Source organism: Gossypium hirsutum, chromosome A05, assembly GCF_007990345.1.
Source record: "Gossypium hirsutum isolate 1008001.06 chromosome A05, Gossypium_hirsutum_v2.1, whole genome shotgun sequence".
Taxonomy (NCBI): domain Eukaryota; kingdom Viridiplantae; phylum Streptophyta; class Magnoliopsida; order Malvales; family Malvaceae; genus Gossypium; species Gossypium hirsutum.
Genome location: NC_053428.1, coordinates 31,234,943 through 31,379,121, shown reverse-complemented (window position 1 = coordinate 31,379,121; position 144,179 = coordinate 31,234,943). Strand labels below are relative to the sequence as shown.

Genomic DNA, 144,179 nt, shown 5'->3' with positions numbered 1-144,179 from the left:
CGATTATATCCCCATATACGGTGTGAAGGGATGGGTGGGTTGATTTTATCCCCACATGGTGTGTAGGGTTGGACGGAGATAGTGTGCAGGGTTGGTGGGCATGATACTTCTGATATCCGATCTGTTATGCATACGATATCTGTATGGCTAAGGCCGAATAACTATATTCTATTATCTATTTGTATGCATGGTGGTTGTGGGGATGTACACACTGAGTTGTGAAAACTCACCCCTTTATTTATTTATCTATTTAGGTAATCCCCAGCAGTAGATGGATGGTGTGACGGAGGGCTCGATGGTGACCACTGGTAGACATTTACGAATTTTTGAGTAACATTTTATTTTGTCTGCTTTATTTAAATATTTATTTTGGGTTTATTTTGGGGATTTTAATTTGTTAAATTATTGATTTATGAATTGATAATGTTTTAACTTCCGTGTTAATGAAATGTTTTCACTTAATATTTGGAATAGAGATTTCACGACTTAAGTAAAGATAACAAATTGGACAACTTTTAACTTGCTAAGGTTTTTTCTAAAAAGCACTCACTTGTGACGCCGCCAGATTCGGCCATAGCGTCTAGGCTAGGTTTGGGGGTGTTACAAATACTCACTCTCGAGCTATCAACAGGCCTGTTCACACAAGCTAACGGTCATGACGTAGCTACACAATGCTGCTCACACAAGTTGACGAGAATCCGCAACACACGCTGGATAACCCAGCCATCGGTAGGACGTACGGACCAGCACCTAAATCACATAACCCCTAATGACATGTCATTCGTATCCTAATCTATTTCTAAGGTTTAACCGGGATTTCACATTTTCCGAATCATCGTCGAACATTTTCGTACAATCATATTCATCAACAATTCAATTATAAAGCATTTAAAACATAATTACAATAATGCTTATTAACATACAAACTTACCTCGATTCACAAAAACAACGAGGTAGATCGACTAATCCAGAACTTTGTTTTCCCCCGATCTAAATCCAAACTTCGCTTTTCTTGATCTATATGTAATCAAAATAAACTTATTTAATTATCATTCTATTCAATTTAGCCCATAAAGCATTTTATGGAAACTTTACACTTTTGCCCCTAATATTTCAACATTTTTACAATTTAGTCCTTAGCTTATAAAAATACAAATTCATGAAATTCAATTTCAACCCATTACATCCGAATATCAATTAAGTCCCTAGCAGCTCAAAATTTTCATTTATTTCACATTTCTACCACAAAATTGACACATTTCTCAATTTAATCCCTAATTGACAATTTTACCAAAAATCACTTTACAAATGTTGTTTATCTAACAACAAGCATCAAAATACACCTATATTCATCAATGGAAAAACCCTAAACCTTTAAATTTTTTTCAAATTAGTCCCTGGGCTAGCTAGATTAAACTGCAACGATCTTAAAAATATAGAAATTATTAAAAACGGGACAAAAATGAACTTACATGCACCTAGGATAGTTGGCCAAACCTTGAAGCTCTTTTAATGGAGTTTCATATCTCAATATTCAGTGAAAGATGATAGAAAATTAAAGATGATAATAGGTTTCTATTATTTTTACTAAGTTATTTAATAATTTACTATTTTAACCTTGTTAATTCATCACTTAAAACACTTAATTCATGCCCAAGAATGTCAAATAACTTTATAAATGGGTTAATTACCATGTAAGGACTTCCAATTTAAGATTCCATAGCTATTAGACACCTTTAGCTAATAGAACTCCACTTTTACACTTTATGTGATTTAGTCCTTTTTATCAAATTGAGCATTCAAATGATAAAATTTCTTAATGAAATTTTCAAAAAATCATAATATCATGCTGTATACATTAAAATAATAATAAAATAATTATTTTGACTTCAGATTTATGGTCCCAAAACCACTATTCTGATTTGACTAAAAACGGGTTGTTACATATGTAAGCATGTAATTTTTTATTCCTTAAAGATACCTTATTACTTTACTTGAAACTTTTTGATGGTCTAAGTTAAGATTGCTTTGTTATCTTCCTAATATTCCCCCTACAAATTGCAATATTAAGTTTGGTATAGACTTCGAGCACAAATCAAACTTCAAATAACTTAAACATATGAAATATTTTCCCCTTATTACTTCTCTATTCAAGCTTTGGACATTGGTTCAAGGAATTTATAGCCTTTAACAATAGGTGTAATGCTTTGCGCCCTCATCTAAAACTTTTAAAAATTTTATTAATATAAGCTTCCTAGTATAATCCTAACATGTGTTAAAATCTATCCCTATGGATTTAAATGGCAATAGCACAAAATACCTCATCCATATCTTTTATACTAAAATTTTGAAGAGTAATTATTTTATCACATGTAGGAAACCTATATAATTGATTATAAACAAAATTCTATCATCTATAATTAACATACAAAAAAAAAGATGACTTTGCTCTAACTAACATTGTGATATACACACTAATCCACAAGATTCTCTATAAGACCAAAGGAAGAAATAACACTATGGGATTGTAAATAACATTGGTGGGAGACTTTCTTGAGTTCATAAATAAATCTCTTAGAGCTTGCAAAGCAAATGCTCACCACCACTTGAGATGAACCTATCAAGTTGCTTTCTATATACCTTTTCGTCTAAATCTCATTAAGGAAAGTTGTTTTCACATGCACTTGAAATTTAAGTTAAAATGGATAAGTAGTTCCATAATGATATGGAAAGAGTTTTTCTAGAGGTATGAAAAAATATCTCTTTATAATCAATCCCCTCCCCATGAGTGAATTCTTTAAGAACAAGGCTAGACTTGTATCTCACAATATAGCCTAACTAATCCTGTTTTGTCTTAAAAATCTACTTTCAACCAATTGTTTTTTTTTCTTGCGGCAACTCAACAAGATCCCAAACTTGATTATCCAACATGGATTTCGTCTTATCATGCATAACATCGTACCAATTTAGATTTGCTAATTTTCATATCTTGTGGAAACATATATGGGTTATCTTCGAAAACTATGTCATGGACTAACTCATAATAAAAATTGAAGACTGTAGACACCATATTTTGTTTGGACTTAATGATAATTTTAAAGTTGTTTCCATTTAATTCATTTTTAAAATGCTATCATTTCAATTATTTTGTATGGATAAATAATTTCTTAGTTTATTTTCAAGTTCAAGGATTAACTTGAACAAAAGAAAAGTTGGCCTCAATGTGGGAACAATTGTGAAGTTTAGGGCCTAACTTGGACAAAAAAAGTTTAGGCCCCAATGTAGGAATAGTTGTCAAGTTTAGGCCCAAAATAGTGATTTAACCTTTTATCTAAATTTCTCCCACTATTATTATAATATCATTAATTAGTCTGAATAATTAACATCCTTAATGATTTTAGTAGCTATCGTAGATTTTTTAAAACACTTGTTCCAACTCATAATGTCAAAATATAACTTTTCTTGTTAAAATAGTATTTTTATCGGAATTTATATAATTTTTTTAATCTAAATAATTAATTTTGTTAATTATTTGGATTAACTAATAATATTACAAAAGGATTAAAGTATAGTAACTAATTTATGTTAGAAATTAATATAAGAATCAAAATTGAAATATGAGGGCACATATCAACAGAGAATGTTTTTAGAACTTCTATTTATATATAGTTTATAGATTAATTTCTTAAAAGATAATTTTTAAATCATTTTCTAATTAATAACATCTACTGAATTAAGCATGATGAAATGTTAAATAAGCTTCATTGCTCAAAATAATAAAAAAAGAGTAATACGAAAATTGATAGTTTAGTCATCAAAGTTAAATAGATACTAAAATTAAAAATTGATCTATAACACCCTAAAAATTTGAATGTCTGATTGTTGAATTTTGTCATAATTAAGTCTTTGTATTTGTGGTAATGTGCTTTGTATATGTGTTTGAGGTTAGGGGTTTAAGTAGTGTTTTTAGGAAGTTTTTCTACTTTATTTTAGATTAACCTCTAATCTTGAGCCGCTGACTTCAGTTTAATTCTATACAAATCTATGTTAAGAATGAGTTTGTTAATTCAATGGTTAGGCTTCTGTAATTTCTTTGGTCTTGTGTTCAAGTCTTGATGTATGCGTTACAAATATCTTACTAAATGTTAGAAGTCTAATGGGTGGTTAAAATAAGAGTTAACGTATTCCTTTCCTTCTCCATTTCTCTTCTCTTTCTTTTTCTTTCCTATTTCACCTTTCTTTTATTTTTTTTTAAATTTCATTGGTGAAGTGGCTATCAGAGCTAATTGAGGGTTTAAGTTGTTCATTGTGTCATTGGAAGATCTCTATGTAAGTTCTGTCGTGAATTCTTGTGGTTCCGTGAAGTTTTTATTGATTTTTTATTTATGTGTGTAGACATGGGGTTTCTATGTTTGTTTTACTTGAATTCTTTGCTAAGTGATCATTGATCTATTTTCTTTAGGCGAGAATACCGAGGGAGGTAATCCTCCTTGCACTATTTCGAGATAGTTTCATCGAGTTGTCAGTAAGTGTTGGTTTTGTTGGAAGTTCGCGTCAAAGTTTTAACATAAGTGGTTGAGTATTAAATTATGTGATTTTTTGTCATTTTATTCGTTTGATTGGTTATTTAATGTTCATTTTAGGTCTCATGAGTACTCCACCTTGACCCAACTTCAAAACTACTTCAGGTGTGTACCGAAAACCCGACCTCCTATGAGTTTCGAACGTCAAAAAGCATGACTGTCGATGCCACACGACCGTGTGGCAGGCCTGTGAACCACACGGCCGTGTGGCAAACCATATAACCTACTGTTCATGAATTATAGACACACAGGCTAAGGACATAAGCATCTGTTCAGGCCATGTGTAGAAATGTTTAGTACAAGGTTCACACGAGCCAGTGGTACGAGCGTGTGTCTAGGCCGTGTAACTTACTAATTCATGACTTAGAGACACAAGTGCAAGAGACACGGGTGGGTTGTAACACCTCAGATTTGGGGTTAGAAGTTTTGAGATTTGTAGGTAAGGTCAGTGGCTAGATCAGATATTTGGGTTTGTCTTCGCGTTTTGTTGTTAGAATGGGCCTGCCGGTCTGATAGTTGAATGAGTGGTGGTGTACCTTTGGGTTCTAGGTTCGAATCCTCATGTATGTATTTTGAGGGATTATTTATTTCTTTTTGTCTTAAATTTGTTTTAAGTTTGAGATATTTATTTATTACTTTTTTTATTTTATTTTTGGGGGATAATAAAAAGCTCAACAAATCCACGTTTTCCAATGGTTTGAGTTCTCTGTAAACCATTTTTTATTTTTTTGTTTTACTTTTTTTCCCAAAAATAAATCATTTCTTTTAATTCGTTGTTTCTTATGTTAATTGCTGTCTGTTGAGGGAGTTTTTCTATGTGTATTCAATTTTTTAGAAGTGGAAGAGGTAAGTTTCGTTTTTGGGTTTACATAGAATTCCTTTCATTTTCTTTTACTGTTAAACTGAAGTTTTTATAAATTGATATGTTAAATTATGGTTTTTGAATCGGTTTGGAAGAGCGAATCAAACGATTTTGGTGGTTGTTATCGCGAATTAAGGTGTGGGTTCAAAAAATTTTCCTTTTTGTTATTGCCAAAATTCTGATTTGGTTTTGTAAATTTCGACATGGTTTGTGGGTTTTTGTTTGAAGTGTCAATTGTTGTTGTTTTGCGTAAAAATTCTACTGGTTAAGGTGTGTTTTTGCACTGTTAGAGGTTAAAGATCATTTGATGTCAAAATTCATGTTTTCCAAGCTGTTTAAATTGGTTTCGTGGCCATATGGGTGGCCACACGAGCGTATGGAATTAGGAATTAGGGTTTTCGGGTAACATTAGGTACCACACAGCTTGGCCACACGGCCATATAGTAGATTTGGGAAAATTAGTCGATTTTCACATGACAGTGTCCCCTGGGCACAGGGGCATGTGTGTTTGGGAATTTAAGGTTTTTGATAATTTTTGGTGTCATACGGGCATGTGTCCCACACGGGGGTATGAGGCTCCACATGGCCGTGTTGCCTCTACTCTTAATTTTTAGCACTTTTAGAGAGTGAATTACACTCTGCTCACACGGGCGTGTGGGGCCTTCACATGGGCGTGTGTAGCCTCCACATGGGCCTGTAGACCCCCACACAGCCTGGGCAATTCCACACGGCCATGTGGTCTTGCCTTGCCAAATTTTTGTATTATGTTGATTTCTAACCTGTTTATGGTTCTGTGTCTTCTGACCCTTGGCTAGGTCTTAGTAAGGGTAGTCAGAACTCTGTTTTAACTCAGAATTATCTGGTTTATACAATCGTTGCAATAGTTAAGTGGTTCGTTAATATGATATTGCCTAACAAATATCTGTCTGCTTTAGTGGTTAAGTGATGTGGGTGTGTGTGACTGTTTGGAAATTGTGTACATCGATTCTATAACTGACTGATTAATTGCGAGCTTCTGCGTCTGTGTAATTGACAGTATTTGGTGTGCATTCTTGCATTTGCATTATGATTTTGGGTTTAGGATATGAAGAGAAGGAAGTCTGATCTGATTTGGCAGTTTTAACTGCAATATGTCTGTATAGCGATTTACCGCACAGTACGATACTTTTGGCAGCTCAGCTCCATACTGCTATTTGTGTGGCTTAGTTCCACATTCATGGTGTGTAGGGTTGGATGGGCCTTTCGAGGTCCTATAAGGTGTGCAGGGTTGGTTGAGTTTCTTATAGCTCATTTGTGGTGTGAATGGGAGATGGTGAGGTGTTTGGTTGGATGGGTGGGTGGGTTTCATGTTGTTGCATTTGTTCCGCATTTTATCTGTTTGATTGCGAGATTAACTGTATATAGATCGATGTGTTTAGTACTGATGGTTCTATTTTGGTTGTAATGATTATTTGGATATCAAATTGCCAATGTGATATTTTGTTTTTATTGTAGCGCTTAATGTTTGTTTTTCTGAAGTTTCGATCTCACACTGGGCTTGTGTAGCTCATCCCCCTCAGTTTCCCTTTTTCAGGTACTTTCGTATGTTGTTGCTGAACTCGGCACACCAGAGGTCTCGGACAGCCACGTTTTATTATTGACTTTAAAAGTATTTTACATAAATTCCGCATTTATAAATAAACGGTTTGAATTGTAAGTTTAATTTTGAATATTGTGGTAAGAAATATTGAGTTATACGCACGTAAGCATATTTTGGGATTAAAATTTTTGTAATATCGGGATTTTACAACGGAGAGTTTTACGTAACTTAAATACCATTTGTTTTCTAGTTGATTAAACTAAAATTTCTCCCACGATCACTTCGGTGATCAACGTGACCTTCGGAATCCGGCCTAAACTTTTAGATCGGGTTTTGGGGTGTTACACGGGTGTCCAAGCCATGTAACTCACTGTTTGCATAGTAGGGCCATACGGGCAGATGACACAGACGTGTGTCAGGCCGTGTAAAGCCACATGGGCCAGCTATCTAGGCCGTGTTGAACCACATAGGCGTGTGGATCAAGAACTAAACTTCACCCTCAGGCTGCGTGCGTCGTTTGAAACTAATGTCGGTCTTTTGTAAGGTTCGTATAAACTGAAATAGATTGTATAAACTGTTATTCTATGATATGAGGCTGAGTATTGAATATCTGTATGCGGGTTGAATGTAACAATCATTAATAATTTTGATATATTCTATCTGGGTATAAACTGTATCTGAATGATCATATAAGCATCCTTATCAATCGTCGTTTGAAATCTACATATGCATTGGGGTGAATTGTGTAAAGGAGGAAGTGTTCTGCTCTGAATTAGTGGCTAAGCCACCAGTATCCGTAATCTGATCTGGCATCTAGTCTGCAGTTATCGAAATGTGTCATACTGACACTATGTGGTGTGTAGGGTTGGATGAGTATTAAATACTTAATTTGGTGTGTTAGGTTGGTCGGAGATGGTGTGTAGCGAATGAGGGTAGGAAATTTCGTCTGTTTGATCTGTTTTGTGTCTAGGAATAAGCTAACTTGTTATTTGAGTTAGCTGTTCTGATCTGTTAAATTAGACAGATTATCTTTTGTATCTGATTTCGAATATGAATTTGGGACCTTATTGGTTTAATTTTAACTTTATTTGAATATATATATAATTGTTTCTTTATTGAGTTATTAATTCACTTTGTCTGTTAATTGAATTACAAATAACCCACAAACTTGATTGGGTCGACGGATCGTGAGCTTAGTCACATTTTTTATTATTAGTTTTAGTGGTTTCGAGATATTTGACTTTCTAAATGATAAATTTCGAAGTAAATGTTATGTTTGTTAAAATTCTTCTGGTTTGGAAGACTTTGAAACCAAGTTTTAGAAATTATGTTTTGAAAAATATTTGACGTGGCTCTCCAGACTTAGTTTTGTCATCTAGGCTGGGTTTGGAGCATTACATGATGATTGTTATATAGTCTCAAAAAATATAAAAGGTTATGTATTTGGACATGTATAAGTCAACATATTCAAAAATAAAATATTTTGACTAAAAATAGTATTATAAAAATTGATGTACTAAAATAAATTTTAAAAAAAATAAATTTAAAGATTAAATTTCAAATTAAGTGTAATATACAAACCAAAATTAAAAATTGATCATTATTATATAATCTCAAATAAAAGAAGTAAAAGATTATGTAATTAGACACGTATATATTAACATTTTAATCATAATAAAATATTCAAACTATCAAATTATTTCAAAAATTAAATTTAAAATTCAAACCATTCGTATAAAATCTAAAAAAGAATTGCTTGTTTAATTGGACAACTGTCAAAAAGAAAGAAATGCATATCTAGATATAGATAACATGTCGACATAATTTCCTAATGTACTTTTTTACCAAAAAAAATGTCGACATAATTTGTAATTTAATTAATATATTGAATTAAGAAAGTAATATGGTACAATCTGTGTGGTATAAATATCCATTTCTATTAAGAAAGCCTTTGCCAATTTCCTTCGAAAATTGAAAGATACATCTTTACTTTCTTCTCTTTAGATTCATTGGCTGAGTTAAAACAGCAGCACTTTTTTTTTATTTTTAAATTTCGGGGTCAAGAATTTTATATGCATTCTATATTAAGGTGAAAAACCACTTTTAACTTAAAAGTATATTTTTTACCGCAAAAATAACGGAAAACGCAAGTGTTTTAAAGTTAAAAATGCGATTAAAAAAAACCTTTTTACCCAAATATTGTTTCATTTTTTTTATTTTGGAATTTAATTTATTGTTTTTCTTTTGTCTATTTTTAGAAGTTAGTTAAAAGAATTTTAAACTCGACTTCGAGTCGAATTCATCGAGATTTTGTGTCATATTTTTTAAGACATAGAACCAAATAACTGAATATTATAACTCAGCTAATGAATCAAAAGAGAAGAAAGAAATGAATAAATAATAGTCAGTCTCTTTTGTTTTATTTTGTTTATTTTTAAAATTTTAAAGGATGATAAGGTAAATAACTTTCTATCGGATACCCAAATTCATAATTATATTTTATTTTGTTTAACCTTGTTATTTTTTATTCAATAAACAAAACATTTCCATTTTTTTTTTGGTATAATGTAACTTTTTCATTTTAGTTTTATAGGATTCGGTTTTCCTAAACAATAAATTTTATTGAATTTTATTACTTAATTTTAATTTATGATTAAATGAAAATTTTAAATGTTTTAATGTGTTAAGGATTGAATTGCAGCAGTTGAGCTGTTCGCAAGCTTCAGTAGCAGCAGCCAAAAGGTACGGTGAATGTCAAGAAATAAGCTGCAACAGCAATTAAGCATAATGAACTGCTGCAACAATTAGGTTGTTAATAAGTTATTGACTTACTTGATTCATTTTGTTACTCATCTTCTTTGTTAAAACTTAGTATAAATATTGTAGGTTCTTTGTATTCATGTTGAACTTAGTGAAGAAATCTTTCTTTCTTTCTTCTCTTTGATATTCTCTCTTCTTTGATTTTTTGAGGTTCATGTATTCTTTCTAATCTCATGAGATGGCAGTAGTCACCAACAATCTGCTAATGATGGTAATGGTGCTAGACAAGTATCTTCTTGTCATTTGGATCCTGGGTACAATTCTTGCATAGATAGTAAACGTGTTTCTCAATTTTCTAAGCATGATACTATTAAGCTCAGTGAAACAAAATTTCTTCTGTGGAAACATCAAATTATGTTGATTTTTGAAGGTTGTAATTTGCAAGATTTTGTTTTAGGCACTATCAATGTTCCATCTTTGTTTCTTGATAACAACAATGGTCAATTGGTGGAAAATACTGCATCCTTGGAGCATAATCAACAAGACAAACTCTTGGCAACTTGGCTTTTGTCTACTATGTGTGATGAGATTCTTGTTTATCTCACTAGTGCTCACACGAGTCTAGATGTCTGGCTCGCAATTGAAATACAGTTTGTTGCTAATTAAGTCAAGTATGAAGATTTTTAGTCTAAGATATAGTCTTTATTCTCAGAAAAAAGGGTACTTGTCCATTAAAGAATATTTGACTAAGATAAGGAACATATGTGATGTTCTCACTGCAGTTGGTATATTGGTACCTGATCTTAGACAAGTCAGTATTATTTTGGCAGGATTACCAGTGGAGTATGAGTAAGTGTTGAAATATGTGAAACCCATATGTCGAAACCTTTTTTTTTGAAGTCGACTTTTTATAAAAAATGAAAATAGGAGTCGCCACCAATCCTTTTTTATGAGGTGTGATTGGGTCACCTCGTAATTTGATTGTTTCAGTAAACGGTTTGATTTACTAAAACAACGATTTTTGATATATAAACTTAGAGAAATGAGTTCGGGAGTCGATTACGTATGAGGAAGGATTAGCACCCTCGTAACGCCCAAAATTGGTACCTAGTTGATTAATTAATGTCTTAGTGTCAAAAGTTGAAAACTTGAAAAGAGTTTAAAATACGATCCCTCTTTGCATTAATGTTATTTTTACTTAAAATTTGCTTGGATAAATCGAAACGTATGTTAAAGACCCTTTCATCTCGATGTAACAGAATGTCACATCTCGAAAGTTAGGACACGACACCTCGAATCTTTGAGAATAAGCTTGCCTTTTATTTTTTATTTAAATCTCATGTATTTTAATTTTAAAATGATATTTGGTCATTTAGGTTCAACGAGAAAATCGAAACCTCGTAAGTTAGGGTACGAGTTCTCGAATCTCCAAATACTAAACATTGCCTATTTTTAAAAATTTCTTTTTATGCATTGAGCAAATATTAACGTAACACTTAAAACGGTATATATTTAGTTTATTCAGGTATGATATAAAAACGATAAAAAGTAAAAAAAAAGTCATGCTTAGCGAATAATAATGCGACATAAATTAATAGTAATAATGGCATGATATGCTTAATAAAGTATAAAAATATACTAATAATAATAAATCATGATGCTAATATGCGTAAATAAAAAATAAAAAATGATAATAACAACAATAATAATGATAGAAAAATAATAATAATAAAATCTAAATTTTGAAATATATTCAAAGTAGTAAATAAATAAATAAATAAAAGGACAATAAAAGAAAATATAAAAAAGCTAATTGTAAAAATAAAATAAAGGAAATATTAAGTAAATAAATAAATAAGTGAATATCAATAAAAAATTAATTAAAAATTGAAACAAAATAAATAAATAAATAAATAAATAATAAAATAACAAATGACACAGTTTATAAAAAAATTGAAGTTAAATAAACCAATGATCGAATTAAAATTGAAATAAAAATAAGGGGTATAAATTATAAATAATAAAGTAGATTAATAAGGATTAAAATATAACTCGCTAAAAGTGACAGGGACCGAATAGGAAAATAACCCTGGTCCATATGCGCACCGTTTCTCAGAGGACTAAAATGAAATAAAATTAAAATTTCATGGTAAAATTAGAAGAAAAAAAGACTGATACGTGAATCTTCCAAAAAGTAGAATGACCTATCGCGCAAATAGACCATTAGTTAAAAACACACGGATCCTTTGGGAGGATCGGGTCGGACGCTGGTCAAAGGCCAAAACGACGCTGTTTTGGGCTATTGAAATCAGCCCCTAAACGATGTCGTTTTACAGGGCCAATAAAAGTTAAATTTTTTTTTTAAAAATCATTCTGCACCATTTCTAAAAAAAAAATAATTCTGAGAGCTCTCTCCTTAATCTCTCACCCTCTAGATCAGGTCGTTGGTCTGGCTAGTCATCGCCGTACCGACCATCGGCCACCGATGACGGTGCCGCCGTCCACGGTGGTCAAAAAATCACCCGAACCCTTTTTTATATTTTTTCATGTAGAACCCCCTTTTTGGACTTGAAATCACCAAAAAAATAAAGCCAAAATAATAATAAAAAACAACAAAAAACCCCTCGACTCTCGCCGTCCTCCGCCGCGGCCTTTTGTCGAATCCTGAGGGATCCGACGACCTCGCGAATTGACGGTGGCTCCAACGATGAAGCAACAGGTGAAAAAGTTCCCTTTTTCTATTTTTATTTTTTTATTTGTTTATTTCGAAAAGAGAAAAATATAACTGAAAATACAACAACTTTTTTTCTTTGAATCAATTTCAAAATCTCTGCTTTTGTATATATTTTCTCTATATATTTCTTCTTTTTCTTTAAATAAATAACAGATTAAAATAATCACATTTGAAGTTTTGATTTCTGTTTTTTTATTACTCTAGTGTGTGTAAAAAATTACATGTAGCTTTTATGGCCTTTTTTTATAGCCGAAATACAAAATTGTCCGTTACAAATCTTTTATTTTTTCTTTGTTGTCTCTTCTGCTTTGCGTGTCTGTTCTTTTTTGCAGGCGACGGTGGCAGAGGGCGTGGTCAACAGTGGTGGCAGAAGGGTGTCGACGGCACGCCTGTTGACGTGGAGAAGCAGCACGGTTGGATGTTAGGGTTTTTTTACTGAAAATTTGTTTATGTGTTGTGGGCTAGGGCTTGTAACTTTAGGGGTTTTTTTTTTGTTTTTGTTTTGGGCTTGTAATTTTGTATTTAAGTCTACTGTTGTAAATGGACTCTTAATATTTGGACCATTAATATTATTTTTGTTTTATGTTTTTGTATTTGGGTTTCTGGTTTGGGTCCGGGCAAAATAGGCCCACTACACCATCTATTTTGAGGATATATTTTAAAGCTATTTAGGTAGATAAATTTTAGAATAAATCATTTGAGATATTCAAGGATTATTCTATTTTATCTTTTATTAGTTTATTAGAATAAGGGAATTATTTTCCCAATTAGGTTATGACTATTTTCTCTATTTAAATTCAGTTCTTTAGTTAATAAAAACAGAACTTTTATTAAAAACTCACTTAAAAACTTTCATGGCATCTGAGCTAGGTTAAATCTCTAGTAACATCATGGTTAAAATAACCTTCACTGGAGATAAGAGATCCAGCAATCAAACAGAGGTAGAAAGTTTTACCGTTGAAACAACTATCGAGAGTATAATGACTCAAAGGGCAGAGGCATCTCACCTCTCTTTTCAGCTGACATCTCACAAGCTGAATGACAAGAATTATCTAGAATGGTCAGAATTCGTAAAGTTAGCAATTGATGGGCACGACAAGCTAGGTCATTTAACTGGAGAAGTCAAGCAATCACAAGTGGGCGATCCAAAGATGAACAAGTGGATGTTATAAAATTCTATGATAATTATGTGGCTTATTACTTCCATGGAAGCATCTATAGGTAAACCTTTTCCTTTTCTCCCGACTGTTAAAGATGTTTGGGACGCTGTGAAAGACACCTAGTCAGATTTAGAAATAGTATTTTCAAAGCCAAATTTTTTTCAATGGCTCTTAATGAGTGTGAATTTGTGACCATTGAATAAGCATTTGACAATCCTAAATGGACAAAGGTGATTTAGGACGAATATGAGGCCCTTATGAAAAACACTTGGAATTAGTCCATTTACTTGCTAATAGACGAGCTGTAGAATGTAACTGGGTATTTAAGCTCAAACAACATGTTGGTGGTACTATAGCTTGACACAAAGGACTGTTGGTGGTTAAAGGTTATTCACAAGAGGCTGGTGTGGATTTTCATGAAACTTTCAATCTAGTGGTTAAGTCACAGACGATTCACGTAGTGCTTTCCTTGGCTATAAGTTTTGGCTGGTAGTTGAGGCAGGTGGATATTAACAATGCTTTTTTTAATGGAGATCTTTTAAAAGAGATCTACATGCATGAACCTCCTAGTTTTGAGTAACAAAGAGGCAATGTGTCGTTAGTATGCATGTAACGCCCCCTTAACCTTGTCCCGTCGCCGGAACAAGATTACGGAGCATTACCAGTCTTTACAATACTTTTATGCATTAAACGGGGATAATTATGAAACATAAATTAAAATTATGTCAATTTGTATCTTAAATGGGCATATATTGATTACTCTAAACATTTTAATCCAACCGGGGTTCGATCGGAAGCTTATAAAAATTTTCGTGAAAACTTAAAAATTCCCTTTTGTGAACAGTGTCACACGCCCGTGTGACCTAGGGGACACGCCCGTGTACCTTTCTTACATGTCTGTGTGGGAGCACCGTGTTGTTTTTCTTTAGAATCTGTTAACTTCGCACAGCCAAAGCACATGTCCGTGCGCGAGCCGTGTGTCTCACACAATCTGATCACACGCCCGTGTGACCTGACCGTGTGGACCTATGATGAGCTTCGATTTGCAAGTTACTAACCCTGTAAAAACTTAAGCTTTAAGATAACATTTATACTGACTTTCAACATGATTAAAACTCGATTAAACATATTTAATGCTAACCTAAATTGACAATTAGACATTCAACCAATGTACTCTTAATGGTACCACAATCTAGATTGACTTAAAATTTTTGTGTACAATATTAAACAACTTACTTATATTAACTTTCAAGCATGCATATTTCATTTTATGACCTAACATCTTTAAACCATTCTTGAACATTTTTACTCTATTAACTTAATAGCCTAGGTACATGCCATTATTAACAAATAACATATTTTACCTTGTTGAGTTCGGGATCGGCTTAGGATGCTGATTCGACGATATTTCTTTAGCTTAACCTACGCACGGAAACAATCGTACGCTGAGTATAAACTCAGTGGTATTTCTATAAGCAGATGTACTGAATAGTGTAAGAAATTTAACATTTACTTAAGTCATATAATAATTATAGTAAACTTGTAAATCACTAAATAATAATACTCGTCATTCATATATACTTTTGAGCTTTAAACTTTAACTTCATAGTCTCTATACTTCAGTCATTTAACTTAATGTCATAACATATAAACCTTACCATTTGAATCGGTCTACCTTCATTGCCCATTTGTACCTTTCATTTCATCATTCAACAATTAATATAACATTTACTTTCATTAGCAGTCAACATTCATGTATTCTTAAACTTTAAGCATTACTTTAGAATCTTAATACTTCAACCATTTACTCTTCATTATTTAGCTTTAGAACCTTATTAATCGGTTTTCAATATACTTTTATTACTATACAGTAATCTTCATCTGTCATGCAATCAAGCAGTCTTTTTAGACATAACAGTCAATAAATAATAAATTAGTAACATTCATTCTTTGATATCCTTGATTATTCACTTTTCATTCAATATTCTGTACTATCTTATTTCAATAATAGTCAATATTCTTTGGTAACAACCAATTGATCTTTTCGTTCAATACCAGTTAGTCAACAGTAATAATCGGTTAATCAGTAATATTCAATTATTCAGTATCAGTCGTTTATTCTGTAATAGTCAATTATTCAGTAGCAGACAGTCTATAATACTTTTCATTACCCCTATTAATATGACTCGGACTTGGACTGATACTGTAACACCCCAAACTCAGCCTAGACGTTATGGTCGAATCTGGTGCGTCACATCAAACCATTTTCAAATTTGATCTTTCCAGTGAAAATCCATTACTGAATCTAAATTCTTTTATTATTATTAAACTAAAGTTCTCATAAAAATGTTTACCAATTTGTTTGCCTTTGGTATATTACCTCATTTAAAACCACGGAAGCATTTTGAAAACTTTGTTGTTGAAAGCTCGTGTTCCTTAGAAAAATCATGCCATTTTGAAATCTCGAGTTTTCCTAGACTAGCAGTTTAGTATAAGAAATCACAATCCAAATTAAAACTTAAAACCCACCTACGGCCTTATTACATAATTTAAAAACCCAAAACGAAATCTAATTGTAATTAAAAGAAACAGAAACAGTAGTATGGCCATCTCCGAGTCCCTCGCAGCTCCAAACCATCTAAGCTTAGGGATTACCTACACAGTTAGAAACGGGGTGAGTTTACGAAAACTCAGTGTGTAATCCCAATAACAAAAAAATAGTGAATAACACAGTATTAGTACAATCTAGGCCAAAGCCCTATTTAGTCTTGACATATACTGGGCCAAAGCCTTTACTGTAAACGATATGGCCCATAGGCCCATTTCAATATCACATGAAATACCAATGAATGTATACAAGCCCATTTGAGGACACTACTCAACCCACCATCCGCTACTCTCCACCCGTACCAACCAAGCTCTCCATGTGGGGAATAACTTAACCCACCCAACCAAACTCTCCACTGACAGCATAGCTGCTTTATCATATAACTGGAGGCCTAGCCTCTTTTAATAACTGGGGCAAAGCCCTTTTTGATAAACTGGGGCAAAGCCTTTTTCGGTAAACTGGGGCATAGCCCTTGTAGCACTTCCTCCATTTATAAAACCCAACCCATGCAACATGTCATGTATGCAGAATGTCATGCCCATATTTGAATCAAACAATCACAGTCAAGTCATTCATATCACCAACATATATTCACAATCAAATCCGTCAACCACACAGTCCAAGTCAGTCACTTGCCCACAAGGGCAAAACAGTCATTTAGCACCCTAGGGGCAAAATGGTAATTTTACCCCACAAGGGTATCTCGGTAATTCTACCCTACAGGGGTATTTTGATATTTCTACCCTACAGGGGTATTTTGATATTTCTACCCTACAAGGGTATTTCGGTCATTCTACCCTAGAGGGTTATTTCGGTAATTCTACCCTACAGGGGTATTTTGGTAATTTTACAAACCAGGGGTATTTTGGTAATTTTACAAGTCGATGGTATATCAATAATTTCACAAATCAGGAGTATTTTGGTAATTTCACAAACTAGGGGTATTTTGGTAATTTTACAAACTAGGGGTATTTTGGTAATTTTTCTAATCGAGGGTAAAATGGTAATTCTGTAAATCGAGGGTAAAACGATAATTCTGTAAACTGATGGTAAAATGGTAATTCTATAAATCGAGGAAAAAACGGTAATTCTATAAATCGAGGGTAAAATGGTAATTCTATAAATCGAGGGTACTTTGGTAATTTTACAAATTGAGGGCATTTTAGTAATTTGGTAAACTAAAGTATTCTAAATAGGGATAACAATACGAATGGGCCTAAAGCCTATTCTCGGCCCAAATAGGCCCATACGCTCGTGTGGCCCTTTTAGCCCAAATCTAGCTACAAATATGAGATTCACCTAGCCTAGTCCAATATTTACTACACAATCAAACAACTTATCCAATTGGGCCCATAGGCCCATTGGGCCCACATGACCCCTTTTGGCCCATCGCGGCCTGAAGTAGCCATCCTATAGTTAGAGTAGTGAGAAATACACACCTGATAGGAGACTGGAGTTAATCCGCGCTCCAAGCACTCTTAGCCGACGCCCAACCCAAACAAGCACGCCATAAAGCGAAAGGGATCAGCTTCGCATCCACTCTTATGTTAGCTTCCCAATGTGGGATTACTCCCAACCAATAGGAAAATTCCTCATTCTTATGATCACTTCAACCACAGAGTTTCAGTCCAACTCCACCTCCTACGTCGCTCAAATAGCAAAATAAATACTCCATTGCGCATCCCAAGACTTGAACCTTAGACCTCACAGTTGCACAACACGCCACCTTGCCACTCCACCACAAGCTCTTTCTGTGTTAAAAACGTCCATAATTAACTTTAAGACATATGTGCCAGCGTCTAGATTCACTTAAGAGAAAAACCAAAATGAATTGTAAGAGCCAAAACTTGAACCCAGGCTCCCTTGCAACTTTAATGACACCACAACCACTAGACTACATGCTTCCTTGTGTCATTTATTTAACACAATAATTTAAAAGGCCATCATCCAACCAGGGTTTTATTCACTTAATACCAAAATTTTTGCTAAAGCCCAGGTTTGAACCCAAGATTTCTCCAATACTTTTCAGAGCCATAAACCACCAAAGCAGACATTTAATTGTTTCATTTCATTGCACAATTAAATACCTATATACAACCTCCTTACGGACCCACACTCAAGGCTCAATACTTCTAGGCCCAAATTCGGGGTGGTACAGATACACGGATCCAACCCACACACCGGGGATAGTATACAATGTTTCATCGGCCGAAGCTGGAATACACCGTTAGGGTAACAGTAACAGTAACAGTAACAGTAGCAGTACACAAAGTACATAATCGGAACAAATCCGAAACAGTAACAGTCACAATTAGGTATAGAGTACCTCTTCGGAACGAATCCGGAACAGTCACAGTAGTCGACACATGTAGTGTCTCATCGACAAACAGTTGGAATATCCCTGAAAACTTCCAATCCTATGGCATGCCAACTATATCCAACTAGCCCGATACAGTTAATAGGGTATTCAGTAAACTTTCAAATTTCAATTTCATTCGTAATTTAATTTCAATTCAATTTATACATTTTTCCATATCAATCCACATGCAAATCAATTTCAATGCAATATACAATTTTTAATTTTCCACTTAATATTCACATATTCTATTCAATATCAATAATTACTAATAATTCATAAATTTTTATTCAATTCAATATCATAATAATAATAATACTTACTATTCATATAAATAATAAATTCAACAAATAATTATTAGATTCGGTTTATAGAAATACAAACCGTAATTCTTGAGTCCACTCGATATCCTCGTCCATTTTCTTTTTCCCTTTCCTCGATGACACTTTCGGCGCTATATTAGCTACGAAAAAATTAACACAACATTTATGATCATTAATATCATATTCTCTAATTTTCTATGTAACTTTTTCATAAATTCCATTTTAGTCCTATCACCATAACCTTTCTTTTTCTTCAAAATTAACCTAGTTTTCATCTTTATACTTACTTTAAAGTAATTTCCAGCTTTTCATATTCAACATAAAACTTCAATTTTGAATTCCCTTTAATTTAATCCTTACTATGTCAAAACTTATGAATTACTTTACAATTCAATCCTTCTCCTACTTCTAACTTAAATTCCTATCATTTAACTCATAATTCTTCAATTTTTTTAAACTTAATCAATACATAAAAATTCATTAACTTCCTAACTTTTGACATAATTCATGTAGTACTCTTCTTTAGGATTCCATAAACATTAAAATTACAAAGAAAAGGATCAAATTGACTTACCAATTAAACTTGAAACATCAAAACCTTAATTTTTCCTTTTTCTTTTTCTTTCCTTTTTTCTTCTTTCTTTCCCGTACTACCCGTGCCTTCTTTTCTTCCTTTTTCTTCATTTGTGACAGCCCTAATTTGACCCTAGTCGAAAAGTGGTTTCAGGACCACAAAATCGAGTCATAAAAATAATTAACTGTTAAATTATGTGTTTATTATATGTGTAAATGCATGTGTGAAAGTTTCATGCTTTGATCTGGTCATTTATATGTGAAATTTATAAGATAGGACTCATGTGATAAAACTTGAAAGTGTGATAGGTAAATTTTAAAGTATCAAATAATGCATGAAATGATGACATGAGGGATTTGCATGTCAAATGGACCAATTTTCTTTAGTGGCCGGCCATAAATGATGGTTGATGTATAATATATGTTTTATTATACTATTATAATAAGTGATGGCCTTATTTTTTTAAAGAAATTAATTAGTAAAACAATAAAAGTTGATAAAAAAATAGATTTTCATCTTTCTTCTTGATTGCCGAATTTGGGAAAGAAAATATTGGAGAAAGAAAAGGGGGAAGACTTTCGGTCATTTGAATGCTTAAGAAGGTTAGTATATTGTGTTAAAGTTGTGAAATTTTAGCTTGTTTTAGGTTAATTATCATGGTTCTTACTTAGCACATGCTAAATTTTTAAATTTTGATGGATGGATGGAGCATTCAGCTATTGTTATTAAAGAAGGAATTTGATTATTTCCTTTAAGTTTTGATGAAGAATGTGTTGAGGAAAGAAATTGATCTTGCTAAAAATATGAATTTTTAATGCTCATATATGTAATAGCGGAAAATAAAAATGCTTGATGTCTTGAACAAATGTTGTTTCGATGTGTTGAATTGAGTAAATTAGATATTTGAACACTTAAGGATTCAGCATTGTTCATGATTTTTTTTAGAATGTGATTTTGAATGATATGAGTAATGTTATGCATAGGTTTCGGCTTTGATAAGTAAAAATATAATGGTGGCTTAAGTTGAATAACACTCGGCTAAGGATTATAAATGTTAGCTAATTCGGCATAATAGTATAGGTGACAACTACTTTGTATTTGAAGTTTTGAAGAATAGGTAGGGTTTAATTAAGTGATGAAGGTTAAATTTTTAAGTTTGGTTAAATTGGGCATTCGGCATTACTTATGACATCGGATATGAGTGTATGAAAGATTAAGTTTGAGTAGTTAAGTACATTAAAATAGTTGATGATTTGAGTACTACCTATGGTTGATTCGATTATGGTCTTTGCATAAGTAAAGTGTTATTATGTGCATATATGCTAAGGAATATTCAACTATGTTATAAATTTTATAAAATGAAATGATGTATATAGAATTATGATAAGAGATATATTTTGATTTTGTTACAAATTATAATCCAGCACTTACTCCATGATAAAATACATGAAATTGTATGAAAATTTAGTTTATGAAATTCGAATATGCAAGGTAATAAGTTAGTAAAATGTTCCTTGATAGTTTAGCTTATTAATTGGGAATAAATGTGATTGTCGATTGTAGCCTAGTAATATGTTCGATTATGCATGAGTAGGGCATATGAATGATGTTTAAATAGCTAGTTTAGTAAGGTCATTTGTACCTTAAATATATGATATATATATATGTATTAAATTAAATTGATTAATTGATAAGTAATTGAACAAAATTCGTTTGTTTAAATTAAGCTCAAGAGCAAAAAGGAACTAATTCAGATAGGGGAAAGGAGAAAGCAATCGAGTAGCCTATCTGCAACTATTCAAAACATCCGAGGTAAGTTTTTGAGTAATGGAACTTAGCTTATGATTTGATAAAATCATGATATATAAGCATAATATATAAATTGTAACCTAATGTTTCTACTTGAATTAAATAGTGAGATAAATAATTTGTACATATGACTTGTATCCGAATGCTTATAGAGATCATGTTGAATATTGAAATGAAATCGGGTTCTTTGTATGTGGCTATTGAGTCGAAACTAAAATTATTGATAAGCATGTTGTGCTTGTGTTCTAGTAAGGTAAATGAAATGCTAATGTATTAAGATATATATATATGTGCACGATAATTGAGGATTTTAACCGGGCTAAGACCCGCAGGCCTTGTGTGAGATTTATATCCGGGCTAAGTCCCAAAGGCATTCGTGCTGATATTATATACGGGCTAAGTCCCGAAGGCATTCGTGCTAATATTATATTCGGGTTAAGTCCCGAAGGCATTCGTACTGGTATTATATCCGGGCTAAGTCCCGAAGGCATTCGTGCTGATATTATATCCAGGCTAAGTCCCGAAGGCATTCATGCTGATGTTATATCCGGGCTAAGTTCCGAAGGCATTTGGGTTGGAAATGTGTGATCTTGCTATAATAATTCAAATAAATGGGCTCACAAACCTAAGATGGTCAGGTATGTACCATATATATGTTATAAAATTGATTCGGTTTAAATTGTGATTATTCATTTGGATAGTGTTCTTTCGGCCATTGCATATGGTTGTATGAAGTATATATATAACTTATTTAGGATATATGAATTTTGATTCAAGTGAAAATATGTTAAGATTGGCTCTGAGTATGTAAGTATATTGGTTGAATTATGAAGTAACATGAACATGTGAATATGCGTATATGTATTTATTTAGCCTTGAAATTGGATGAGATGTATTCGGCTAAATAATGAAGTTGGTTGAATAAAAAGAAGTTATCTATGTCATATGAATTGATGTTTAAGGAATAAATTAAAATAACAGGCATGAACAATAGTAGTATATTTAGACATGTTTATATTAGGTCAAAGAAAAGATGATAAGCATTATGAATGCTATGCCTTAATTTTTAATGATTTCATTACTTAAAACTTACTAAGCATAGAAATGCTTACTATGTTGCTTTAATCCTCTGTTTTATAGATCTTGTTCGTTAGCTACGGTCTCGGGGATCCCAAAGTCGAAGTCGTCCACACTATCTAAGCCCATTCGGTACTCTAATAGTTAAACTTCGATAATGGCATGTATAGGCTTGTCTTTTTGTTGTTAAATAAGTATCTTTTTGATGATGTATATATGTATAGCCATGCAAAAATGGCTTGTTAAGTTACTAGTATTCCATATAGTTAATGTGAATGTCCGTTTGATATTTGATTAATGTTTTCAATGTTTTGATGTGAATTGAACTTAAGAATGAATCAATATGCCCATTATCTTGAGATGACTCTTTTGTATATTGTATAATTGAAAAAAAAAACAATTTGGAATTCGGTTTTATAAGTGTGACATCGGGAGTTATTCAAATATAGTTAAATGAAATTTCGTGCTTGTTTGGTAATACTCTTTAACCCTCCGGCGACGGGTACGGGTTAGAGGTGTTACACTTTTCATCAAGCAGACAAGAGATATGGTCCTCTATGTTCTTGTCTATGTAGATGACATAATTATCACTGGTAGTAGTCAGACTGGTATTGATGAGTTTGTTCAGAACTTGAAAAATTAAGTTACTTATTAGGTATAGAGGTATCTTATACTTTTATTGGTTTGTTTCTTTCTCAAAGGAAATACATAGATGATTTATTGAGGAAGAATCATATCAATCAGGCAAAAGGTTCTCCCACCCTATAGACATGTCTTACAGTTTGGCTGCACATGTAGACAGCTCCATGGAGGATGAATTTGTGTACAGAAGTATCGTGGGATCTCTTCAATATATAGTTATCATAAGGCCTGATATTTCTTTTCTTGTCAACAAGGTTTGTCAGTTCATGCACAAACCTTTAGATCAACATTTTAAGGTTGTACAACATATTCTAAGGTGTCTTTGTGCTACTTTAGATAATGGAATCTCATTCACTATTGGTTCTCGTTTGTCCTTTGTTGGTTATTCTAATGCAAATTGAGGGTACTAATTCGGGTGATAGGAAGTCTACTATGGGGTTTTGTGTTTCTAAGAGCCAATCCAATCTCTTGGGCGTCTAAAAAGAAACAAGTTGTTTCGTGGTCCATAGTAGAAGCTGAGTATAGGAGTCTTGTACATGAAACTACTGAAATAGCATGGTTAGAATCTTTGTTGTCTGAGTTGCAGGATCCAATTGTGGCAAAGGCAGTTTGCTTGGTGTGATAACTTTGGGGCAGTAGTTTTTGTAATAGCTCGAATTTTAGTGATGCCGAAAACTGTGGTTTGAGGCCACTAAATTCGGTAAATGAACTCATAAATTTTATTATTTAATATTTATGAGTTAAATGTGGTTTTTAAAAGATTTTTGAATTAGTAAATTTGTGTTTATAAAAAATTATTAGGTCAATTAATTCAGAAAAAGAGATATCGAGACCTTGGTGTTATAAAACGAGCTATAAATATTTTTATAAATATTTACGAAGTGTCAATATGGTAGTATTAAAGTTTTATCAGAAAATTTTAACGTTTCAGTAGTCAATTAATTAAAAAGGACTAAATTTTTAAAAAAAAGGTGCAAAACTTGCTAAAGTAATTAAATAGCTTAATAGTAAATAAAGGAGGACTAAAAGGGAAAATATACCATCTTAAATGGCTGAGGTGGCATAACGTGAAAAAAATCAAATATATTTATGTGATTAGGGACAAAATTGGAATTAAAATAAAGTTTATATGGCCAAATGTTATTTTAATAGTTTCTAGACATTTTCTTCATCAATTTTTTGTCAAAAATGGCCATTGAAGAGGGTTTGAGCTGGTATTTCATATTTTAGCTTCAAGTAAGTTCAATTCTTTCTTTTTCCTTGAAATTTTTATGTTTTTGGACTTTTACAATTAGGTCCAACTTGTTATTTCATTAGTTTTTTATTTTTTGGAATTTTTGGAAGATACCATTGATAAGTTCATATTATTTTAGTTATTTGATGATGAAATTGAGATGTTAATGGATATGTAAAGGTATTTTATTAAAGAATTTTAAGTGAAATCATGATTTAGGGATTAAATTGTAAAGTTGTTGAATTTATGGAAAATTATGAAATTTCATGGAATTCAAGGGCTGATATTGATATATATATATATAAATATTTAGGCTAGGAACAAGGAATAAATTGCATGAATTTTATTTTCCGAGCTTAGGGATGAAATCGTTATTTATTAAAAAGTTAGGGTCAAAATGGTAATTTTTATAAAGATATAAATTGAATTGAAATAAACATGAATTTATGTTGAATTTATTAATATAGATTCGGGAAGATCAAATTTGGAGTTAGAACAAGGAAAAGAGAAAAATAAAGGTTTAGTAGATATTATGTACACGAACATTTGTCGAGGTAAGTTCGTTTAACTAAATTGAGAATATTTTATGCTTGAAAAATGTTGTATGTGTGAATTGTATGAATGCCTTATGTATAAATTGATCACATGCCCGACTATACTTGATAAATGTTAAACCTTGTTTAAATGAAAAATGTTATAAATATATGTTTGAATTAAGTGTTGTGTATGTGATTGTATTATTGTCATGTGTCTGAAAATAATTACATATCCAATGATGATTTATAAGTATTAAGTTCCGATTAAATGAAAAAAGTTATAAATATATACTTGAAATAGGTGTTTTGAATATTTAATATATAAAAATATATGATCGTATGTTCAACATGACTTAAGAAAAGGAATAAGTCCCGGTTGAATGAAGGAAATTTCGATGGATTAGTGTAAAGGTGATTCTGCATGTGTTGCAACAGGATTTAGCTCGGACGAGTAATCCTGATAAGTCTCTCGAGCATTATGATATAAAGTTTTACAAATATAGTGATTGGTAGTAATTCCACATATGTTGGGGACTACCGTCGCTCTGTGTGAGCATCGAGGTATAAGTGTGGAGATTGGTAGTAATTCTACATATGTTGTGGACTACCGTAGCTCTGTGTGAGCATCGAAGTATGTGATTTTCCCGAATGACTTGAAAAGGTGGCTCGAGAGTTTTGTACACTTAAAGTGTACTACATGAGAGTATCCATCGATATTTCTACTAAATTCAACAGGCAAAATCTTGATATGAGAAAAATATGAACATGAAATGAATTAGTACGTGTACCTGCCTGAAAATACATGAAAATGATAATAAATGATATATGGAAATATGAGATGATGATATACAAACATGGAAGTTGTTTGATCAAAGTATTCATTCATGAGTATAGAATTGTAAGCCTCAAGCATATTAATCATATGATAAAGATATTTCATATGATTTAATGGCAAATTTTCGACACGAAATAATCTGAATTCAAGGCAAATTATTATAAAAACATACTTAAATTACAAGGGTATGTCTTGAATATGTTATATGAACACATGCATATTGAAATCTAATGAATGATGTGCCCATATATGTTTCCCGATATATATATTAATTATATGACTAACAAAGGTGGTGAGGATGTGTGGTAGGGCTCGTGATCAAATTGACTGAATATGTTTTACATGTTTATTGTGAGTAATAATGAATGGTGAGTTAATTACCAAGTTATACAGGCTTACTAAGCATAATTATTTTCCTTTGCTCTATAATTATTCGGAAGCTCGAGGGATTGGAAGTATTAGAGGAGATCACTCACACTATCCATCGGCCCATCTTGGTATGAATGGTAAATCAATTACGGTTATAATGGCATGTATAGGTTAATTAACCAATGTTGGTATATAACATGTTATGAATGTAACTAGCCATTGATATGGCTTGTTTTTGATATATTGAGACGTACATCTATATACAGTCTTAATATGTTAATGATATGAGAGTGTAAATAGTAAATAGAGGTAAACACATGGATGAGTTGAATGATATAACTAAGTTGATAAATTATGCTTATCTATGAAATGGAGGAAATAAGTAAACTTGCATATATATGAATATAGGTGAAGATATATGAAACATAAAACTTGATTAGGGCTTGGTTAAATGTCTTGAATTGGACCTTGAATGTGTTTAAGTGTTGGTGTAGATGGAAGACTAAATAGGTGAGAAATAAGGCTTGGAAAATAGCCTTATTTTGTCCACACGGGTAGACACATGGCGTGTGTCTTGACCATGTGCTACACACGGCCTGACACACGGGCATGTGACTTGGCTGTGTAACCCCTGCGCCTAAAATAAATTATAAGACAGAGAATTACACGGGCTAGGGACATGGGCGTGTGCCCTACTCAAGTAGCATATGGCCTACGACACGAGCATGTCATTCGGCTGTGTGAGCCACACGGCTTGACCACATGGGCGTGTGTGCCCTGTACCTAAGAAAATTTTAAAATTTCAGGAAAATTTCTCAGAGTTTTTGGTTTAGTCCCAATTCATTTCTAATGCATGTTTTTGGCCTCGAAGGTCCATTCAAGGGACGTTATGATTATTCTCGAAAAATTAATAGTAAATGACTTCAGTTCATCTGGAAATGTTCTGTAAACTTTGGTAATTCTTTGTAACCCTATTTCGGAGACAGTTACAGGTTAAGGGTGTTACATTTTCCGTAAATCATGTTTTACACTCAAAGTTCAAACATGGGGAACTTGATTTGTCTTTTGTTCGAGCTAGACTTAAGATGGTTTACAAGAGTGACTAGTTGCTTGTTCATGAGCCAGGTATTCACAGTTTCAACAGTCAGAATGTGTAGTGCATGTTAAGGATTAAATTGTAGCAATCAAGGTGTTCGTAATTGAGTTGTTCGCAAGCTTCAATAGCAACCAGGAGGTTCAATGAATGTTAAGGAATGAGCAGCAGTAGAAGTTAAGCAAAATGAACTCCTGTAGTAATTAGGTTGTTAGTAAGTTATTGAGTTAGTTGGTTCAAGTTGTTACTCAATCTTCTTTGTTAAAGCTTAGTATAAATAATATGGATGTAGGTTCTTTGTATTCATGTTGAACTTAGTTAAAAAATCTTTATTTCTTTCTTCTCTTTGATATTCTTTCTTCTTTGATTCTATGAGATTCATGTGTTCTTTCTCTATCTGTTAATATTTCAACATAATGCAATAATTAAAAACATTAAATTAATTTTAAAAAAATTATATTTTCAAAAATCAATATAAAATGTATATTTTATAAGAGAAAGATTTGAAGCATTAAAAGTTTCAAAATAGCAAAACAAGGAAGAACAATGAAGTAAAACAACTTACTAAAGAAAAGAGAATGAAGATAAATATTGATGAGAGAGAAGAGAGTTTTTTTTTTTAAATTAACAAAAAGGCTATGTATTTATTTTCCACTATTAAAGTAGAAGGTTGCTTCTTCTTCTTCTTTTTTTGGTTTTTAATTTTATATTCTTAAATATTCAAAAAAACAAAATATTTAAGATAGAATTAATATTTAAAACCTTAACACAAGATAGATTTAATTACAAATACCAAATCCACACATACTAATAATTAAACATGACCTTAAAGTTAAACTGTGACAGCCCTAATTTGACCCTAGTCGGGAAGTGGTTTCGGGACCACTAAACCGAATTGTGAAAATAATTGAATGTTAAATTTTGTGCTTAATTTGTGTGAAAATGCATATGTGAATTTGTGGTGCTTTGATTGAAATTTATTGAAAGGGACTTGTGTGAGAATTTTGAAAATGTGCTAGGTATTTATATGATGGCTTATTACAATATAGTTTAAAAATCATAAGGATGTGCATGTCAAATTGCCATTTTTTTTCATAGTGGCCGGCCATGTGGTTTAGTAGTTGAAAAAATATAAATTTTATATGTATTTATATATATAAATGTATTATAATATGTAATAACAATTTTATATTATAATAAAATAAGTAAATGGGTGAAAACAACAAGGTTAATTACTTTTGTTCTTCATTGCCGATTTCTTAAAAAAAAAGGGGGATAGGAGAGATCAAACTTTCGACTATTTTAGCATCCAAATTAAGGTATGTTTCATGTGCTATCTTCAAATTCTTTTGAAAATTTAGTTAATTACATAGTTTCCTACGTAGCCCATGTTAAAACTTTAGTTTTGGTTGAGGATATAGCATTCAGCCATTTACATGAGTTTTGCTAAATTATTGATAGTTGAATGTTGGTTTTAAGGAATGAATAATTGTGGTTGTAATGGAGTTTCATGTTGCTTAGGTGATGAATTAAGCAATTTTGCAATTAGACATATTGACGAGATGCAAGGATTTTGTTTTATTATAAATGCAAATTCGGTCATGGAATTTGATTTATTTTCTTATTAAATTTTGATGAATTTCGTTATAGGAGAAATATGTGCTGAGAAACCTATGTATATGTTTATGTGTATTCGGTCATGAAGCAATTTGAATTGAGAATAAGTCTGTTTAAATGAATGTTTCGATTTTCGATAAGTCTTTAATTGTTTGTGATGCTTAAAACTTACTAAGCTTTGAAAGCTTACTCTGTTCTTTATTTCCCTATTTTATAGATTGTTGATTTTGGCCACCGACTCGGGGATCATCAGCAGTTCATCACACTATCGATCTTTTTGGGTACAGTTATATTTTGGACTCGATATGGCATGTATAGGTTAGGCTGATGATAACGATGTTTTGAAATTGTAAATATTTTGGCCATACGAAAATGGCGTATAACTTAAATATCAGTATGTATTTCAGCTCGATCTCTGTTTATGTTTATTGACAATGTGAATGAGATAATTAAATGTTTAGTTCGGTAATACCTCTTAGCCTTAATCCGGCGATCAGATTCGGGTTAGGGGTGTTACATAAACCTCTTGTGTTAGCTTGGTGATAAGGGTGTTGACCGCCTCAAGTGTAACCTGGGTTTAGGTCACGCTAATTGTGTTGCTGTTAGGGCTTCCCCCCTTGTAATTCACCAAAAAAAACATCATCTTAAAGTTGCGAAAACATCTTACTCTCTACTAACCAAAACATCATTGAGAATAAATTTGAAAATTAAGTTATAAAAATGAAGAGAATTATTATTTTATATATAAAAAATATTTAATTGACAAAATTTAAAAAATCTATTTGGAATAGCAAAGAAACCTAAATTTTTAAAAGATTTAGTAAGTAAAATAATTTGTAGTGTTCTTTCTAACAAGAAAAAGAAAATCATTGAAAACTTTTCTGGCAACACAATTATTAAAATTTATGAAGAATATATATAATAGAATACTAAAAAATTTTATAAAAAATATGTTTTAAAATTGTTAAAATTAATATATTTTCACACCTCCCTTCCCCAAAATCCACACTTTTCTTTCTCATTCTGCTCCATTAACGCCAACTTTTCATCCTTGTTCTCTTCAATATTTTATGTGCTTATCATTTTGAGCTTATATAAAATCGGTTTTAATTTTTCATGGTAAAAATGGATTAAATTTTCATTTAAGTTTCCATTGTCAATTTGGATTATTTATTCAAATCAAAATAATAACAAGGGAATTTCTGAATTTTTAGAATTTGAAAGGCAATTAATTAATTGGATAATGTTGCTAAAATGGAAATCAATTTCTACTGCAATCACTTAAAACAAATGCGCACCAAGCATCTATTAAAATGACAGACAAATAATATATTTTCCCAATCTAATTAATATAATTACACTCGCTGTCACATTCCAAAAATCGGGTTAGAAAAAACTGAGTTAGTGAAACCATGAGTGGTTACATCCGAATTTTTAGTTAAGATTATGAAAATTATAACAAATGAATTGATTTGGTTTAGTAGTTAAGTGCAGTGTGTGTGTGTGTGAGGTCTTGTGTTCAAATTTATTTCTTTAAAATTTTGCTATTTTTGCCTAAACCTCTATATTTGAACATATGGTTTATAAATTACTTTCACTTGATTGTGGATAAGAATTAGCTCGCTAGTTTTATGGAAAGGTTTTAGCTTACCTTTTGATCCCGTGTTTGAGTCCTTGTGTGTGCAAAATGAAAATTATTTTTGTTTTAAACTATGAGGGAATCTGGTGGGTGGTTAATTAGTGGGGTGTGGGTAGTTATGAATTATCTCTCCCACTTCCCACTCTCACATTTTTTCTCCCCTTCTTTTCAATTTTTTTCTCTTTTTCTTTCTTTTTTTTTTCTCATTCTTCTTTGATTTTTGCTTGCTGTCGTTCCATTTCTACCAGTGGTCATATGTGATATTTTCTCCTGGAGTGTAGTTTGTTCATAGTGTAAGTTTCGTCTAATTATCTTTTTCTGATATTCTATTTTTAGTTCATTCTTTTATTCAGGTGGAGTTGTGTTAGTATAATTTTCATTCCATGATGTGATTAGTATTTTCGTGTTCTTGTTAGGCGAAAGAGTTGTGAATCAAATCCTCTAGCAGTGTGGTTGTTATTATGTTCGATGCTTTTGTGGAGTAAGTATCTGAATGCTGATTTTTGGGATGGTTTCTTTAAAGGAAAATGGGTGTTTTTGAATGAGATTATGATATTTAATTATATTGTCATCAGTCCATTTAAACGTTTATCGCAGGTTTTGAAGTGTGTTAGTTGTATAGATTATCAACTCAACAATCAGGAGTGTGATCTAACATGAAAAACTCATTGGAAATTCAGAAAATGTGCATAACAGGGCTACTTTTTAGAGTTTCCTAATGACATACGACCATGTGGTAGGCCGTGTGGTGCACATGACCGTGTGTGATTTCATAGCTAGTGTGGTATGCCATGTGGGACACACGACGATGTGAGATTTTTGCAGACCAAATGGTAGACTGTGTGGACCACACGAGCTATTTTTTTGGGTCGTGTGGGCACTTTTAGCCAATTTTTGGGCTTAATTAAGGGCTATTTGAAGGATTCAATATTTGGGTCTGTAAGCATTGTATGTGCTCGGAAAGGTATAAGTTTTAGTATGTAAAGATATATGGATAAGCTTAGGAGGTATGTTAAGTAAGATTTGTTAACTCGGAACTAGACAGAATACAGACAGATGCTTAACCAGTGAAGCAGCAGGCTCATTCTGGTCACAATTTCACACTGAATCGAACTTAAGCGAGTAATGCATGCTTATGGGTTGATTTCAAAACGAACCAAAAACTTTTAATGATGCAATTCGAACTCCAGACCATAAACACAGAAGCAGAGCACATAAACATAGATACAAAAATTAATTACTACACAATCTTACAATTAAATTCTTAAAATTTTGGAGCGTTACAACTCTCTCCCCCGAAAAGAAATTTCGGCCTTGAAATTTTAATTGATTCAAACAGATACGGATATAGTGGTCGAATTGATTCTTCCAGTTCCTACGTGGCTTCCTCAGTACCGTCGTTTCGCCAAAGAACTTTCACTAGAGGAATAGATTTCTTCCTCAGCACCCTAATGTCCCGCTCCTCGAAAGTTAAGTCCGGTTGCAATTCAATCTCGTCGACAATAACAACATATGACGGATCTGACCTATACCATCTCAACATTGAAAAATGGAATACATCATGAATTTGTTCTAGTTTCGACGATAACTCCAACTGATATGCAACAGGTCCGACCTGCTTCAGAATGCGGTATGGTCCAATGAACCTCGAGCTCAGCTTACCCTTGCACCCAAATCAGAGAACCTTCTTCTAAGGTGATACTTTCAGAAACACCTGGTCACCTATCAAAAATTCAATATCCTTTCTTTTCAAGTATGCATAAGACTTTTGTCTATTAGAGGCTACTTTCAGATGATCACAAATCACTTTCACTGTGTTCTCAGTCTCAGAAACCTGTTCAGGACCCAATACCCAACGTTCACTTAATTCAGTTCAACATAACGGAATACGACTGATAAACCATAATATATACATATTTTTATCCTATGCTTGGCATATTTTTGAATGATTTAACATAAGATTTAATGAATTTGATGCTCCTAATCCTTTAAATTCAAGCTTTATACTTAGGTGAGCAAAGGAAGGTGAAAAGAGCAAGAAACGGGCCAAAAACAGACAAAATGGGCTTATCTCAGTATTTCACACGGCCTAGGCACTTCCACACGGGTAAACCACACGCCCGTACGAGGCACACGGGCAGGCCGCATGCCCGTGTGTCATGGCTGTGTCAACTAAAAACTAACTCAGAATTACATACGGTTTGAGCACCTTCATACAGGCATGGCACACGGCCATGTCCCTATCGAGCCCAAGTCTAATTCTACTCAGAAAAGGATAATTTAGAGGGTTTTAAAGCATTCCAAAGTCTATATAAACACCGAAAAAGAGGATTAAAAGGGACATGGAGAGTACAAGGCAAAAAATACTCAAGGATAGCCATTGGAAGCAGCTCGGAAGCATGATCTACTTCAAGACTGAAGATCTCTATTCAATTTCCCTAAAAATTCTTTGGGTTTCTTTATGTTTTTTTTGTTTTCCCAACTTTGAGATGTTTTACCTTATTATGAACTAAACTCCCTAAATACCTAAGAGAGATGAAACCTAAGACGGATCTTATTATTATTTGCATTATATGATAAATATTTGTTCTTATTCTTAATTGTGAGTTTTAATCCTTGCTTTAATATTTCAGGATATTAATTTAGCTTTTGATGTGCTTATTCAGTGGAGCAAAAGTCCCTGTTTAAGAGTAGATCCCCCAAAATTAAGCGGAGTTGCATGCAATCTTAGAGATAGGACGACATAAATTTGTCGGATTATAGTCAAATCTAATAAGGGAATCATAGATCGAGTTAATGCGACAATAAGGGTTTTAATTAGAAAGAGATTTTGATTAATCAACCTAGAGTCAGTTGTTTTTAATCTCGAGAGAGATATTAACATAAATTAGAGATTTCTATGAATTAAGTCAAATGAATAAATCGTCTAATTCAGAAATAATAAGTGAAGTCTAGGTGGATTCTTTTTTGGGTATTGTCTTCTCCATCTGTTTTCTAAACAGTATTTTTCAACTTTTATCTCTGTCGTAATCTTAGTTAATTAGATAATTAGTCTTAATTAAAACATTCTTTTAATTGTTAGGCTAAATAATAAAAAGATAGTAATTACTAGTACTTTTAGTCCTTGTGGATACGATATTTCCGGTCTCACCATAACTATACTACTGTTTGATAGGAGCGCTTGCCTTAGTCGAATTTTTAGTTAGCTTAGCGACCATCAACGACACCTACAGCCATATAAGGCGTCGTAGGGTGCTGTGTGAATACTAGACTGGAAGTTGTTATTATATGCAAACTCGGCCAATGGCAGGTACTCCTTCTAACTACACTTGAAGTCTATCACGCAACCTCGGATCATATCCTCTAAGATCTGAATAACTCACTCTGACTGTCCATCAGTCTGGGGGTGATACGTAGTGCTCAAATTAAGTCGGGTGCCTAAGGTCTCATAGAGTTTCTTCTAGAATCGAGAAGTAAATTGTAGATCTCTGTTCGAGATGATTGAGACATGAATCCTTTGTAATCTCACAATTTCGGCGATATACAGTTTAGCTAACATTTGTAAGGAGTAATCTGTTTGAATAGGGAGGAAGTGGGCTGATTTGGTCAATCGATCAACGATGACCCAAGTCGAATCTTTGTTAGTTGGGGTTAAAGGCAACCTCGTAACAAAATTCATTGTTATCCGCTCTCACCTCCACTGAGGAATTTTAACTGGTTGAAGCAACTTGGATGGCAACTGATGTTCTGTCTTAACCTTTTGACACGTCAGGCAGTAGGACACAAAAGCTACTACCTCCTATTTCATTCCGGGTCACCAGTGGAGTTCTCAGAGATTTTGATACATTTTGTTACCACCAGGATGCATAGCATAGGGATTGTTGTGCGCCTCTTGTAGGATTGGATGCCTTAACTCCTAATCATTGGGTACATAAATCTGCCCTTTGAAGCATAACACATTATCACTATTCAAGCTAAAATCGAAATTCTCGTTTGAACCCACATGTCACAATTGCTGCACTAAGGTCCCATCATTCAGCTGTTTAGCTCGAATCTGCTCTTCCCAACTCGATCTAACCTGTAATTCTGCCAACAGTCCTCTATCCCCAACCAAACTCAAACAAGCGAACATTGCTCTCAGGTGAGTCATTGCTCTATGGTTAAGGGCATCAGTTACCATATTAGCTTTCCCTAGATGGTATTCTATGGTGCAATCATAGTCTTTAAGTAACTCAACCCATCAGTGCTGACGAAGGTTTAACTCTTTTTGAGTAAACAAGTATTTGAGACTCTTGTGATCGGTATATATAACAACCTTTCACCATACAGATAGTGTCTCTAAATTTTCGAAGCAAACATAACTGCAACTAGTTCAAGATCGTGCGTAGGGTAGTTACCCTCGTGTGTCTTAAGTTGTCGTGATGCGTAAACGACCACCTTACCGTCTTGTATAAGCACATATCCTAACTCGACATGTGAAGCATCACCGTAAACCACAAACTCCAAACTTGATTCCGGTTGAACTAAGATAGGAGCTTGTGTCAGAATGGACTTGAGTTTATCAAAACTAAATTGTTATGATTCAGACCACTCGAATGGAGTATTCTCACGTAACAGCTTCGTCAAATGTGACGTAATTAGGGAAAACCCTTCCACAAACCTTTTGTAGTACCCAACTAAACCCAAGAAGCTACGAAGCTCAGATACATTTTTCAACTGTTTCCACTCAACAACAGCTTAGGATTTCCTGGGATCAACTTGGATCACCTCCGCCGTCACCACATGACCCAAAAATATGACTTCGTGCAACCAAAACTCACACTTACTAAACTTGGCATACAACTATTTTTCTCGGAGTATCTGAAGTACAATACGAAGATGATAAACATGCTCAGTTTCCATTTTAGAGTAGATCAAGATATCATCGATGAAAACCACTCGATTGAAACACTCGATTCATTAAATCCATAAACACCGCCGGGGCATTCGTTAATCTGAAAGGCATTATCAAAAACTCGTAATGTCCATAACGAGTCCTAAACACAGTTTTGTACACATCAGTCTCTTTGACCTTGAGCTGATGGTAACCCGAGTGTAGGTCAATTTTAAAAAAGACAGACGCTACCCGAAACTGGTCGAACAAGTCATCAATCCTCAGTAACGGATACTTATTATTGATTGTCAACTTGTTCAACTGCTTATAGTCAATGCACATTCTCATCAACCCATCCATCTTTTTAACAAATAATACTGGTACCCCCTACGGAGATATATTCGGTCAAATAAATCATTTATCAAAGAGTTCTTGAAGTTGTACTTTAATTCAGTCAGTTTCTTTGGTGCCATGCGGTAAGGCACAATAAACACTGGAGCAGTACCTGGTAACAGGTCAATTCCAAACTCCACCATTCTCTTCGGGGGTACACCTAGCAATTCCTCTGGAAAAACATCTAGAAATTCCTTTACAGTGCAAATATCTCCTACTGGAAGCTTTTCGGGAGTAGAATTAGATACGTAAGCAATGTATGCCTCGCACACCTTTCGAACTATTTATCAGCTACAAGAGCAGAGATTACATTAGAGAGATAATCTCGGTGCTCACCAACCATAACCACCTCGTCATTCTCAGTTGGTCTTAGAGTAACCCTCTTAGTACCACAATCTAGACTGACCCGATACTCAATAAGAAAATCCATTCCCAAAATCAAGTCAAACTCATTAAAGGGAAATTCCATTAAATTAGCTGGAAATACTATGCCCTGAAGTTCTAGAGGTATCCGTTTGTATATTCTATCAACTCGGACTGACTAGTGGACTAATCATAAAAACCTCTTTAACAGTATTTTCAGCAGTTAAACCCAGATTTACACAAACAACACTAGCTATTTACGAGTAAGTAGAGCAAATATCAATGAGAGCATAATACGAAACAGAATGAATAAAGAAGGTACCTACAATGACATTAGCATCATCGCTCTCTTTACAGCATCTCGCCGCATAAACCAGAGTCAGCTGACGAGCCTCAGCCTGATCTGCACCTCTACCCAGTGTCATTTGTCCTCTTCTAGACCCATTACCACCCCTACCAGTGCCACGACCTCGGAATGGTTGCTGAACCTCTCTTAGAAGTCGAACAGAATTTGGAGCCGGAATCTGTACCGTAGTTGGCACTAAATCAAGTCGACGGGGGCAATCCCTAACTCGATGTTTCATCGAATCGCAATAGAGACATGCTCCCATTTTCCTCCAAACTCGCCTAGATGGTGTTTCCCACAATCACTGCACAGTTGAATCTCAATCGTCACCATTGATGTCTCGACCCTCAGGGGCCTATGAATTCTCGCTCGTTTCTTAGGGCACTGACAAGGACCAGAGGGACACGAATCCCTCTTAATCTTATTCTGATCCTTCTCATGATCACGACGCTCACGCTCAGTGCGCTTCACTTCTTCCACTATCTTCGCTTTGTCAATCAGAATCGCGAAAACTCACTTTCTCTGAGAAGCTATCAGGACTCGCAGGTCATACCTCAATTCCTCCTTAAATCGCACAAACTTATTATAGTCAGACGTTACTAAAGTCCGTGCATATCTACTCAGTCGCAGAAACTCAACTTCATATTCAGCCACAGACTGGTCACCCTAAACTAGACCCTTAAACTCACGTCAGCGAGCCTCGCCATAACTCGCCCCCACATATTTACCCTGGAAGACGTTCTTGAAATAGTCCTAGTTCACTTGTTCAAGTTGAGCACCTTGCTCAACGGTTAATCACCATTGATAAGCTTCGTCTCGGAGTAGGGACACAGCACCCTTCAATTTCTGAGTAGGAGTACAATCAAGATCTGTCATAATACACTCGGTAGCCTCGAGCCAATACTCAAAAACAGTGGGAGCGACTCCTAAGACACCCCTGAATAATTCAGCCCCATTTGATTGGAGTCGTTCAGTAACTGACCTGCAGCCTCCCGTATAATGACCCAAAATTCACGGGCATTGAAAAAGTACATTATCGGGCCTTTGTCTTAGCGAAATGGGTTCGTAAATATTTATTAGGAAAAAGGATTAAATTGAAAAGGGGGTAAAAGTTGAATTATAAATTAATAGAAAGTAAAAAGGACTAAAGTGGCAAATAAGCCATTTAGCATAAGTTAAGGCGGCAAACCTGTTAAAATCTAAGATATTTTTAGATTTTAATCATGTAAATATATATAATTTAATTATAAAATAAATTATTAAACTAATTAATTATAAATATCATATTATGAATTAAATTAAATTAAAGCCAAGCGTATGATGATAAAAATATACAAATGTAATAATAGTATGAATACATTTGTAAGATATTTATTTAATTACTTTTTATTTAAGTAAATAGATATTTATTATTTATCATTATTATTCTATCAAATTATAATTTATATTAATAAATTATGATTATTATTATTGAAAATAAATTAAAATAAAGACAGATGTATGGTGATTAAATTATACAAGTGTAATGCATATATTTATATATTTGTAATATATTTATTTAATAACTTTTTATTTAAGTAAAAAGATTTTTCTTATATTGATCTTGAACGGGTCCTAGCGACCCTATCCAGTGCTTGTATCATGGCCTGGTATAGTTCGTCATCCCCAGCCATTGGAGTCTAGGACACCGTCTCCGCAGTGGGAGTACCAACAGTCTCGCTGGTCTCCAGATTGGGCGTACTACCCATAGAGGATGACTCTGCTCGAACTCCTCATCGGCGTCCTCGACGCCCCCGCATCCTGTAACGCCCCTTACCCGAGACCGTTGCCGGAGTCGAGCACAAGGCACTACTAAACTTATTTGAGCACTTAACCAAATTTAGATAATTTATATCATACTTTTCAGACAAGCTGTCCAACTGCATCATAGTTGCTAAATAATTCATATCTCGAGTTATAAAACTCGAAACCCAAATCCGTAAATTTTCCCCGAATTTATACTCATATATCTACTTACCAATTTTTTTTTATAATTTTTGGTTGGTCCAATTAGTACAGTTTATTAGTTAAATCCTCCCCTATTTCATGGTTTGGCTACTTTGACCCCTGTGCACTACGAACCAAATTTCTCTCTGTAAAAAATTCAAATAACCATGCCGTTTGTTTCTCTTAAAAATAGACCCAATTAGGAACCCATACATATACAGTATGACTCATAATTATTTTTGTAAGATTTTTAATGATTTTCTAAAATCAGAACAGGGGAACTCGAAGTCATTCAGACTCTGTCTCACCACAATTTAAATATCTCATAGCATAAAATCCAATTGCATGCACCGTTTCCTCTATATGAAACTAGACTCATTAGGATTTAATATCATTTTTTTCCAGACCTTAACTCAATTTCCACAATTTATGGTGAATTTTCAAAGTCAAACTACTGCTACTTACCAAAAACTGTTTTAGTACAAATATTGTTAACTAGTTCATAACATCTTTACTTCAATTCATTCAAACTCTATACATGCCATATAAATCTTTAAACATAAAACAAAAACTACCAGAATTGATCTGAATAGTGTGCCCTGTTGTGTTGATCCATATAAATCTTTAAACATAAAACAAAAACTACCAGAATTGATCTGAATAGTGTGCCCTGTTGTGTTGATCCGATCTACCCACTTCACTTCAAGTCAATCTACATAAAAATATTAAACACACACAAGTAAGCTTATTGAAGCTTAGTAAGCTCATAGGCATATAAACACAAATCATATCAAATATCGTACACAATCTTATATCTATTAGTTTAACTATTTCATCCTCCAAATCACAATTTCATTAATAACTCATTGGAATAATTTCCATATGGCTACTCACAATTTAACTCCCTTAGGCCCATTTCTCATTTACTTCATTGTCAATTTAAGGAACAATAAGGGAATTGAGTGCTTCATTATCACATTGCCATAGTAAACTATGGACTTTCACATTGTTACGCATCACACACCGAAGCCATAGCCTTCCCATGGTCTTACACAGTTCACATATCATACCGAAGCCATATCCCAGACATGGTCTTATACGGAATCACATTATCACATTATACCGATGCCATAGCCCAGCTATGGTCTTAAACGGGCACACTTATCACATATTTTTCATCAATTCATCAGGGTCACAGAATAGAAGCACTCAAATCCATTGTTCCTACTAATTTGTACTTTTAGTTACACATTATTCATTAGTTAATGCAAATTGATAGTATTCATCAACAATAAAATACTTTAACAATCATAAGATTTTCATATCAAAACATTGAACTTTGCCATATGAACTTACCTGGACTAATTTGCAAAAGTCGTAGAAATTTAGGGACTATTCTTGAATTTTCTCCTTTCCACGATTCAGTTCGTTTTCTTGATCTATAATTATAAAATCATTCCTTCATTAGCATCCATTTCAATTCTATTTCACATCACAATTTGTGCTGTTCAAATTTTGAAATTGCACTTTTACCCCAAAATTTACAGTTTTCACAATTTAGTCCCTGCTCAATTCACCCATCAATTGAACTAATTTTTCTCAATTAACACTTTATTTTATTATTATAAACTATTTCAAAACCTTTTATATTCTTAATTTCAACAGAAACCTTCAATTCACAACTTTTTCACAATTAGGTCCTAAATATCATTTCCTATCAAGATCACTTAATAAAACCACCTTAATATGAAATTAGAACTTAAATTTCATAATAATTCATCATAAAATTCCCTTATCCATCCAGGGTAACTTCCAATTTCACCCATAAAATCAAAAACTAATGAATTCTACAAGTGGACCTAATTGTAAAAGTCATAAAAACATAAAAATTATCAAGAAAAGTAAGAATTAAACTCACATGATGTAAAAATATGAAAAGCCAGCTTTCTCCAGACCTTCTATGGCGTTTTGGCTGAGAAAATATGAAGAAATGTCTAGATTTTTCAATTACATCATTATTTAACTATTAACTTTTATGCTATTTCCAATTTGTCCCCTTGTTCACATTGTTTTCTTGCTTATTTCATACCCAAACCGTCCAGCCATTAACCTTTGGGTCTAATTGCTCTTTAAATCCATCTTTTTAAATACTTAAGCTATTTACTCACAATTTAACAAATTTTGCGCTATTTTCAATTTAGTCCTTTTTAATTAATTAGCCATCCAAACGTTAAAATTTTCTAACGAAACTTTAATACTAACTCAATGACACTCCATAAATATTTATAAAAATATTTATACCTCAATTTTCAACTTTGAGGTCTCGATACCTCATTTTTGACCGTTTGACCTAATAAATTCTTTTAATTCACTAATTTCACCATTTCACAAATTCTTCTAAATTCTTACTTGACTCATAAATATTAAATTACTATCTTGTTCAATCTTATTTGTCGAATTTAGTGATCTCAAATCACCATTTCCGACACCACTGAAAATTAGGCCGTTACAACTCTCCCCCCTTTAAAAATTTCGTCCTCGAAATTTGTTACCTGAAAACAGATTTGGATACTGTGATCTCATTGACTCTTCTGTTTCCCAGGTTGCCTCCTCCAATCCATGTTGATGCCATAACACTTTTACTAACGGTACTCGTTTATTCCGTAGTTCTTTAACTTCCCAAGCTAATATTTTCACTGGTTCCTCCGAATAAGTCATATCTGATTGTAGCTCTATCTTAGTATGAGGAATCACATGTGAAGGGTCTGATCTATATCGTCTCAACATAGATACATGAAATACATTATGGATCTTCTCAAGTTCTGGAGGCAAGGCCAATCTATAAGCTACCGGACCGATCCTCTCAATGATTTCGTATGGTCCGATAAATCGTGGACTAAGCTTTCCTTTTCTACCAAACCGTAAAACTTTCTTCCACGGAGAAACTTTCAAGAACACACGATCACCCACATTAAACTCTATATCTCTTCTTTTCAAATCTGCATATGACTTTTGACGATCGGAAGCAGCTTTCAAACTTTCCCGAATAATCTGAACTTTCTCTTCAGTTTCCCGAATTAAATCCACTCCGACTAATTTCGATTCACTTAATTCTGACCAATACAACAGGGTTCTGCACTTCCTTCCATACAGAGCTTCAAACGGTGCCATTTTGATACTAGCTTGATAACTGTTATTATAAGCAAATTCAGCTAAAGGTAAGTACCTTTCCCAGCTGCCACTGAACTCGAGTATACAACACCTTAACATATCTTCCAAAATCTGAATCACTCGCTCTGATTGTCCATCTGTCTGAGGGTGAAAAGCTGTACTAAATTTTAACTTAGTACCTAATGCTTCCTGTAGTTTATTCCAAAATCTCGAAGTAAACCTCGGATCTCGATCAGAAATAATTGATGTCGGCACCCCATGTAATCTCACAATTTCTGACACATATAATTCTGCTAACTTATCAAGTGAAAAATCTGTTCTGACCGGAATAAAATGCGCTGATTTAGTGAATCTGTCTACTATCACCCAAATCGAATCTTTTTTCTTCGGAGTCACTGGCAATCCAGATACAAAATCCATCGTCACATGTTCCCACTTCCATTCTGGAATCATTGCGGGTTGTAACAAACCTGTAGGCACTTGATGTTCAGCTTTTACCTGTTGACAGATTAAACATTTTGCCACAAATTCACAAATTTCCCGTTTCATACCAGGCCACCAATACTTTTTCTTCAAATCACAATACATCTTCGTACTACCCTGATGAATCGAGTACATACTACTATGAGCCTCTGATAAGATATCCTTCTTCAATTTTAGATTATTCGGGACACAAATTCTATTACGATGGTATAACATACCACTATTATTAATAGAGTAATCTAAGTTCAAATTATCCCGAACCATTTGTCGTTTCAACACCAACTTCAGATCTTCATCTTGCAATTCCCGAATTCGTTGAAAGAATACTGGTTTTGTCTTTAATTCAGCTAATATAGAACCATTTTCATTAACAGACAAATGAGCATTTAACGCCCGAAGAGCAAATAATGATGATTTCCGACTAAGTGCATCTGCCACTATATTTGCCTTACCCGGATGATAATCAATGATAAGATCGTAATCTTTCAACAGCTCTAACCATCGCCTCTGTCTCAAATTCAGCTCTTTCTGCGACATTAAATATTTCAAACTTTTATGGTCTATATACACATAACATTTCTCTCCATATAGGTAGTGTCTCCAAATTTTTAAAGCAAATACTATGGCAGCTAATTCAAGATCATGTGTAGGGTAGTTCCTCTCATGTGGTTTCAACTGTCGAGAAGTATATGCTACAACTTTTCCTGATTGCATCAATACACAACCTAAACCATTCACAGACACATCACTATATACTACATATGGCACACCTGATTCAGGCTGAGTTAACACTGGAGCCTCTGTCAACATTTTCTTTAATTGATCAAAACTTTGTTGGCACTCATCAGACCATACAAACTCAACATTCTTCTGTAATAATTTAGTTATCGGTGAAGCAATCAGTGAAAAATCTTTCACAAATCGACGATAGTAACCAGCTAATCCAAGGAAACTTCGCACTTCCGTAACATTCTTTGGAGTTTTCCAATTAATCACCGCTGACACCTTACTCGGATCTACCCGTATACCATCAACTGACACAATGTGACCCAAGAATCCCACTTCATGAAGCCAAAATTCACATTTACTAAATTTTGCATATAACTGTTTTTCCCTTAATATCTGTAGTACAATTCTCAAGTGCTGAGCATGCTCGGATTCTGTCTTTGAATAGATCAGTATATCATCAATAAACACAACCACAAATCTATCCAGGTAAGACTGGAAAATTCGATTCATTAAATCCATAAAAGCAACAGGAGCATTTGTCAAACCGAATGGCATAACTAAGAACTCATAATGACCATACCGAGTTCTAAAAGCTATTTTCGGTACATCACATTCCTTTACCTTTAACTGATAATACCCAGATCTGAGATCTATTTTTGAAAACACTGTAGCATCCTTAAGCTGATCGAATAAATCATCAATACGAGGCAAAGGATATTTATTTTTAATTGTTACCTTATTCAGCTGCCTGTAATCTATGCACAGCCTCAATGAACCATCCTTCTTTTTCACAAATAAGATAGGTGCACCCCATGGTGACATACTCGGTCTGATAAACCCTTTGTCTAACAGTTCTTGCAACTGCGCTTTTAACTCTCTTAATTCTGCTAGAGCCATTCTATACGGTGTCACTGATATGGGAGCTGTTCCTGGAAGCACATCTATCACGAACTCAACTTCTCTATCGGGTGGTAAACCTGGTAATTCTTCAGGAAATACATCCTTGAATTCATTTACAACAGATAGTTGCTCTAACTTTGATTTAGAACTTCGAGTATCAAGAATATAGGCTAAATAAGCCTCATTTCCTTTACGCAACAATTTCTGAGCAGACATAAAGGAAATCATTCTAACCATGTCATCCAAATTCCCAGACTCAACCAAAACAATATCTCCTGTTTGACATTTCAAGCTAATTAGTTTTTCTCGACAATTCACTACCGCATCATGTTTCATTAACCAGTCCATGCCCAAGATAATATCAAATTCACGAAAGGGTAGCAGCATCGAATCAGCGGGGAAATCACAGCCCTTAACTTTCAATGGACAGTTATGACATATTAAATTAACTACCACACTTTGACCTAACGGATTTGTAACTTGTACATCATAATCAGTAGGCTCAACAAATAAGTTCTTTTCAGATGCTAACATAGTGCAAATATATGAATGAGTAGACCCAGGGTCTATTAAAGCATACACAGGAACATCATAAAGATAGAAAGTACCAGCAATTACATCTGGAGCTGTTGCTTCTTCTCTCGCTCGAATGGCATAAGTACGAGCAGGAGCCCTAACTTCTGATCGGCTAGCAGTATCTTTCATACCCGAACGAGTAGCCCCTGTAGCACTGCTCTGACCAGAGCGTCTTCCTTTTTGAGGAAGAATTTTCTGTTTCTCCCTCTGTTCCACTTCTTCTACTTGTAATTGGGGACAATCACGAATAAAGTGATCAGTGGCCCCACATTTATAACAAGCCCCTAACTTACTTCTACATTCACCGGGGTGACTTCTTCCACAATGTTAACACTTAGGCCTTTGGGTATTTTGTACACTACCCACACTAACAGCAGGTCTGTCAGATGCTTTGTAATCAGATTGTCTTGGCCTACTTTTTCCTGATCTTTCCGGTACTGAAGTGGCTCGACTGAATTCCTCTTTAGATTTCTTCACTGGTAAAGCCGAAAATGACTTAGATGCACTTCTTTTGAAAGATTCTTTACTTCTTCTATCTCGTTGCATCTTTTTATTATATACTTCTTCAAGCTTCTGAGCACGATCTGATAGAACAAAAATTCTCGTATCTCAATGCCCCCTATCATCATTTTAATCTCATCATTAAGCCCTTCTTCAAATCCGATACACATTTCTTCTTCTGTAGGTATTATATCTCGAGCATATTTGCTCAGGTAAACAAATTCTCTTTCATATTCAGCCACTGACTTGTTTCCCTGTCGCAAGTCGAGAAATTCTCTTTTCTTCTTATCCAGATATCTTCTACCGATATATTTCTTCTTAAATTCATTTTGAAAAATTCCCAAGTGATCTTCTCAGCCGGTACAACAGCTTCTATTGTTTCCCACCAGTTATAAGCTTCTTCTTTCAATAATGACACGGCACATATTAAGTAATCATCTGGTGAGCACGCCATTTGCTTAAAAACCCTCATTATACTTTGTAACCAATATTCAGCTTTAACGGGGTCATCATCTGTTCTTCCCCGAAATTCTTCAGCCCCATGTTTTCTGAGCTTTTCAAATGGTGAACGTTTGCCAGATTCAGTTGTCGGAGGAGGTGGAGGAGCAACCGGGGGTACTACAGATGTTGAGATAGGGGGAGGAGGTTGTGTAGTCTGATTTCTTTCTCGCACATTCTCATTATACCACTGATTCATGAATCCATAAATCATATTTTTGAGTTCTTGTTCTCGCATCAATGAAATCAGAGCTTCACTACTTGTTCCTTATTCAGAGGTTTGTACTCTGCTATTAACTTCTTCTTTCTCAGTTTGTTCTGGTCTATCTGACATCTTTTCAAATCGAAGATAATCTATAATAAAAACAAGGATTAGATCGGATCATACACAGCACACTATCACAGATTTATATGGCATGTAATTTTAGACACTTTTCACATCATACATATTCCGAGAATCGGCTAAACCTGGCTTTGATACCAATAAATGTAACGCCTCTTACCCGAGACCGTTGCCGGAGTCGAGCACAAGGCACTACTAAACTTATTTGAGCACTTAACTAAATTTAGATAATTTATATCATACTTTTCAGACAAGCTGTCCAACTGCGTCATAGTTGCTAAATAATTCATATCTCGAGTTATAAAACTCGAAACCCAAATCCGTAAATTTTCCCCGAATTTATACTCATATATCTACTTACCAATTTTTTTTATAATTTTTGGTTGGTCCAATTAGTACAGTTTATTAGTTAAATCCTCCCTTGTTTCAAGGTTTGGCTACTTTGACCCCTATGCACTACGAACCAAATTTCTCTCTGTACAAAATTCAATTAACCATGCCGTTTGTTTCTCTTAAAAATAGACCCAATTAGGAATCCATAAATATACAGTATGACTCATAATTATTTTTGTAAGATTTTTAATGATTTTCTAAAATTAGAACAGGGGAACTCGAAGTCATTCAGACTCTGTCTCACCACAATTTAAATATCTCATAACATAAAATCCAATTGCATGCACCGTTTCCTCTATATGAAACTAGACTCATTAGGCTTTAATCTCATTTTTTTCCAGCCCTTAACTCAATTTCCACAATTTATGGTGAATTTTCAAAGTCAAACTACTGCTACTTACCAAAAACTATTTTAGTACAAATATTGTTAACTAGTTCATAACATCTTTACTTCAATTCATTCAAACTCTATACATGCCATATAAATCTTTAAACATAAAACAAAAACTACCAGAATTGATCTGAATAGTGTGCCCTGTTGTGTTGATCCGATCTACCCACTTCACTTCAAGTCAATCTACATAAAAATATTAAACACACACAAGTAAGCTTATTGAAGCTTAGTAAGCTCATAGGCATATAAACACAAATCATATCAAATATCGTACACAATCTTATATCTATTAGTTTAACTATTTCATCCTCCAAATCACAATTTCATTAATAACTCATTGGAATAATTTCCATATGGCTACTCACAATTTAACTCCCTTAGGCCCATTTCTCATTTACTTCATTGTCAATTTAAGGAACAATAAGGGAATTGAGTGCTTCATTATCACATTGCCATAGTAAACTATGGACTTTCACATTGTTACGCATCACACAACGAAGCCATAGCCTTCCCATGGTCTTACACGGTTCACATATCATACCGAAGTCATATCCCAAACATGGTCTTATATGGAATCACATTATCACATTATACCGATGCCATAGCCCAGCTATGGTCTTATACGGAGTCATATTATCACATTGTACCGATGCCATAGCCCAGCTAAGGTCTTAAACGGGCACACTTATCACATATTTTTCGTCAATTCATCAGGGTCACAGAATAGAAGCACTCAAATCCATTGTTCCTACTAATTTGTACTTTTAGTTACACATTATTCATTAGTTAATGCAAATTGATAGTATTAATCAACAATAAAATACTTTAACAATCATAAGATTTTCATATCAAAACATTGAACTTTGCCATATGAACTTACCTGGACTAATTTGCAAAAGTCGTAGAAATTCAGGGACTATTCTTAAATTTTCTCCTTTCCACGATTCAGTTCGTTTTCTTAATCTATAATTATAAAATCATTCCTTCATTAGCATCCATTTCAATTCTATTTCACTTCACAATTTATGTTGTTCAAATTTTGAAATTGCACTTTTACCCCAAAATTTACAGTTTTCACAATTTAGTCCCTGCTCAATTCACCCATCAATTGAACTAATTTTTCTCAATTAACACTTTATTTTATCATTATAAACTATTTCAAAACCTTTTATATTCTTAATTTCAACAGAAACCTTCAATTCACAATGTTTTCACAATTAGGTCCTAAATATCATTTCCTATCAAGATCACTTAATAAAACCACCTTAATATGAAATTAGAACCTAAATTTCATAATAATTCATCATAAAATTCCCTTATCCATCCAGGGTAACTTCCAATTTCACCCATAAAATCAAAAACTGATGAATTCTACAAGTGGACCTAATTGTAAAAGTCATAAAAACATAAAAATTATCAAGAAAAGTAAGAATTAAACTCACATGATGTAAAAATATGAAAAACCAGCTTTCTCAAGACCTTATATGGCGTTTTGGCTGAGAAAATATGAAGAAATGTCTAGATTTTTCAATTACATCATTATTTAACTATTAACTTTTATGCTATTTCCAATTTTGCCCCTTGTTCACATTGTTTTCTTGCTTATTTCATACCCAAACTGTCCAGCCATTAACCTTTGGATCTAATTGCTCTTTAAATCCATCTTTTTAAATACTTAAGCTATTTACTCACAATTTAACAAATTTTGCGCTATTTTCAATTTAGTCCTTTTTAATTAATTAGCCATCCAAACATTAAAATTTTCTAACGAAACTTTAATACTAACTCAATGACACTCCATAAATATTTATAAAAATATTTATACCTCAATTTTCAACTTTGAGGTCTCGATACCTCATTTTTGACCCGTTTGACCTAATAAATTCTTTTAATTCACTAATTTCACCATTTCAGAAATTCTTCTAAATTCTTACTTGACTCATAAATATTAAATTACTATCTTGTTCAATCTTATTTTTCGAATTTAGTGATCTCAAATCATCATTTCTGACACCACTGAAAATTAGGCCGTTACACATCCCACATCCACGACTACCGTACGAACTCATAATGCAATCTAGCTATAATATCAGAGTACACAGATTACTTCAGATATCCAGTAGGATAATTTTACCAGTTTACATCAGAGCATTTTACCCACAACAGTATAAGGGTCATAATCTTTATAACAGAATAGAAATACTTATAGGGTCAGCGTCGGAGGCTCGACTGTTCTCTAGAGTTTCAGTGTTTCTATATTAGTTCAGATACTAATTATCACTAAACTACTTTTCTACCACATTATGAGCCCAAACACAGTCCGAATGCTGGCAAACCTAGCTCTGATACCACTAAATATAACACCCTAGATCCGGTCTAGACGTCCAGACCAAGTTTGGAGAGCTACATCATCCGTACTAAAATTCATACTATCATAACACAGTCGAACGACACCATTCATTACGCAACATTTGTGACAATAATAATTTAAAACATATAATCTCCATAGATTCCATAACACCATAGAATCTAAATCTCTAATAGTAGTGCTTAAAATAAGATAAAAGTTTGACCGAGCTCCAGCGACACCGACCTGATCAAGACTGGGGTTCACCTGAAATCCAACCAAAACAAAATGAGTTGTAAACTCAGTGCGTAACCAAAGTTAAGTTATTCAATTCGTATTCATTTATAAAATAGTTATATTTATAGATTCGGCTCGATACAAGACTATTTACAATTCAGATTCAGAACAGATCAGTTGTACACAGATAGATATTTATATATGCACAATTTCACATGTATATATATCACAGATCAAATTTAAATGCAGATATTCCTAAATCTCATCCGCTACACACCATTTTCGACCATCCTAACACACCATTAAGGACATTCAATGCCCATCCATCCCTACACACTGCGAAGTATCTATTTGACATGTTTACAGTAACACGGCTTAGCTATTGGATCATAATGCGTCATAGCGCCAGAATTAGAACTACTCATAAAGTGGCTCAACCGCTGATTCAGAGTAGGTTACTTCCTTCTTCACAACATCTCGGCCCATGCATATACAGAGTACATATATTCACAATACACTTGCAGTTATAACATTCTTGTGGCAGTTACAGAGTATTAGAGAGATCTCACTCAATCCAGTTCAGATCATTCATACAATGGTTAATCATTATCAATCATAGACCACAATTACGGCCTCAAAAACGGGTTTTGGGCCTCCTTTATACAGCCACATGACCTGGGCACACGGCCATGTCCTTGCCAGTATGGCTCACACGGCTTGGGCACACGCCCATGCCCTCTGCCTGTGTGGTTCCAACTTGTAAATAGAAAGTTGCACGGTTTGGAAACATGGCCGTGTCTTTGCCCATGTGACTCACATGGCCTAGACAAACATGCCCGTGTGCCTACCCGTATGGTCCTAAGTCATAAACAGTGAGTTACATGGCCTAGACACATGCCTTTGTCTCATACCCGTGTGAACCCTGTACTATTTTGGCTACACACGACCTGGACACACGCCCGTATGCCAGCCCGTGTGGCCCCAATTCGATGAACAGTGAGTCACACGGCTTACCACACGCCCGTGTGGCATCGACAGCCATCACTTTCTGACGACCAAAACTTGCAAAAACTGAGATTTTCGATACGCACCTGAAAAGACTTTGAAGCGACAACAACCCTAAAGATCCGCGAAGCCTAAAACAAGCATCCAACAACACAATTTAGCCAACTAATCAACAGAACTTCCTGTTACTCACTTAACACATACGTCGAAAGCTTCGACACAAAACCTTCAAATATCCCAAACTTACTGAAACTTCAGCAACAATCACAGAGATTGTCTCGTTGCTATTCCTTGTTGTTAATAGCCCTGACTGCTAAGTAAATACACACACGTTTAGAAAAGATTCTCGAAACTCACAAAAATCCACCGTTCCAAGTAATTTACAAAACGAAGGAAAATTTGCGGAGACACTCGCATTGACAGTTACTTACCGATAGCCTTCTGACCAGTGACCAACAACAGAACTTCCATTAATCCTGAATCCCCTCACCACTTCTGGTTAACAATAAAAATATAAAATGACAAGAAGAAGAACAAAAATAAAAATAAAAGGAAAGGAAGAAGAACTATCGTTAAAATTAATTCTTAACTTCCAAGCAAATTTCTGGAAAATAGCAAAAATATTTTCCTAGTGTAATTGTCCATAAATGCTTTATGTGCCACAAGATACAATTCAAAACCCACAAGTGCAAATGTTAAGATTTTCTTAATAGGTAGTCGTGAGACACATACAATCCATCTCTTTAAAGTTCAAACATCAACCAGCTATTTTCACTCTATAAAACCTGTTGCCTCTTTAGGCAATCTCTTTAAACATTTGAATTTTGAATTCACTGCAAGATAGGGAAACAAATCTCTCATCGGGAACAACACTTCAATTTTTTTTTCCAAAAGAATAAAAATATATATAAAAGATAAAAGATATTTAACCTTAAACATCTTATATCCAAAACATGTTGACATAATTTCCATATGTGCGAAAAAATTGCAGTGTATCATAATTTCCATATGTCGACATAATTTGTAATCATGATTAATGCTGTTACCACAATTTGTGTTTACATATAAATATACGCATACCCATTCCCATCAAGGAAGGCATTGCGAATTTCCTCCTTAGAAATTTGAAAGCAGCTTCTTTGCTTTCTTCTTTTTAGATTCACTGGCTGGGTTAAATATCAAATACATTTTTTTTTTTTTCGGTTTTCATTTTGCAATTTTATTTTATTTTATTTGTTTCTATAGCGTCATAAACATTTTAAAAGTATTTTGTATATATAAATTGTTGTACATTAATATATTGTATTATCTAAATTTTAAAAATATTTATGTACTTATATTATTTTTATATGAGAAGGGATAGTGTAAAAATTAAAATGATTTTATACACTTTTAATATTTTAATATTTTAATTATGAATTTAAAATTTATTATGTATTTGTATGGTTTTGTTATATTTTAATTGTTTATCCTTTTTAAACCTAAAAACTAATCATTGGATATTAATCCAGGCAGTGAATCAAAAGTGAAGAAAGAAACGAATAAATCAGTGGCAGCGGCTTTTTGTTTTTTAATTTAAAAGATTAGAAGGTGAATTTGCTACTGCAGACAGCTATATTTTTATTATGGCTGATACAGCAAGTTGCAACTTAGATTAGCAATTGAGATGCTTAGATTTGTTAATTTTTATTGCCATCTTTTGATTATTTTTGTTTAATTATTTAAAGGATTTTGTGTAGTGAACATAGTAGTATAGTTGGAGAAGATATTTCATCAAGAAAAAATTTGAAGTGATTTGGCTTCCTTTAGTTGCCCGTTTGATCTTATTTCATTACGTTTGGAGTACTTTTTGGTTGAATCGCATCGTACCTATTCCTTTGGATTGTAAAGAACAGAACCATTGGAGTATTACTCAACACACTGGGCACCAGTTTCTCCAATAGAGCTTTATGCTTCAGTCAAATGTTCCAATATCTCATTGGTGGTCATTTTTCCTTTTACATCCTTTCTCCTATTTTTTCTCCGTTCTCTTTTTTTTTTTTTTTCTCTTTCTTCATTTTACCTTCAACTTCAATAATATAATTTTGTATTTTCAATTGTAAGATAATTTTATTAATTTAAAATAATAAACATTTTTTCCCATTATTTTATAACAAACTAATATACGTTATTATCAAAAGAAATTTTAATTTATCATTCCTTGAATTAACTACTTTTAGGTTGTTTATTTTAATTTTAAAATTTTAATTATTTTGATTTTAAAATGTTAAAATTCCCATTTTATATAATAAAAGATCGGAAGATACATTTTAATATTTTATTAAATAATTTTATAAATTCACGTATTTTTAATAATTTCGTAAAAGTAAAACAATTTAAAAAATTTCTATTATATATTATTTTTAATCTAATGTTCTTAATAGTCATTTTCTATTCTTACCTCACTGCTACAATTATGTTTAAATTCAAACACACACCCCACCGTTGTTTTTAATCTCATCACTACAGTATTCAATCTCACCACCACTGCTGTCTTTAATCTCACCGGAGGTAAACACACTGCCCATCCAAACTAAGCCAAAATGTGATTATTTTCATATTTAAGAGATACACGATCAAAGGTGTTTTTTGCTTATCTCAAGCAGACATTTAAGGTGATTGATATGAACCAGAACTCTTTAGATTTTGTTCTTATCATACTAGCTTAATTCATGAAGATTGAGACGCCTGAAAAACACATTTACGGATTTCGATGTAGATCAAGGGTGAAGTTAGAATTTTTTTGGCAGAATTTGATTGTATATTTTTATAATAGTAAAAATGTAATTTTACCATTTTAATAATCTATATCTTTATAATTTTCAGAAGATTAAATCAAAATTTTATCATTTTAGAGGGGACCAAAGTGTAATTTTTTTATTACTAATTTAAAATTTTATAAATTATAAATGACCTAAATGTAAACTTTTCCAATATTTTAGGGGGGTCGAGGCCCTGCCATCCCCCATGGATATGCCTCTGGTGCAAATTGGAAAAAACTCGACATCTTCATTGTAAGGAACATTAGTGAGTGATTTTGTGATGTATTCAAATAGTTTTATCATTATAATTGCACGGGAGTGAAGTTGCAACGAATTTGAGTGAAATTAAGCTTAAATCATCTCTTGTACTAATGACATTATAGTGGATTATTCTCTAGGTAAAAAGCCCCACAACCCAAAGAATTATATTTGAATTGCATAATCAAGTGGTTGTATTCTTCATTTTAATTTTCCATTTTTAAGTTGTGTCTAATAGTTGCAACTAACAACTTCACCAACAACTCAATACTTAGAATTGATATAGAATGACAACATACAAAATTGGTAAAGATCCTATTGTTAATTTTTCTCTTGATTTTTAGCAATTTTAGTTGGATTTGAATTTTTTCAAGAGGAAAAAGCTAAAAATTAGGAGGAAAAATTTGATTTTTCATTTTTCTATTAGAAAGAGATAAAAATAACGTGAAACTACAATTTCATACAATCTTTCTCTAAATCAAATCATACTCGTAAATGTGAAAGCATGAAAAGTTATTATTATTGGTTAGTAACCACCCATAGTTGTAGTAAATGGTGTTAGCACTCTTAAAGACTACTAAATACAACAATGCTGCAAGTTATGATTACAATGCTCTAAATGCGATCTCTTCAATAATGTAGATTTTCAAAAATTTAGGAAAACTTGTAAGTGCACAACCGCCGATAAGGCATGGATCATTTTCAAAAGAAGTAACTACAGTGTAAAACAAAGGAATTTCCAAACACATTGGGTTCAAATATAAACTCATTAGAGTTTAATCAAGATATAACATTTTAGAAACTAGGTTGTTAGGCTCCTAGTATTGCTACAACTCCTAGCTTTGATGTTCCACAAGAAAACCCATGTGAAGTCACTCTTCATGGGCTAACACCATGCAATTATCTCATTGGCCGCTTCTTCCATTACAACCAGAACTATTATTTGCACCAAAATTAGAAAATTAAAACAATCCTTTATACATGGAGTAGACGATGAAGTAACCATGTTAAAAATGAACAACTCTTTCAAAGAATTTTCGAAGAACGAACAGGAGCTAAAGAATGAAACAATATGCAAGAACACAACTTTTTTAACCTAAGGGGGCAAAGGAATAAATTTTGTGTTAAAAGAAGACTTAAATTGAATTGTAACTTATTTAAAGGATTAAAAGAACGATTTAATCATTTGAACCTAAGAGTCAAGGCCCTACCTTACCTAGAAGTCCCCCCTGTCAATGATAGATGAAGCAGAAGGTACCTAAATTGAAATTTTAAGCACTTCAATTTTGTAGGGACAAACCATGTCAGATGTATTACTGTATGTCTCTCTACAAATTCCTGTATTATTCTCTCATTTTGTAATTGCGAGGGGAGCTTGTGATGTTGGGCGGCGGTCTTAAGGTCGATCGCTGGCTTTCTGATTCTTCCTGCTCCTTTTCTCTGCTCCATTATGCCGGCTGTCAAACTTAGGGTCGGTGTCGATCACCCTTTTCCTCCACCATCCTCCACTTTCTTTTCTCATCCCTTCCTCTTTCCCCCTCCTCCTTTTTTCTCCTTTCCCCTTCCTTGTTGCCTCTCGTGGTTGCTTTCGGTGTGGTCTTTTAATGGGTTGCCGTTGCTGACCTCGCCGGAAACAGCTCTCTCGCTTTCTCCCCCTTCACTTTTTCCTTTTTCCTTCTCCTTCCTTACCTCCACTCCTACCTCCTCCTCTTGCCGACCATCCTCTGTTTTTCCAGTAAGTTTGTTCAGAGTAATATATCTAGCCTAGGGTCTCCCGTGGCTCCTCCCTTAAAGGAGTTCTCTCGAGTCGGTTTGTACTCGCTTCTTCCTTGACGCAAGCTTTCAAGCCTTTTGTGTGAAGGATTTTCTCGGGCATCCCTGGATTGCTTGTTTTGCTAGAGGTAAGAGTATAAATGAGACACAGGCCGAATCTTGGGGATGGTCATTTTCGCCTTTTAAATTTTTAAAATTTTAAGTTAGTTACATTTAATCTCTTTAAAAATATTAAAATTTTAATTCAATCTTTCAAAAGTTACATTTTTATTATAGAAAAAATTATAATTTAATTTTAGCCCCTTTAAAAAAAATTCTAGCTGCATCCCTGTTGGTGCTCACAAGTTATTCTTCTTGGTATATATTATTAATCTTAAGTTTAATTATTGAGTTGAGCTCGAGCTTAGTATGAAATTTAGTAAATGAGCTTAATTGAGCTCGAATTCGAGCTTAAGTATAAAAATTGATAAACGAACTTAATTGAGCTCGAGCTCAAATAGCTCGATTATATCTTGAGTCAATCTCAAACTTAAAAATAAATGTTTCATCGAGCTTCAGTTGAGTATCAAACTTCAAATTTCAAGTCGAGCTTGACAATATTTAAGCTCAATTTGACTCGATTACACCCCTAACTAAAGCTGCTCGCATCCATTGGATTAGGTTAGCTTGAAGCATGTCCATTGCAACGAAGGTGAGGACATGACGAGGGTTCTATGCATAATGGCGACTTCTCTATTCTAATGGTTGAACACGGACATATAGATGAAGGTTTTCGTCTTTGCTTCCTTTTGTTAGGCAATTGTGGTTTGATCTAAGCGTAGTATGCTGTTTTTCCATAATCGAATTGTAAACCTTTGAATCTTGTCTTGTTCTGCTTGTACAGTTTGTATTAGACTTTCTATAATTTGTTTTTTTTTATCATTGTTTGCTTATTATCCTTTTCTTTGAATGGATTATCTCATGTTCATCAAAAAAATTACATTTTACATTAATAATTTGATTGAAATACAAAATTATTTATCACCATGTCCATCATAAAATGGATCATATCAGTTCAACTTTTTTTAATCATTATCGCTAACGATATTATGTTATGGTCTCATATAAGATATATTAAATATTATTTTGTCACTTAATAAAATAAGAAGTATCATATTAATTATTTTTTAAAATTTAAGTATGACAGAGAAAAAAATAAAGAATGCAATATAACACATTAATCATTCAAAGAACAAATACATATGTTACAACCAACGAACAACCTTTTAATGAAAAAACACAAAATTTTTCCACCAGCATGGATTGTTGAAAGGGCATCGAAATTATTATATATATATAGTGGTCTGCCCTACTGAATGTCTTATTTCATAAACAAACTATAACAATGGAATCCCAAAAACCAAGTAAATAAATTAAACACCAGTGCTGGTGAGATACTGTAGAACTCCGGTGGTATTATGCCTGCCAGAGGAAGGTTGAGCAGTGATGTAATACTGGCCGACGTTTTGGTTTGCGCCGAGCAAAACGTCGAGCGTCTGGCCCGGTGCTAACGTAAGAGAAGTTGAGAAAGAGCGTTGGGCATATGTCGCGTTTTGTCCGACGGTCGTGAAACTGTGCTGCCCGATGGCGAACACCATTGTTTCGTTGGCAACGGCATTTATTAAACGAAGAAGGTAAAGACCCTCGTAAGCCACTTCTAGCAGATATGTTGTATCTGTTCTCAAACACAAAATTATGAATATTATTATTACAAAGATGGCTTAACAATGAAATTATATTATTCGGATTCGGGCGTGAGTATCGAGTATGTACCATTACTGCATCCATATGTTTCTCCAAGATGGCCATTGATTGTGTAACCGTCTGCTTGGCCAGCAGCAATGGTTTCATTACCTTCCGTTAACTCTTGTCTAAACCATTCTCCTGAAAAAATAATTTGCCATGCAATTGCCGATTCGAAAGCCTTAAATATATATAATAAACAAAAAGTTGCAACCATAAATGGAAGAATTAAAAACCATGTTACCGAATATAATGATTTGATCTGACGTAGGTGTAGGGAAAGGATACTCTTCATCGGCTGCCGGTAAAATGACAAAGGCGCCATGGACGGTAGCTTTAGCCCAAGCACTCCTTGCATGCCACCATAAAGTTCCGATTTCATCGTCTAATTCGATCTCGTAAGTGAAGTTTTTACCAGGCTGGATCAACTCGTTTGAACCATCAACCGGATCCTCAACCCCTTGCCTAATAAATTTCTCATAAAACAAAGAAAAATCCCACAAAATTAAGTCATCTCATCACCAAATCTGTTTATGTCATTTACATATTATTTGAAAAGTAAATATATATATAGTATGATAATATAAATATATGAAATGAATTTAATAGTATGTATACCAATCAAAGGAAACAGCAGATCTTCCTTGATTGTGCACATTGACATAAACAGTGTCGCCTCTTCGAACCCGAATTTGAGGCCCTGGAAAACTGCCGTTCACTGTCAATATGGTTTTTGTGCTGCATAGCTTCGTAATCTCTGTTTCTTGCAACTGCAAATTAAAAACAATAATCCAAAATAAATACCCAAAAATCTGATTAAACATGGACGAAAAGGGGACAAAAAAGGTTACAAAAGTTACAATAAATTCGTAATAGTGATCTTCATCGGCACCGGAAAAGAGAAGGGAATTGAGAATCAAAAGCACTGATAACAAAAGAAAGACGTGTTTTTGGGAACCCATTTTGATGTTTATCTGTTTCAGCTGTGTGTCCCCCCTCTCTTTGTAATCTTTTGGTTTGATTTTCTCTTTAATTTATAAAAGAAGAAGCCATCATGGATGCTCAAAGTCAATTTGGTAGAAAAAGGAAGTCCTTGAAACAATGTACCTATCACAAATTCAAAATCTTCAGCCCAGCCAACTTTCTAGACCTCTGATCTACAACCAAATTCATTGTCAATTTTTAACATATATAATATTAATATAGGAAAGAAATATAACTTTATTTTAATTTTGTGCATTTTAATAGTTTTCTGTAACATTATTTTAGCAATCCAAGTATACTAATTTATGTTCTCTTTCAATTTTTAATAAATTAAAAATATCCACTTGATTTTTCCCTTTTCTTTTTCTAGAGTTTTTTTTTTCTTTTCCTTTGTTTTGTTCAATGAAGATGTCGGCTTTCTTGCTCCCCATCTTTTTCTCCAACTTCTAATCTTTTCAATTTCTTTTCTTCATTCAATCTTTGTGCATTCTTTCTTTTCGGTTTGCAAATTTGATATGAATTTGATATGAGTATCTTTGTTATTATTATAATAAACAATAATGACGTTAGAATAATAGTAAAGCAATAAGAAAAGAAAAAATAAGAACAAATAGATTTTACATTGAAACCTTTTCAAAAAAAACTACGGGCAAATGAGAAGAAATTCACTAATATTAAAAAATGAATGATACAAAGTAGTCTACATCTATTTAAAGGTTAAAAAACCATGTTATAATTAAAGTCAAATATTAGAAGTATAGTTCTATATGAATTATGGCCCTCGGCCTCTCGCCCCCACAGATCCCTTTATTTTGTCAATGTATTTATTTCTTCAACAAGTGATGGGGTTCGGGTCACACAAACTCTAACAATTACCTTTATGAGTTGTGATGGGTAGATGATACTACCTATCGTCGCTAAAGCTTCTTCGGTCACCAATAATTTCCCTTAGAATGTGAGTTGGTTGTAGATACTAAAATGATGACTCTTCAATCAATTTTTTATCTATTTTTGCTATGACATTATTTTGGAATCAAAATTGATTTCACGAGTCGGTTTAGATTCGTATTGTTCTTAAATGTGTTTTTTTATGTTTAATAGTTTTCTATTTTTGAAGTTTTTATCTTTTCTTGTACAAGTTTTTAGTCTTGCTTATTTATGTCGTCTTGTTTTTGCAAATGTTTTTAGAGATGGATTTATTGTTGTTCTTTCCAGTTTAATGGATGTTCAATTCTTTTACTAATTTTGCATGTCCCTTTGGACCATCTAGGGTTGGTTCCCTTATCATGATAAGTGTTTGCAATTAACTTAGATATGTCGTCCTTGAGTTGTGACTAGAGATGATCATGAGTCAGGCTAGGCCTAGCCGAACCTAACCATGATATTAACACACTTTACGTTTGCTCAAGCCCAACCCGACTAGAAATATGGGCCTAAAATTTTCTCTAAGTCTGGTCATATTTGTAAATAGTTAACTCAAACCCATTTTAGGCCCGCATATATTATTTTTTTCAAAAAGAATATATTTATGTTAGTTTTAATATAATATTAAATATTTTAATTTTTTTATTTATTAAAATTTTATATATAGTCATCTTAATATTTTTAATGTTTACATTATAGATTAAATTTTTATGTGATATAAATTACATAATATATAAAAATAATATAATATAAAACATTACATGGCCCGAGCTGGACCTATATTTTAAATTGCCTTAAATTTTTTACTCAAGCTCATTTTTTTGGGCCTAATATTTTTACCCAAACCTTTCCCAATTTTGAGCGAGCCTTATGACTTGGGCGGGTAGCTCAACCTATAAGCAAGTCAAGCTGTGATAAAACTAGTTGTCAACATGCAAAAATGTTCTATTGTGAATGAGGCTAAAGCCTTTATCATGTTGGTGGAGCTTGTCTTTTACCGCCGATGTTGGAATTTTATTTTTTTTCAAATTTTATGATCTCTTTCATGGAAAGGATGGATTACTTTTTCATTTTAAAAAATGTTACTTTTTTACTCAATGCAAAAAAAAATATCATTAACTATACGAGAAATCCTATCACACTCCTATACATGTGGAAATCATAAATTTAAAACATAATTTAAAAATAGCATACAATAAACAATGAAACGTATGGATTTCAACTAATTAATCATAATAATATATGAAATATGTACAATATTAAAATAAACAATTAGATTAAATTCTGAATAAAACAAAATTGAAACACATAACTAAATCATATTAACAATACTAAATGCACTACAATTATTTATTATGGAATTGTCATCAATTGGGAGTTAGGGCCCCTTTGGATGGGCGGTGTGTTTACCTACAATTAGTGAAAAAACAATGGTGGCGGTGAGGTTAGATACCTTAGCGATACTGTAGCTTGAGATAAAAAGAAAGCTAAACGCACCGCACTGGAGGTAAACGCCCATCCAAAAGGGCCCTTAGTGTCAAGTTGACTTGTGACATCAATTTAACTAACAACATTATTAATATATTAGAAATCCTATCACACGTGTATACGTGTGAAAACCACAAATTTAGAATACAAATGTGTGTTAATAGAGATAATAAATTATGCATATTAAAGTAAAAATGTATAAAATATATTAATATGAAACTTTGGTCGAGTGACAATTTTAAGGTAATACCCTTGAATAGTTTAACTTATTTTAATTACTAAAAGACAAATCCATAATCTTTCTAATTGAGCTAGTGATTTGATTGAGGATGAGACCTAATCGGTAAAACATTTAATAAATAGTATAGATACAACTGAAAAGAGAATAAGTTATGCCAATTAAAAAAATCTATAAATCATTAAAATTGTTATGAAGATCTTATTAAGTGGATGTCTATCATGATCAAGATAAAGTTTTGGTATACTTTAAATTCTAATTATAGTTATTAGAATTAGATCTCTACTTCTTTTATACTTCTTATGATTATAAATAGAGACTCTGATGAAGTATTGTAACCACCCATTTTGATCAATAAAGTACATTCTCTGTTGCTTTTATATTTTCTTTATTCTTTATTCTCCCTATCTCTTTTTTATTTTATAACACGTTATCAGCACAATCTTGCTCAAAGTGATAGTTCCTTTTATCGACGATCAAATTTATCCTCCATGATTTTAAATTTCTTTGATGGCAACATGCAAAGTTTTTACAGGAAGTTTCTTTTATTTAATGTTTCATGTTTGATTATTGTTTTTCATTCTTATTTCATTATATGTTATCATTATTTTGACTAACTTATTTTATTTTTTGTTCTTAAGGATGGTGAAAGATTTGATATCATTATCCATATGAAATCAAGAATATTTTCGAACTATCTCATACCTTCTAGTAATGACGATGATGTTAAAGATCTTCAAGTATATTTTACTATGTTTTATTTATTGTTTATTATAATTGGAGACTAATCATGACAACATGCATAGATAGATTTTTATTTTAAATCTCATGCATGTTTACGATGGTAATTATGAAATAAAGAATCTACTGGAATGTTTATAAGTTCATCCTACTAGATTTGTTGCATTCCTCAAAGTGAATGTAAACATAAAGAAAATAAAAGATATACTCATGGACCACTAAAAGTGGGAATATAGTAATAAATAAGAGAACAATGAGAGTTCTCAAGATAATTTTTACAAGGGTAAAGATAACTTATGTTATCAGTGTGATATGAAAAATTATTGACCACATATGTGGCGTATGCCCAAATATTTTGTTTCTGTTAATATTCTTTGAGAAATGATATGAAAATGTAGTAATGAATTCTATCATTACAGGTAGAAAATATTTATCTTATTTGGTACTGAAACAAACAAATATTATTTCAATATTTGATAATACAAAATTAGTTAAAAGCTCCAGAAGAGCTAATATATCACTATCTAAAAAGCACAAAATTTGTGATGGTTAATGTATTACTTTTAAAAGTTATTTGTAATGGATCTCATATTGAGATTGTGAATAAGGAAAAAATTATATTTCATATGAATAAAAAAAGGGGATTGAGTTATTAATTTATAATATTTATGATATTCTTTTATCATCATCCCTATTAAAGGGTTGAAAGCAAAATATTTGACTGTGAAATATCTACTCATGAGCAATAAAATATGATAATTCTATCTAAAGCTTATTATGGTTGGATGCATCTAAAGTTGCAAGTATTTTTTAAAAACTGTGAGTATAACTTTACAGTATTCAAAATAAGTTCTCAATTAAAATTACGTAGTAAAATATTACTGAAGAGAACTTCCAAGAGAGAAAACTTATGTATGAAAAGTCATTGGTTATGTACCTGTTATACACATGAAAAATAATATCCACTCTCAAAGTTTGTTGTTAATAGATTTTTGGGTATTTGAAGATTTTAGCATATTCCCTGAAGCGAATACTGCATATAATTATTTGGAAATTATATTTATTGACTTGGTAGCATTATAGACTTCACATTGATTTAGACATTTTTAGTAGTAAATTTCACAATAGTACTTATATGTGGATACAATTAAAAGGAATGATAATAAAGTTATCAATTTGTTACAATTTACTACAATTGAAACACATGTTAAAGTAAACCAGAAATTTACTAATACAAATGTGTTTACTACTTGGCGTGACCAGTTAGACTATCCTGGATCGTTTATGATGCAAAAATTAATTGAGAATTCATATGGACATCCATTAAAGAACCAGAAGATTCTTTAATTTAAAAAATTCTCATTTGTTGCTTGTTCTCAATAAAAATTGGTTCTTAGAAACTTACTAGCTAAAGTTGAGATTTAATTCTTGCATTTTTAAAATGAATATGGGTCCATTCATCCACCATGTGGATGGTTTTGATAATATATGATTTTGGTAGATGCATCTACAAAATAATCACATGCGTTATCAACTCGCAACCTGTCATTTGCAAAATTACTTATTTAAATGATTAATTTTAGATTATGCAATTAAAACAATTCATCTTGCTAACGTTGGTAAGTTTACATCCCAAGTTTTCAATGATTATTGCATGTCAATTGGGATAAAAGTTGAACATATTATAACTCATGTTCACACACAAAATGATTTAGTTGAATTGTTTATAAAATGGCTCCAACTAATAGGTAAACCATTACTTATGAGAACAAAACTTTCTATTTCAGCATGGGATTCATGATTATATTGATTTACATGTTGTACGCATCAAGCCAATAAATTATAAATATTCCCTATTACAATTGATTTTTGGTCAAGAGCCAAATATTTCCCATCTTACAATTTTTGGATATGTGGTATATGTTCCAACTACTCCACCACAACGTACAGGTCATAATAAGAGATTGGGAATGTATATTTATATGAGTCTCCTTATAATATTTTTGAACAATTAATTCGAGATTTAATTGTGACATGAGTTATCAGTTTTCCCAATATTAGGGGGAGAGAAACAATAACATGTAATGAGTTAATGAGAGAGTAATTGAACTAGAAGTTCAATAAGAATAACTCATTACAAGTTAACTGTTAGATGTATTTACAATCTTATTAAGAATAATCAAGTGTTATGTGTCATCTAATATTTTAATTTGAATCAAAGTCCTAGTAGGACAATCAGTTAGAATAAATAATAGATTGATCGGTTCCAAAGATAAAAATTATTCTAGATGGTCATATAGTGGAGGCGGGTAATAAACCTCAAAAGTAACATATTTTAATCCCATGCTTGGCATATTTTCGGATGATTTATCATAAGATTTAGTGAATTTTATGCTCCTAATCCTTTAATTTCATGTTTTATATCCAGATGAGCATAGGAAAGTGAAAAATGCAAGAAAAAGGCCAAAAACGGACAAAATAGGTTTATTTCAGCGCTGCACACGGCCCAGACACTTCCACACGGGAAAACCACACACCTATGTATAATGGCCATGTCGACTTAAAACCATATCAAAAGCGCACAAGGCTTGAGCACCACCACATGGGTGTGCCACACGGCCGTGTCCCTCTCGAGACTTATTTTAATTCTACTCGGAAAAAGCTAATTTTTGGCTATTTTGGGCATTCCAAAGTCTATTTAAACACACGAGAAGAGGATCAAGCGGGACACAGAGAGTAGAAGGAAGAAAATACTTGAAGACAGACATTGGAATCAACTCGAAAGTAGGAATTACTTCTAGATTGAAGATTTCCATTCAATTTCTACCGAAGTTTTTGGGTTTCTTATGTTTTGTTATTTTCCCAATTTTGAGATGTTTTCCCCTAGCATTATGAACTAAACTCCCTAAATACCTAAGGGAGATGAAACCTAAGATAGATCTTATTATTATTTGAATTATATGATAAATACTTGTCTTATTCTTAATTATGAGTTTTAATCCTTACGTTAATATTCCAGGATATTAATTCAAGTTTTGATGTGCTTATTCAGTAGAGCAAAAGTCCCTGTTTAAGAGTAGATCTTCCATAATTAAGCGGAGTTGCATGCAATCCTAGAGATAGGACTACATAAATCTGTCGGAATAGAGTCAAATCTAACAAGGGAATCTATAGATCGAGTTAATGCGACAATAGGGGTTTTAATTAGAAAGAAATTTCGATTAATCAACCTAGAGTCAGTTGTTTTTAGTCTCGAGAGAGATATTAACATAAGCTAGGAATTCCTACGGATCAATTCAAGTGAATAAATCGTCTAATTCAGAAGAATAAGTGAAGTCTAGGAGGATTCTTCCTTGGGTATTGTTTTCTCCATCGGTTTTCCAAAAGTATTTTCCAAATTTAATCTCTGTCGTGTTATTAATTAATTAGACAATTAATCTTAGTTTAAAAACATCCCTTTAATTCTTAGGCTAGATAATAAAAAGATAGTAATTACTAGTACTTTTAGTCCTTGTGGATACGATATTTCCGGTCTTACCATAACTATACTACTATTCGATAGGTTGCTTGCCTTAGTCGAATTTTTAGTTAGTTTAGCGATCATCAGCGGGTGCTCCAGAAGAGACCCAAGACATAACTAATAAGTAAAACTTCAAAAGAAATTCAGGTACCTAAAACTGAATTTTAAAATAATAAAAATAAGATATCTCGATAAGTTATGTCAATTCGAGAAAATGTAGAACCGAATAATAACAGTGGTTGACATTTTGCATGCAATATTATTATTGAAATAATGAAATAAAAGGAGGATCTTGAATAAATCTATTGAGAAATATAGATATGGAATAAATTGATCAAAATAGAAAGACGCAACTTAAGTACAATTAAATTCGTGGATTTTTTGGACTAGTAGTCCAAATATCTAAAGGTATAAAGCCAATAAGGGTGCAAATGAAGTAGTTTTGCAAGAGCGGAATAAAAATATAAAGTTTTTCGCTAAGTGCTGGTATTGATTATGAAAAGATATAATATTATTTTGTAGTGGATGCAATAATCTTTAGCTATATTATTAAATTGACAATTCATAAAAGATTTAACTTGCGTCTAATGGTTGTTGTTACAACCTTTATAAATCACTATATAGTAAAGTTTATATTAAAATCCTTGAAGGATTTAGAATGCTAGAAGCATATTGAAATTCTTGGAAAGTTATTCATTTATATGAATTGAAATAATTTGAACATATGTGGTAAATTTGAGTAGTTGAAGGAGGATTATAAAATAATCCAAAATACCTATTTGTGTTTTTATATAAGAATCATGATTAAAGTTTGTTATAATTATTGTTGAATCTCCTGAAGAGATCAAAATATATTTCCCCAAATTTCTCTCACTCATGACTTTTAAAAAAATAGTAATATAAATGCTTAACAAATACATTCAAACAGTCATTTGAAAAACTATTATTCAAGATTGAATACGTAGAATATGAGAAAATATGTGATATTTTCATGAGGGGGAGTAAATACGCGTTGTACTCTTTTTCCTTTAACCGATGTTTTGTCCCATTGGGTTTTCCTGGTAATGTTTTTAATGAGGCAACATATTATGCGTATTATAGATTGTGTACTCTTTTTCTCTCTCTTTAGGTTTTTATCCCACAGGGTTTTTCTTAATAAGGTTTTAATGAGGTATATTATCTACCAATGGACATTCAAGGGGGAGTATTGTGACAGCCCTAATTTGACCCTAGTCGGGAAGTGATTTCGGGACCACCAAACCGAATTGTGAAAATAATTGAATGTTAAATTTCATGCTTAATTTGTGTGAAAATGCATATGTGAATTTGTGGTGCTTTGATTGAAAATTATTGAAAGGGACTTGTGTGAGAATTTTGAAAATGTGCTAGGTATTTATGTGATGGCTTATTACTATATGGTTTAAAAATCATAAGGATGTGAATGTCAAATTGCCATTTTTTTTATAGTGGCCGGCCATGTGGTTTAGTAGTTGAAAAAGTATAAATTTTATATGTATTTATATATATAAATGTATTATAATATGTAATAACAATTTTATATTATAATAAAATAAGTAAATGGGTGAAAAGAACAAGGTTAATTACTTTTGTTCTTCATTGCCGATTTCTTAAAAAAAAAGAGGGGATAAGAGAGATCAAACTTTCGGCTATTTTAGCATCCAAATTAAGGTATGTTTCATGTACTATCTTCAAATTCTTGTGAAAATTTAGTTAATTACATAGTTTCCTACGTAGCTCATGTTAAAACTTTAGTTTTGGTTGAGGATATAACATTCGGCCATTTACATGAGTTTTGCTAAATTATTGATAGTTGAATGTTGGTTTTAAGGAATGAATAATCGTGATTGTAATGGAGTTTCATGTTGCTTAGGTGATGAATTAAAGCAATTTTTGCAATTGGACATATTGACGAGATGCAAGGATTTTGTTTTATGATAAATGCAAATTCGGTCATGGAATTTGATGTATTTTCTTATTAAATTTTGATGAATTTTGTTATAAGAGAAATTAAGGATGAATTTGAGTTGGCTATTAGTGATTTGTGTGAATCATTTAGCTATGTGGGGTATTTGGCTAGGTCCATTTGAACAAATGTTTTGGTGTTGGCTGTTTAAATGATATTATTTTTGTATTAAGTTGAATTAGAAGATTGATAAATGTGTTAAAGATGACTCAAGACTTATATAAGCATTCGGAAATAGCTAAGGAGTGGGAATTTTTGATAGTTGATGTATATGTGTAATGAGTAGTGTTATATCTATGTGATTTATTTGGTAATAGAAAATTTGGCTAAAATGATTAGGGTGTTTCTTGATAAAATATTTGCGATGGTTAAATTTGTGTATAAGAAAGCAAGATAAGCTATATGAGTTTTTCTTGTGTATGCGAACTAGGTATAAGTTGAATAATCGGCCATTAGTGTTATATGATCATTTTGTGTTTGAGCTATAAGTGATTTTCATGGCTTGATAAGTTCTTGCCATTTTCGGTTATAAATAAATATGAAATTTGAATCATGGCATATTTATATAAATTATAATACATATTGAATTTGATATGTGATTGCTGAATGTGATTAATAAGTAAATAATATTGGTTAAGTAATTAAACAAATCTATTTGTTTTAATTAAGCTCAAGAGCAAAGAGGGTCGAAGTTGGATAGGGAAAAAGAGAAAGCAATTGAGTAGCCTTTCCGCAACCGTTCAAGTATATCTGAGGTAAGTTTTGAATAGTCACATTTAGTACGTAATTGATAATGTCTTGATATGTGTATGATAACTGTACTGCGATCTATTAATTCTATTTGAATATAGTTGAGTGACAAATAATTTATGTTTAAGGCTTAAAGTCGAATAGACATTAAAAGTTAAGCTTGGAAAGTAAAATGGACATATATTCTTATGTATTTTATTGAGCCAAAAGTTATATGAATAGTGCCCATGTTATGCTATTATTCGAATGGAATAAATGAACTATGATTGTGAGATGTTATGTGAATTGAATTTTCTTGCGAATAAGTATGCATGACATTCAGTAATGTTTATCCGGACTTAGGGTCCGCAGGCTATATGCTGGAATTATATCCGGACTTAAGGTCCGCAGGCTATGTGCTGGAATTATAACTGGACTTAAGGTCCGCAGGCTACGTGCTGGAAATATGTCCGGGCTAAAGTCCCGCAGGCTTCGAGCTGGCATTATACCGGGTTTAAATTCCCGCAGGCTTGTACTGGTAATTGGTTTCAAGTTCTAAGACCTGACAGGCTTAATGCCAGTAAGTTAAGTAAGATTACGATATTGAATATTCACAGTAAACCATCGTTAAGTAAGTACTATACATTTAAGATGTTCAGGTACGTATTACTTACTCATCGGTGAATTGATTTTGAAGTGAATCATTAACATCAAAGAAGAATATATATATGATTGATGGTTATATTTGCGAATATGAGAATGATTTAATCGGTCATGGTATATTTGTATATGAATTATATGTTAAAATTTCTTTATGTACTCATGTACGTTCAGTCAATGATTTTGTGAATTATTAGCATTAAAGAATGATACTTAAGTGTGAATGATTGTTATATCTTCTTCGAGTAAAACAATGACCTATTCGGTCAAATGTTGTTAATATATGAGATTGTTTGATTTAAATGCATCGTATGAACTTTAAGTAGAAGAAAAATATGTGCTGAGAAATCTATGTATATGTTTATGTGTATTCGGCCATGAAGCAATTTGAATTGAGAATAAGTCTGTTTAAATGAATGTTTCGATTTTCGATAAGTCTTTAATTGTTTGTGATGCTTAAAACTTACTAAGCTTTGAAAGCTTACTCTGTTCTTTATTTCTCTGTTTAATAAATTGTTGATTTTGGCCATCGACTCGGGGATCGTCAGCAGTTCATCACACTATCGATCTTTTTGGGTTCAGTTATATTTTGGACTCGATATGGCATGTATAGGTTAGGCTGATGATAACGATGTTTTGAAATTGTAAATATTTTGGCCATACGAAAATGGCGTATAACTTAAATATCAGTACGTATTTCAGCTCGATCTCTGTTTATGTTTATTGACAATGTGAATGAGATAATTAAATGTTTAGTTCGGTAATACCTCTTAGCCTTAATCCGACGATCGGGTTCGGGTTAGGGGTGTTACAAGTGTTATGAATATCTTATTAAGTGGATGCCCATCATGATCAAGATAAAGTTTTGGAATTCTTTAAATAATTTAATAGTTATTAGAATTAGATCTCTACTTCTTTTATACTTCTTATGCCTATAAATAGAGAATCTGCTGAGACATTATAACCACCCCTTTTGATCAATAAAATACATTCTCTGTTGCTTTCATATTTTCTTTATTCTTTATTCTTCCCATCTCTCTTTATTTTATAACAAAAATGAAGTAGTTTTAATTCTATGAGGAATGTAATACTATTAATTCTAACTATTAGAATATTATTAAAATATTATTATCACAAAACCTTCCTAAAAGAATGTTAAACCTTTCCTTTATCTCGAATATTCGATTTGTCAATTTTGCATTTCAAATTCGTGAGCTATATAAGAATTTGAGAAAATTCAAAAATAAAACTAGAAATTAACGAGTTTAAATCTTAATTTAAAATTTGTAAAACCTTAATCTGTATTTAAGATCCATCTGATACAATATATATAAAGATTAATTCTATTTAAATAAAAGAAATAAAGAATAATTCTATAAAAGAACGTTGAGCAATAATTATATGAATTTATTTAAAACATAAATAATAATTAAAAAATACTTTTATAATTGTTGTAACAAAAAAAAAATTAATAGTGAGCAATTGTAAAATACTAAAAGTTATCACAATTAACAATTATTTTATTAATGCTTATGTGATAAAGAGAGGGTCAACATCACGTCCACTAAATTGTTATATATTAATGGTCAACATAGATTTAGTCAATATTCAAAATTTTAACTTAAATAATATACGAGTAGATCCTACATAAATTAATAATTGAAAATTAGACGGATTATAAAGTAAGACAAGTTAGGTACAAAAAAGACTTCGTTTTCACAAAAATGTACGAAAGTAAAATGGGAAATGTACGAATCTTCTATGACAATTTCTTTTCTGCAATATTTAACAGAAAGGACGCCTAAGTCTTTGGCTGCCCTAAAATTTAGTTTCTTTATTTCCAAGTTTATCAAATTGAATAAAATAACTGACTAACCCACAATTCTTAATATCAAGGTTTAAAAGATAAATTTGGACAAAAAATTAAGATGTATTTAAAAAATGAATCAAGCCTTCTATAAGAGTTTTTGACCACAAATACATGCCTAAAAGTATCAATACCCAATTTGATGTTGATATCATTTTAAGGCTCAAAGTTTTAAAAAGTTAAAAGAAAAATTATCCTCCTTAAGGTGTTGATACATCACAGTAAGTATTGATATATTCCCTATTATATCGATACTATAAGTTTTAATACAAGCCGAGTTGGTCTATGCTCGAATTTAACATCTATAATATGGATCGGAATTGGACAAAAATTTAAGCCCATTTCTCATACCTATCAATCGGATCTAAAATTTTGTTGGAGCCCGACCCGAAATCAATCCAACCCGTGCACAACTCTAAATACATTAAAATATAATATAATATATAGTATGATTTAAAATTTAAAAATTGAAAATAATGCAAATACATGATCGATGGCGGTCTTTATCATGTGTCGATGGCTTAACGCTTATCTGCGAGTGCATGGTCAGTAATGTTAAGCAGTTTTCCTCCTACACGACCCATCATTTTCTCCTATTGGCGTTTAAACATCTTTAAATGTTTCCTGTTATATATATTATTTTAAAGTAAAATCATATCATAAATATCTATTTAATATAATAAACTACATATACTAAATTTGGCTTCCTCATTTTCTTTAATTGTTTATTAAATTTATTTTTAATAAAATAAAATTATAGATATATAATTAAAATTTTATATAAAAATAAATTCAAAATAATTTATCTTTTAAAAAAATCCTAAATCTTAAAACTATTGTTATGGATGGAAAGGATTGTATGAAACAATGACGCCACGTCATCTGTATCCATTTCCAATAATTTTATGCCACATCAGTATTTTTATATTGAATTTCAAGATTTTATTCTGAAAAAATCAAATCCAAATTAAAATACTAAAATTTAGGATAAAATCTTGAAATTCAGAATAAGAATACTGATTTGACATAAAACTATTGGGAAGGGATACAGATGACGTGGCGTCACTGTTTCATACAATCCTTTCTTGTTAAAAATTATACAAAATTTTAATTTTTTTTCAAATACCGCTAAAAAGTCATTAAGGAAAAAGAATATAGTAGGTATAAAGAAAATTTTAAAAAATAAATATTGTTAATTATTTAATTAAAAAATCAATAGTGTTTAAAAAATAAAATATTAGATTTTATAAAAATTAATAATTCTAAAAAATATAATATGAAAATGCTTAAAAATTTATTAAAAAAATTAAAATTTATACAAAATTTTAAAAAAATAAACAAATACTACTTAAAAACCTTTAAAAATAAAATATTATTTAATTAGTCATTTTTTAAAATATTTATATGTATTTTATTTTTATAAACACTATTAAAAATTTTAAAAATAAAAACGAAAACTTTATTAAAAATAAAAAATTATATGAAATTTGAAAATCCCTAAAACAATCAATAAAAATATATTTAAAATTTTATATGAAGTTTAAATGTTTTCAATAGTAATAAATTTTAAAAATTATAATAATGTTATAAACTTGAAAAAAATTATATTTATTAATTTTATATTTTTTTTTCTAACATATCATTATTTGCAACCTGGTATATTAGAGAATTGATGATTCATTTTAGTAGTTAGCCTTTTTACAAAAGAATTATATTTTAAGCAGCAGTGGAGGATTATTGAATAATATTTTATCACTGATTTAAGTATTTATTTATGCGGATTGAATTTCTAAAGCTCGATTAGTATGGGTATTATTGTCAATGTAAGAGGATGTGAACTCGAATGCGTTGAAATGTATTGCTGAAGCACTATGATCAGAACTTGTAATGAGATAATTAAAAAATAAGTACTTATTTATAGAATAAAATAATCGTATCCTTTTATATTATATTCAAATATCTATTTTGCATCTTTCATAATAATATAGCTTATTAATTTTTTTTACATTATTCATAAAAATTATAACAAACACAGAAAATGATTTAATAATATTTAATTATTAATGGGTAAAAATTTATACTATTTATCGTATATATTGTATCTCTATATATAGATTCTAAATCATTAATTATATATCTATATATTATAACGGTTTTATCTTTAAAATTTCATTATAATAAATTATAAATAAATTATATACACAATTAATTCATGCAACTCACGGGATATATAAGATAACAAAATATAGCACTAAAATTGCAAAAAGGGGCACAACCAACTTTTTTTCTGTTTTTTTTTTAGTTTTTAATTATTCATTAGTTTTTAGTTTTAAAAATATGATGTGACAAATATTACAATTTACTGCTTCAATCATCATTTTTAATTAAAGGTCAAATTTAACTTCAAAAAAAATAACAATCAGAAAATATAAACGTTGTTGAGGGCAAAATTTTAAATAACTAAAATAAATGGTTTGGAGTAAATCACTAAAATTAAGTTCAAATTTCATGCTACAAAGCAAATGCACAACATGCAGTCTCGTGGGGAAACAGATAATTCAAACAAGCATAGATAAAGCTCAATCAAATGATAAAAACATATTAACCCACAATTTCAACAGGTTGAAAATCTTTCTCCATCGACGCCTTCACTGCATCCAGAACCAACTGTGTCTTCCGGCTGATTGTCGGCCACTTTTTATCCGGTTGTGCTCCGTTCTTTTTAATATTTGCAACCAAGCTGGCAAACTCTCTCACCATGCAGGCTTCCTGAGGTAGATCTACAGTGACAGTGTGCTCACTCGGAAGTTGCACCCATCCGGTTACAAGTTCGTTAAATCCAGGTTTTGCGGATGTAGTATATGATGCCTGGTGTTCTTGGTAAGGAATGATGAAATCTGTAAGATGTAGTGTTCCCAATGTTCCTATAGCAGTGAGATTCATTGTCAAATTTGATAAGAAAGAACAATGGAAGGTTGCAATTTTGCCATCTGCCCAAAGTAGTGACGCTCCACACTCTAGTAGTACACCTGCTTCATTTAGAACTGGATTTCTGAAGGCTGTAACAGTTTTCGGTAGCTCATAGTCAGCTGCCCACAAGATTGACCTGATGCCATACCACCCGGCATCACCGAGAGCTCCAAGAGCATCAAGATCTGGCTTCACACGAATATCATTCTTGAGAAAATCCGGATCGGCAAAAAATGTGAAGCAACTGTTTACCTGAGAAAGTCAAAGGTAAAAAATACATAAATTTAGAATGCAAGGACACCAAATCAATATAGCATCTTATCATAAAATCATAGACCGCATCAAAAGGCAATTAGATAACATTCTGAAGAAGCACAAATTTATGAAGAGATAAGAGGCGCATACACTCAACATTGTGTCCTGTATCTCTCTTCAAAACCCGTCAGATATGCCATTTTACCACATATTTATGCCTTATTCAGGCATACTTTGTGGAAGTGTACCAATCTTTGGACATTAATAGCAACAATTGAAATAAAATATATCACTGCAAGTCTATCTGAAACAGGCTTTACCATGAACTAGGTTCTTTCAAAAATCTAGCTGAAGGGAACCACAAAAGTTTTGAATTCACTCCAGATAAATTTTATCATTGTATAAGTAATAGTTCATGTGAAACAGCAGCAACTAATCTCACAAATGGCGATAAACATTAATGCTCCGTTTGGCTACTAGTGTAATAACATTAGTAAAAATCTTATTTATTACATATGTATTACAATAGTTAAACATAAAATAAAAAATAGTTAATACAAATTTAAACTTGAAATCAGAAAGATAAGTAAAAACTCTTGTAAAAAATAAGACTTCTTCAAAATAAACGAAATATTTTCCATTCCCTTTACTAAAAAGAATTCATGGGAGTGGATAACTAGTACCAATTGAATTAATTTACTGCTAACTCATATGCTAAAACATATGTAAAAAATAATACTCCTACCAAACGTAGGATAAGAGTGCTAAAGGAGTAGGTTCAGACATTGGAAGGCTGAGTGTTTTGCAAACATCCAAATGCAAGCATACAAACAATAATTCTCTTTTTCATATACAAACAAAATGCATACACATATATATGTGCATATATAACTATAAGGCTTCTGTGAATTTATAGGAACTTATGAAAATGCTAAGCAACTGTATCTTAAAGGCTGTGCTCTTGAGCCATTATTGTAAGCTCTGCTTCAGAATGAAATATTATCTCCATTCATTTACTTTATCCTTTACAAAACCCTTAGTACAAAGACAAGCAAGCTTATTTCCAGTGGCTATAAAAACTCAAAACTTCATATCACTTCGTTGGTAAAGGAAAGTTCATATCACTGGGTACAATGAACATTCACATATCTAGATCATCGGTACTGTTTTGTTTTTCTTCTCCATCTAAAACCAACAAGTTTTTAGATTTTCCATCCCGAAACAATCCAAACAACCCGCAACAGAAATAAACGAATCACAGTCCAACAAGGAACTAGGCTCTGATTCATTGAGTACAAGTGTTTCATGTTTTAACAATAACAAGCTCAGTTGAAGAGGAGTTCAAGAAAAGCACTAGGTTCTGGACGAACAATAATATAGGATCTATGACATCAACTCATTCACACAAGAGGCTATATTTAATGGGCTTAATTAATTGCCTACATACATGGATGACAGAGAAACATATACTATAATCATAAAGATGACAAATAGCACAAAGCACCGATAGACAAATATTAAACCCGAGCCCTAAAACAAAACCCAATTTCTATGCTTCCTTTGTCTCATTAACCCCATATCTTACCAAACTCTTCTTCACATCTCTACAGAACCCATTTTAAATTGAGTAAAAAAAAACAATATCTAACAGGATCATCCAAACAAAGACATACAATTTCTAAAGTAAAACAAGCTGCTAATATTTAGAAAGGCAAGATACACCTACAGAATTGGATATTCATAGATATTAAGAAGATGACGCCATTCCATTGCCTAACATATTAAAATGATAAGGCATATGACACCTTAAATTGAGCTTTAAACTATCTCCTATGGCCTAGCAGGAAAGTGGTGAACTACATAAACAAAAGAAAAAACCTTAAAATGAGCAGAACCCAGTAATGTATTTACCGTTCTAAGCTGACCAAACTGCTCCTTGTCGTTTAAAAACTGCTTCATTTTATGGGTTCTGGGATTATGCACCCACATGGTACCGTCCATAATCTGAACCCCGTTTTCTTCACAAGCCTTTAGAATCTGATCAAACTCGGCCACGCTCAAGGCGACGGGCTTCTCCGTGAGCAGATGCTTCTTTTTCTGAGCCGTCAAAACAGCCCATTTGAGGTGGAGGCTAGTGGGTAAAGGCAAATAAACGGCGTCGATGTCGGGGTCGTCAAGAAGGGACTCGTAGGAGCCGTAGATCTTGGTGTCAGGTGGGAAGCCATTAGCCTTGGCGAAATTGGCGGCTTTGTCGAAGGAGCGGCTGGCAACGGCGGAGACAGTGGCGTTAGGAGCAAGCTGGATAGCTCGAGAAACTTTGCGGGCTATCTCGGCACACCCAATGATTCCGAATCTGATCGGAATACCAGCCATCGTTTGGCTATCAGGAAGAGAGAGATGATCAGAAGGATACTATTTGTAGTCAGTGTACCGCAACACCGATATTGTTATCCGACTTCGTATTCGAGTTTTTTCGCCAATAAATAGTGATATTTAAATACTAGAATGTTGTAAATTATCTTTTAAAAAGGAAAATATAAAATTAAATTAGAGTAATATAAATAGATATTAGTCTTTGATACTAGGTGTATTTTTTTATTTCCCATTTATAGAAAATTATTTGGTTGTATAATAAAATATAAAAAAATAAATTTTTTTTAAAATTATTTGTGAAATAAAAAATATAATAATTCTTTTTATTATTTTTAATTTATGAAAGATATATTTCCATGAGCCGAACCCTCAAATGCTTTTTTTTTCTTCTGAAATATTATTTTTCCTTGTTTAACCAAGCTTAATAAGCAACTAGTTGGTGGTATGTTTTGATTGGAGGGTAGATTGTTTATAATGTGATTGTTTTAAGGGCAGTGCATATGATGCCATGGAAGCATTATGTATGGGTGATTAAGAATTTGTACAGAACAGGTTCATTGTCTATCCAATCCCACTGATCACAAATTTGTTTTATTAGGCTGGAGATACAGCATCTGCAAGGCGGTATGATTTGTTTGAGCTGCATGCTCCCGGCTGAATTTAGAATTTCTTCAAGGAGTGACAAGATTTTAATTATAATTTTTCATTAAAAAATTATAAATTTATCATGTATTCATCATCTTTTAAGGTATTAAATAGAAATTTTTTTATTTTTAGGAGGGTTAAAATGTAATTTTATTATATATTAATTTATAATTTTTCTATTTATAAGAAGATTGAATTGAAAAATTTTCAATTTAAGAAGACCAAAATATAATTTCACTAAAATTAATTTATAAATTTTCTATTTATAATAAGACTAAATTGATTTTTATTTTATTTTTTGAGAGGCCAAAATCTTTGTCTCCCCATCCTAAAATTCGTCTCTAGACATATGATTGTTTAAATTAGATTAGATCAATCGATCAGATTAAAAAATTAAAAAATTGTAAGGTATTAATTCAAAAATTGATATTAAATTAATTAAATTAAATTTTTAAACATCTTTTATTTTTATAATCTTCAATAATTTATTAAATTAAACCATACAAAATCACTAATTTTCTCATGAGCTTACCCGAACCATATTAAGGCTCTAGTGGCATAATTCTATTTAAAGTTTACAAACATATATTACAAGAAGTACAATTATAATAGTTATTATGTGTTTTGAAAATTGAAATTATTAAATTATTTTAAAGATTATAAAAGGAATTCCACAGTCGCCGATTAACAAAACTTTTTTAATAATTTCAGTGATTTAAATCAAAATTTTCTATAAATAATTAGATTATATTACATGGGTGAAAAAAATGATATAATAAACTTATAAAAAATTTGAAAAATTTTAATTAAAATGGTAAATTTGAGATAATGAATATAATGATGTTTTAGGCTTTATTTTTATTTTGTGCATGTATTTTTTAAAGATATAATTACTTATTTGGTGTTTCCAACTTTTTAAAAAAAATTAGTTTTCAATTTAATTTTGTATCTGTTTTAGTGTTCAAACTTATACTGTTTGTCAAATTCTTTAAAAATAAATAAAAAAATATTCACATTTGTTAATTTTATACATGGATTGTCAAGTAAATGTCAAATCAATAATTAATTAATTTTTTAAAATTAATTAATTTTAAATATTTAAAAAAATATATAAAAAAATACATTTTTGATATTTTTAATTTTAAAACATTAATTAATTACTAACATAGCATACAAGTAGATTGCCACATGAATGCTACATCAGTAAAATCAACAAATATTAGATTTTTTTTATTATCTATTTTAGATAATTTGATAAACAATACAAGTTTAATAGCTAAAAAAATTAAATAAATGATTAAAATAATTTTTTTCATAAAATTGAATAAAAGAATGCTTAAGGATTTTTTTAGCATTTTGAGTCAAATAAATCATTATAAATTTTTTAAACTTAGTATAAAAATATAAACAAACAAAAATATGTTCAAAAGAATATTCCTTAAATATTAAAAAATAAACATTTTTTTTAATTTCATAAAAGAATAAATTATTTTAAATTAAATATAAAAACTAAATTAAATACAATATGCAGAAAAAAAAAACATAATTTCACCTAGTAATATGGAAAAAGAAATGGAAATTTGGCGCTTCTTTTCAGCCAAAAGGAAAAAAAAATTTCTAGTGCAGAAAAGGGAGCAAAGTAAAGAAGGAAAAAAAAAGGAAATTTCTTTTCAATAGCTTTTACAAATATATTAGGTAAATCCATAGAGCTGTACCAATAAATTTAAAGCATCCCAAAAGAATTCAAAGGCGTGATAATTAAGTTTTTTTTTTTATAAAAAAAAGGTAAATCAAATCTAATAAATCAAAACCAAATAGTTGCCGTTAATTTTACCGCCATGGCAATGCGAAGACGAACCTTGCTCAAGGTCATTGTTCTCGGCGATAGCGGGTATGTCGTTCTCAATTTCAATTTCTATGGCTTTTTCTTTTTACAACTAAAACGATGAATTTTTGGATTTCTTAAAATTTGTTTGATTAATGGGTTATTATCAATTTCAGGGTGGGTAAGACGTCATTGATGAATCAGTATCCTTTCAACAGTAATTGAATTTTAATCTTCGCATAGTCCTTTTTTTTTTGTAAATTTTCTGTTCTTTTTTTAGGGATAATTTTAGATCTTAAACTTTGTGTTAAGGTCGTTAGTTTTTTTGTTTATTTATTTAAATGTTGATTTTATAAGTTACGTCGTTGTCAGAATTAACTTCTTGAATTTAGATATGTTCATAAGAAGTTCAGTCAGCAATATAAAGCAACAATAGGTGCTGATTTTGTCACTAAGGAACTCCAGATTGAAGATCGCCTTGTCTCTCTGCAAGTAGGGTTTTAATCTTTGAGTATTTCTATACTCTTCTTAACTTAATTTTGAAGTTTCCATGGATAGTATGTTTATGTATTTTATTTTATTTTTCCTTTCTTTTGTGGCATTGCATTGGATAGATATGGGATACTGCAGGGCAGGAGCGGTTTCAGAGTCTCGGAGTTGCCTTCTATAGGGGTGCAGATTGTTGTGTGCTAGTTTATGATGTTAATGTGATGAAATCATTTGATAGCCTTGATAATTGGCATGATGAGTTTCTTAAGCAGGTTTTTCTTTGCCCCTTTCTCTATTTGTTCATTTTACTTTCCTTGATCGTTTCAGTTCTTTAGTGAATTATGTTTTGGCGTGTCTTGATGAATGGCGCTTTTAATTTAAGTTGTTTTATGCCTCTATAACATTATCACGATTATGATAATGTCAATAAGAATGTGCAGTGTTTTAGTTTTATTGGCTCGTACAGCTTTTATTACCCCTTCCATGATAAATCTAGCGTAGAGATATTTTTTTGGTCAAAGGAATGTAGGCAAGTAATGCATACAATTCCAAGTTAACTGTGCCAACCTCACTAAATATGGAATTCATCCTGCAACACTGCAAGTTATTTATAAGCTATCAAGTAACTATTTATTTATAATTTTGATTTTCTTGTAACTTCTCTCTTTCTCTTTGTCTCTTTGGCATGCATGTTCTTCGTTCACATCAATGCTGACAACCATCCTTTTCTACTAGATTTTTTTTTATTTGAAACTCTAATGGTTTTGTAGTTGATTTTGAGTTTGAATTTGTTCGTTTTCTTTATGGCCTTAATTTCTCCAATATCATTATCTATGTAGCCTACTTAAGTGATTTACTCTAGACTAGTGGATTGCTGGAGTTTGAGATAGCTGCTTCAGTTTAGCCATAAATATCTAGAGAGTTCAGAAAAATGTGGAACCTGAGATGTTTATTCTTATTTTCACCTTAAAATTTTCTTTACATCGTTAAGCTCTTGTTGAAGCAATGGCTTGTGGATACACTCAAAGGTTGAAACCGCTCTAATAGATTTTGCCATAGACATTCTTGCCAATCTGTTACAAAGAAGGAAATTTGTTTTGAAAATTTGTTTTCTTAGGGTAAAGGGTGGTACTTATTCAAAGCGCACATGACATGAAGTAAATTTAAAAGAAACATGAGATTTTTCTTGTTAGGGGTGTATGCTTCCAAATTCTTGCTTATACTGACACTGGAATTATTATTGGTTGCACAAATTCAAATACGCTATTCAACCTAGTTTTTCAGATTGTGGTTGTGGACTCACTGATTCTTTTTTTTCACTTTCTTTTTTCTATAATTTTGACCTCACTCATGTTGTCATAACTGATTTTATCTTTGCCTTTTCAGTTCGCCTTCTTTTGGTTCATTTCAGGATTATTAACTTTTACACTTTTTGAACAGGAAAGAAACAGAGAATTTTTAATTGCTTACCCAATCTTTAGGTGGAAAATTGCCTCTTTTCAGTGGAGTGAGTTTTATAAACTGAAATGTTCATATTGGTTTTCTTATTGATATTGTTTGTTGCCATTCGGCTGTTCTGTTGGTCATCAATTCCTGTTTTTCAAACTTTTCTGTGTCAACTAGTCAGAACAGTTTTGTAGAAGTATAGGTTTACTATAAACAGATCAGAAGAAGTATGTAGGTAATTTTGTAATAGAATCTCCAATAAATGCTGATTCTTATGGGAATGTGAAATTTCTTTTCTTGATGCCTTGTTCCATCATGTTAAACCTAGAAATTGGATAAAACATTTATTGCTGATGCTACAGTTAAGTGCTCAACTTGACCTACTTTCCTTTCAATGCACGTGATCTTTCCTAACAGCCAATTTAATTTCTGAGGTTGATTAATCTTTTGTGTTAATTGTTTTCATCCCTCTAAAACTTTATATGAATTTCTTTGGAAGTGATTACCATCTGTTTTAAATGTTTCCATTTTCATTTCATGCCAGGCCAATCCAACAGATCCCAGGACGTTTCCGTTTATGTTGCTTGGAAACAAAATAGATATTGATGGTGGTAATAGTCGAGTGGTAAGGGTATATGGTTTTATACGACCTAATTTTCCTTTATCCTCACACCTCAGCCTAATGGGTGGCATCTTGAGCCCATGTAGGTATCCGAGAAGAAAGCAAAAGATTGGTGTGCTTCAAAAGGAAACATACCTTACTTTGAAACATCAGCAAAAGAAGATATCAATGTTGATGCTGCATTCCTTTCTATTTCCAAATCTGCTCTAGCAAATGAGCTCGAGCAGGACATGTAAGTTTATCTTGAAGCATATTCTGTTTTTTTTTTTTCAGTGAACATTGGCATATAAATTAGTATTTTTCCAGCATGGTGTTGTTGGCCCAGAAAGGGATATGGTTTTCTTCAGCACTGCAGATTCAGACCTTCATATCTCTAGCAATTTTACGGCATAGCTGTGATCTTTATATACTTTTGTGACATTAAATAGTTAATAGTAGGGAAACAGAGGATATCTCCAACATTGTATTGTGAATCAGACTACATTAAGGGTGTACAAATTACGTTATCACCTAGAAATCCTGTTTGGATGCTGATTGATTTGCCTTGCCATATCAAATTCATTGTGTGGGAGTGACAATATTATGTATTTCATAATGACATGCCTCAGGTAGACCCATATTTCCTAACTTTAATGAGTTGCTGATCTGGACATGGTTCAATAATACCGCGGAAATATGTTACTATAATCCTATCTCTAAGTAGATCAATATATATATATTGCTTCATTAGGAAAGATGTACTAGAGTATGTAGTCAAATGGTAAGGTGCTTATGGACAGAATAATGGGGGTAAGTGATTGGGGAAATAACAATAAACAAAATTTGAAGGTAATAGTTTCATGAGAATCATGATGAGGTGTATTTTCTTTGGCCAAGGTTAAAAATTTTGATATTGATTCAAAGAAATGTGTCTTTAATCATATAGCTGATTTCATTATTTTCCACAGTACTCATTCAATTAAATATGACCTAATTTTACAGCCATATAGATCGTATAACAATTATCAGAGTTCTTACCTACAACCTACTTCTTCTGTTATATTTTTCTTAATTATTTGATTGTGTGTGGATGTTCATAAGCTTTCTTCTCATGGTGCTGTTCTACCATGCTTAATTTGGGCTGTGGTGTTTGTTTTTTTTTTTTTTAGCAGTTTAGATGCTGTTGTTACTTTTATTGCTTCTTTTTAAAGTCTTTTTAGTACATATGTTATAGCTCATTGGCATATTCTTGTGTAATCGTCACAACCAATTTACTATTTATTTCTCTAGGATATAGATTTTATTTTTAAAATATTGATATCATGTCGTGGGTAATTTTTTGTTTTATTGTAACTACAGGAAAACTGTTTTCTTCTTCCACTTCACCTTAATATATTTGGTGTCTGTGTACTTCGTCTTAGCATAGATGTTTTCAAGTTTTTAAAGATATTTGACCAGGCTATGCAGAAAATAACTTTTTTTCTTTGACCTATTTTCCTATTTGTGTATGAATGCAGATATTTCCAGGGCATCCCAGAGGCCATGACAGAGACCGAGCAAAGAAGTGGTTGTGCATGTTGATTACAAGCCAAACTATGTTCTCTGGTTTTATCATTCTTACCCATTTTTTGGTATACATTGCATTCTAAACTCCCATGATCAAAGCATTATTTGTCATTGCTTTGTTTTGTTTTCGGTTGGTAGAGATGAACTCTGCAGAGTTCCCGGTCATTCTTCTTACGTTAGTGTACTGATAAAATGGTTCAGATGGCATTGAAGTTAGACATGAATAAGGCATATGACAGGATTGAGTGAGATTACCTAGAAGGATTGATTAAATTATGACATGTGATAGCGTTACTTATTGGATGGTTTTTAATAGCGAGTAGCATAGTAGGATTGGTCCGACCAAATCCATTGTGCTTAGGCAAGGAGATCCAGTATTGCCTTATTTACTCAACGTTGAAGACATAGATGTTGTTTGTTGGACAAAGAAGTGCTCAGGAAGGCCATGCTCTTTTGATTTCTACGAACGTTTAAAATAATGAATGTAGCACGTGTTGCAGCAATGTTTAAATTTCCTGTTTTAAGTTGACTCTTGATCTTGGAGGGTCCATTTGGGTAAGATTAAAAGTAACAGGGATGATGAGGTTATTAGTTAGTTGTTGTGATATTCTATACTGTAGCAGTGGAAAATACACTAGTTCTAGTGCATTGGATAACTTACTTTTATATTTTTTATAATATTTAAGATTTGTTTTATATATTTATTTAATTATTTTAATTGATTAACTAATTATATAATTTATAAATCTGTTTATTTTATTAAATAAATGTCGAGTATTTAGTACATGGGCGCAGTATACTTTTCTTTTTTATTTCACAAGCATTTTTAAAATTTTGACTTGTGTTTCTTTTTAAAAGAATATTTTATTTAATATTTTAGTATACTTTTAGACATTTGTCAACTTCAAATTTTATTGGTAGTGTATTAAATATTTTCTCTTAAATAAATAGCTTAAAAACTTGTAAATAAAAAATTTATTGAAATAATTAAAAATAAAGGTTAATATATTATTAGAAAGTTAATCACAAATTTTTAAAACATGAATAGTAAAATGGATATAAAAATATTTATAAAAATATTTAAAATTTTTAGGCATATCAATTGTATTGGTTATAAATGATTTAACTTAAAATTTTCAGCATGATTAAACTTATTTTAACCAATTAATTTTTTTTAAAACTAAATCTAAATATTGAAAAATTTAATATTCCAAGAATGTTATTTGCAATTTGAGTATTTGGGTCATACGAAAGTAATTTTTTTACGTTTAGTTGATGGAAGGATTTCATGAGTAAAAACGAAAGAATAAGATTTATTTGGTTAAAAAAAGTATAACAGCTTATTTGAATGGCATGTACTTAGTTTAATGGCTTTTTGAGTAAATTAGTCAAAAATAATTTAAGCAAATAAAAATGTAAAATAACTAATTTAAAATAATTTTAAGAAAAAAATGAATAAAATTAAAATGGTTAAAGATTGCAAAAGTAGCAAAAGATTTGCTAATTGTTTCTTTTCGGGAAAAGTGACTTTAGTGTGCACGGCAGCTGTGGAGCTGGTTTGTTCTGTTTTACTATTATTTATATTAATATTTATTTATTGTTATAATTAAATTTAAATAAAAAGGTTTTTAATTATTTTTTAACAATGAAATACACCATTTGAATAGGTTGGTTCCGTCTTGGAAAATTTCTGGAACCAAATCTAAAAAGTTTTTGTGTACAATGCATCCAAACTAAATTGTTAATGAAATTTTATTTTTCAATAAATATTTGATATCTGAATTTAGAATTAGATGTCAAGGGATAATTTAAATCGTGTTTAATGCATTCAAACTAGATTGTTAATAAAATTTTATTTGCCAATAAATATTTGGTGTCTGAATTTAGAATTAGACGTCAATTTGCACGAGTTTTTATTTTTATCTTAATTTAGTTTAGATCATTTTGAGTTTAAAATATTTAAAATTTAGGTCACTTCAAAATAAATCATTTCGATTTTAAAATCAATTAAGGCATTAAGTACTTTGGATTTGAATAGTCTCTAAATTATTTAAATTGAATTCAATTAAATTAGAATTTGATTTGATTTTTGACTCACCAACTTGATACTAATTTTAGACAAACTTGGAATTCATAAGACGGTCCCAATGGAATGAATGCTTCTATATTACTTACATTTGATGCTGTTGAGAAATGAGAGTAAAATCAATCAATAACATCATAATATAGAGTTATTGGCTTTGGTTAATTTGTTCACACAAAGAGAGGTGCCAACAACTTAACCCAAAATTAACCAAATAAGATTTTAGTTGGGGTCTCAAATCGTGCGGGGAAACGCCCCCATCATAATCCCACACTCGTATATAAATAATGCATGCTCTAATGTCTCACAGCAAATTACCAATCCAAATCCTATAAATGGTACCACCCTCCACTATGATAACAAAGATGAAGAGGTTTTCATATGTTGCCTTAAGTGCGGTACTGTCACTCATGGTGGTGGCGGCCCCAGCGTTTTCGGGTGAAACACGGTGGGCAGAGGCGGCAGTGACATGTAACCCCATAGAGCTCATCCCATGCTTGGCGGCGGTCATGTCGTCCACGCCTCCATCTGAAACCTGTTGCAGCAGGCTGAGGGAGCAGACGCCATGCTTTTGTGGGTACCTTAACGACCCATCTTTAAGACAATTTGCTGATAACCCCATTATTAGAACTGTTGGGAACGCTTGTGGAGTTGCATATCCTCAGTGCTAAAACCTCTTCATTACAATACTATACATACATGCATACATACGTATACATACATAGGGCAGCATATAGGGCTGATTCTGCTGTCAACTATATACTGATCTGAATAAATGAATAATGATGATGAGATGTGGGATAATATTATTTTGTTTATCAATTAGTACATTACCCAAGTGAGTGATTGTTTATATTTTTATAAATACTAATTTTTCAATCCTTTTTAAGATAAATTTGTTCTGATTTTTTTTTTGTATGACGTGACAATATTAGCCACTGTATTAAAACAATTTTAAAAAAATATAATATGAAAATTCATGTGTCTTAAAATTTATGTAATATATATTTTTCTTCGCATGCAATATAAATTATTGATATACTAATTAGGTAGATATAAGTTTAAATATACTTAAATATATTTTTTTCCAATTTAAAAGTTGGAAAGTAATTATGTTTAAAAGAAAATGTTACTGATATATCAAATGCATAAGTAACATAAATTTTGCTTTTTTGGTTGCAGTTAGTATTAATTATCAGAGAGAATGTATGAACATAATTTTGGTTTCATGTTGAAGAGTGGTTACGATTCAGCTGCCTTAGAGAGATTTGTCTAGTATTTCACAAATTATAATGATGTCTTTTGACATGCTCTAATATTAAAGTCCATCCGTGTCAAAGGAAAAATAGGTTAACTGTGTTTGAATGGTTCAAATAGTAAATTAAATGGTTTTTGGAATGTAAATTTTTTTTAAAAAAAATTGTGATTATTTGAATCTAATTTAATTATATTTTATATTTAAAAAAAAAGTAAGAAATGAGTAAGAAATATTTGCCTACTAAATAGGGTGTATTAAACTCGTGATTTAGATACTTTTTATGAATGTTAATTAATTAAGTATAGTAAGTAAAATGGAGATGATATTTGACATTAAATTTGTAGATTAATTGTGAGATGGTGAGTTACTGCACATATAATAAGTAGTACATATTTTAAAAAATAAATATAAAATTTGATTCAATCATCGATTCAATTATGTAAAGTTTTTGGAATCAGGCAGATGGTTAATTTTTGATCTATTTGGTTCAAATCAATAAATAATTAAAATTCATAAGAATTAAAAATATTTTAAAAAATAAATATAAAATTTGATTCAATCATCGATTTAATTAATTTTTTAACTTAATTTAATCGATTTACGAGTAAATTAATTTTTTTACCTTAATTCTAATTCAATATGTTGGTCACTAATCCAATTTAATTTTGAAAATGAGCGTTGTCGTGTAACTTGGCCTCGACAAGATTGTTTGGCTTTTTATGAAGAACATGGCATGGTGCTACCACGAATGCCCCCTACTACTTATGAACCACACACAAGGGAGTGTGTCCAAGTGATTCCAACATAGCAATATACAAGTGAAAGTTCGTCAAAAAAGTACATATAAAATATCAACGTAATCAAAGCATGATCAACACACATTTCAACATACCTGAATTTTCGATGATTTTTTTTCTCCAAATCAACAATAACAAACAAAAACCGAAAAAACAAAATATTCAAAAAGATTGATGGACCAAACTGAGAAAAAAAAAGAAAAGAAGAGGGGACACAAATACATCCTAGGTCAAAAGCAAAAAAGAAAAGGAAAATAAATGAATTGATAAAGAATTTCAGATCTTTTAAGCAAAATCTTGGTTATAAACAGGGTCGCGTTGTGTCAGGTGTAAGTATGATATTAATATATTTTATATTTGTTTAGACTTAACTCGACTTAAAATATGGGTCTAAAATTTTACTCAAATCCATTAATATTTGCAAAAGACTAAGACAAGCTCATTTTAGACTCATCCATATTATTTTAAATTTTTTTAAAAATATTAAATAATTTTATATTTTTTATTTATTGAAATTTTTTATATAATCATCTTAACATTATTTTAAAGTTTACATTAAAATAGTATTATATATTTGGCATAAGTTTATGTTTTTTAATTTATTCTAAATTACATAATATATAAAAATAACATAATATAACATATTACAAACTTCAAAATGGGTCGGACCCTGAATGTAAGCCCGAACTCGATCTATATTTTAAATGGGCTTAATTATTTTATCTAAATTCTTTTAAATTTCATGCGAGTTTTTGAATCTAGACTTATAACCAATCATAAACCGGTCTAATTATAAATAAAGAAGATAGGTATCGATTTTTTAAAATATCTCTTTTAAAATAGTCGACGCCAAATGTAATTATGAAATATTGGAAAGTAAAATGAGACAGAGTGAGGTAAGGCAGGCATGTGGGTAAGAAGGGAGGGAAGCATGGCCTGTTTTTGCATGTCTGCTCTTTTGTTATATCATTGGGCCTACTTCCATTACATGCATGCATGTTATGGGGATTGAAGGATATCTCTTTGACTTCCTATCCCCTCTTCTGTCCTATATTCTTTAGTATTAAAGATTTTAACTGTGTGATCCTGTCAATTCGCAACTACATTTTCTCATGTTTTCATTTTTGGTAGTAACAATCCTTTACACCCCACCATAATGATTTGAGCAGTCACTTTTTTTAGCGTTTTCATTTTTATTAGTAACAATCAGTTATACCCCACCATGATGTTATGAGCAGTCAAGACTTTCGAATAATATGAATAAACCTTTCACAATAATCTTTTTTTAAGAACTCTTCAACTTATAATTTATTTGATTAGGTGTATTTTTTAATCATCTTATCAAGTTTCAATTATCATATCACATTTGATATTACTAAGATATATTATAACATTACTTTATTTAAATCTATGACATCAAGCCACTTCCTCTAACCTGTTAACCTGTCAATAACAATTCAACACATGATATCAAAATAGAAGACGCAAGCATGTAAGGCCCGAAATCTAAGAAGAGACCTAAGCAATCAAGAAGCCTTTCTCTTTTCCTATCCAATCCTAGGTCTCTCTCTCCCTCAATTTCTCCTTATTACTCTAACCACATTATCTAACGACTTTCTGCCTTGTCCTAGTCAAGAAGAATCACTCGTCTCAACTACTTATCTATTCATGTATCAACAAAATCCTATTCACTCAATGGTTCAATATCTCATGCATTTTAACGGCCTACAATATTTGAACCTTGTACTTCAAAATTCAATTTCAATTTAAAGTTTAGTGAAGCATGATCCATTAGATCGAAAGGGAAAAAAGGAGAATAAAGATAGCAAAATCAAGAGAATTGATGTTCCTAAAACTGTACATCAGACTCCTCAACACCATCACTCAAATCCAACAATATCTCCACACAACTCTCTTTTTCTCATTGTTTTTAGATGTTCTTGGAATGTAAAAATGACAATACACAAGAAAAAGACAATTTTTAACTTTGATTTGATGACTGCTTTATTAGAGGTTGAGAAGTCTTTCCCCATTCTTCAGGTTGGGTTTTAACCTCCATTAACAACGCCACTACTTCCTTCATTGTTGGACGTTCTGCTGGTGAAGAATTCACACAAAACATTGCAATCCCAAGTGTTTGCAGCATTTCCTGAACCAGTTGGTCCGGCATTCCTCGAAGCTTAGCATCCAGAATCGATGCCGCCGGTTCGAAGCTTCCCATTTTCTTTTTCACCCACTCCACTATGTGCACTCCATCTCCTACTTGTGATTCCACTGCACTTCGTCCACTTAGTATCTCCAGAAGAACCACCCCGTAACTGTATACATCACTTTTCTCTGTTATGTTCATTGTGTATCCATATTCTGCATCCAAAACAATACTTCGTAAGCTGAAGTTACGGTCCTAATGAAGAGCTATGAATCCTGAATCAACTATGTACTAATCCTATGAAGTTAAGTAGGGCGGAAGTAGGGAACTTACCTGGTGCAATATAACCATAAGAGCCGGCTACTCTAGACATTGCATGGTGATAATTTGGAGAGTTCATCAGTTTCGCCAACCCGAAATCCGCTAAATAAGCCTCGAACTTGGAATCTAGGAGTATGTTATTGCATTTCACATCTCTGTGAAGAATTGCCGGTTTACAATCATGGTGAAGATAAGCTAAGCCTTGAGCTGATCCTACAGCTATCTTGTACCTTACTTCCCAACTCAAGTTTCGATTACCTCGCAAAAGCTGTTGTAGATTACCATTCGGGATGTAGTTGTATAAGAGGAGCTTAACACTTTTGTTGGAACAATAACCTAAGAGCTTCACAATGTTCCTATGGCGAATGTGTCCTAGAATCTGAATTTCTGCTGCAAATGAGTCCACTGTTGGCTCTTCGTCGTCCTTTGTTCTCCAAAGCTTTTTCACTGCAATCAATTCCCCATTTGGCATTTCTGCTTTGTAGACGATCCCGGAACAGCCTTTTCCCATCACATTCTCGTCTTTTAGACAGTCCAAGATGTTATCAATGGTGAAATTGAGCCTTTGGAATGGAATGAAAGTCCATGGATATGAGAAATCTTCAGCTCCTGATGAAGATGATGAAGCTCCTGCTGATTTCTCCATCATGTACCTATGGTTCCTTGTAACTAAATACCATGAAGCAAGGACTGCAATGGTAACTGATGCAAGGATCACTGAGACTAAAGCAACAGTTTTGGCTGATCTTAATCGGGTTTTTCGCATTAGGCTCGATGAACAAGTGGAACCATCGACGGATTCACATAGATTCAGGTTTTGCAGATAAGAATTGTAGGAAAGAGTCCTAAAGAAAGGTGTTACAGGTATAGGACCTGAGAAATTATTGAATGAGATATTCAAAAAAGTGAGACTAGTAAGGGAACCTAATACCTTGATTCTTCCATGTAACATGTTATGAGACAGATCAAGTGACTGTAACTGTCTCAAACCAGACATTGATTCCGGTATTTCACCGGTAAACATATTGGAACTCAAATCCAAACTGATTGTTAAACTTGTTATATAACCAATCTCAGATGGAATTTCACCGGAGAGTCTATTGTAGCTTAAATCAAGCAGAGTAAGTTTCTGCAGATTCTGAAACGATTTCGGGATAGACCCTGTTAATAAATTGCTGTTGAGAATCAGCTTGTTCAAGTAACTAAAATTACCGAAACTCAACGGAATTTCTCCAGTGAAGCTGTTTCGACTAAGATCAAGCTGCTCTAAATTCACAAGCTCCCCAAGCTGAGATGGGATTTCTCCATTATTGTGGTTGTTGTGAACATCCAATAGCTCAAGAACTGTGATGTTGGCAATCTCAGAAGGAAGACTACCTGTGAAATGATTCATATATAAGTCGAGGAACACTAAGTTCTGCAGTTGGCCGATCTCCTTCGGAATCTGCCCTGAAAGCCGGTTTTCTCCAAGCCTTAACCTCACCAGTGACTGACAATTTGAAACACTTCTCGGCAACTCCCCTGATAAAGAGTTTCCAAGAAGCAAAAGCTTGCTGAGCTTCTGCAAACTGAAAATCTCTTCTGGTATTGAACCAGTAAGCTTGTTCCTGGAAAGATCAATGGAGTAAAGTTCAGTGCAGTTCCCAAAAGAAGATGGGATTGTTCCTGAAACTGAATTGCCCCACAAGAAGAAACTCTGCAGTTGTTTCAAGTTACCAATCTGCCATGGAATTGCACCAGATAATTTATTCTTGTCGAGTTGAAGTGTAGTCAAACTCGAACAGTTGCTTATCTCACAAGGAATCAACCCAGTTAAGGAATTATCAGACAAGTGAAGCTGCTCAAGAACACCAAGCTTTCCAATATCACTAGGTATTTTGCCAGAAAGATCATTAGCTGAAGCATCAAGCACAACAAGTGATGAACAGTTGGATATCTCAGCTGGGATTGAACCTGTCAATGCGTTACCCCATAAAAGCAAGCTAGTAACCTTTTGAAGCTTGCCCAACTGAGGTGGAATAGAACCAGTCAGCTTGTTCATATGTAAATACAGATTCCTCAACTCTGAACATAATCCCAGTTCAGGTGGTATCGAACCAGATACCTCAGTATCATAAAGAGACAGTGTTTGAAGGTTGATCAAGTTGCCAAATGTTGATGGAATGGAACCAGAAAGTCCAGTGGCGGCTGCCCCAAATGTGGTCAGATTGGTAAGTAAGCCTAACTGTGTAGGGATTTCTCCTGTTAGATCAGGATTGCCGCCAATTCTAAACTGTTGGAGAGAAACCAATGAACCCATTTGAGATGGTATTGAGCCGTTGAGGAGATTATCTTGTAGACAAAGAACTTGTAATGAAGTGAGGTTACCTAGCTGTGGAGGAATCCCTCCACTTAATCCATTTGAATTCAAGAAAAGGAACTGCAGTAATGAAAGCTGACCGAGCTCTTGAGGAATGGATCCTGTGAGAGAGTTAGAGGAAAGGTCTAAAAGGCGAAGGTGAACTAGTTTGCCAAAAGAAGGAGGGATTGAGCCTGAAATATTGGTGGAAGAGAGATTGAGAAGTTGCAGGGAAGAAAGAGAGGAAAGCTGCGAGGGAAATGAAGAGATATTGAGGAATATGTTGGGCAATGAGAGGGAGATAACTCTATTTTGTGGAGAACACGTTATCCCTTGCCATAAACATGGGGTTGAGCTCTTTGGGTTCCATGAAGAGAGTACTGGTGAAGAAGCTTTTGCAGATGGGTCAGCAGCTGATAAAAGAGAAAGAAGAGCCTCTCCATCAGGTGACAACGAGGTGACCAAGAGTGTTCTAAAAACAAACAGATAGAAGAACAATAAATGGGTCCCTGCAAACAGGGTAGGCATTGCCATTTGAAGGTCTGAAAATGGCCTGAACCCAAGGTGGGGAAGACTAAGATCAAACAGGTTGAAACTTGAAAGAAAGAAAGAAAGGGTTTGTTGAGACTTTCAATGGAAACTGTGAAAAGCCACACTTCCAGGAGACAACATGCATGTGAGAGAGAAGGTTTCAACTTTCAATGGAGGTGTGTGTGAGGCTTGCTTACACTTTACACCAAACTGTTGAATATTTCTTTTGGTTTGATGAAACCAAGCATGTGAACATCAAGGAAAAAGATAAATGGTGAAGAAATAAAATTTATGACAGAGATGGTGAAAAGCTTTTCTTAAGGCTGAGGTCATGCACCGTGAGCGGTGGCAGTTATGGTGGTGGTGGTGAGTTTTTCACAGTTGAAGCTTTGAGTGTTTTGCTTTTTTGGTTTTGTGTTTTTTTTTGGGGGGGGGGTTCAAATGCTTTGAGGGTAATGCTTACAACTTAGAACATTGAAAGACTCCATTTTTCAGCTGCAAATGCTTATTTTAATGAAGCTTAGAATTATTTTAAATTAAGTAATCAAATTCGATAATAATTATATGAAGCTATTATGCGCCGAATGGGGGGCGGACCGCAGTACTACTGTTGACCACTTTGCAGTAAATGTTTGAAGCATCTATTGTTTCCTTCATCCCCGTCCGTACACGTGTCATTATTTCCATTTAGATGGGACCCTGTACCGTGGGCCCAGCTGATGAGTGGCCGAATCCAACGGTTGAGCCTTTAAACGCTAATGTTGTTGGCTAATGGTGACGTAATTAATCTTGCAATTTCTTTTATTTTCTATGTATCTATATTTTATAATTCTCTTACTGTTGATTTTAATAATGTGATTTTTAATATTTAATTTAAGAGGGGTTTGATATATTGAAATTTTAAGTATTGTGTTGAAAATTTAAGTACAAAATTAAGTTATAATATTTGTTTTATGCATCACTTAAAAATAAAGTAATTAGATTGTTTGATAAATATAGATTTTAAATTATAAAAAATTATATTTTATATTTAATTTTTAAACATTTCACTTTATTTAAACTAAAATTAAAATTTTAAACCTAAAAGCTTTATAGGATAATATAACCTTAAAACAAAAAAGTAAAATTGAAATAATTGAAAATACAATTCATTAAGTGATAAGTAACTCTTATCTACTTAATATTTTTTACACTTTTTTTAGAAAAAAATTCTTTTAGATTGTTTTAATTTTAAATTATCAATCATGCATAAAATTTTAAATCATTGAAAATATAAATTTAATTTTTTCGATGATTTATCAAAGCCTTACATTCTTTCTTTAAAAATATAATATTCTTTATCATTATACCAACACGGATCAATAATTAATCTTACATTTTGCATATTTAAATTATTAATTCAAACAGGAAATTTGCTTTATCAGCCCTAAAAACATGAAGCATAAAGTCAGGCACATCATCCCCAATTCAAGGGTTGTTTAATCATTGATTGAAAAATAATGTGATTAATTCGTTAAGTTTATTCAATTAAAAATCTTTTACATATCAGAGCAAGATATTAGATATTATGAATAAGTTTTTGTAGATTTTTAGCTCGATTAATATTGTTATTAGTATAAGAGAATATAAATTTGAGTGCGCTAAAACACACATTATTTTCTTATTTAAGGATTGAGGAGGAACTATGAGTAATGCTATATATTGTATCAAAAAGAACAAATATTTAAAATATGTATTAATTATTTTAATAATATTAGGTTTAAACATTAATTAATTAATAAAATATGTATTCAAATTAGCATACCACCTTTATTGTGAAATTAAAATATTAAAGTTTTAATTTTCATCAATTATTAAAAAATGTATAAAATAAAAAAATAAAATTGAATAACAAATAAAGTTTGAATTCTTAAATAATGGATCCAACCAAGGAATTCAATGGGATTTTTTATCCATGCTGTGTTGTATGTACGAAACTGGAGCAATTTTTTAAAATTTACTTTGCTAATAATGATATTAATTAGGGTAACGCCGCAACCTCAACTCTTTTTTTTTTTTTTGAAATTTACCTACTCGAGGTTAGATTGATATGTTTGTTGGATATCATTTTTGTTTTTGGCTTTTTGAATTTACCACGAAATTTACTAAATAGATTTTTTTCCAAAAAAATAAAAAAATAAATTTAATTATTTTTATTTTATTTTATTCTATTTCATTTAAGTTTATATTATTTTTTATCAAACAATCTAATTATAATTAGTATTTAATTTTAAGTGATGCATCAAAAAAATTTATAATTTAAAGTCAACACTTATTTTTTCAATTTATCAAACATAACTTTAATTCATATTTAAATAGAAATATTTAAATTTAATATAAAAAATAAATGAACTTGAGTTTTATAAAAATTATAAATATCCAACATGCAGCCTTCCTTAATTCTAAATAAATATCCAACATGCAGCCTTAGCCGAAATTATTAGTAAGTTTATATTTTAATCACTCAACTTTAAAAAATTACAAAACGATCATGGAACTATTTAAAAGTTTTAATTTAAGTTATTGGGCTATTAAAATCGTTATTGTATGGCTTTCTCTTTTGCAATGCCTGCCCTGATCGAAAACTCTAATTTTCCTTCTCTTTTACAAATCAATTTCTTTTTATGGAATAGTTTTGAACTCATGAATATGATAACCAAAACCCAAATGATTTTCTTTTTCAATCTCTAACACTAGCCATCAGATCAACTTGGATTCAAGATATATTCTTCTACTCATTTATGGGTATTGATCTACCATACTGATTGTTGAATTGTCGCAACTTGGAGCTCGCTAACCGGACTTCAAAAGAAAAACCTTAATAGCCTAATGATATAAATAATTTTTTAAATAGTTTAGTGATTTAAATAAAAACTTTTCGATAATTCGTGACTGAAATATAAACATACTGATAGTTTAATGGTATTGGGTGAATTTACCCTAATGTATTTTACTATTAAAATAAAATAGAGATATTTGTAAATAAATAGAAATAAGTAGGTGAAAAAGAAGACATAGGGAAAGGAAACGCAAGACACATTTGATGACAATAGGAGAGAGGCAGCTTTGGAGATTGTGAAACCCAGAATAGGGTTTTTAATTTTTTACAAACAAACAAACAAAGTAATTACAAGGTCTTTCTTTTTACTTGCTTCCTCCCTTTCTTACACACTAAATTATAACTAACGTATCCTTGAAACCTGATTTAATAAGGTCTGAGTGGGTGGGTGGCGTGCTGATACAGGCAACTCTACTCCAGATTCTGGATTCCGCCTATCTCCTAACCCTAATTAAATTCCAAACTCACATATTTTTGGATATTTACCCCAATTAGATTGATGATAGAATAATTATTCAATTTGATTTCAGTCTAATTTTAGTTAAGCAAATTATTTTTAAAAAATTATTAGATTCAATTCAATCTATTTTTATCTCGATCCAACCGTTTTGTATTGGTTTATAAGTTAAATAGTTCTTTTCCTCACTCCAAAAAATTATGCCAACCGATTTTTAATTTAATCGATTAGATCAACTGGTCCAATCAACTAATTTTAGTTTATTGTAAATTAAAAAAATATTTGGTTTTGATGTTTTAATTATATCTATATCTAATTTAGAAAAGATTGAAAGGATATTTATTATTTAAATTTATATTAGTTTTTATAAATAATGAATTTGGATATTAATTTATTATTTGCTTTAATTTGTAGTGAAATTAAGTAAGATTATAAACATAAGATTGATTTGAGTTTCCGAGGAAAGGGTGGTGGGTTCGTTTTGGGAGTGGGGCCAAAACAAAATTATAATTTGTGAAAGGCTCACACCACATGATAGAGATCAAGGGGAGTGAGAAAAATATCAAATTTTCATCATTGTGTTACTTTTACGGTACCATTATATTTATTTAGTGATATAGAAATTTCTATTATTTAATTATTAATTGAGTTTTAATTCGATTGATATGGGTACCGTTGTAAATGTAAGAGCATGTGGATTTGAGTATTGAAACGCATTATTCTCCTACTTATGGATTGGGAAGAGACTATGAATGTTTCTAGATATTATGTCAAAAAGAACAAATATGATTTGAACCTATAATGATATTGTTAAAAAATTTTATTTATTTCTTTTCTTTTTATATTATTTTTAATTACTTCAATCACATTATATTATATATAACATGATTTTTTTAAACTTATGTTGTAGTGATACATTTTAAGAATCACTAAGTTGTTAACTTATAGTTTATAGAAATTATAACTAATATGGTTTATGTAATTTTTTTAAGATATTCAGTAATTACATTAATGTTCTACACTAACGGATGAAGTTAGATTATTATTTTAAGGGGCAAAAAATGATTAATAAATTTTAAAGGTTTAAAATATAGTTTTATTATTATATAATTTTATAAATTTTGAAAGAGTTAAAAAGATAATTTTATGATGACGAGGGCAATGGTCACTTAGGTCAAACTTTATATGAGAAAAAAGTCCTCTCCTTTTTTTAGAGATAAAATATTAAAATTATGTATGAAATTTGTTTGATTAAATGTATAATTTGATATATGAACTTAGATTTTATATAATTATACATATTAAGCTATGACTTTGATTCAAATGTATATATAAAATTTTTATTTTAATTTAACTGTACACATTTAAATAAATGTATTAATTTATTTTTATATTTGATAAATATAATTATCTGTGTACATTATATGTAATGTTAAATCTATAGTGATATTAATTATTTATAAAAATTTAATCAAATCAAAATATCGTGTATAAAATTATACAAAATCAAAATTGGTGTAAGGGTGGAGTTGGGGAGGCTAGGCCTAACCCTCCTAAAATAATTTTTTTTCATTTAGGCCATTTTATAATTTATAAAATTTTAAATTAATGATAATAAAATTTTGATTTAATCCTTGTTAGGATTTTAACCCGATTAAGTAACGAACAAGAAAATAGCAGAATAAATTAAGAAATTGAACACACAAATTTAACGTGGAAAAACCCCTCCAAAAAGGATAAAAAACTACAGGCAAAGATAATTTTACTATAATGGCAAAAGAACGAAGAGTACAAAAGATGGAGATAAAAACTAAACCCCGAAAACCCGAAAAAAAAGAACCCACAAAACGTAAACACAAAATTCTCTAAATGTGTTATGAGTTCTAATCTCTAATGGGTGTATTTTTTAAGGTTGTAAAAGAGTCTATTTATAGGCTAAATTCATAGATCAAATAATAATAAAATAATCCAAACTAATTAGTGTTTGATTGAAACAAGTAAACAGAGTTTAACTGAAAGATTATTTTTTAAATTTGACTGAAAATAGGAGTCATATTTAACAAATCTCCACTTTGACTCATATTTTCTATAACGCCATCTTTGCCAAAGCCCGCCACGAGCCTATCTTGAACTATACAGGGAATTAACTGAGTCGAATTTGTGCTTAGAAACTGGAAGACTTCTAGCCTTCGACTTGTACACTGCCAAATCAAAACTAACCCGGGTCTGATTTTCACGAACACAGTGCCCTAACTTTTCAAAACCTGCATCCAAAAGAGAACCTCTCTTCAACGAAATAGTCATACCTTTTTCCCTCATATGACCAAGTTGCCTCCACTCCAAACAAGTTGACTTCAACTCCGTAATGGATGAGGGACGTCCGATTTCACCGGTCACTGTATAACTTTCCAGAATATAAAGACTGCTGGTTTTTTTACCTTTTAACAAAACGAGAGCTCCACGAGATACTTTAATACCGCTCGATTCGATGTTGATTTTGCATCCTTTCAAGTCTAAAATACTTAAGGAGATGAGATTCTTTCGTAAATCAGGTACATACCTGACATCTAAGAGTGTCCTAATCGCCCCATCGTGCATCTTAATTTTAACAGTATCAATACCAATTACCTTACTAGATGAATCGTTTCCCATGCACACAACTCCACCTTCAATTGAACTGTATGTGGAGAACCATTCTCTATTGGGACACATGTGGAAAGAACATCCTGAATCTAGGATCCACTCGGACGTGAGCTTGGTGTTATCATTTGTTGACACTAACAAGAAATCATCCCCATTTTCATCGGCCAAATTAGCACCAGCTACATCTTCCTCATTACTCTCAGTAGCTTTTTTATTTCGCAGTTTATAACAATCTACTTTGACTTGACCTAACTTTTTACACTAGCGACACCTTTTATCTCGTTTCTTTGATGCTACCAAAACAGAAGCTTGCCTATCTGTCTTCCTATCCAAATTAAGCTCATTGTCGAGTTTGTCTCTACTCAACAAATGATCCTTCATATCTTCGAACGAGAGTTTGTCTCTGCCATAAATTAGGGTCTCCCTGAAAGACTTGTATGAAGGGGGTAAATAGCACAATAATAGCATAGCCTGATCTTCATCGTCAATATGAACCTCAACATTCTTTAAATCATTTAAAATAGTAATGAATTGACTGATATGATCTCTAAGAAGCTCACATTCGTTCATGCGAAACGTAAATAGACATTGTTTCAACACTAAACGGTTAGCCAGAGACTTAGTCGCATAAAGAGTTTCTAACATTTTCTACAAGGCAGATGAAGTCTTCTCCATCAATACCTCCTGTAATACCGTATTCGTGAGGCACAACTGGATTGCAGATAAAGCCTTTTCATCAAGCTCTTCCCATTCTGTTTTATTTAGATTATCAGGCTTTTTCCCGATAACAACCTTTTTCAAGCCTGATTGAACTAGAATTGCCATCATCCGAACTTGCCACAGATTGAAATTTGTCTCACCATCGAACTTCTCAATTTCAAACCTTGTTGTTGCCATCTCTGAACGGGCTGATCTATAAAAATTGAACTAGCTCTGATACCACTTGTTAGGATTTTAACCCGATTAAGTAACGAACAAGAAAATAGCAGAATAAATTGAGAAATTGAACACACAAATTTAACGTGAAAAAACCCCTCCAAAGAGGATAAAAAACCATAGGCAAAGATAATTTTACTATAATGGCAAAAGAACGAAGAGTACAAAAGATGGAGATAAAAACTAAACCCCGAAAACCCGAAAACAGAGAACCCACAAAACGTAAACACAAAATTCTCTAAATGTGTTATGAGTTCTAATCTCTAATGGGTGTATTTTCTAAGGTTGTAAAAGAGCCTATTTATAGGCTAAATTCATAGATCAAATAATAATAAAATAATCCAAACTAATCAGTGTTTGATTGAAACAAGTAAACAAAGTTTAACTGAAAGATTATTTTTCAAATTTGACTGAAAATAGGAGTCATATTTAACAATCATTTAACAATTACAAAGATATAGGCTATTAAAATGGTTTGTATTTTTATTATCCTAAAAATATATAATTTAATTCCACCCAAACAAATTTTTGACTTCATCTCTAAACTCATGTGTAACTTTACACATTAAATCAAAGTTGATATATAGGTTACTTACATTAAAAATAAATAAAATCATAGTCTTCGTCATTTAACTCAGTTATAATTCTGATATATATACATGCAAACAAACTCGGCATTAATGTAAAGAATAGTCTTAACGGTTCGCTTCTTACTAGTGAAATTTCATAAAACAGAATACTGTTAACGAATGATATAAAATAATATTTAAATTTAGTCAATATATTACTTATAATATAACAATTTTATTCATCATTTATAATCTATTAAATGAATAAATGATATTATATAGGATAAGTAAGTTTACACTTTTCTCACTTGATTTTAAAAAGTTACAAATTGGTCACTAAATTGTCTAGACATGATTTTTTAATTTATTGAACTATTCAAACGTTATCGTTTAAGTCATTGGCAATTAACTTGATACCATATGTTCGGTATGGTCATTAAGTCACTATTCATCATAGGGTAAACTACACTAAGGGCACTCAACTATTGGTAGGTATGCACATTGGTTACTCAATTTAAAAAAGTTACAAGTTGGTCACTAGATTATTCAAAAGTTATGAAATGAGATTTTTGTATCTCCTTAATAGTTGTATCCAATAATCTTACGATTGTTTGGCCTCCACCTTCGGCGAAGAAACACATTGAACCAAATTTTTTTTCTTTTCATTTCAATTTTGCAGTTTAGTTTTCTTGAAATGGCTTGAAACATCCTAAAACTCCCCTAATTGAAACTCGAAGCCTTAATGAAAGAGCTCTTCGATCTTCAACCACTATTGTCGGATCTTTACCTGACTCTGATATGTCCCTTTTCTCAGCGAGAGTGTTTCCTTGACTGTTTAGATTGATCATTCTCGATTGGAACTCTCCAACTAACTCTTGATCAAATTTAGTACATTTGACTCATTTTTTTACATTTTGATTCTCTTTTCTCTAATTTTATTTTGTCCCTTTGCTTCTTTAGGTCTTATTTGTAGCCCGCTGAAATAAGAGACTTTCTTCCTTATTTTTATTTGCTTTTTTTTAATATTTTTGTTTGCTTTGATTATGGTTGTGGTGATATTTGGTTGTTGGTTCAATGTAAAGGTGTGTGAATATCTTGACTTTGGATTTTCTCATGTTATGGTTTTGGTCAAAGGGGAAAAGTTGAGTGAGCTAAGCATGAAAGGTTGATAAGTTGGTAGGGTTAAAGGTGAGGCATAAGCTTGACAATGGCTTTGCTAGGGTTTGAGGCTTGAGTTGTTGATACTGTTGGATATCAAGTTAGGGAGTATTGGTGCAAAAAGTAAGTGATCAAAGTCCAAACTTGTAAACTTACCAATAGTTCAATAGCTAACTCTATTAGGGGTGAGTAAAATTTGATTCAATTTGAAAAACTCAATAAAAATTTAAAAATTGAATTAAATAGTCCAAGTTATCCGAATCAACTTAAATAAAAAATTAATTTTTTTTTGTTCAACTCGAATATGAATTACACAATTCGAGTTATCCGAAAATTCAAATAAGAAAAGATAAAACCACGTCATTTTTTATAAATGTTTACCCATTAAGTTAAAAGGCTAAACTATTATATTGTTTATGTAATTAAATAATCTTGTACTTTGTTTACTAGTTAAATAATCGGATCATGTAAACATAACATTGAGTATAAATAATAGGATTTGTTAACCCAACTCGAAATTTTCTAACTCGATTTGGAAAAAAATTCAAATTGAGTTCGATTGCTAAAATAGGATTTGTTAGCTCGACTAACTCGAAATTTTTTTACTCGATTCGACTTGACTCGATCGAATGCTAACCCCTAAACCCTGTGATGAATAGTGACTTAAAGACTACATTAGACATCTGTTACCAAGTTAACAGGCCAATGGTTTAAAAGATAACGTTCGAATAATTTAGTAATCAACTTGATAATCTTTTGAAATCAAGTAACCAAAGTGTAAATTTACTATTAATTTAGTAACTTTTGAAGAAATTTATCCTTTTATTATGAAGATATAGCGTACGGTAACTTTAAAGAATGTTATTGAAGCACCCTAGCAAATTTTAATACAAAATTACTTAGTTCTTTTCTTTTTCTTTTTTTTTTAAGTAAAAAAAATTTACTTAAGTCTTGAGAAACGGGGCTTTTGATGAATAAATTAGGGCACTGGTTTCAATTAAGGTTTTAATTTAAGGGGAGTTTTGGGAATTCTAAAAAATTTTCAGCTGCACGAGGCGTACTCCCATGTTCCTGTCATAAAAGTTTTTGAAGATTTTAAAGCAGGCTATAGATTAATTTAGGTGTGTAATAACTATTTTATCCTTCCTTAAATTAAAATGTCATGGGCATACTTGGAATTATACTTATTTTTAATATTTTAATTTATTGGATACTCAAATCTCAATCAATTGACAATTCGACACCCAAGGCCTAGTTGTTAGTTACTGTACTTGTGCTTGGGTCTTTAAAGTCAAAACAGATAATAATTGGGTTCGAATTTCCATCACAAGCCCAATAACCCTAACCTTCCATTTCCATGCTTCTCTTTTCTTTATTTATTTACTAGTTCTTTTACTCGATAATCCACAAATTTATGTACGTCTATCAATTAAAATATATTAATTTTATGATATATATTATAAATAAATTTAAGTAATTTTATAATTTCTTTTACATATTTTGTAATTCAATATTTTATTTGATAAAATTAATGTATTGAATTATTATGTCTGTGATGTATACAATTTCCTACAAACATAAATGAAAAATGTTTATGGAATCCATTAATTTTCTATTTATGAAACCTATTTATAATAAATGTTTTAATTTTTTTTATTTTATTTTTTAAAAAAATTCTATCCTACAAATATTCCTTATTATAATAAAATCAAATTAACGTAAAAAAATATATTATAAAAGTAAAAAATTTAAATTCTAAATGTACGAAAATTTCAAAGATTTGAAACATATTTTAGCATTGCTTTAAGTATACATATTTACTATAATCAAAGTAAAAGCTTTTAAATTATTTTTAATTTTTAAACAATCTTTTTATTAGATTTAAAGCCTATTATATTAAGAGAATTTTTAAATTCTTAAATTTAAAACATTTTATCATATTCTTAAAAAAATGTTTTAATAAGTTTTTTAGTTTTTAAATTTATTTTAATACATTTTTAATTTTACGTAATACGTTAAATTAGTATTTTTTAAAGGAAAATTAACATTGAAGTGATCAACACTTATATATTACTAATTAGGTTAAAATATGCTCTAGGTTATTATATATTTTTAAATTTAAAATTTAATCCCTACATTTTTTAAATTTTAAATTTCAAGTTTAATTGTTAATGCCACCTTAAATTTATTTTTTCAATTTCCTAAGCGTGCCATTTTAAAATTAAAAAAAATATCCACTTAGTAGTCTTATAATAAAAATAATAACACTTTTAATAAATTTCAATTTAACAAAAAAACTTTAATGATGTTAATAATTGGACTTGTATAAATCTAAAAAGTAAATAAACTAAATTCATTGAAATAAAAGTAGAAGGATTAAATTCCAAATATAAGAGTATAACCTACTCGTTAAATTCAAATTTAAATATTTATAGGTTTTTTATAACAATTTTTAATTTATTTTTAAACACTTTAAACATTTAAATTTTTTATGGCATAATGCCAAAAATAACCTCTAACGTTTGACTGTTTGATCACTTTGACCTTTTATGTTTTTTTTAGAGCACTTCAACACCTAACTTTTTTTTGTCAAATTGGTCTATTTTTAACGAACATGCTGATGTGGTCGTTAGTTGACTATCTGTCAACACTAACTGTTGACGTGGCGGTCCAAATATAATTAAATGATGATGTGGTATTATTTTGTGTCATATGTCACATTAACAGATAATTTTAAAATTATTTTAAAATCATCATCATCATCATTGTTTCTTCTTCTCCATTGTTTCTCTCCATGGTTCATTTCTTTAAAGGGAAAACAAATCAAAGGCATTTAGCTGGAGAGAAATACGCGAAAAAATAAAATCTCTTTGCATTAATGCAATCAAGATCTATATCTGCTTTAATTTCTTGAATTTTTTTTATCTTTGAATTTAAATAGACTCCGATCAAGAAATAAAAAGATAATACGAGCCAATTTCGGCTCTGAAATGTGTATGAAATATTCACTTCATCTTCATATGTTTGTTGTTGTCGTTCAAGAAAGATTCCAAGAAAGGGAGTGGGAAAAAGAGAGATAAAACAAATTTCCTCATCTGGGTTTGAATAAAAATCAAAAACACATTTGCTTGATTATGACAAGTTCGAGTTTTTTTAGTTTTTTGCAGGTGAGCTTCAATATTGACGAAGATAATAGAGCCTTTTAAAAACAAAAACACCCAAATCGAAGTTGAGTTTGCTGAGTGGGATTGTTGTGGGCTAACAGAGGAGTGTACGTCAGCATACATTGCTCGTGTACATGAAAAATTTGAAGGGCAATGGCTTTGTGGGCTTTGTTCAGAGGCGGTGAAAGATGAGAGGATTAGATCATCGTTGTTGGAAGATATTATTACGATCAACGAAGAATTGGTTCGACACATGAAGTACTTTTGTGAACAATTTAAGTTGTCGAGTCCGCTGGTAAATCTTACTGAAGATTTGATCACTACGATGAAACATATGATTTTAAGCTATCATATTTGGTGAAAATATGTGTTTTGGATCTTTGAATTTGGAGGTTGTAACTTATTTTTGTTATAGGTATTCTATTGGGAAACATGCTTCGATGTTGCAGGATTTAAAGCCATTAGATTTAAGGAATAGGTACGGTAATGATGATGATGAACGATGGAGAGAAACAATTGAGAAGAAGAAACAATGATGATGATTTTAAAATAATTATAATAATTTTAAAATCATTTACTGATGTGGTATATAAGACAAAATAGTGTCACATCAACATTTAATTATATTTAGATTGCCATGTCAGCGGTTGGTGTTGGCAGTTAGTCAACTAACGGCTACATCAGCATGTCTGTAAAAAATAGACCAATTTGACAGAAAAAAAGTTAGGTGTTAAAAGTGTTTCAAAAAAAACATTAAAGGCCAAAGTGATTAAACAGTCAAATGTCAAGGACTATTTTTAACATTATGCTTTTTTTTGTTTGAACTATCACGTATATTAAAAAAAACATTTATTTTGTAATATAAATATTTTTAAGAAGAATGAGGATTTTTTTAATAGTTAATCTTATCACATTTTATTTTGTGTCCTTATCACTTATATGGAATTCCTTTTTTAATTAAAAAAATAAAAATTATTAACTAACTTAAAATATGAATAATCCATGTGGCAAAAAAAAGTATGTCGTCCACGTCAATTGGGAGTATAATACCTTATAATATAATATATAGATTTTTTTATTCATGCAACGTACGAATTAATTATATGTATTAATAAAATATATTGTAATTTTTTAAAAAAATTTACCACTAAATTTTAAAAGTATAATTTCATGAAGTACATCTATATTTTAGGTGAAATTGAAAATTGTCACTACATTTCACTTTAATTAATATTAATTATTGTGCTTATAAATTAAAAGTAAATTTACTCTATTTTAAAGTTTACCACTTTACATTTATTTGATTGAATTTTATCTCAAAGTTTAATTTCTTTTTTATTGTAATCTATTATTGATTCCTATCCCTGTTTTATAATGAAAAAGCTCGTTAAATCCTAAGGAATACCTATACGACGAAATATTTTTAAGGATAATGTGCAACATGCCTCAAATTATTTGTCAACACTACATTCAATACATCATATATTATCGAATTTATATTTGAAAGTTTATAAAATATTTTTAAAAACTAGTTTTTTAATAAAAACTTTACAAGACCTTATTTATATTTTAAATAAGCAATATATTAGGGAAAATAAAATATAATTACATTATAATTACTTATTTTTTTATAATATTAAACTTATGTTTATTCTATATATATACAATTTTTTTTTATTTTTATATAAAGTTAATACTTACCTATTGAATATTTTAGAGTTAAATGCATTAAACATCTACAAAGTATGATATTCATTATAAATTGTTTTTCAAACTTTAAAACATTCTAATTCCATATTCAATTTTTAACTTTTTATTAATAAGGTCTTTCTGTTGCTAAAATCTTTAATTCAACCATTAAATAAGATATCATATCTTATGTAACATAACTTAAAATGAAAATTTGAAAAAAAATGAATATTGTAAAAATAGATATAAAAATTCTAGTTTGAAGGTTTTTGAAGTTTTTACAGAAATTATTATTCGCTCTCTCTTTTCCCAATTTTACTTTATTTTTAATTTTTAATTTTAAAAATTATGCAATAACATTTTACTTTTCTTTAAAATTTTTATTTTAAATTATGTCACATAATATTTTACGTGACATTAAATGATTAAATTAATGGTTTCAATAATGGAAGGATCGGGTTTATATAACGTCAATAGTTTGGGATGTAATTAGAGCGTTTTAAAGTTTGAGGATCGGTTTAAAATGAATGTAATAAATTAGGGATGTCTAGTGCAATTAACTCAACTTCATATGTTTAATCATATTTTCGTGTATTCTATGAGTTTAAAATTAGATAGCGTTTGATGCTTTCCCATGTTATGATTCTGGTAGAATGTGATTCCTTGAAATGTGATTACTAGAAATGTAGTTACCATGAAAGTTACTTTGCAACGTTTGGTATACATAAGAAAATATTGATTAAAATCATTGGAAAGTTTGATTATCATGTTTGGTTCACAAAATACCTCATTGAGAATGTAATGATAATTTAAAATTTTATTCTTATTAAATAAAAATAATATTCATGTATTTGATATTTTACAATAAAATTTATTACCAATAAATATTGGATGCAATAGTAAGGCACATTGCATTCTCAATGAGAGACATAGGTTCGAACCTTGGAGATAATATTGTTAGGAGGGACAGTCCATGTACCCTGAACATGGATCGTAAAACGGACATGAAGAATACAAAAAAAAATATTGGCAATAAATCTTTGGATTAAATACTTAATAATATTTTAATTGATAATTTTTAGAATTATTATTTTAATTTAAAATTTTAATTAAAAAAGTTATTTCCAATTTATCTTACATGTATTTTTTTTTTGAATATTTCAACTGGATTTTGTTTATCTTAAAACGAATAACATAATGAATAAAAAATATTTAAAACTATGGATTGGGCCATAAGTAAAAACAAATAAAAGAAAAGTGGCCCAAAAGGAGACAAGAGGCCCACAATAAAACAAATAACAAACAGAAAAAAAAATGGAAACGTCAAAACCAAACGTCAAATCCAGTTGATGTCAAAACAGTTGGTACCCACTTAATGTCAGACTTTCCGAGTTCCCATACTATCATTTCAAATGATAGCTATTTTCAAGGAAGCTTTCATTTCTGCTATCCTTATCTCTTCATATTTCCTCTAGATTTTCTTCAGTCTAGATTTCTCAGCCATCTCTCATCTCGTCTGCACTGAAGACAAGTAAAGGATGCTTCCTCCAGGTATTTTTCCTCTCCCTTTCTTAAAGCTTCTGTTGCAAGTTCATGGGCATGACCATTCTCTAATCTTTTAACAAACTGAAAGTTGATTTCTTGGAAGAGATGTTTCTTCTTTTGAATATCTCAAATGATTGCCCCTAAAACTGACTTGTCTGTTGCTGTTAAGTTGTATTTTTTATGACTGTTTTTGAGTCCCCTATTATATCAATTGATTGAAAGCCCAGTGAGATCCCTAACTTCATTGCTTGTAATCCTGCATATGCCTCCGTCATGAACGGAAATGATATTGCGAGTGGAGTATTGTTTTTGAGGCAAGAAACTCACCCATTTCCCCCCACACCACCAGACCTGAAGCCGATCTTGAGTATTTACTGTCGAATGTCGCATCAAAATAAATGGTTACTCTCGCATTTCTTGCAATCTATCTCTGTCTTCTATTATCACCTAAGGTAAGTGGTTTTTCTTCCTATCCATCGATTTCTGCTATATAACTCTAGGCTCTATTTGATAAATCTCTTCTTGTTGTTATTTTCCCCTCATGAACAAACTGGTTTCTGGAACTCCAAATCATTCATGCAGCACAGCAAAAGAGGCGACATTGTTTACTGTTACCCATGGTGAAAACCCAGGTAAGCCATTCCCACAGATCTTGAATAGTATAATTTAAGACCCATGAGAGGTAAAGATTCTGCCATGTTTCTGTTGCTGTAAGGCATTGTCTAAACACATGGTTGCTATCTTCTTCTGCATTTCGACACCGAGGGCAGGAGATATCTGAAGCCACTCTTTTTAGTATTAAATTTTTTAAAGTAGGAATAAAGTTCCATGATAGACGCCAAATAGTGATGGCAATTTTTGATGGGAGATGTAAATTCCATAGTTTTCTATATAAATTTTTTGTTTCGGTCTGTATTAAATAAGCACTAGGACCCATATTAGCCTCTTGTAATAGTTTATAGGCACTTCTGACTGAAAATTCGCTAGAATGTTCTCCTCAGCAGACTTGAAAATCATTATGTTCTTTCGCCAAAGGAATTTGCAGAATCTTCTGTGCCGTGTTCTCTGGAAAGGTATTATCAATTAGATCAGCTTTCTACTTTCTTGTTGATGCATCAATTAAGTCCGAAACTAACTCAATTTCTATATTGTTGGTGCTATCATTGCTCCTATCAATGTCAACGCCTGGAATCCATTGATCATTCAAAATATAAATTTGGTTACCTTTATTGACTCACCAACATAAGCCATCTTTCAGTAACCCTTTTGCTGCCCAAATGCTCTTCTAGGTAAGAGAAGGTCAATTCCCTAACTGTGCATGGATGAAATCTGAATTTGGATAATATTTAGCTTTTAAGGCTTTTGCTAATAATGAATTTTGGAAATTAATAAGGCGCCAACCTTGTTTGGCTAACAAAGAAATATTAAATTGATCAAGACTTTGAAATCCCAAACCACCCTTTTCTTTTGCGGTACATAGATCCTTCCAAGCACACCAATGAATACCCCTTTTACCTCGATCCTTCTACCATAAGAATTTCGCAATAATACTCTCAAGATCAACATATAGAGATTTAGGAAGTAAAAAAAATGCCATTGTATACGTCAGGATAGCTTAAAGAATAGCTTTAATAAAAACTTCTTTCCCACGTTGAGAGAGTTGTCGATTCTCTGCTTAAATCTGTCTTTTAAGTTTTGAAAAGCCTCTTTTTTTCCTTATGCCTACCATATTAGGTAAACCAAGATAACGTTCTGGCTCATTTGAACTTCATACGCCGAGTATACGAGTAACTAATATTTTTTCTTCGTCCCAGGTGTTAGAACTAAAGAAAACCGTAGACTTATCAAAATTGACATGTTGACCTGAACAGTTTCCATACTCGCGCAAAATTTTTTTTAAGAAACCAACTCCCATTTTCGTAGCCTCTCCAAACAAAATGCAATCATATGTAAATAAAAAATATGATACCTATGGCCCTCTTCTGCTCGCCTTAACCCTTTTTAAATGCTCTTCTCGAAGTGCCATCTCATAAGGCAAGATAAGCTTTCTTCGCAAATCAAAAATAAAAACGGACTCAAAGGATCACCTTGTCGCAACCCTCTCGTCAGATGAAAAATATCCTCAGCCTGCCCATTAAGTACCACTAAATAGGAAACAGTAGATACGCATTTCATTATAGAATCGATCCAATTAGGGTCAGAATCCATTATTCCCATCATCTCCTGTACAGAAGTCCATTCGACTCTATCATATACTTTACTCATATCTAATTTAATCGCCATCAATCCCTTTTTTTGAATTTTTTCCTTTTTAGGGTGTGTAAAATTTCGTATGCTAGTAATACATTATCCGAAATTAACATTCCTAGCACAAAAGCACTCTGTGCATCGTCAATGCACTTCTTCAAAACTCCTTTAAAAGCATTAGCAATAGCCTTTGCCATTATTTTATAAATAACATTGCATAAGCTAATGGGACGAAAATGAGAGAGGTTGGTCGGGTTTACTTTTTTAAGAATAAGCATAATATGCGTAGTATTAATTAGACTAACCTCCATGCCTCCGTTCAGATGTTGAAGTAGAAAATTGAAACCTCCTCCCCAATAATATGCATCTTTGAAAAAATAAGGCCGGAAATCCATCTTCACCTGGTGCTTTTGTAGCACCCTTACTAGTTAACACCTCCCAAACCTCTTCCTTTGTATATTGCGTTGTGAGCCATTGATTATCCTCTTCAGAAATACACCGTTCAACACCTGTTAAGAGATATTCATAATGACCCTTTTCACCAGTCTTAAATAAATCTTGAAAATAGGATTTAGCGATTTCTGCCATTTCTTGTGTATCATCTCTCTCTACCATTCGTATTTTGTAATTTCTGAATACAATTTTTTTTCGTTTCTGTGTTGCTTGACTATAAAAAAGCTGTATTCCTATCCTCGAATTTCAGCCAATTTACTCTAGCTCTTTGCTCTCAATATCTTTCATCCTTTTCAATCTCAAAATTCAATTGCAACTGTGTCAATCAGCTCTGCTAAATTATTATCATTCCTTTCAGCTTCCATTAATTCAGACAGCTTTGAAGTCAAGAATTTTTTTTTTGTTTTCTAGATTGACAGATGCGTACAGCCCCAGCCCATCTCTCCAAGCCCTTTCTAAGGTAATCTAACTTTTGTAAAAGATCTCCTGATGTTGTTTCTCAAATAAGTTTAATTTTGTCTTCGAATGACTCCTTCAAGACCCACCATGCTTCAAATTTAAAAATTTTCCAACTCCTATTATCTTCTTTTTTCGTAGTGATTAGAAGAAGACAATGATCAGAGATCAAGTGCACCAAAAGTTGAATGGTGGCTTCAGGAAACATAAACATCCAATTCTTGTTGGCCATGCCTCTGTCCAAACGCTCTTGAATAATTGTTTCTGGTAAATTCCCCTTTCCCAAAGTAAACCAATTACCAGAATAGCCCACATCCATCAGGCGACAATCTTTTAGAACATTACGAAAAACTTCTATTCTTCTTTCATCTCTAGGTAACTCTCCATTTTTTTCAAAACTATACATGATTTCATTAAAATCTTCACAAACAAACTAGGGGAGTTCTTCATTACTCAATAGGTTTTTTAATAGGTTCTATGATTTATCCTTATCTTGTGCATAAGGGGAACCATAAAGCCTTGTAAATCTCCATTAGTTTCTATTATTAAAGTCGTCAATGAATACGTCAATGTGCATTTTTGAGAAATTCTGAAGCATAACAGAAACATCACCTCTCCAAGCCAGGCACAGACCTCCTCTTGAACCATTGGGATCCACATCGATGCCATTAGCAATACCAAAAATTCTTCGCACTCGTTCTATCTGAATTTTATTTATCTGTCTTCATGAAGAAGACCATTTTGGGGTTATATGTCTTCAGCGTATACCAAAGCCTACGAATTGTTTGCGGGTTCCCCAAACCCCGGACATTCCATCTTAGGATTTTTATTGTGATCGGTCGGCTTGCCTTTTGGTAGCCGCCGATGATAAAAGGTTATTCTCCAACAATCTCTTACTTCTTGCTGTTGCAATATTGTCTTCTTCTCTTATTGTTTGGTCTTTACTTTCTCCTCAATGTCTTTTTTTCCCTTCCTCTCTAATTAGCACCCTTTCCTCCAAATCATGTTCTATTACTGAATGGGCCTCTTCGGCCAATAATTTTTTCCCCATTGTGAAGAAAAAGGGCAAATACCTTCCAAATTAATCCCCAAAACGGGATCGATAGATACTCCAATTTTTGACTTATTCCTCATTCCTCAAGGCCTATTTTCTAAATTGTGTTCGGTGATGAGACTTTCACCCTTGTCATCTTCTCTATCTTCACGTAACCAAATATTATTTATTGCCAAGGCTCTTTTGGATTGCGCTCTCAACGATAGGTACCAGCCCATTACTGCCACTTCCACTCCTAGCGACATTTTTACTTCACAAAAGGAATCGTTGTGACCCAGCTGGCTACAATAGAAATAGAAAAGAGTCAGCTTTTCATATTTGAATCTAACATATGAACAGTTCCCTGGTAAAGAAACCTACTTTTTCTTTTTTAATAAGTGACGGACATCCAGTTGGGCTCGAATTCTCACAAAATTCCTTCTACCTTTCACCAGATTTGAGCTATCATATTCCATAAATTTGCCCAAAAAATCACTCGATTGCCTTGTCAAATTTTCAAAAAAAACCCTAATGGAATATCATGGATCTGTACCCAAAAAGGCATAAAAATTAAAGGAATTTCCAATGGATCCTCCCCCACTGTAGTTTATGTAGAATCAATATGTGATTATTAAAGGTTCATGGAGAGATCCTTTTAAAACTCTGTCCATATCCATAACATGAAAAAATTGAAACAGAAAACGTTTTTTCCCCGGGATCTTAGATCTGCACACCTCTAACTGGGTTCCATAGATTTGCCATTGCACTTTTCATTGTTGGAAGTGAATAATGCTGGCTGTTTAAAAACATCCCACCAGACGAAAATTTCTTTCTTCCTTTTCAAGATTCGACTCTATTTGTGCTTGTAAAACTGTTTCATCATCATCATCAAGCGTTAATTCAGCGAATTCTCTTTCCATGATTGCAGGTCTTGAATGAAACCCCTTTATGTGTGATGTTCTGACGGATGAGAGTAGAATTCTGGTAGACAGTCGCCGCCAAGATTGACTTAAAACAAAAGAAAAATCAAAAAAACCTAAGTGCATGCTAGGGAGGCAGACGAATTTAGTGCTAGGGTAGCAGACCTCGACTGTACAATCTTTTTTTCAAGAAACTCGTTTAAAATCAATACTTACATGTATTTTTTAAATATAACAATGCGCATATAAAATCTTGCATATATAGAACTTATTTTAAAAAGAATACTATAATACAGTTCAAATTTCAAACAATATATCATAAAGGGAAAGAGAGGAAAAAAATAGAAAAATAAATATAATACGCAAATGATATACTATGCAGGCGATTAAATATGCATATTGAAAATAAAATTAGAAAAAAATTTATTTTTAAAGAATCAGTTGAAATAACAAGGCAGTTAGTAGTCAAAATGAAGTAATAACTACTTTTTTACATTTGATAGATTAATACACTAAAATAAGATAAAATAGGGTTGATTTTGTGTTTAATATATATTTTTTAACTTTCTAACCTATATAGGAAAGTAACTTTCTCACTTTTTATCGTGGAAATTACATTGCTATGTTTATGAAAAATAATTCTCAATGAAAAGTTAAATTTTAAAGAAAGTTAAAAAAAAAATTGACATACCTAATATTAGAATTACCTTCTAATGGATTAAATTCTAAAAAAAATCACTTTTTATCATACCAAACGCTATCTTAATTAAATTTAACTTTCAATAAAATGGATAAATATCAAAACTATACATGAATTATGATTTAATTTGTAATTGTATACATAAACTTTGATTTTATGCAATTTTATACATAAAATTTTGATGATCTAATTATTGTAAATTATAAACACAATTATTGATATGACATCATTTTATATTTATATATTACATACATAAATAATTATATTTTTCTAATATAAAAATAAATTGATGTATTTATTTCTTTAAACGTGTATGATTAAATTAAAATTAAAATTTTAAATATACATTTGAACTATAATTAAAATTTTACATATATAATTACACCAAATTAAAATTCATATATATAATTACATACTAATTAATTCTGTCTAATGAACAATAAAAAAAATAGTTTTGTCTTCCACGTGCATCAATTGGACCACAATCAAAATCCAACAATTATACTCAAAAGTCAATTATATTTGCCCTAATTGATTTTTGGATTTTGGTTCTCATCCTACTTTTTCATTTTTTAATTTTTCAGGGTAAAGATTGACGTGCCATAGGACCAGTTTCCTTAATTTGTGAAATTAGCTAATAAATTTGTTTTTGGATGAAAATGTTATAAAAAATAAAACTACGAAAAATAATTAAAATAAAAAGGTATAGATGATAAGGATTAAGTTGTTATTATATTAATTTCAAAAGTTGCCGCCATTAGCTAATTGATTAGTGATCAAAAAGATAAATTTTAATAGTTGAGTGATTATTTTATAATTTTTTGTAGTTAGAAGACAAAAAAAATATTAATAGCTGAGTGATCATTTTATAATTTTTTTATAATTAGGTAACGAAAAAAAATATTTACTAATAATTGAGTGAATACCAATAAAATTTACAAGAATAAGTCCCAACTAGACCTACTCATTGGTCGAGCCACCTACTCAAAAAATAGGAGAGTTCAAATAAAAATACGAGGCTCGAAAAATGAGTTTGGGTAAAATTTAAGACCTATTTTCTATATTTGGCCCGAGCTTGACCCGACCCAACCCAACCCGACTCGAATATATTATGTTATTAAAAATAATTATATTAATTATATATGTTAAATAATAATTATATGTATTTATATTTATATTAAATCACTAACCCATAACAATTAAACTTATTACTCAAAACCTAAAAAACACTTACCAAACTAAATAACCTAAACCAAAATATAGCATTTTAAAAATTATATTTAATACAATAAAACATTTATTATATTTATTTATATTTTTTAATATAATAAAATAATTATTATATTTATGGTATCGTTTTTAATATAGATATTTTTAATGTGTTAGAAAACTTTTATTTTAGCATTTTTAGTGCATTATATGTTTTATTTTTTAAAAATAAAAACTCTTCTACAAAAATTCAAATATGGGCGAGTTGAGCCGAGCCAAGTTTACCTTGTTAAATTGAGTTGGGCTTAGAGAAAAAAATAAGATCATTTTTTAGGTCGGACTGAGGCAAGCTTGAAAAGTTGGCCTAAAAATCTTGTATGGGCCGGGCTCAAACCCGACCTCACCTTACCCATGAGTTCCTCCAATCCCAACTCTCAGAGATGATGTTGACCACAACATTCAACTCCATCTCTTCTTACAGTCGACTGACAAAAGAGAAAAGTTAATTAAAATAATCATGAAAATATAAAATATTAATATAAAATTATTTTTAATATATTTTGAATAATAAAATAAAAGTTAAAAATTATTATTAGTCATTGTATTATGCCATTTTTAATTTCTATAACTTTCTACATTTTAAAATTTTAGTATTGATTAAATACTAAAAGTTATATTTGTTTTTGCCTCCTTTCGAAGAAGGATCAACACAATAAACAGGCTGGAAACAGATGAGGGTAAGGAAATCTATGATAAAACTGAAATAAGCGAGGCAGCTTGAGCTTACTTCCAGAATCTTTTTTCATCTAATGGAGTGGGGAATTTATCCCAACTTTTATCAGGCATTAATAATAGCATTTCACATGATATCAATGCAGCTTTATTGGCAGAATATTCGGTAGAGTAAGTATATTCGGCTCTTAAAGACATGGGGCCCACTAAAACACCAGGACATGATGATTTTTCGGGTTTATTTTTTCAGAAATTCTGACACATTGTTGGCTGAGATGTCGAAGTTTTTTGTTTAGGTGTCTTAAATGAGGGTAGGATTTCGGTTCTTTAAATCTACCGGAATTGGTACTTATTCCAAAAATTTCTAATCCTACAAATCTTGTGAATTTTCGACCTATTAGCCTATGCACAGTTCTATAAAAGCTTGTTGCCAAAACAATTGCATATCGCCTCCAGGAATTTATTGGAAGATGCATTGATAATGCCCAAAGTATGTTTTTCCCGAGCCGATTAATATCTGACAACATGTTAATAGCCTATGAGCTTTTACACATTACGCCAGAAAAGAACGGGAAAGAAGGGATTCATGGCAGTAAAACTAGACATGAGTAAAGCTTATGATAGAGTTAAATGGGTTTTTTGAAGGAAGTAATGATTCGAATGGGATTCACAGAAGAACAGGTGGCCCTAATTATGAGGTGTATATCCACAGCATCGTATGTAGTGAACATTAATGGAAGTAGAGGAAATGTTTTCAAACCGAATAGAGGGCTTTGCCAAGGCAATCCACTTAGCCCTTTTCTCTTTCTGATATGCAATGAAGGATTATCTTCTTTGATTAGGTTGGCTACAAAAGAGGGATTGTTAAAGGGTGTTAAGGCTAGCAGAAAAGGACCAGCGATTTCACATTTTCTATTTGCGGATGATTGTATTTCTGTTTGGTGAAGCCACAAAAAGGGGATCAAGGATTCTAAAGGATATTTTAAAGGAGTGTGAGCGATGTTCCGGCCAGTGTGTTAACTTCAACAAATCAACAATTTTCTTCAACTTTAACATGACAGAGGGGGATAGAGCAGAAATTTCAAATGATATGGGAGTAAGGTGCTCGACAAATATGGAGAAATATTTAGGTCTCCCTAATGTGATGGGTAGACGAAAGAGGGAGTCGTTTCAGAATCTTAAGGATAGGATAAAGCAAATAATTGAAAACTGGAGTATACGACTCCTATCTCAAAGGAGAAATGAGGTGTTTATAAAATTCGTACTACAAGCCATACCAACCTATGTAATGACTTGTTTTCTTTTTCCTAAGTCACTTTGTGGGGATTTTGAGAACATCTTTGCTAGATTCTGGTGGCAAAAAGGAAAAAGGAAAAAAGGAATCTAGTATCAATAGAAATTCATGTGCTGTCCTAAAGTGGAGGGAGGAATGGGTTTCAGAGATATGGCCCATTTTAGCATTTCACTATTAGCTAAGCAAGGCTGGAGAATTATTAATAATCAGAATTCTCTAGTTACACAAGTCTTTAAAGCAAAATATTTCCCAAATGATCATTTTTTAAACTCTCGGTTGGGGAATTCCAGTTCTTATGTGTGGAGAAGTATTTGGGCAGCTAAAGGCGTTTTGGAAAAAGGGCTTTGTTGGAGGGATGGTACAGGTCTTAACATATGTATTAACCATGATGCTTGGATACTAGAGGCTCCAAATTTTAGATTATCCACAGTAGTTAATACTATGAGCGATTCTAAAGTATTTGATTTGATTGACAGCAGTAATAGACTATGGAAAAATGAGTTAATTCATAATACCTTCTCAGAAGAAGATGCTGCAAGAATCCTCCGTATTCCCTTGGCACAGACACCTCATGATGATTTTCTCACTTGGGGGGCAGAGTCTTCGGGCGAATTCTCAGTGCGTAGTGACTATAAACTATTACAAGATTATTATGAAATTCCGAGAGCTTATGCTTTAAAGACCTATAGGAATTTTTACAAAAAAACTCTGACTCCTTAATTTACCAGAAAAAATAAAGATTACAGTTTGAAAATTTTCATGTAATTATTTGCCTACAAAGACTAATATGCGGAGCAGAAACCTTGCAAATTACACAAACTGCCCTCGATGTGGGGAAGGGGTTGAGACTATTGACCATTTATTCCGAGAGTGCCCTCTTACAATGGAAGTATGGACAGCATTATCCATTCAGAATAAAATTATGGCTCAAAACATGGATTTTATAAAGTGTCTTACATGGGTTTTTGAGCAGCTCACTCCTTGCGAATGTCGTCTTTTCTGCTGCGCGCTTTGGGCCATATGGGGAGATCAAAATAAAAGAATTCATGAAAGAAAGGTTAGAACTGGTAAGGAAATTGCAGACTTCATCAATAATTACATAAAAGGGATTTCTCGTTTTGATAAAAGGAAATCAGAGAAAAGAGTAGATAATAGAAAATGCCAGCGCCCACCTAATAATTTTGTCAAGATCAACTTTGATGGTGCGTTCAATGAGAGGCAGAACCAGTCGGCTTCAGGTATAGTAGCCAGAAATAAGGATGGAAGAGTTCTATTATCACGTTCAGAGATTCATCACGGGATTACCTTAGCCTTTGCTGCTGAAGCAATAGCATGTTGGAAAGCAGTACAAACAAGGGTGGAAAAGGGCTGGCACTCAATTATTATCGAAGGAGATTCCCTCGTAATAATCAGAAAATGTAAAATACAAAATCAGGATCGGTCATTAATAGCGACATACATCTATGATATACAGTAGGAGAGTAAAAAAACGAACATAATCAGAATCAATCACACACCGAGACAAACAAATACCTTCGCTCATACCATCGCAACTGAAACTCTAAAGAGAAGAGAGGAAGTGTACCTGGAAATGGAAGTCCCTGCTTATGCCGAAGATCAAGAAATGCTTGATTGGGAACAAGAACTAGATTGAGAAATCTGATGGGGAATAAAGTAGTAGGAGAAGGAAAGCTTCATGGAAAATAGATATGTTTTGGGAAGATAAGCTTTCGGGTGACTGAAATCGTCAAAACTGAAAAGGAAATGTTGAAATGATGGGTCGACAGATTTCAGAGCATTTCTGATTGGGCACTGGTTTGGCGCTTTAATTGCTGCTCCAGAATTCTCTATAAATATCTAGATATTTTGTTTGGATTTAGACTAGCAGTATACTTTATCGGGCTGGTTTTCTTTATAATTTTTATTTTTGGACCTGATTATTTTGGGCCGTGTGTTACTAGTTTCTTGGTTATTATTGTATTCCTTTTATTTTATTTATAAAAACCCAATCTAGAATATTTTATCAAAAAAAAAAGTTAAATTTGTTGAGTTAAATTATGCTATTTCCAAAAACATATATTAGTCTTATTTTTATATAATATGGAAAAAAAATCATGCTATTTTAATTAATGGATTTAATGGTAGACAAAAATAAAATAAAATAAGAAAGTCTAAATTTCAAAAAGTTTTAAAGAAGTATAAAAATTCAAAACAATTGCCAAGAATTTTTCCTAAATTTTTAACAATTTACAAAAAAAAAAAAACTTTGTAGATGGTATATCATAATTTATTAACTTTTAGGAAATATCCGTCAAAAATACGTTTCAATCCAAAAAATATTGAGAAATCTTAAAACTATATATGAATTATGGTTTAATGTGTAATTGTATACATAAATTTTGATTTTGTGTAATTTTAAACATGAAATTTTAATTTGATCTAATTATTGTAATTTATTAACACATTTATTGATATATCATCATTTTATATTTATATATTACATACATAAATAATTATATTTATCCAATATAAAAATAAATTGATGTATTTATTTTTTTAAATGTGTATAATTAAATCAAAATTAAAGTTTCAAATATATATTTGAACTACAATTAGAGTTTCATGTGTATAATTGCACCAAATTAAAATTCATATATACAATTATACATTAAATCAAATTTGATATAAAATTTTGAAATTTATCACTATTTCATAATAACTTTATTTTGAAATCAAACATGTGTTGTAATTTATTATTTTGGAAAGAATTATCTTTTAAATTTTAATTAAGTTTAATTTAATCAATCGAAAAATATTTTCGAATTTTATTTTAGATAAAAAAATTCAACTAATAACTGATGGAAACGTGTCCATTTTTATAGTTGAATTTATTTATTTTTCACAACGTAAACTTTTATAAACATAAATAATTAACGTTATATTTAATTGTTATTGAGAATAACACGATCTTCAATTATTTTGATTATATATTTTTTAAAATTGTATATTATTTTCAGCCGTAGATCGTGTTGACTTTCAAGTATATATTATTAGTTCTTTTCTAGGCATATCTTTTTTTCTTAAATAAGGTAATATCTTTTATATTTGAGATAGTTAATATTTTAGTTTTTTATTTTATTTTATTATATACATGCATGAAATTCATCATAAACTCATAACTCCAGAGAACGGTTGAAAATTTAGAGAGAACTTCATATGATTCAATGATTTGTTGTTCTTGCGTTGCTGAATCATATACATATTCCTCTGTCATCCGCAAAAACTCGGTTTAAATAAGCTCAAAAACACTGCCATCGGTAGTTACTGCAACACATTTCATTCTTTTTTCCTCTCAAAATCAATTTGCCTTCCATTTTTTCTCATCATCATCATCTTCTTCTTCTTCTTCTTTCTTCACATCCATTGTATATACAGCCATGAGGCAAGGCTTAAAGCAGAAACAAGAGGTACATTTTTCTTTCTCTAAGCCTCCCTCTCAGAACTACATTATTTGTTTTCTGGGTTTTTAATATTGTGGGAAAATTTGCAGAGAAAATTTGTTGAACTTGGCTGGTTTTTTTTTTTTCGGTTACTGCCTACAGATCTTTAGGCCTGGAACTGTGGTGCGGAAATTGTTCAACATCACTCCTGTGGAGCCCGATTACGGTGCCGATTCTGATGATGGCGACGAGATTGATTCTGACTCCGAAACCCAAGGTCACTCACATTTATTTTCTTTGATCTTGTTCAAAGTTTTAGCTATTTGGCTAAAAATTATTAGGTCCTAACAATCAGTTTGAAAAAAATAATTAATTAGCCTCTTTAAAAATTGGACCAACTTAAGGCTTACAGGTTGAAGTCCAGCTTAACTCGTTTTTATGTTTGATAGAAGATATTCTTCTTTTTTATCAATATTAAGTTTTTGATTAGATTGGTATTACCCTTAGATTGCTATTACCTTTAACCGGGTTATTAACTTTGTAAGAAAATATATTTTCATAATTAAAAAATGTTATAATATTTGAGAATATTTTAATATTTTTATTTTAATAAAAACTAATAAAAATATGTATATAGTAGGATTTAAACTAGATGTGTCAATGGGTTGGGTCGGACTCAATTAAAATTTTAGACCTATTTCTTAGGCCCAGGCTCAGCTCGACCAAAAAATGAGCTTGAAATTTTGCTTAAGCCCGGTCCTAATAAAAATGATAAAAACTTGGGCCATGCCCGCCCGTATTATTTTTTATATAATTTTTTAAAAAATAAAATTCATCAAAAATACTAAAACACTAAAATAAATATTTCCTAACAAATCGAAAATAAATTTTAAAAATATGTATACTTAAATAACACTTAAATATGTGCAACTTAATAAGCAAATACCTCTAAAATAGTAAAAAAATTAACAATAAAATAATAGTTATACAATATCTAAACAATAACAACAAAATAGTAACAACATAATAATGAAATGGTAACAAAATAGTGAAAAACAAGAAAATAACAACAAAACGGTAAAAAAACAAGAAAATAGTAAAAAAAATCAACAGTTTTTTTTTCATATTCGGGCTGAGTTGGGTCAAACTCGGTTAAAAAAAGCATTACCTGAAGCCCAACCCATTTTCTAAACGAGCCTTATTTTTTTGACCAAACCCATTTTTTAAGCCTATATTTTTATCCAAATCCTCTCACTTCTTGAACGGGCCTAGTTCAGCCCATGGACAGGCCTAATTTAAGCCTTAACATTTGAATTATTAAAATTTTAAATTTACCATTCAATCGAAGTTTCATTTTAATATATTTTATACATTTTTATTTTAATATATACAAATTATTATCTCCGTAAGTTGTATATATACATTAATAATGTTGTTCATTGAGTTAGTATCGGTTGGTGTCACAAGTCAACTCGACATTAACTCATAGTAATTAACTGTAGTGCATTTAATATTATTTATTTGATATATTTATGTGTCTAAATTTTGTTTTACCCATAATTTAATTTAAATTTTTATTTTAATATTATACATATTTAATGTGTTATTAAGATTAATTAGTTTCAAACCATATGTTTCATTATTTATTGTATATTACTTTTAAACAAATATTTGTGTTTTAAATTTGTGGTTTCCATAAGCATATACGTGTGATAGGATTTCTATTTTATATTATTTATTAAGCACCTGATTAAGTTGGTGTGACCCTTAGCCAGGTCATAGTGGGATTTGAACTTGCACTAATTGAATTGTTAAAACCTTAAATTTACCGCTCAATCAAAACTTTGTTTTAATATATTTTATACATTTTTATTTTAATATACACAATATATTATCTCCATCATATGTATATTTATACTTACTATTTATTAAGTGTTTTACTAAGTTGGTGTCACAATCAGTTAGTAAAACTACGGAAATGCCGTTTTGTATTTAAAAAAAGTTAAAACTATTTAAGAGTATTTTAATCTTTTCATTTTAACAAAAAACTAATAAAAATATACATAAATCCACCCTAATTGTTAAATTAGTAAAATCTTTAATTTACTATTCAATTAAAACTTATTTTAATATATTTTATACATTATTTTTTTTAATATATAGAATTTATTATCTCCATCAGTTGTTTAATTAATTTCAACCATATGTTTAATTATTTATTGTATGTTACTTTTAAACAAATATCTCTATTTTAAATATGTAATTTGCACATGCATACACGTATGATAGAATTTTTTTTATATAATTTATATGAACAAAAATTAAATAATATATTTAATAATCATATCTAAAATACCCTTTCATTTTTGGTTCAGAGAATATCCTAAATGTGAAGTGGGGTTTTGCAGAGACACTTGACCGTGGCTGTTGCACAGAATTAACGTCAAGAAGGGACACTGAGGAAGGGCCTCACCCTGATTCTAACGGTAATCAGTTTTAATCCCTCATCAACGTTCATGTTTTAATCAATTTGAGTATTTATTTTGTGTAATCAAATCAATCTATATCTAAAATATTTTATACCCTATTTAATATGACTATTGTTTTATGTTATGTTTTAATTAACCTTTTTTTTGTCGTTTGTGTTATCAAATTAATCTATATTTATACTTAAATTAAATTCCTCAGTACCACGAGTGAACTGAATACAAACTTAATTGTGAAATTATTAAAATACCATTTTATATTCAAAGTAACAAATATTAATATGAGAGTGTTTTTTTTTCATTTTTTAATAAAATAATACTACGATGAGATTTAAACTTGGACATTCAAATTATAAATTTTTAATTTAATCATTTCAATCAATACCTCAATTTTAACGTAATCTTTTCATAAATATATTTTTTTATGTAAATTTTTTACTCATATTATGGATGTATCATAATTTAGTTATTATTTAAGTTTTTAACTAGAGCTCATAAATTGACCAAACACTAAATAAAAAAAATGACTAAAACCCTTTTACTTTTATAAAGTAATTAATATGGAGTATTTTAATATTCCTTTTCTATAATTATGGCTAGATTTGAGTTTAGGACACATTATCTTTAAAATTTCAACTAAAATATGGTTTAGTTTTAATAAAAACTTATTATAATATATCTTTTGCATAAGTTTGTCAACTTTTCCTGCATTGTGGTTATGTCATAAATTAATTATTTTTAATTTTCTTAAAACTTTGAGTCCTAAATAATATTTTAAAATTTTTTAAGATAAATATTAAAATTAAATATGAATTTTGATTTAATAAGCACTGCAATATATATTACATACAAAATATTTTGATTTCAAGTTTCAACCAAAATATCATTTAGTTTTAATTTTTCTTTTAATTTGTACAGTTATATAGATGAAATTTTAATTTGTAATATATTTTTTATATTTACATATTACATACACAATATTTATATTATTCAGCATGAAAACAAATGCATATATTAATCAAAGTTTGATGTTTAGAATTGAATTAAAATAAAAATTTCGTATATATTTATACAAAATATAAATCCATAAATCATATTACACTTTGAGTTAAAATTAATCTATAATTTGATATTTATTTACTCTATGTTGTTTACTTGTAAAGTTGAAAATAACTTTTGCATACGAGGGTTTATCTAGTCCAAAAATTTGGGTTGTCCCTGGCATTCGGGTTGTTTATGGAGTTCTAAATGAATTTTTCTGAACTTTGAATTTTTTTGTGCTTATTTTTTGCATAATCAAAATTTGTTTTCCCTTATTTTGGGCTCAGATGATCTTCCAAGTTTAAGGAGAAGAAAGTCAGAGACATTTAGGGCACAGTACATAAACACAAAGGAAATAAGGTGCACTGCCTCTCCCTTGTTTGCTTGATTGTATTACTTTGATATAGTATATATATATATATATGGTTATGCTTCCTAAGGTTTGTAGCTGAAACATTGTTTTGAATAGAATATGCGTTGGTACCTGGAATGTTGGTGGAAAGGTTCCATCTGATGACCTTGATATTGATGATTGGATTGATATGAATGAGCCTGCTGACATCTATGTGCTTGGGTAAGTATGCATATCCAAACATCGTGTTTGATTTATATTGATCCATCTCTTAGTGTTATTCATGTTCATCTTAAAAGCATGACTATTGCTTTATGTTTGCAGTTTTCAGGAGATAGTACCATTGAATGCTGGGAATATTTTTGGTGCTGAAGATAGTCGCCCAGTTCCAAAATGGGAAAACATCATTTGTGACATACTCAATAGAATTCGACCTGCATTTACGAAAATAAAATCCTATTCTGATCCCTCATCCCCGTCGACGTTCAAGGCGTTCGACGATGTCCCAACCATAGAAGAAGATATAATTCTCGAAAGCGATAGCGATATCGGTGAAGAAATTCATACATTAGATGAAGAACCTAATGGTGTTGATGAAGCCAATAATGGTGCTAAACTTGATAGGCCAGTAGCAGAACATGATTTGCTGAGGCAATATTATTCTCCAAAGAGGTTAGATAGATTGAATTGCTTGCGGATGGAAGATTGTGGTGAAAATGCCAAGGCCTTAATGAGTAAAGTCCGTAGCGGGTTCGGACAAGGTCGAAAACTAAATAGAATGCTTATGAAGACCGAAAGGATCGGTTTCAAGTGGCCTGAACCTCCATTAAACTTGCTATCTCGGCGTGTTTCGGGGCGACCAAAGGCTTTGAAGCGGACCAACATCAAACGTTTGGAAGCAATCAAGTTTGTTCAACCAGAGAGTACATGCAAGTCCATAAATGATAATATTGCATCAGAGATAGCTGTGCTTGAAGAAGTGAACTTTGTATCCCTCATTAGTCGGAAACGAAGATCATCGTACGTAAAGATAGTAAGTAAGCAGAAGGTCGGAATTTTCCTCACGATATGGGTCCGTCGGAGTTTGCGCCGGCATATTTATAATCTGAAGGTGTCCACTGTCGGTGTTGGTGTCTTGGGCTACATTGGCAACAAGGTTTGTTCCTTCTTCCAGTAATGCTAGTTTCTTGGATATAAAGAAAATTGGAAAGATAAAAATTAAAAGGATAAAAAGTTAAAAAGGAAAAATATAATATTTTTTTAGATGGATGTGCTTGAAAGGGAAGAAGAAAAATTGCAACAAAAATGATCTTTTTTTTTTCATCAATTGCTTAGTAGAATTGAAAAATAAAAAATGCATAATTTTAAACTGATACACACTTCTCTTCTTTTCTCATTTTCTCTCCTCTCAATATTTCTATTTGGAATGATTGATTTTTAGGCATTAGAATAGAAAATTATCTTAGTTCAATAACTATTTTGTAATTTTTCGAAATTAAGTGATTAAAATGTAAATTTACTAATAGTTTAGCAACCTTGAGTACAATTTACCCCTAGATTCTTTTAAAGTTTTTCTATCTATTTGGAAGGCTCCACCTAATATACGTATGAGTATGACGATTGAATTATGTTGCAGGGATCAGTATCAGTGAGCATGTCCATATATCAAACACTGTTTTGTTTCATATGTACTCACCTGACAGCTGGAGAAAAACAAGGAGACGAACTTAAAAGAAACGCTGATGTGCATGACATCCTAAGACGTACCCTTTTTCATTCCTATTCTACATTTGGACTTCCCAGAGGTATTCATGATCACGAGTGAGTTCTACTTTTAACATCTACTTTCACTGTGAATCAATGGTTATTAGATTACACCCTTACTCTTTATAAATGCTTTATTTTTTTTCCCTACAGAAGAATAATTTGGTTGGGTGATTTAAATTACCGTATCAACCTATCATATATGATGAAACATGCGATCTCATCTCCAACAAAAAGTGGTCCGAGTTAATAGAGCGAGATCAGGTAGTTTATTGCTGTTTTCTTATCAAAATATGAGCTTTGAAGCCTTATTTAAATCTAGTAATTTATGATGACAGCTTGTCCAAGAGCTGCAGAAAGGTGGAACATTCGAGGGATGGTCCGAGGGTGTACTGGATTTTGCACCAACATACAAATATGAGGTAAATTCAGAGAAATACTATGGAGAGGATCCTAAGATTGGGCGGCGAACTCCTTCATGGTAATGCTTAATTAATAACAAGATTTTATTTTATAAGATTTTATCCTTTGTTTGCCTTACGATTTCTTCTAATTTACCGTAGGTGTGATCGCATTCTTTCGTACGGTAAAGGAATGAGGCAACAAAGCTACGGTCGGACCGAGCTTAAAATTTCAGATCATCGCCCTGTTACCGCGACGTATATGGCCGAGGTTGAGGTATTTGATTCGAGGAGACTGCAGCGTGCTCTCACGTATACCGATGCTGAAATCAAGAACGAGGGAGATGCCGCTGAGGGTATCCAGAGACTGATGTCGAAACCAGTCCGTTGAGATGGATTTGTTATGTTTTTGATCAAGGAACATAGATCAATCTCTGTTTCTGAAAGAAGCATTGATCGATGTATAGGTCGAGTTGTGGCTAATATTCTTTTTAGCATTGAGAATTGGAACCTCGGGATTAGGGATGTGAGAGATGAAGTTGGAGCTTGATTTAAAATAAAAGTTAAAAGAGCTTGTTCAGTAAACCATGTTTACTGATTATAAGATTATTTCGGTTCATTTTACTTCAGTTTGAGATTAAAAAAATAAATTAAACTAGTCAATTTAAGTTTCAAGTATCTGATTTATGCTCATATTAGAAACAGGCTTTATTGAAATACAATATCAGCAACAAAGACAAAAGATGCTGTCGAAATCATTTTTTGAAAAAAAAAAACGGGGATCGACTTTGATTTTGAAAGTGAAAATTAAAACGGGAGTCGCCACCGATCTTTATTGGGTGTGATCGGATCACCCTTGTTTTAATAAAACATTTTAGTTTACTAAAACGACATTTTGGTCTACAAAATTTGAGAAAACGGGTTCGGGAGTCAGTTAAGTACGAGGAAGGATTAGCACCCTTGTAACGCCCAAAATTGGTACCTAATTGATTAATTAATGTCTTCATATCGAAAATTGAAAAGATTTAAAACAAATTTGGAAATACGATCCCTTTTTATGAATGTTTAGCTAACTTGAAGTGGATATTAAGATTTTCTTGTTTCGAAGGAGTAAAATATCACATCCAACACGTAGGACACGACATTTCCAACCTTCGATGCCCAAAATCATCTCATGATTTCTAAAACTCATGCATTGAAATTTGCACCCTCGTAATGCCCAAAATTAGTACCTAATTGATTAATTAATGTCTTAATATCGAAAATTGAAAAGATTTAAAACAAATTTGGAAATACGATCCCTTTTTATGAATGTTTAGCTAACTTGAAGTGAATATTAAGATTCTCTTGTTTCGAAGGAGTAAAATATCACATCCAACACGTAGGACACGACATTTCCAACCTTCGATGCCCAAAATCATCTCATGATTTCCAAAACTCATGCATTGAAATTTTAAAAAGGATATCCGTTTATTTGGTCAAATGATAAATCGAAACCCAACACGTAGGGCACGATTTCTCAAATTTCCAAATACGGAATATTGCTTTACTTTAGAGAATTTCTTTTTATGACGTGATAGCAAGTATGAAATTTAAAACGATGTGTATTTATTTTGTTTGGAATAAGGTAAAATGATCCATATTGGATAAGTATGTTGAAGCTTAACACACGACGTGATGACACGAAATAAGAATATAGTAATGTTCATGGAATAATAATGCATGGGTACCATACTATACAAATGAGTGACAATAGTATGAAAATAAGTGAACAAATTATAGTACACACAATGACAATTATCACTCGACGTACATTATTTGAATATTAATAATAAAAGATAAATGAAACGAATAATACGAACAATTAAAAATAAGCAATAAGACGATTCTAGATGAATAACATGTAGGAAAAACGAGCTTGAAATAGACACTATGAAAAATAATCTAAAGTGAATGACAGTAAACAATTAAACTACAGAATAACGAAATAATATAAATAGAATAGCTTAAAATAATAATTCAAAAAAAAAAAATTAAAACTGCATATAAAAGTGTAGAATGAATAATATTGTAAAACAAATCATTTAAAATAATTAACACATAGAAGATAAGTACAAAAGTTTTAACATATGAAATTTTTAGAATTAATAGTAGTAGAAAAATTTATGATAAATAATAAGAAGAAATAAACACAGTTATCATATGAAATGATAATACTAAATAAATATATAAGAATGCAAAAATGATACGTACATATACATATATTATTTTAGAATACAAAGATGTACATAAGAATTTCAAAATAATACATGTAATATTTTAAGAGAAATAACATTTATAAAATATTTAAAATTGATAATAATTTAAAAACCATGATATGTTAAAAAAATAGAAATAATAATAATAGTAATAATGATGTAAATAAATACAAAAAGAAAATATATAATAAAATCAATATATGATTAATTAGTTTAATAATGCGATGATAGCAATAGTAATGATATTATGATAATAATAAAGTAGAAAATAATAATAATAAATAATAATAATAATAATGAAAATGAAATATGATGACAATGCGCGAATAATGATAGAATTAGGAATAATAATAACCACAACAATGTAAATAATAATATGAAGAGAAAAAAGATAGAAAATAGAACATGCATAATATATAAAAAATGACAAACGTGAAAGTATCAGAGAAAAAAAAGTGACAATGAAGAATATAATAATGATAATAGTAAATTTTGGACTAAATAAGAGATTATAAACAATTATATTTTAAAAGAACCTATATATTAATAATAAACAAGTAACTAGCTAAATAATAGATAAATGGAATAAGAGTATGCATATAAAAAACATTTATAAAAGGATACCTATAAAAACAAACTATAAAAGATAAATAATTAAGTAAATAAAAAACGATTTTACAAATGAGATGAAACAGACATAAAAAAAATAATACAACCCCTCTTTTTTTTAAAAAAAAATTTAAGACTAAAAATAAAGTAAAATGAAACAAGAATTAAGCTGACCAAGGATGAAAATAAAATCGAAATAAAATATGGAGTATAAATTGCACATGATTAAAAGAAATAAGGCCCAAAGTAAGGCGCGCTAAAAGGACAGGGCCTGAATAGGACAATATTCCTTTTGTCCACATGCCCATGACTATCAGATGGACCGAAATGGAATAGAGACAAAATTAAAGGGATAAATTAAAAATAAGAAAGAATGAATTTAAAACATTTAAAAATGCGGAAGGACCCATAATGCAAATGACCCACTTTAGCCTTGAGAATAATGCCGCCGTTTCTATGGCCATTTAAGCCATTCTTTTTTTCTTTTCTTTTTTTTTCAGCTTATATTTAAAAAAAAAAAGAGGAAAACAGAGGGCCTTTGCCCCCTCTCCTTCTCCCTTTCCTATTTTTCTCCTTTGGCTAAGGTTAGGAAACCCATCATCGCCGCTGTTACCACGGCAACACCACAAGCGATGGTCGACGACGCGAATGGGTGAGGTCATTTAGCCCCTTTTCAAGGCGTCCCCGAAGGCTACGCCTTCTCGGTCTTCCCCCATTCGGTTCACCCCCGACAACGGAAGAGGAACCCCTGTGACGAAACTTCAGACAATCCCGGTGAGGCCTTCTTCCTTTTTCTTTTTAATTGATCTTATGTCTGCCTCCTTTTCTTTTAAATGAGTTTGTATTCAAATATCAGTAAAAACAAAGTAATGAATAGAACGCGAAAAAGTATATCGAGATCAACCTTAGATATTTGTTCTCTTTTTTTATTCAAAATGTACGTGCCCTCTTCCCTTTTTACAAATGATCGATTTTTACTTTTTAAAGCTGATCTCCCCAACACATTCGTTTCTTTTTTTGTTTTTGTTCCTTTTTTTATTTCTTCTTGTCATTCGCATGCTTTCTTTTGATGTCGTGTTTGTTCTTGTTGCAGGTGCCATGCGACGCGTGGAAAGGGCGACGGTCAGGGGCGTGGTGGCCGAGGTGGCATGCGTGGTGGTGTGCGAGGCGGCCACTGGTTGGCCTGGTGTGCGGCTGAGGCTTGGGGGCTGAGTTTTTTTTGCTGCTGAAAATGTTTAGTTTGTTGGGCTAGGTGGGCTTTAGGGTTTTGTATTATTTGGGTCATTGTAATTGGGTTTGGGCTGTTCAATGTGGAAATTGGGCCTGCTGTTTTTTTTTGTAAAATGGACTTTGTTTTGGGACTTTTATATTTTGGAATTAATTTGGGTTTTTATTTCTTGTTGGCCAAGCCAAAATTGGCTATAACAGCTGCCCTTCTTTGCTTATTGTCGTGTAACAAGAATAGAGCAAAGACCTTAGAAGAGCCAATTTTGCCTAGTCTTACTGAATCTTAACTTCTTTGGAGCTTTTTTTCTTCGAGTAGCCTCATTTCATCCCACTGCATCCTCAGGGATATAGGAACTAGTGCTACGATTTGCTCAAATGCAATTTCAGAGAGAAGAGATTTGTAGCTTCAATCTACTCTGCTAGTACTTCAAAGGGATAAAATTTGGTAATTTTAACTTGCTCCACTGCATCTTCAGGGAGATGAGGTTTGTGACTTCAAACTGCTCCACTGCAACTTCAGGGAAACAAGATGTACACTCTTCAGCCTACTCCACTATTGCTTAGGGAGATAGGGTCTACAATTTGGTCTATTACCCTACTTTTTAGGGGTTTAAGACCCTTCATCTTCGATCTGTTTCCCTACTGCTTAGGGGTTAAGATCTGGAAATTCAGCTTGTTACCCTACTGCTTAGGGGTTTAAGGCTTTTTGTCTTCGATCTGCTCCACTACTGCTTAGGGAGATAAGATCTGCAATTTGGTCTGTTTCCCTACTGCTTAAGGGTTTAAGACCCTTTGTATTCGATCTGTTTTCCTACTGCTTAAGGGGTTAAGATTTGGAAATTCAGCCTGTTACCCTACTGCTTAGGGAGATAAAATCTGCAATTTGGTCTGTTACCCTACTTCGTAGGGGTTTAAGACCCTTCGTCTTCGATCTGTTTCCCTACTGCTTAGGGGTTAAGATCTGGAAATTCAGCCTGTTACCCTACTGCTTAGGGGTTTAAGGCTCTTTGTCTTCGATCTGCTCCACTACTGCTTAGGGAGATAAGATCTGCAATTTGGTCTGTTTCCCTACTGCTTAGGGGTTTAAGACCTTCGTCTTCGATCTGTTTCCCTACTGCTTAAGGGGTTAAGATCTGGAAATTCAGCCTATTACCCTACTACTTAGAGGGACAGGATGGTGGCTTAAATCTGCTCCATTGCAACTTCAAAGAGACAAAATTTACCGTTTTCGATCTGTTCCACTGTAACTTCAGGGAGACACGATCTGTAAAATTACCAATGTTGCTACACCATCCTCCACGAACATGATCTGTAGAATCAGTTTTATGTATCTATGCTTATGTCAAATAATTAGGATGCTGTGATCAAAATGAATCAAGTGCTCCTAACTAAATGTGTATGAATGATGCTTGTATGAATGCAAAAATGTCATTTTTTAATGCTTAGTTTGATATTACTCACTGTTCATCGAGGTTTTATCGTAAATGTACTACTCTATCTTTTCTTCAACTGATATCTTCGGCAGAAAATTCGAAAAAATAATCACAATTTAGGCCATTCTTTCCCCCAATATTTCCAACCTTTGAACGTAGGGTGATTCAAACTAATTAGCCCCGTTTCGGATCCTCGTATCATTTAGAAGTATTTTAGAGTAATATGCAGAACTCTTTCTGAATATTATTAGTCCATTAATCATCATTTCAATGAAAGACGCTTGAAAAAGATCATTGCAATAGGCAAGATGATATTTTATTGAGAGCGAAACTCAAAATGAATAGGGCAATCAAGATGGCACATTTGCTAAGATACAAAATGAGAACTTATGAATTAATCAAGGTAGCACATTCAAAAAAAAATACAAAATGAATAAGATAAGAATAGGTGCCCCAGATATCGCAGTATGAGCTTCATTGCACAAACTTCTCGAGGACCCTTTTGAACTCAGTATGTGTTTGGAAGACCAAGAGTACTTTGCTAATGCCCCGAAATGTAGCATCCTTCCTTCTTGTTAATTCAGAGAAGACAATACTATTAGATACCCCACTTCGATTTGAATTGTCCATTCCTAGGCTTTCAATTCAAACCCCTTTGGTCTCAAAGCGCCCTTTCACGGGTTTTCACCTTGGCCTCTCCTTTTTTTTTTAGGTAAAATACCTCTTGACCAAATCCGAATTAACGGGATTAGGCAGGCTCTTACCATCCATCTTGGTCAAAATCAGAGCCCTTCCAGAGAAAGCCTTCTTTACCACATAAGGTCCTTCCCAATTCGGCATCCATTTCCCTCTGAAGTCCTTTTGTATGGAGAGGATCTTTTTCAATACGAGGTCTCCTTCATGGAATTCTCTAGGGCGAACCTTCTTATTATATGCCCGCATCATTCTCTTTTGATACATTTGACCATGACGGATAGCCTTTAGCCTCTTTTCTTCAATCAAGTTCAACTGGTCGTATCGAGACTGGATCCATTCTGCTTCATCTAATTTTAGTTCTGAAAGTACGCGTAGAGAGGGAATCTCGATCTCAATAGGCAGAACCGCTTCCATTCCATAAACTAAAGAAAAAGGTGTTGCCCCGGTAGAGGTTCTTACTGACGTCCGGTAGGCGTATAGGGCAAATGGTTGGCCTGATGTGCGGCTGAGGCTTGGGGGCTGAGTTTTTTTTTGCTGCTGAAAATGTTTAGTTTGTTGGGCTAAGTGGGCTTTAGGGTTTTATATTATTTGGGTCATTGTAATTGGGTTTGGGCTGTTCAATGTGAAAATTGGGCCTGCTGTTTTTTTTTCTTTTTTCTTTTTTATAAAATGGACTTTGTTTTGGGACTTTTATATTTTGGAATTAATTTAAGTTTTTATTTCTTGTTGGCCAGGCCAAAATTGGCTATAACAGATGCACTGCTCCATTGTTCTACAAAGTGAAAGCATATAATCAAAGACCCAAAAAGAAAAAAAAATCCTTTTCTGAATAAGAATGGTTAAATTATTTTAATCCACTTTTGTATTAAGATGTTGGTATGTTAAGGACCTAATAAATTTAATGGAGCAAGTGGTTTATTAGCATTTCATTGGTCAGACAAATGAGTTTTTTCTTTCCCATTGTAAAGACAAATATATTTTATTACAAACAACTGAAAGGCAAGAAAGGGGCATGAAATGGAGGAGAGTAGAGTTAAGGCCTTAAGGATTATCAAATTCATGCAGTCTTTGAGGCTTAATCCATGGTGAGAGCTGCTAACTGCTCCGTTGAGGGTTCCGAGGCATGGCATACATGCGATTCAACACTAAAAATGCAGCAGTCAACATACATCATTTGGTTGACAATTTGATTTGTGTTTTTATGAGAATTGATACTGTAATTTAAGGGATACGTATCAAACATAAGGAAAAATTTGTAAATAAGAAACTAACTAAAAATTTTGTTGCATTGCAGAAATTTAAAAATTTTCGTAAAATCGAACGTTTTGTTTTGTTTTGTTTTGTCTATGACAATAAATTTTGTCAAATATAATACTTAGGTTTTGGTTTAGCAGTAATTGTTGATTTCCACTAAAGGAGTGGACTCTTGTTGACAAGTAGGATCAATAAGGAGTAGACAACTTTGATGATGGCAGTTCACTCTGGATTCGGGTGGAGAACCACTGTTCTTGGTGGGTAGGGGAGCAGAAAGGAGTGATTGAGGTAAGTTGGAGAAGAAGGTTCTAAGTTTCTTAGTCTGAGCACTGAGGAGGTTGAGCAAACCATGAAGGTGGAAGAGGAAACTGGTAGTAGGGTGTATAAGTGTGAGTATCTCTGGAAAGAGAGGAGGAAATGTTTGGTGGAGGCTGAGACTGATGTTGGGTCGTCTTGTCAGGGTTGAAAGGTGATTGTTGGGTGCCTTGCACAGATTGCTAAGTTTGTACTTGGGATGAAAGAAGCTCTAGGTTAGGGTTTGATGGATTAATAGATTTGATGGATTAATAGAGTATCAGCTAAAGAATAAGTCTTGGTTTTTGATCTATACTCTCTGTATCAATTGTTGATTCATGTAATCAACACAAAGAAGATAGAGGAGAAAGTGATGGTTGCTTAGAGGTCGGTTCATCTATGATAAGCAAAGAACTGGAGAAAGGAACAAGAAAGGACAGACTTAGGAGGATTTGAAGAGAAGGTTGTGTGAGTCTAGGTTATCAAGTAGAGTGCTTGAGGAAGAAGGAAAAGATTCCTTGCTCCTCATGAGCTGGGGTATATATAGGGGTATCTGTTCCATATTAATTGTCGTTGAGTGTAGTACTGTGTAACCCTACTCTAATATTTTCCTTACTGAAGTTATACGAGATTATAGTCTTTATGGTCCTTCAATGGTCCACTTAGTGGATAAAGAGTGGCCTATTGGAGACCAAAAGCGAGTGGTCTCCTTGCAGGTTCCGCAAAGTACACGGGTGGGTGAACATGCATGACTAGTCGGATGATCACCACCAAGGTACAAAACGGAGGGTCATCCACGAGTGCGCACTAAGCTATACCTCGCGCTACCGCACGTCCAAGCTGAGGTAAGGATATAACAAATGTGTTTTACCATGCAAATTGAAATGTTCTAAATATTATGTAACAAGCAAACCCTTAGACTTGCATGTTCCTCACACGGATGCAAAAATCCTAAACCATCCTTAATGCTTTATGTATTTACAATACTGTATTCTATTAGGCTATGTTACTCAAAGTATCCAAACGTTTGGCACTTGTGACCAACACATTCAGACATGAGTACGAACATATGATCCTTTAAGCAAAGACCCTCTAAGTACATGAAAAAGCTTTAGAACAAATTTAGCATACTCGTATCTGATAGATGTGATCCGAGTCTGAGCAATAGGCCACCACCACCAGGCTAGGTTTATACTACACAACCTATATAAACCTATAGCTGCACTTGAAGGCTACAATGCCTCAAAAAGTCAGGAACTCAAGTGCAAGGGCTTTGTTAACCAGTACTGCTGAAACCTCTGCCGTGCATACTCCAGGTAGTTGAAGTCTATCTTGTTTAAATGACCCTGTACATACAATGCGTGGATTAGTCTGCAAAATCTCTCCCAGGAAGCTAATGGAACTACGGAAATATGAAGAAAGATTGCGTGCAGAAACACATACTGAGATGATTCCCCATAAGCCCCAAAACAGATGATTAGCAAGAGTGTATTTCTCGGCATCGCTAAGTAGCTGCTCCACTTTGGCATCACTGTATTCATTTCCTGCATGCATAGCAATCCAGCAAAACAGGTACTCTTAAACCAATTCAACATATTATTAAACTTTGTTTAAACAAATAACACACTTCAAAAGTACTCAAGACTCTATTTATGCTAGGTTCTCAACAAATACTTTTTCTATACAGTCGGCAGAGAATGATAAACTAACCCGAAGATACCAGATATGCAGAGATGAATCTTCGGCGCTCCTCCAGATCTGTTCAAATGCAAAAGGAATAGGTATAATTCGACCCAAAAATGCACAATATCTTTTAAACCATTTACAGGATGTTTTTAAAATTACAAGAGCTACTCACCAGGGTAAATGCTGTAGTCCAACATATGGGGTGTCTCAGAATGATAATTTGCGGCCATCTCACAGAAGTGATTTGCAAGGTCATAAGCAACTGGATTGTAACTTGCATACTATTGGAACCCACCCATTGTTTGAAAAGTCAAAAAGGGTGGGCACCGAAAGTAGAAAGTAAAATTGGTTGGCAAGTTGGGTTAAAAGTTGGCATGGGATAATTGCAATTTTGGTCCCTAATTGTATAGGGACATTGCAAGTTGATCCTTGAACCTCAACTATAAATAGGCCTAACCATTTCTTACTTTCTTCATCCCACACTTGCCATTCTCTACTTAAGGCAATTGTTCTCTCTCCCTATTTGTAAACTTTCACTTGTATTTTTGGAGTGAAATATATTTGATAGTGCCCGAGGACGTAGGCAAAATTTGCTGAACCTCGTTAAAATTCTAGTGTTCTTTATTTTTTTGTTCTGCATATTTTGCAAGTGTCATTGTAGTGATTTATTGTGCTATTAAATTACGATAGAGGGATATTCTGGCTAGGAAAGATCTGGTATGTAAGCGATCCTCGTGATCCACCTCTCTTTCCTGGGAATTGAACTTAGTGTGATTTTTCAGTACAATAATTTTACTCTTTCACACGCTTCCGCGCAACAATTGGTACCAGAGCCAGGTTCGTACTTGGGGAATACGACCGTTTACGGCACTATTCACGTATACGGCACTATTCACGTATACGGTACTATTCACGTATACGGCACTATTCACGTATACGGTACTATTCACGTATACAGCACTATTTACGTATACGGTACTGTTCACGTATACAGTAGTTGGGATTGAGGAGAAAAATGGCAGCAGCATCGTCATCAGCAAGGACTACTGTGACAAATGCAAAATTTGAAGTAGAGAAATTTGACGGTACCAATAATTTTGGTATGTGGCAGTGTGAGATCCTGGATGTCTTATGTCAGCAAGAGCTGGATATAGCCCTTGAAGAAAAACCTGACAAGATGGATGACAAGGAGTGGGCCAAGATCAATAGACAGGCGTGTGGTACAATCCGCCTATGTTTGGCCAAAGAGCAGAAGTACTCCGTCATGAGGGAGACATCAGCGAAGAAGCTGTGGGATACATTAGAAGAAAAGTTTCTAACGAAAAGTCTTGAAAATAGGCTTTATATGAAAAAGAAACTTTTTCGGTTCACGTATGCACCCGGTATGTCGATGAATGACCATGTGAACTCATTCAATAAAATTTTAGCAGACTTGCTAAATTTGGATGAGAAATTTGAAGATGAAGACAAGGCATTATTGTTGTTGAATTCCCTTCCTGATGAATATGATCATCTTACCACCACATTGCTTCATGGGAAAGATTCAATCACATTTGATGCAGTCTGTAGTGCGTTGTATAGATCTGAGACTCGAAAGAAAGATAAAAGAGATCACAGAGATACAACTGCAGAAGTCTTAACAGTAAGAGGTCGTTCACACAGCAGCAAACCTGGTAGAAGGGGTAAGTCCAAAGGGAGACCCGCCAAAGATGAATGTGCCTTTTGTCGTGAGAAAGGGCATTGGAAAAAGAATTGTCCTAAGTTACAAAAGGGCAAGTCTATTTCTAATGCATGTGTAGCGGAGCATGATGAGGAGTCAGACTTTAGCTTGGTTGGCATGGCAATGGCATGTCAAACGGATGAGTGGATATTGGATTCGGGATGTACTTACCATATGTGTCCTAATAAGGACTGGTTTTCTAGTCTTGAAGAACTAGAAGGTGGAGTTGTTTTTATGGGCAATGATAGTGCCTGTAAGACAATGGGTGTAGGTACAATCAAATTGAAGAACCATGATGGCTCAATCCAAGTTCTGACAGATGTTCGCTATGTACCCAGCTTGAAGAAAAATCTCATCTCATTAGGGGCCCTAGAATCTAAAGGGCTCACAATCACTTTGAGAGATGGATTACTAAAGGTAGTAGCTGGGGTATTGACGGTGATGAAAGGCACTAGAAGAAATAACTTGTACTATTTAAATGGAAGTACAGTTATTGGATTAACATCAACAGCTTCTGCGAAAGATGCAGATTCAGAGGCTACCAGGTTATGGCATAGGCGATTGGGACATGCTGGTGAAAAAGCTTTGCAGACTTTGGCGAAGCAAGGCTTGTTGAAAGGTGCAAATTCTTGCAAATTGGAATTCTGTGAACATTGTGTTCTGGGCAAGCAGACGAGGGTAAAATTTGGTTCAGCAATTCACAATACGAAAGGAATTCTGGACTATGTTCACAGTGATGTGTGGGGACCTACCAAAGTGGCTTCTTTGGGAGGTATGCACTATTTTGTCACTTTTCTTGATGATTATTCAAGAAAAGTATGGGTGTATCTAATGAAAAGAAAAAATGAAGTTTTGGATGCATTTCTGAAGTGGAAGAAGATGGTGGAGACTCAGACAGGTCGAAAGGTCAAACGACTTCGATCAGATAATGGTACTGAGTACAAAAATGATCCATTTCTACAAGTATGTCAAGATGAGGGCATTGTGCGACACTTCACTGTTCGAGATACACCACAGCAGAATGGGGTGGCAGAACGCATGAATCGGACTATACTGGAGAAAGTTCGATGTATGTTGTCCAATGCTGGATTGGGCAATGAATTTTGGGCTGAGGCAGTTACATATGCGTGCCATCTAATTAACCGATTGCCATCAGCTGCAATAAATGGAAAAACTCCTATGGAGATGTGGACTGGTAAACCTGCTACTGATTATGATTCTTTACATGTTTTTTGGTTCCACTGCATATTATCATGTAAAAGAATCTAAGTTAGACCCAAGAGCAAAGAAAGCATTATTCATGGGTATAACTGGTGGTGTAAAAGGATACCGTCTCTGGTGTCCTGATACAAGGAAGATTGTTTTCAGTAGAGATGTAACTTTTGATGAATCAACCATGATGAAGAACGAGGATTCACAAAAGGATGACAAAACCAGTAGTACTTTGCAGCAGGTGGAGTTTGAAAAGGTTAATGATGATCCAGCTAATATTGAAAGAACAAATGATGAAGAAGTTTCGACCCAAGAACTTCTACAGCAACAAGATTCAATTGCATATAGGAGGCCAAGAAGAGAGATTCGTAAGCCTGCTCGCTTTGACGATATGGTGGCCTATGCACTTCCAATTGCAGATGATGATGTTCCTTCCACTTACACAGAAGCAATAAGTAACTCTGATGGTGTAAAGTGGAAGCAAGCTATGAATGAAGAAATGCAGTCTCTTCATAAAAATAGGACTTGGGAGTTGGTGAGACTGCCCAAGGGAAAGAAGGCAATTGGATGCAAATGGGTATATGCAAAGAAGGAAGAATTTCCTGGTAAAAATGAAATTCGATACAAGGCTAGATTGGTAGCAAAGGGTTACGCTCAGAAAGAAGAAATAGACTACAATGAAGTGTTTTCTCCAGTTGTGAAGCATTCGTCTATTCGAATTTTGCTAGCCTTGGTTGCGCAATACGATCTTGAACTAGTTCAGCTTGATGTGAAGACAACATTTTTACACGGTGATTTGGAAGAGGAAATCTATATGACTCAGCCTGATGGATTCAATGTTGCTGATAAAGAAAATTGGGTTTGCAAACTGACAAAGTCGCTTTATGGATTGAAACAATCTCCGAGGCAGTGGTACAAGCGATTTGATCAGTTCATGAAAGGGCAAAGGTACACAAGAAGTAAATTTGATCATTGCGTATATTTTCAGAAGCTACAAGAAGGAACTTTCATATACTTGCTCTTATATGTTGATGATATGCTAATAGCATCTAAGAGCAAAGTTGAGATTGAGAGATTGAAGACTCAACTCAATCTCGAGTTTGAGATGAAAGATCTAGGTGAAGCTAAGAAGATTCTTGGCATGGAAATATGTAGAGATAGAGCTCATGGCAGAGTTAGCTTGTCTCAGAAGCAGTATTTGAAGAAAGTACTACAGCAGTTTGGCATGAACGAGCAGACCAAACCTGTAAGTACCCCGTTGGCTTCTCATTTCAAGCTTTCTGCACAACTATCTCCTTCGACGAATACAGAACGAGAATACATGTTGCAAGTTCCGTATTCTAATGCAGTGGGTAGCTTGATGTATGCAATGGTGTGTACAAGACCCGACATTTCACAGGCAGTTAGTATAGTGAGCAGGTATATGCATAATCCTGGAAAAGGACATTGACAAGCTGTGAAATGGATTCTACGGTATATTCAAAAGACCGTGGATGTTGGATTACTGTTCAAGCAGGATAATACACTTGGTAAAGGTGTTATTGGGTACGTTGATTCTGACTATGCCGGTGATTTGGACAAGCGAAGATCAACTACCGGTTATGTGTTTACACTTGCTGGAGGACCAATAAGTTGGAAGTCTACACTACAGTCTACAGTTGCATTGTCAACCACAGAAGCCGAGTACATGGCTGTAACAGAGGCTGTAAAGGAGGCTATTTGGTTACAAGGTATGGCTAAAACCTTGGGGTTGGTTCAGGAGCATATTAACGTGTATTGTGATAGTCAAAGTGCTATTCATTTAGCAAAGAATCAAGTCTATCATGCACGTACAAAACATATCGACGTACGATTCCATTTTGTGCGGGAAATTATTGAAGAGGGGAAAATTTGTCTTCAGAAGATCAAGACTGCAAATAATCCCGCAGATATGATGACCAAGGTGGTAACAGCAACCAAGTTCGAACATTGTTTGAACTTGATTAATATCCTGCAAGTTTAACAGTTGAAGAAGGCACTATCAAGTATTGTTGTCAAAGGCAGAAAGAATTGTGTGAAGATAAGATTATCCTAATCAAATCTTCAAGGTGGAGATTATTGGAACCCACCCATTGTTTGAAAAGTCAAAAAGGGTGGGCACCGAAAGTAGAAAGTAAAATTGGTTGGCAAGTTGGGTTAAAAGTTGGCATGGGATAATTGCAATTTTGGTCCCTAATTGTATAGGGACATTGCAAGTTGATCCTTGAACCTCAACTATAAATAGGCCTAACCATTTCTTACTTTCTTCATCCCACACTTGCCATTCTCTACTTAAGGCAATTGTTCTCTCTCCCTATTTGTAAACTTTCACTTGTATTTTTGGAGTGAAATATATTTGATAGTGCCCGAGGACGTAGGCAAAATTTGCTGAACCTCGTTAAAATTCTAGTGTTCTTTATTTTTTTGTTCTGCATATTTTGCAAGTGTCATTGTAGTGATTTATTGTGCTATTAAATTACGATAGAGGGATATTCTGGCTAGGAAAGATCTGGTATGTAAGCGATCCTCGTGATCCACCTCTCTTTCCTGGGAATTGAACTTAGTGTGATTTTTCAGTACAATAATTTTACTCTTTCACACGCTTCCGCGCAACACATACTCATAGTCCTGGAGAAAATAATTCCTTGTATCATTCATAATTGGCACAAAATTTCATTTATCTATCCTGGAAATGCCATTTTTACTTGAAACATGAAGTGCGACATAAATCGCAAGCTAAAATGGCATGAAATATTTGCAACACAGAACATGTCTCAGGCAATGCAGAAGAGAATACATCAGAAAATTAGCATGGAACAAGAGAAACTTCATGAAAACATGGAAAGGTCATCAGTGATCAGACAATTAAATTCTATAAAAAAATGACAATTAGAGGTATGAATGAGCTGGGCCAAGCTGGTGTCGCGACGGACTTACAAATGGTATCTCAACACCATACATATTTGCCCAAACTCGGTTAGACTGAAATATGAGACTCAAATTTTGTTCAAACCCACCCATCTTTGCATATGACTAACCTAGGCCACTTAATATTTAATAGTTTCTAAACACAGACAAGCTAACATGTTTAAAAGATGTATACGTTATAATATGATATATTTACTTTTCATACTATTTCAAAAAGAAATTACTTTTCATAAAATATAAGTAACATACTATATAAAATAAACTAAAATTAATATACTATAAAATGGAAAACGAGGGGCCGGGTTCAGGTATTTAATGTTGGTGCCCAAGCCCCGTTAGACAAGCCTAATTTTTTTTCCAAACCCTTCTAACTATCGAATAGGGATTCGGGGCTTGGACAGGTCTAATCATCACATAGTCAAAGCCTAAAAATTTATGAAATCCTTATCTAATAAATAGGCTAATCAAGAGACAAATAGGAACTTCAGGAAGAGGCTGACCAGTCCCTTGGCTTATCATACACTTGGTGCAGTTGAAGCTTCGGCTACAATTTCTTATAAATGTGGTTGCCATACAGACCTTATCTGCAATTTCAGTTTACAAAAATCTAGAAATAAAGAATATTATTTGATATACATATTATCTTGTTATTTTGATAAAAATAAGAGTTAGATAAGTGCTGAAGCATGAAGTTAAGGAAGCAGATAAACAGCTCAATTGACATATTAGGATTTGGCTGACCATTAATGTACTTCAAGAGAACTCCACAGATTAATCAGTTTAGCCATTTAAACAAGCAGACAAATTGCTACAAGAATGCACATCCATTAACAAGTAGTTGTTCACTTTTTTACACATACTATGCTGATGTGTTGACTATTAACTTAAAGAGTGCAAGAGTTCTAGTCGGAAGAAAACAACTTTTGGATATGCGGATTGGAGGAAAAGTTGCAAATGTTTGTTTAACTAATTATTTCAAGGGAAGTTGATGCTAAACTCTAGAACTGAAAGAACTCTATAGAAACCATATTTGCAACAAAAAATAACTGAACCGAAAACTTACGATTAAGGTAATTACTCTTGTCTCTTCGTCCATCATTATGTTACCATATTGCAAATCATTGTGACAAAACCCAATCTCTTGATAGCCCTGTGTTAACTCTTTCTCAAGGATGCTGATTTCTTCTTCGAGACCATCCAAGCCAAATTCTTTAGCTGTGCTTGGGGAACAGAATCTTTTGGCTTGACTAAGCCAAGTTCTGTAAGAAGCAAAAAGGGATTAGATACTTTCAACTCGAAAGATAAAAGCAATAATATCACATATGCATATTAGTACCTCAATCGCTCCCAGAGAAGTACATTCTTCGGACCAGGCATGTCAAGATTGTTGAACTCTCTCAATTTTGCTCCTATAAGAGATGATATTTCAGGGACACGGAGGTCAGCAGCAGAGAGTGTCTGGTAAAAAGCCAAAAAGATAGAAATCAGTTATCAGAGCTGATAAAAAACTATGCAATTTGTTCATAGTCATAACAAAGAACAGGGGATAATTTCTCCGTAAATGAGGCAGCATCCCAATTCAGTCGTCTTATCATGGCTCTAGAACAATGCTCAAGTTTCAAAAATCATTAAGCAAAGAAAGTAGCGACTCATAATAGAACATCATCCATGAACTGTTGTTAAGATGTGGCAATTCTAACCCATACTACAATATTACAAAAATTAGACACATCTAAGACAAGATTTTGAGAGACAGCTTTTACATACCCTGGCATGAATGAACTCCTCAATCCTTCCATCTGAAAACCGCCCAAGAAGCCTAGGTCCTTGACCTAGCTCGGACATGCACTCAAAAGTCCTAATCTCATCATCCCTGTTGAAAAACACTTCCACACCTTTGCCATAAACCCGGACCAACACTTTCTGATGCAGATCACCATGATTTGTAGGCCAGTTTATCTGGAAAACCTCGTTAGTCATAGCTCCCTTGAGTGGAAATACATGAAATTCTTCCATATCTTCTATCGTATCTCCCCAAACCGACGCCACTGCTACCAAAACCTTCTTCAGTTCTTCAGGTGCAGAACTTGGAATGAACCCGTTTTTCTTCAAAGCCATTTTGTTTATCTGTCGAAACAACTCGAGATTGACTAACCTTGAGCTGTAAATTAAAACCCCACAAAAGAACACAACATGATTAGACCATACTACACCAAGATGAACATGTATGCACACGAATGTTTCAAAATCTATATAACTGTAATCATTGACGTGTTGAAACTTAAACATAATTATGAAACGAAATTCACAAATACGACAGGGATGCAAAACTTTTTGTTAGATCTATTCGAGAAAGAGCTTCATAAAACTGATGAGATAATAAATTCAACCTGCAGGAAAGAATACAGAATTTACCAAGAACAGAACAAAACAAAACTCAGGCGAAAAGTGAATAAAAGCTATAAGGATTCAAAGCCTGTCAAAATATATTCATAAAAAGGGTTGTTTTCAACGAACCTTGGAACATAAACGCCATGCATGTACCAAATACAAACTCAAAAAAAAAAAAAATCAAAGAACTCATTTGATTCAAACCTTCTAGAATTCAAGATAACAAACAAACACCCAGAAAGAAAGAAACATCAGGGTACAAGAATGTCGACAAAAGCTAAAAGGGTCAAAGCTTTTCACACTTAAATCAAATCCCAATCTTTAAATAGACCCTTAAAAGGAGTTCAGCATGTCAACCAACACCATGCATGTAATAGGAGGAACTCCATAATCAAACAACCCATTTCAGAAAAAGACGGCAAAGAACACTGAATTTCACCCAGAAGGAAACATAACACTAAAAGAATTCTCACCAGAAAGTAGAAGCTGGCACACCAAAACCAAAGCCTTTTTCTGTATTGCAGTTTTGAGCACAAGAATCTTTGAAGAAAACAAAAGATTATGAACTATAAGAAGAAAAATAGAAAGACTAGACAAATGAAAGCTGTGATCGGTTGGTTAGCAAAGAGGCAAACAACAAAATGTTGGTTAACGTTTCCCTTTGCCGTTGAAATAAAGCTCAACTCTTAGTATCGGGTCATTTTCGATGAAAATTCTTCAAGCTATACGAAAGTAACCGCGTCGGTTAACTAAATTTTAACGAGAAAGAAAATGATTAAAAATAATGTTATATTTCAAATTATATACAAAAAAGGGTTTTATTCACATTTTAGCCCCAAAACTTTCTCATTTTCCAAAATAGATACTTAAACTTTTTTTTATCCTAAATAGGTACCTAAACTTTAAATCCACTAACTTTTTTAGTCCAATTGAGTAATACCGTTTGGAAAAAAATCCCTGACCAATCCAGCTTCAACACGTGTATTATTTTTTTCATTTCAGATTTTTTAAAAGAAATAAGTAAATTATTTGTGAAAAGGTAGATAAAAAAAATATAATATACATAAATGTTTTATTTTATAAAAGTAAAACATTTATGTATATTAAATATTTTATTTTTTATTTATCACTTCACAAATAATTTATTTCTTTCTTTTAAATATCTGACATGGAAAAAATAATACATGTGTTGAAGCTGGATCCGTTAAGAAATTTTTTCTAAATGGCGTTACTCATTTGGACTAAAAAAGTTAACAGAGTTAAAGTTTTGGTACCTATTTGGGATAAAAAAATATTTTAAGTACCTATTTGAGTAAAGGAAAATATTTGGAGGCTAAAATGAGAATAAAGCCATTAAAAAATTTAAATTAAATAATTAAATATAAGTCACAACTCACACGAGGCCGGTAAACCTTTGACTTTAGACGCTGGCAACATCAACTCAAGTTCCAAAATTTAAGGCTTCAATTCTTTGCATATTTATTTTGGTTTTGGTTAATTTTATATATATATATATATATTATCCTGATTCTTATTTTATAGTTTATTAGTTATAACTTCAA

General features: G+C 32.2%; 8 protein-coding genes, 4 long non-coding RNA genes and 1 pseudogene across 22 annotated transcripts; 7 read left to right on the top strand and 6 right to left on the bottom strand.

Moving 5' to 3' along the window:
• The first annotated feature begins 8,994 nt into the window (after positions 1-8,994).
• LOC107961219 (uncharacterized) lies at positions 8,995-9,968 on the top strand. The gene is made up of 2 exons (XR_001701222.2): positions 8,995-9,481; positions 9,726-9,968. It is a non-coding gene; the product is annotated as an uncharacterized lncRNA (long non-coding RNA).
• Positions 9,969-36,599: 26,631 nt separating this feature from the next.
• On the bottom strand, positions 36,600-45,408 carry LOC121228910 (uncharacterized). The gene is made up of 5 exons (XM_041111931.1): positions 44,958-45,408; positions 44,573-44,794; positions 44,243-44,431; positions 43,869-44,161; positions 36,600-36,848 (listed from the first exon to the last, which is right to left on the bottom strand). The coding sequence occupies exons 1-5, from the start codon at positions 45,406-45,408 to the stop codon at positions 36,600-36,602; spliced, it is 1,404 nt and encodes a 467-aa protein (XP_040967865.1).
• An 8,146-nt stretch (positions 45,409-53,554) lies between these two features.
• On the top strand, positions 53,555-55,678 carry LOC107957507 (uncharacterized). Its single transcript, XR_001700474.2, has 2 exons — positions 53,555-54,888; positions 55,421-55,678. It is a non-coding gene; the product is annotated as an uncharacterized lncRNA (long non-coding RNA).
• A 277-nt stretch (positions 55,679-55,955) lies between these two features.
• On the bottom strand, positions 55,956-57,565 carry LOC107957508 (laccase-12). The gene is made up of 5 exons (XM_016893029.2): positions 57,403-57,565; positions 57,161-57,312; positions 56,787-57,007; positions 56,573-56,683; positions 55,956-56,474 (listed from the first exon to the last, which is right to left on the bottom strand). Exons 1-5 carry the CDS (start codon positions 57,502-57,504, stop codon positions 56,173-56,175), a joined length of 888 nt encoding a protein of 295 aa, XP_016748518.2. The 5' UTR covers positions 57,505-57,565; the 3' UTR covers positions 55,956-56,172.
• A 14,585-nt stretch (positions 57,566-72,150) lies between these two features.
• LOC107957509 (uncharacterized oxidoreductase At4g09670) lies at positions 72,151-75,407 on the bottom strand. The gene is made up of 2 exons (XM_016893030.2): positions 74,814-75,407; positions 72,151-72,899 (listed from the first exon to the last, which is right to left on the bottom strand). The coding sequence occupies exons 1-2, from the start codon at positions 75,273-75,275 to the stop codon at positions 72,279-72,281; spliced, it is 1,083 nt and encodes a 360-aa protein (XP_016748519.2). The 5' UTR covers positions 75,276-75,407; the 3' UTR covers positions 72,151-72,278.
• A 2,087-nt stretch (positions 75,408-77,494) lies between these two features.
• Positions 77,495-82,545, top strand: LOC107957510 (ras-related protein Rab7). Of its 2 annotated transcripts, XR_001700475.2 has the most exons (8): positions 77,495-77,811; positions 77,922-77,948; positions 78,138-78,237; positions 78,360-78,506; positions 80,225-80,305; positions 80,389-80,534; positions 81,799-81,912; positions 82,049-82,545. XR_001700475.2 is itself a non-coding variant. In XM_016893031.2 (7 exons), the coding sequence occupies exons 1-7, from the start codon at positions 77,759-77,761 to the stop codon at positions 81,860-81,862; spliced, it is 618 nt and encodes a 205-aa protein (XP_016748520.1). In that variant the 5' UTR covers positions 77,496-77,758; the 3' UTR covers positions 81,863-82,545. The 2 variants fall into 2 exon arrangements, 1 of the variants encoding a protein (XP_016748520.1); XM_016893031.2 differs by having other exon boundaries at positions 77,496-77,811; positions 81,799-82,545.
• A 1,692-nt stretch (positions 82,546-84,237) lies between these two features.
• On the top strand, positions 84,238-84,734 carry LOC107961220 (non-specific lipid-transfer protein 2). The gene has a single exon (XM_016897419.2). The coding sequence runs from the start codon at positions 84,266-84,268 to the stop codon at positions 84,599-84,601; it is 336 nt and encodes a 111-aa protein (XP_016752908.1). The 5' UTR covers positions 84,238-84,265; the 3' UTR covers positions 84,602-84,734.
• Positions 84,735-87,744: 3,010 nt separating this feature from the next.
• On the bottom strand, positions 87,745-91,785 carry LOC107957512 (LRR receptor-like serine/threonine-protein kinase RGI5). The gene is made up of 2 exons (XM_016893032.2): positions 88,468-91,785; positions 87,745-88,349 (listed from the first exon to the last, which is right to left on the bottom strand). Exons 1-2 carry the CDS (start codon positions 91,325-91,327, stop codon positions 87,967-87,969), a joined length of 3,243 nt encoding a protein of 1,080 aa, XP_016748521.2. The 5' UTR covers positions 91,328-91,785; the 3' UTR covers positions 87,745-87,966.
• A 14,319-nt stretch (positions 91,786-106,104) lies between these two features.
• Positions 106,105-107,482, top strand: LOC107957513 (uncharacterized). 4 transcript variants are annotated; one of them, XM_016893034.2, is made up of 4 exons: positions 106,124-106,369; positions 106,713-106,815; positions 106,917-106,995; positions 107,079-107,482. In XM_016893034.2, exons 1-4 carry the CDS (start codon positions 106,357-106,359, stop codon positions 107,142-107,144), a joined length of 261 nt encoding a protein of 86 aa, XP_016748523.1. In that variant the 5' UTR covers positions 106,124-106,356; the 3' UTR covers positions 107,145-107,482. The 4 variants fall into 4 exon arrangements, 3 of the variants coding, with proteins under 3 accessions (XP_016748523.1, XP_016748525.1, XP_016748522.1); XR_001700476.2 differs by having other exon boundaries at positions 106,105-106,369; positions 106,946-107,482; XM_016893036.2 differs by having other exon boundaries at positions 106,161-106,815; positions 106,946-106,995.
• Positions 107,483-107,633: 151 nt separating this feature from the next.
• Positions 107,634-117,288, bottom strand: LOC107957514 (uncharacterized). 4 transcript variants are annotated; one of them, XR_001700479.2, is made up of 4 exons: positions 116,580-117,288; positions 115,923-116,416; positions 110,934-111,533; positions 107,634-110,855 (listed from the first exon to the last, which is right to left on the bottom strand). It is a non-coding gene; the product is annotated as an uncharacterized lncRNA (long non-coding RNA). The 4 variants fall into 4 exon arrangements; XR_001700477.2 differs by having other exon boundaries at positions 107,635-110,855; positions 110,934-111,560; XR_001700482.2 differs by lacking the exon at positions 110,934-111,533 and having other exon boundaries at positions 107,635-110,855.
• Positions 117,289-118,436: 1,148 nt separating this feature from the next.
• Positions 118,437-125,500, top strand: LOC107960619 (type IV inositol polyphosphate 5-phosphatase 3-like; annotated as a pseudogene).
• Positions 125,501-127,968: 2,468 nt separating this feature from the next.
• LOC107961221 (uncharacterized) lies at positions 127,969-129,246 on the top strand. The gene is made up of 2 exons (XR_001701223.2): positions 127,969-128,532; positions 128,852-129,246. It is a non-coding gene; the product is annotated as an uncharacterized lncRNA (long non-coding RNA).
• A 4,281-nt stretch (positions 129,247-133,527) lies between these two features.
• On the bottom strand, positions 133,528-143,310 carry LOC107957515 (probable choline kinase 1). Of its 4 annotated transcripts, none has more exons than XM_016893038.2 (9): positions 143,091-143,310; positions 141,994-142,387; positions 141,563-141,684; positions 141,290-141,485; positions 139,915-139,926; positions 134,521-134,626; positions 134,373-134,420; positions 134,106-134,206; positions 133,528-134,008 (listed from the first exon to the last, which is right to left on the bottom strand). In XM_016893038.2, the coding sequence occupies exons 2-9, from the start codon at positions 142,342-142,344 to the stop codon at positions 133,913-133,915; spliced, it is 1,032 nt and encodes a 343-aa protein (XP_016748527.1). In that variant the 5' UTR covers positions 142,345-142,387; positions 143,091-143,310; the 3' UTR covers positions 133,528-133,912. The 4 variants fall into 4 exon arrangements, with proteins under 4 accessions (XP_016748527.1, XP_016748526.1, XP_016748528.1 ...); XM_016893037.2 differs by lacking the exon at positions 143,091-143,310 and adding an exon at positions 142,744-143,007; XM_016893039.2 differs by lacking the exon at positions 143,091-143,310 and adding an exon at positions 142,822-143,005.
• Positions 143,311-144,179: the final 869 nt, after the last annotated feature.

Excerpts from the sequence above, each read along its gene's own strand:
- LOC121228910 (XM_041111931.1), bottom strand. The coding sequence starts at position 45,408 with ATGAATCAGTGGTATAATGAGAATGTGCGAGAAAGAAATCAGACTACA. Across the intron at positions 44,795-44,957 it reads GACTTGCGACAGGGAAACAA|ATCGTGCTCAGAAGCTTGAA; the intron begins GTCAGTGGCTGA and ends TTGTTCTATCAG. Across the intron at positions 44,432-44,572 it reads CAGACCTGCTGTTAGTGTGG|AAGAAGTGGAACAGAGGGAG; the intron begins GTAGTGTACAAA and ends AATTACAAGTAG.
- LOC107957508 (XM_016893029.2), bottom strand. The coding sequence starts at position 57,504 with ATGGGTTCCCAAAAACACGTCTTTCTTTTGTTATCAGTGCTTTTGATT. Across the intron at positions 57,313-57,402 it reads ATCACTATTACGAATTTATT|TTGCAAGAAACAGAGATTAC; the intron begins GTAACTTTTGTA and ends TTTAATTTGCAG. Across the intron at positions 56,475-56,572 it reads AACATATGGATGCAGTAATG|ATACAACATATCTGCTAGAA; the intron begins GTACATACTCGA and ends GTTTGAGAACAG.
- LOC107957509 (XM_016893030.2), bottom strand. The coding sequence starts at position 75,275 with ATGGCTGGTATTCCGATCAGATTCGGAATCATTGGGTGTGCCGAGATA. Across the intron at positions 72,900-74,813 it reads AGTTTGGTCAGCTTAGAACG|GTAAACAGTTGCTTCACATT; the intron begins GTAAATACATTA and ends TGACTTTCTCAG.
- LOC107957510 (XM_016893031.2), top strand. The coding sequence starts at position 77,759 with ATGGCAATGCGAAGACGAACCTTGCTCAAGGTCATTGTTCTCGGCGAT. Across the intron at positions 77,812-77,921 it reads ATTGTTCTCGGCGATAGCGG|GGTGGGTAAGACGTCATTGA; the intron begins GTATGTCGTTCT and ends TATCAATTTCAG. Across the intron at positions 80,535-81,798 it reads AATGAGCTCGAGCAGGACAT|ATATTTCCAGGGCATCCCAG; the intron begins GTAAGTTTATCT and ends GTATGAATGCAG.
- LOC107961220 (XM_016897419.2), top strand. The coding sequence starts at position 84,266 with ATGGTACCACCCTCCACTATGATAACAAAGATGAAGAGGTTTTCATAT.
- LOC107957512 (XM_016893032.2), bottom strand. The coding sequence starts at position 91,327 with ATGGCAATGCCTACCCTGTTTGCAGGGACCCATTTATTGTTCTTCTAT. Across the intron at positions 88,350-88,467 it reads TTATGGTTATATTGCACCAG|AATATGGATACACAATGAAC; the intron begins GTAAGTTCCCTA and ends TTTTGGATGCAG.
- LOC107957513 (XM_016893033.2), top strand. The coding sequence starts at position 106,637 with ATGAACGGAAATGATATTGCGAGTGGAGTATTGTTTTTGAGGCAAGAA. Across the intron at positions 106,816-106,916 it reads GTCTTCTATTATCACCTAAG|GTTTCTGGAACTCCAAATCA; the intron begins GTAAGTGGTTTT and ends ATGAACAAACTG. Across the intron at positions 106,996-107,078 it reads TACCCATGGTGAAAACCCAG|GCATTGTCTAAACACATGGT; the intron begins GTAAGCCATTCC and ends TGTTGCTGTAAG.
- LOC107957515 (XM_016893037.2), bottom strand. The coding sequence starts at position 142,766 with ATGCATGGCGTTTATGTTCCAAG. Across the intron at positions 141,685-141,993 it reads AGGAGTTCATTCATGCCAGG|ACACTCTCTGCTGCTGACCT; the intron begins GTATGTAAAAGC and ends GCTTTTTACCAG. Across the intron at positions 134,207-134,372 it reads TGCATATCTGGTATCTTCGG|GAAATGAATACAGTGATGCC; the intron begins GTTAGTTTATCA and ends CTATGCATGCAG.